Raw genomic sequence first — 127,827 nt, 5'->3', positions numbered from 1 at the left:
GTAAGTTTAAATGTATACCACAAACAAAAGCTACTCTTGTTATCTGCATTTTACTACTGTTATACAGTTGAGACAAGTGGCTGGCACTACATAGAAACCTTAAAACCTCCCAATTTACTTTGGGGTTAGCTTGTTTACCACATTACACCATCAACACATAACTTAATTAAATACCATATGTCTGGCCTCCCCCACATCATTATACTAAATGGGGCCACTATCACGTAACCATCGATATAATAGATTGACTATATCATATCACCACCTCGTTATATCGATACTATCAATATATCGTGGCAACACTAATACTATCATGATAAACCAATAGTATTGTGATAGCTGTTAATGCAAAAATAGCTGGCAGAAAGTTTGTCAACAGTAATGTGAGTACTTCTCCTATAATTAGGGATGTCAAAATCCCGCAAAAATCACGAATTTCTTCTCCCGTAAATTTCATTAAAAAGTGGCACAATGAATCGTGCATCTTGCAGACGGTTTATCCAGTAGATTTTTTCGTTTCATAGTGATGAACTGGTCAAGGTAGTGCTCTTCTGGTGAGTTTCCTCGAAATTAGAGTAGCTAAGTATGTGTGTAAGCCCCAATTTTAGATCCCTGCCTGGAAAATGTATGGAAGCTGACAGCATGCTAGTTTTGTCGATCGCCATGCACAACAGCGTTCCAGTTAATCGATAGGTTGGTTTTCAGTCAGTGCAAGATGAAACTTGATTGCCTGTTTTAGTTTCCTGGCGATTCTACGCAATTGATAATACAAAGTGATGTAATCACCCATACGTCACTTGTTTTTGTTTTGTGCCATGGCTACCAATGGTGCTCAATAGAGAAGTCTGGAGAACCGCCTATTTGTTTATTTAACAATTACTGGCTACTACAAAAGCAAATGTGGCAAACCCATATATCAATTTGCAGCATTTTTCGAGCTCTACAAGATGCTGTGGCTAAAACATGCATTTGTCACACTTTTAAAAATCCGTTTGACATCCCTACTATAATGAATGTCTCGAGGTACATACCCACTCATGCAGCTAAGTGCACATGTCTTTCAGATTCATCAATGTATAAATAGCTACCCCTCTACTATAAGCTTACTGGTTATACGATAGGTAGCGATATAAACCTATCCCTTCTTTGTGCTGTTGCTTATACGCTACTTTCCCAAAGCAACATAGCCAAGCAGTGAGAGCACCAGCTGGTCAAGCTCAATGCTTCGTGATGTCCAGTTATTATTGCTACACTGATTTTCTGTCTTCTTGCAATTTACCATCACCTGTGGTAATCCATTGTTAGACAGTAGTCTTACCTCTATTTTTTGTAAATATCAGGTCTTACAGGCTCTCCAAGTGTATACAATTAATACCAATACTAATCTTATTTGATTGATTACCACGTTTTGAAGTGCAGAACACTTGGTGTTGAATGGTCAGGCTTAGTCTCGGGTGGCCATACTCTATTTTCTTAGGGTGGCGTTTACAGATTTTTAGTTATAAGCACCCCCTTTGAAGGCGCTTCCACGAAAACATACACACCGCTCCAGTATAGCTAGGGACCTGGTTGCCTGGTGTAAAATGGAAAACACAACAATAGCAGTGTTGGAATCATTGCATAACTTTAAGTTCCATGGCCTCTATCTCCTGCTGGCTACATATATACTAGTTCTGCCCCCAGGAGTGTTTGCCTACGCAGACTTCAGTCCCTGGGCAGTGGCACAGGCATCCTAGTGCTGGTTCACTTGACGAAAATAGCTGTGTTTGCATAGCTGCTAGAGTCTTGCTTTTCTTTAGCTAGTGGTCAATCCCCCCCTCCCCATCTTCCATGATGTTCCATCCATAATGCCATATGGTGGTCCTTACATCATCAATGCACATCCTCCTACATGCATAAACATTAGATTATTGCTGCTATTATAGTAACTAATACAGTTTAATTAGCAAAGCAGATCTAGAGTGTTTGGTAATGTGTAGACTCTACCTTCCCAGCCATTGGAGAAGTACGCAGTTGAACTCTGAGGAGTTTGGCCAATAAGGAACTTCACCATGTTGGGTAATTTGACCAGGTTTGTGCTCTGGTTGCAAGAGATGTATATAGGCCTTTCAATATTATTAACTTCAAAACAATCAATTATCACAACATAATCATTAGTGAAATGCTTGCACAACTCCATTGGCATAATTTTTTGATGAGTTCACTTCTCTCTAGCCAGTATACTAGGCATGACAATCTCACATATAAAAGCTCCATCATTTACCATGAGACTGTTACGTAGTTTGGCTTATACCAAATCTGTAGGCCAATTCCTGGTCTCCAAGGTTCAATCCAAGCTTCATCAAAACAAGCATCAGCTGTTCAAATACGTCTAACTTTTCACCTAGCATACAAGTTGGCAAATCCATAGAAACAAAATCATAGATAGCTTTCAGCATTGAAAATGATGGTAACACAGTATTTTACTTTTTATCATTGTGCATCAGCACTTCAGCTTTATAGTTGGTTCTAGATTTTAAATCATAATAAAGCTTTTGCAGAGCCTCCTAAGCAGTTTTAATTTCTTTTTTCAGCTCAACACAGCGCATTTCAGCCAGGGGCAGATTTCAGGGGGGGGGGGGGGGCTGTAGCCCTAAGCCCTCCCTTTCCTTTCTAAGTTAGGCCATACCTATTTGAAAAGTTGTTGCTCGGATTTACTTTACAACAAAATGGGTTGGTCGGTAGGCAAAAAAAACTAGGGGAAACCACTCCAAGAATGATTTCAGTGTGATATCATTCTGAGGGGGGTTCAGCCCCCTAGCCCCCCTTCCACCACCTGTGAAGTGAAGTATCCATTGCACTTCGTTGTCAGCTATGTTCAACCCAGTACACAGCAGCATGAATCAAGAACTGTCTGAAAAGCACCTCTACTATCAAAATAGCCACTACAAGTGGAACCTCACCTCCAGCCTATCACTGGAGAGCAATTTCCTCTGGCTTCATTCAATGTGGAAGATGGTGCACATTTGGACATCTCTGTTAATGGCTTCTGGGGAGGCAGTTGTGAGAGAACATTTCTTGATGTCAAGGTTTTCAACCCCTATGCCCCCAGTAATTGTTCTACAACTCCTACGGGGATTTACAGACAACATCAAAACATGAAGAAACGAACCTATGAAGCAAGGATACGAGAGATAGAACATGCCACATTCGCACCTTTAGTTTTTCTGCCACAGGAGGGATGGCTGATGAATCTTGTGCATTCTACAAACGCTTGGCATCCTTGCTATGTGAGGAGCGGTCTGACACATATGCCGCTGTAATGGGGTGGCTTCGTTGCTGCCTGTCATTTTTTTTGTTACGTTCTGCCATCAGACTCCAGCAGAAGTCTGATAGCAGAAGAGCGGGAGCCTCCGCTCTTCCAGCAGAAGAGTGGAGGCTCCTGCTCTTCTGCTGGAAGTTTTTGTCGAATAGTCTTGATGAACTCAGTTAGGTTGGTCCAGGCAGAAATTGGGCTGACTTTCTTAGTTTTGTAACTGTCTGTGTAAATTTTGTAGTATAAAGTCGGTATTATCAAAAAAATAGCCATTATGACAAATATGGATGATTTCCATTACGAAGGGAAGCCATCACGTGCTATCACCAAATCGACACTTTTCGCTGGACACTGGTAAATCCATGAAGAATGCATTGTACATATTGCGGTATGCCAAAAGGCACCTGTCGGACCGAAGTGACATCAAACAGTGAAAAAATCAAGCCCGTAGCCTTAGCCATTATCGAGTTACGCTTGTCTGAAGGCAGCAGTCAGTTACTTAGTCAGTAGAAAATTCCATTAAATAAATTATTTTTAAAATTCCGTAGAAAGCGTTTCAGATCAATCTGAAAGTTTGTTTGGGTTTAGTTTCACCTAACTAATGCTGCCTCATCATTGTCAGGGGAAATTGAGGCTGTTTTTGGATGATATTATGTCATGGGCCATTCCCACCACGCCCACCACTCCTTTGTGGTCCTTACTATACAGTACTATCGTACCAAGAGTTAAATCTTGATCGTACTGTATGATAGGTAATTTTGCTAAAACGTACAGTGGCCAGTTCCGGGTGTTTCTCACTTATTTCTCAGTTATATCCTAGAAATTTCTCACTTATTTCCCATTTATTTTTCATTTCTCGATTATTTTCTCACTTATTTTTCAAATATTTCTCATTACTCGCTTCTTTTCTTGATTATTTCTCAGTTATTTCTCAGTTCCCTTCCCAGTTAGCTTCCCATTTCTCAGTTACCTTCTCAATTATTTCCCATTTCTCACTTACCTTCTCAGTTACCTTCTCGGTTATTTCCCATTTTTCAGTTACCTTCTTGATTATTTCCCAGATATTTCTCAACTGGATGGCATTCAATAAACGCTGTGATGGACTGTGTGGCTCATTTACTCGGGGAACAGAATGATGTTAAATGACTGACTCAGCAGGGTGGAGGCTAGAGAAAGTTGGCCACAGGGAGATGATCATGATGATGAGCTGGTTACCCAATAAAGAAATAAAGTTAGTGTTGGCAGTGCAAATTTGGAACCAGCTGGGTGCTTATGTGGCTGACAATGAAATGAAAACAGATGCTGGGTAGCTATATTAATAGAATGATTAATTTTGTTGTGATGTGACATGAAGCATACGAGCATTGTTGTATAAATTATAGTTTATAAAATTCATACATTCTCAAATTATGGGAAACACACAATTTTAGAGTCTTTGTTGAATAAGTTACGAACATAAGGAATGGGATAATGGGTGTGCATGGTGGGAAAGGGTAAGTACTAGTAGGTACTGTTGAGTGTCCAGGATGTACTGTATTTGGTGAGGTTATTCCAGTGGCAGTGGTGTATGAAAAAGAGAAGTGTTATCGCATTCATCCATGACAGGAAGCTATTAGCAGCTGTGGTAGTTGTAAAGCTTGTTGATGAAGACCCTGAAGATTAGGCTGGGTCATTTGATATGCGGGTATGCACTGTCGAACAGTTTATTAAACTAATGACCGATGTTATAGATATCAGAGTCACTGGAGAGTTCTGGGTGCTAAACTGACCCAATCTTGTACCACCATTTGCTTAACACAAGAAGAAATGGCCTTGTCAAGTAGCTCTAAAGTATCCTTTCATAGTAACACTCAGGAATTGAGGATCCAATGGTGGAAATGAGTTCACTATATTCAATTTGATAATTTGACTGAGGGTTGTGAATCTAGAGAAAATTTCACAACAACCAACAAGAAAACTTGCTGTTGCAAAACAAACATTATCAATCATCTTGCTAGAAGCAATGAATGAAAATGCAATAATAAAGATTAACAGAATGCAGGTATATCTAGTATATTCAAACTTCATAAGGGTTTTATAATTCTCCATTACTCCTTAATTCCTATAGGCATTTTTTACATACATACTCAATAAGTATTGTCTTACATACATTGAAAACTCCATTCACTGACCAACACCATTTTCACAGCTGTCTCCACCATGCTTCATTCTGCCACATTGATAAAAAGCACAATATTTTAAAACACAGGTTGTGGAGCAGTCACAGAATCCATAATGGGGCAATCAGACAAATATGAAAGTACAGTACTAGTGGTCTCTCTGTCATCTGAACTCATCGGTGTGTTCGGATATAGTATGTACAAGTTTGACTGAGAAAACAGCTTAAAAGATAATTGTACAGAGATAAAATTTCAGCAGCCAATCAGATGATTAATGGTGACAGTAAAGGTTTCAAAGGTAGACACGTGCAGTTTGGCTTCATTACAAATTTGAAAAAGCATCATAACAAACTATGGCTCCCATGGTACAGTGAGTGGTCATAAATGTTGTGTAACTAAAGACATTTGAATGAAACAAATATATTTAGTGGGTCAAGCAGTACTACAAATGGGCCAGATTTCAAGAACTATTACAATTCCATCAATGAGTTATTAAATACATTTAGAGCTCAGCTCCACATGTAAATGCTATAGCCTTGTTCAATTATTAATAGAAGCACACTGTAGACAAAATGCTCTAATAGAACAGTCATTTCTATCATTCGGATAATGGAATGTTTGATCAATTGGTGGCCAGATATACTGGAGGGTTCACTATAAGATGTGATTATTATGTATGTGATTCTGTGACTAGCAACTGCAGTACAGTGTACAGAGCAGTATAATGATGTTCCTAATCCCTAATATTATGGTATACATACGTTTGGTTAATACACTGGTAAATAATGGTCTACGTGATCAAATATTTGTTCTTCATGTCTATGAATCAATACATTACAGCAGGCTACCTGCATGATAACATAAGAATTCTACATTCACTACAGTATTAGATGTTATAAATCACTAAGTGATTTTGGTACTCGCGCCAGACTAACCACAGCAAAACTTCCCCAGAAAAATAAAGTAGAGCGATAAAACTGTCAATTTGCTACCAACATCAAACTCTATTTATTAATTATACACATTCTTTTTACCACATCAAAAGAATTTTGAGTAAAGTAGAGCAGTGCTGCACCACTTTATAGGTCTGGTGCAACCCACCTATGTGCAAAAAGTAAGGGTCTGGTGAAATACAATCCCATATCATTTCAATTAGACAGCGGACGTAATAACTGGTTATGTCAGATGATTGCCCTGCAATTCATACAAAAGCATTGCATTGCCAGTGTGACTTGTGTGTGAGCATCAATTCATTAGTATGCATTAATTGGCTAGCACGAATGTTAGAAAGGACATGGGATTTGTATTTCACCAGACCCTTACTTTTTGCAAAGGAGCGGTTCAATCTTAGTTGTGCAGCTTTTAAAATACAATTGGGAGTAGGGGTTAAAGTCTTATGTAAATATCCAAAAACACAAGCTGTAAAGGTGAAGTCAGAGTATAGCAAGAGTATCAGTATAGCAATACATTGTGGTACTGCAGAGCACCGTACTATGTTTCATGCAAGAGTTAGTTGTCTTTGACTGACCTTTATTATTATTTTCATATAACTGATTATCATTATCAATTCAACCTACCTACCTACCCAGATTGGAGGTTTTCCCTTGCACAATTATAAAATATAATTCAAGTGGCTATTAATTTGTTTACCACTTGCTCCTTTGCATTTTAGGAAGGGTCTGATAAATGTTAAACATAATAATTATAGTGGCACTTGTGTCTACCATTTTAGTAGTATTGGTTACAAATTTTCTTTGTACCCTTTATCACTTCAGATGTAATAGTCAAGGTTCTCAAGGCTGAAGGATTCATTGGTTGAAACTGATTGTATATAGTTCATTAGATCAATACTCTCTAATAGAACAGTCACTTTGTAGTGAAATACTCTAATAGAGCATTCATTAATTAAAATGATCTACAATCTTTGTAAGAAATTAACTTAGGAGCATAATGCAAGCATAATGGGAACACCTAAGGAGCATAATAGGTGAAGATTTTGGGAAATTTCATTCTATGCGTGCTCTGTATGTTAGACAAAAGCAAAAATGTGCACTCTATTAGAGCATTAGTACCATACTATTGTTGTTACACTTTAAGGCTCAGTCTAGTAGCTATTTCATCAAATTGGAGCCACTTTTGTATCGATCAGTGGTATATTGGTAGTATTAACTTAGTCTCACCCCCAGGTGGTCTGCGAGCAGACTAGTATGACCAACTTTCATCAATCATCATCATCATAATTGTTGATACCATCATAATAAATGAGACATGTATATACATTTACAAATTCAGTAACCCTCGGTCACATGCGACCACAAGGCTGGTGATCAAGTGATACCAACGTGGACATGGCAAGGGAGAAAAGTAATTACAATTACAAACAAAAACAGCAATTACGAAACAAAACAAAAATATTAAATTACAAGTACATTATCACAACCACTCTCGGCAATCCCTTGCCATAAAAATCCTCTGGGATGCAGTCATTCAAACCTTCGAGGCATCATCCAGCATCCGTCGAACCAGTGACCTTGTGATATTGATGTCCTTATCAATAAAATGTAGTACATTGTAAGTGTTAGTGACTGAAAATTGCTGGAAGTGACCTAAAACGCTGATCTCAAGAGTCTCATAAAAGTTGGTAACATTTAACCGATCTAGCTCTGATAGAATTTGGTGGTATTCAGCCTTATTTTGTTTGCGAGATCTAGCCTGCTCAAGATGGTGGGCACTGTCCAATGGACATGTCAGTTCAAATAAAAGTATACTAGAAGTGACGGTATTATGGATAACAATGTCTGGTCTAAAGGGGGTCACAATCACATTAGGTGGAAGTGTAGATGGGGGTGACTCACTGGCTCGCAAGTTAGGAAGGTCAGCATAAACAATCATAATAAGCGTTATGCTAGCAAAACTTGTGATACAACAAGTTGGAAATCATATCCCAGAAAAGGTGCAGAACTTGCTTTGTTTAGAAAATGGTATGTTAACAATGCTTTGAAGTTTAATTAAAAATTGGAGTTTCTTATTCATGAAGAGACTCCACCACAAGTCTCTTAGTACTAAGACAGACTCGCGGCTAACCACGTTAGTTAATTAGTTGTCCACACAAGAATTTTTATTGTTAACCGCTGAAAAATTGTCAACAAAGCCAAACCAGCATGTTCTTCACTACCCTATTCTGGTGCTGGAGGGTTAACTGGAGTGCCAAGGCAAGTATTGGTGTATTACTTTCCCGGCTAGAAAATGGGCTGCATTGCCACGACACGACAATCCAGCGCCATTTTCCTAGCTGTCTTTTCTTTCACTTCATTTACATGGGGCACAGTGACGCCAATCCATTGATTCTCCCTCATGGTATAGATTTGCCTTGAATAGTTGCGAGGATACTCTGGCGCCTACTGCCAAGTGTCTGCTACACCAATTGTGATACAACTTACAGTAGCAACTGCCGCTACCTTTTCACAGATTTCTCTTACTCAAACTGATGCAATTCTTGTTGATACCAGTGTGTATCACTACTAAAAGTGCCGTTTCAGCACTAAGCCTTGAGAGGAAAGTAAATTTTCAAGCAGAGACTTCCCATACAGCCTTGTGCATGACACCGTCACTAGCAATGGCATGAGGCATAGCTATGATGTCCTTTTCACTGCTAGCAGACCATTTTCTAAAACAGCAAGACACTCCAAACTAGCATCTTTGAAGTATAAACGTCTGAGGAGGAAGTGTCAGAATGACACAATGAAAACCAAGGCAGAGCCAAGGTTTTTATTGTGTCATTCTGACACTGACTCCGAGGACATTTATACTTCGAAGATGCTAGTTTGGAGTGTCTTACTATAACTTAAAGTTGAGCAACTGCATCTTTTCATATTTGCCTGAACAATTGAGATACTCCAATAGAACAGTCACTGCAAATTAATATCCTACAATCATACATACCTTCACTTTCATATAAATCACTATAATACACATAATACAACTTTATATTATGGCCATCATACATGCATGAACAAGCAAATAATGTTTGTGGTAACTAGCATGTGTCCAAGGACACCCTTATCTAAATTGTTTGTTTTTTCATCATCAATAATATACTGATGGTTTTCTCTCTTTGTTGGTAGCTGTCTGGGATGAATAGGTAATTTCACCTGTATGATCATCATTGTTCCTGCAGCAGTTATGATCTGTAGATAAGAAATAGTAAACCTCAAAGCCTTGATTTTGAAAATACAAAAAAGAAGTAAAATCCACTCAAAAACAGCCAAGCTGTAAAAAAGAGTGCGGCCTTAAAAATCCTGGGTGAAAAAAGTTGTGAAATTAAAGTTGGCGGCCAAGAAATGGCTGCAATGATCTTAGTGCTACTAAATTTAACGATGCTGACACAGCCATTATTAAAATTTATTAGTGCTAACATCATTGCAACCATTTCATGACCGCCACCTTTGATTTCACAACTTTTTTCACCCAGGCTTTTTAAGGTTGCACTCTTTTTTATAGCTTGGCTGTTTTTGAGTGGATCAATTTACAATGAGGTCTTTGTAAGAAGGTGGTCTTTAAGAGGTGGACACTATACAAGGGTTTTACTCTACGTACATTTATATGATGATTTAACCGTTTCCGTTTCCACTTTCTGTTTCTGATTTTCATTTCAACTGTTTCCAATTGCCCGTGCATTCAGGAATGCACGGGTTGTGTTATGCATTTTCAAAGTGAACATATGGTTGAATTCCTTTCAGTAATCAGTCCATCACTGCTGAATAGTTATGGGATGACTTACAGTGGGCTAACAGTGTTCAAGCCTTCTACCACAATTGCATTCATATACAAGGTTTCAGTAAATCACATTGTAGAAAATTAGAGCATCTGATCAGTTCAAAAATAGCTAAACCTTTAAGCAATATCACCAGACCTTACCCAACACAATGAGTAAGTGTGACAAACTGTAATATACTGCAATAATGTGTAATAAAATTAGATTACCTACATATGTATCTGGTGCAATACTCCTATGCTTTAATAAGAGTTTGATCAGTTTGTTAATTAATTGTGCGACTGTCATCAGTCCAATTATAATTGTTTATGGTGCTGAATGATTTAACAAGACTATGCGTTTACCACATGTCTGCCCCACTCACATGAGCATTTTTTATTATGTTAGTGTATAATGAAATTAAGGCTACCATTAAACTCCTGAAGAGGATGAGGTGGTTTGTTTGTGCCTGTTTGATACAGGAGTAGTGGGTTTTTAAAATATTATGAATGATTTTCTTACAAAGATGTATTCATTGATAAACTATACTTGTGGCCTTGCAAGACACTAGAAATGGCAAATCTATAAGCAGCCTTTAGGCTGTAGTTGTCTAGATAAGTTGAGAATTTGTACATACAATACAACATTTTGTAGTGTTAACTTGTGAATATCGTTGCTTACACATCAGTTCCAGGTAATAAACTTAATTAATCGAATTAACTGACAATGATTACTGTATACAACTAGCTGAGTAAATTCTTACTGTAATCACTAAAATGCTACTTATGAATTACTATGGTTTTAACCATTTTCCCCAACACTTGACGGAAAGCAAATTAAAAATTGTCTGCAGGGTGAACACTCAGTTATCATGACACATGTATTATCAGTCAAATAATTTTATAAATAAAACTTCATTCGCCTAAAGCATTTGTTATTATGTCCAACAAGTATAACACTTCCTCTAAGTTGTATATAAATGACAAAAAGAATACAGAACCAGGCCACCGCTATATACATAAGAAGAAAGGCCCAAAAAATTGCCGTTATTAAGCTACTAGTTGAAAAAATTCTATGAATGGAAAGAAAATATTAACCGGCTCTGGCCTGAAATTATTATTATTATTATGCAGAAATCACAATGATTATGATGCGCATATATACGTTAAAATGATTTAGGAAAGAGGAGTTAGCTATACAGGGGGAAAGGGGGTTCCAAAACAGAAAGGCAGATCTGACAAAGTCAATGTTAGTTATTAAATTGCTTGAAGCTATTCTATACATTGTATACGTATCTTACCTGAACAATAATTGTGGTATTCAATAAATGAAGTCACAAACTTTGTCCACAAACTTTGTCCAGCATATTTAAGAGATTGGTTCACCTACGCAGAAACATATGTGACTGAATTTAACAAAACCAGGCTTCGACGCATAAAGCTTCGTTAGGAGATATGGTGATTTTAATCATTGTGTAATAACTTCCCAGTGCCTACAGCTGTGCAAACAAAATTTGCACCAATCATTCATCTAGCTATCACTGAGTGGGTGTATACATTTCTGATACCCAAAATTTGCCCTGTTTTTGGGAAGCTTTTTTCGAGCGGGTAACAATATCACAGGTGGTAGTAATAGGGTGAGAGGGTGGGCTTAATATAGGGGTATAAAATGAAGTAAGAAGACGATTGGAATCCAGAGGCCAAGTTTGGGCTCTCCATGGCCCTCAAATCACTCCAAATTGACTGAGAACACTATTGGCGAGCTCTCTGTGAAGTCCCAGCTCACTACACAACACCATTATCACAAAGTCATGGCCATTTAATGGCGCCAATCTCCCACTCGTGGCTTTGACAGGGTCGGAAGAAAGCTGCTACAGAAAACAGACTTGCCAGTCCCGAAGGAAGTACATTGTGGAATAGGATAGTGTATTAGACCGGCAATCCATTTCTGGTAAAAACGTAAGTTTGATTTTGTGTGTGTGGAAGCCTTGTTAAATGAAATCCGATCACATATGCAGAACACAACGGATGCAACAACATTGTTTATCTCACAAATCAACAATTCTATTGGGAAAAGTGTTTTTTTATTATCGTGAAGCAGTAGTATGGAACAGTTAAAAGATGTCATATCATATAGCTACCTGACTGGTTTTGCTTCTAAATATGAATCATCGATATCATAAATCTACAACTTCTGGGGAGAAATACAATCAGCTTAGGTGCACACATAAATCTTCCTCCATTGACAACTGTGAAGTGCACTACAAAATATTGTGACTTAAATATTTGGACAATTCTGCAATTTTGCATGCAATTTATATTAATTATATTGATTGCATGTCATTTTAAAATTGTGGGAAAATATAGGGCACACACAGCACGTATATAATTTGATATGCAGTGTATACCCAAACTTGACCGTCATTGTTATATTCATAGTAATTATGCATGTAATAGGTTACATTAGACCACAGCAAGGTGAAATACTCGAATTTCATTGGCTACTTACAGGTATCTAAATCCGATCCCTTGTTTATGTCTAAATAGATCCTTGTCTCTGGGGTGATACAAAACACGGCAATTACCAGCCTGTAACACAGACAGCCCATAGGCATTCAACCAGATAGCAAGGTCTGTTATAAGTTACAGAGAGGTGTATTGGGCTTGTTTCTACCAATGAACACTACATTTATCATGTCACAACCAGCTGTGAAGGTACAACAAACAGCAGTGAACAGAGCTGTGGTCTAAATTAGCGAAACACAGGGTTCTACAGAATTTAGAAACCATCGGGCTCTGTAGTAGTGCCCTCACTTCATTTGTGAGCCACAACACAGGGTCTTTTAGTTTTCTAAATTCCATAGAACCCTGTGTTTCAACGTCTAACTATTATGTAGACTGTATACTATTGTCCAATTACAGAAAATTAGAACTGTAATACTCATCCCGATTGAAGAAAATCATCCCTATCATCATTTAAACAGACCAAATAATGATGACATTGCAGAATCTGATGTATCAGCTGAAGATGTACGTATGTTTAAGAGAATGCATCATATAAATATAGTACATTCTATATTACAATAGAGTGCACATGTCTTTGGCATTTCTACAGAAAATAGTTTTGATTAAAACTTGGCCAACATGTGTGTTGTGTTTGATAGAAGTATATTATGCGAGTTCAAAGATTAAATAACTGAGTACAGTGAAACCTCAGTTATCTGAACTCCTTGGGACCAGGGGTAGTCCATAAGTCTGAAAAGTCCATATTTCTGAAACTGTGTTTAAATAACCTTAAAATGGCACCGAACATTTCTAAACATTTCGGTATTATCAACCACCTTAATAGAACAATCACTACTCTACTAGGGCAATCATTTCCATAGTTTGGTTAACTGAGAATCTAAATAAGTTGGGTCTGGATAAATGATGTTCCACTGTGTATTTTAGTGGGTAGAAGTTCAGAAAACATATAAATCTCAGAAGTTTTATAGTTACACACTGCTTTGCATTGGAATTCTTCAAACCCTTCAACTTTCTATAGAGACCAGAATTTATTCAAAAAGCCATTAGCTATGGACGAAATTTCTAAATTATTGACATGGATTAGTATCTGCCAATACCCTCACAGGATGCCTCCGAATGCAGTATATTACTGCCAGTTGTTCATACGTACATACACATACTGATATTTTAACTCAAAGTCATATGTATTTTTTCTCTTCTGCGCGTAGGAAAATAGAGCATCTCATAATGGTGTGAGATACATACAAGCTTCAAGTGAAACTGATGGAGAATCAAATGTGTCAGATGAAGTATGTCAGCATTACGCATTGTGTAAAAATGTGCAATACTTGGCATTATCAAACAGAACAGCAGTTATACTGTACTGTTTGATAGAGATCCACCAAAAGTGAAGTGCACTGCTAAAAATGCTGTCATGGTGTCTAAAAACCATCATAGAAAAATCATACATGGTGAAATCACCTTTACAGAATAGTCTCAACGTTAAACCAAGAGTTTGCAATAATATTATACAGTCCTTACTTACTAGTATTATGAACTCTTGATTAAACACAGCATTAAAAACAAGCGTGCAGATATAAAACTTTTAAACAATTATAGTTGTACAGTGTACATGTCACAACCCATACATAATTCTGCCTACCTTACTGTCTGACCACAGTCACAAGGCTAGAGGCTAATGAAGTAGCACACAGCCACCATTTTATGTTTTATCAACAAACCCAAGGTCATTTCTGGCATGAAGAAGACAACCATTTATTTGAAGATAAGGAATAGCAAAGTAGACATTTGTTGGAACCACAAAAGGCACATCCCACCCTGCCAAGGCATTCATTTTTCATATTGACACTTTCCTTGAAGGAGCATATTTAGATGCCACAAAACTATTTTAGGTGCTTATTAACAGAGTATACCTGGTAGTATTGGGTAGCAGCTAAGGTAAGCTTATAAACAGTTTCAATGAGTCACATCCCCTTAAATGATGAGAACATGCCACGACTCCTCCAATAATAAGTGCTGAGCCCCTCAATGATCTACCATGCAACAGGAAATTTTGATTAATGAAAAAATGATGAATTTGACGAATCAGTTAAATTTGTCAAACATCCATGCACCCTAAAAGTACATATTTAGATCTATGATTTCTTGATTTTCATCAATATTTAATTGTTTTACAGTAACACCTACAACGACATATGTACATTCAGCACACAGATTTTTCATAATAAATTATGTCAATACTGATGAAGCGTGAATATGTCAAATTTTACTTTTTTCAAAATTTTCTGTCATACAGTAGCTCCATAGAAATAAACAAGGTATTGTATACCCTCACCTTAATCTATTGTGTAGCTGAGTAACAAGATAAAGATACTGTAATACAGCAGTTGCAGCACCAAGTGTATTTTATAGCTATGGTCTAACAAAAAGTTTCCAAACTAGTAAATGAAGTAGGGTTCCAGTGATGAAAAGTATTATAGTGAAACAAGAGATGATGGTACGTAGCTATGAGGGAAAATCGCTACTTGGCATTGTAGCAACTTCATTGAAAAATGTGCCATTTTAGGAATATTCTACAATGCCAAGTAGAGATTTTCCATCATAACTACCTGTTTCACTACTTTTTATCACTGAAACACTACTTCATTTATTAAATTAACATTTTTTGCATTATCCACTTACAATGGTGGATCTGGGGGGGAGGACGTATTTAGCTTCCTGGAAGGCTGTGCCCTCCAAACATCCTGCTCCATATCCCTACTACCCTGCAGCTGATGCCTTGCCAAACACTGGTTCTGTTCCTAACCTAGTAAAAGAATCATTTAGGATTAAATATGTAATATATTGTATATGTTTTCTGTGCAATATGTTTCTGTATTATACCATCTGTTCATGTCTAACAATAGATACAGTAGTCAGCATAATCCCTAATGTCACAGCTGTATGATGTTTTGTTTTTAACAAGGTTGGGTAATATTTTGGCCAGAAAAACCCACCTCTAATATACAGTACCACTGTACTTATTATGATAGTTACCATGTCAGTTTGAATTTCATGTAAGTTGTATTTTCCTTTTATAGGCACTCCCTCCCATTGAAGAAACCCATGGCACATTTGATAAAACAAGAGACATAATGATTCCGTTTTAATATGGCTGCGGATTACCTTGCTCACTTATAAACATGACAGTAATTCAACACAATTGTTTGTGTAATCAACTGCACACAGCATACATAATGAAAATGAAGCATCAAAAAGAACTGGGCACTACACATGCACTCACCTCTTCCTCCCATCTACTACTACATCATAAATTTCACACAGTCTTCAAACAAAAAAGCTCAAGATGTCATCAATCTTTGCACCTGTGAACATGTAGCTAGTCTTGTAGAACCAATAGTGGTATATGGAGCATCGGTTGGCTCCTTGCTGTTCTTTAGCTGGAAGAGATCTTTCAGCCAGACTTCTAGTTCCAGAGAAGAATTTGTTCTTGTGCAATGAGGTACATGGCAGAGCCATTCATGGTAGTTATGCATGCATGCATGACTTTTTGCATGAGTAATTTTCATATAGTAGCTACGTATAGTGACACAACCAAAAAATTGTACACTTTTTCATAAAACTCCACATAAGTTGTGACATGTATTTTTGATATAGTGTCATCACAGGTTTGACCTTCGGTGACCTTCATGGCCATTTTTGCACAGAAAATTGATCATTTTGTCTTTAACTCTCTAAGGCATTGGTTAAAACATGGCACCAAAGCATGAATTTCAGGTAACTTACGCCAACGCAAGGAATTTTGCAGCTACATAATTACAGTGATCATAAATGATAAATTAGCATTAAGGGTTAAAGACAGAAATGATAAATTTTCTGTTCATAAAGGGCCACCAAAGGTCAAGTCTGAGATGGCACCATATTTAAAAATAGGAGTACATTATTTATGTGGAATTTGTGGAAAATGCACTAAGTTTGGGGGCTACGATGCTATTAAAGCCATGCATGTCACTTTTTACATTTGAATAAATAATGTGTTCAGATACCTTGCAAGAGGTACACTGTGCTGAAATAGACTGATAGTGAACTGGAACAAATAGTAATATTGCCAACAGGCTGCATAGCAAGGTCCCAGCTATGTTTGAGTTGTCTCTTTAGGCCAAATTCATCATCATAGATACAACAGTCAGCCAGCACAGTAGCAAGGAAATATTCATGGTTTCACTTTTGCACCCATAATATGCAAGACCTGAAGCATAACAAATCTCATAGGATTACTGTCTTTAGCCATGGTACATTTACATATACAGGTGCTAAAGTTAACAACAATGTTTGTAACATTAGCAGTGACCATTACACAGACTATCGGTAGCAGTCACCGTAGCACTATTATCACTTTGTGTGCAATTTCATATTAAACTATAATTTACTGTATCAGTTGCTAAGGATCTCAGAAGAAACACATACATAAATAAGTGTGTCACATACACATTAGCTGTTATACACAGAGTCATTGATATTAGGCATCTGTTTCAGTTGTACATAGTAGTGTAGTTCTTGGGGTGTGTGTTGGTAGTGGTAGTTATGATGAGCTGTAATGACATCACCTATAATGATGATGTAATGATCACATGTAATCAACTGGTCCACATGTTTTTCCATCTTCTTCATCATATCATCTTGAACGCTCTCCATCTGCTTCAATCCTTCTTCCATTCTACTCTGTACGGGGCCAGACTTTTTCATAATGTATATAAAATAACAAATTCACTTGCTTAGAACAACAAATGAGCTGTAGTAGATATCATATAGTGGGAAACTTGGCTAGAAGCAACCTTAGCAAAATGGTGAATGTTTGTTTTGGTAACTGGAAATGACATACGGTGAAACGTCATTAATTAGGTCTTTAATAGAGCAAAATTGTGGCCTCAATATGAGGTCATAATAAAGTTCAGCTGTGTTTGGGACCTACTATAGGTGTCCACTATAATGAGGTGGTCTTATCAAAGACTTGACCACTACATGAGGTTTCACTATACTACAATCGTTTATGAGCAATTTCTATTTTTGCTGAATTTCCATCAGGTGGGGTTAGATTGTCAATCACTTTAAAATAGAGGGAATGGTGAGAAATAGCAAGCTATATAGCTACTTTAGCTAGGCAGCAACAATTCATGGACACATTTTCTAATAAATGTAACATCAGTGCTTCTCCCATGGAAAGAAGCTACAATGCTTTTACCAGCCTATATTGTTGCAAATATTTGCAGGGAAAACACAAACATGTGTACAAAATAAAAATATAAATCACAAAGTTTAACCAAAGGGGTCAATAAGTGCCATTTGAAATTTAGATGAGCACATGGTAGGCATTAAACAGAATTTTGAGACAATTGAATTTTGCAATATTTGCTAAAAGTTAATTTGAGGCTATCATGAACATTGAAATTCTGTAACATTGTTCACATGGTTAAAACAAGCCATTTCAATTTTTAAAAATAAAATGGCACATGTCCCCTTTTTTCCACTGACCCCTCCATTACTGTAGCTTGTATTTACATCAAAGCAGAGTTGTACCCGGGTGGATTTATTTCAATTTTCACACTAAAGTGTACTTGAATTTTTAGGCTTCCATAGATCCACCATGGAATGGGACCAAAGTTTAAATTTTAGATAAGCAGTAGTTTCTTTCTTAGCAACATCAATTAGTATAATGACACTATTCTGACCAATAATTCAAGCATAAAAGTTTCAGATATTACTAACAAAGTAGACAAGTAACCATAACTACTCTAATAAAACAGTCTTTGAACATCTGTCTACACTACATTTGGATTTTGTACACTATTTGAAACATTTAAAATTAATTTTATGCTTCATAAATCTGAGATATCCATCAAGGAATAAGAATTTAGGTTTCAACATCAATTTAGTGTACTAGTATTATGTTTTGGCGGACAATATCAAATACTCTAAAAAGGCAATCAGGAAATATTGATTGCTCTATAACAATTATGATGGTAGGCAAATCCCACCCCCCCCCCCCCCCCAAAAAAAAATCCCTGAATACAAAGCCATACTGGTCCACAGTAGTCAATTCCAGTAAGGAGGATGTCACATCAGCATGCACACACATCTGTCATTGCAGTCAAAGTCTTGACCAGCCAAAATTTGCAGAGACCTATGACTCGAGTTGGGATAAATATTTAGTTTTCAATTGTGGGTCTCAGCTAGCATCTTCTAGATGTTAATTTACTACAAGTCATTAACATTTGATCATAAGGTACTGAAAATGCTAACTGAGTACTCCAGAATTGACTTCAGCTACCTGTATGTTGACCACTTCACAAGTGGCGTATCTTCAATGATTAACTACAAAATAGGGCCATTTGTATCACAAAGTACTAAAGGAAGTATTAGGATGTTTCTTCACACGTATCATCTTCAATTAAATTGGATGCCAAATATAGTTCCCATTAGATCAAGTTCAGATCATCGTATACCAGTACCTAATACCACTACCATTATGATAACCAACCTTGCTTACTTCCCCCCAACATTTTTGGACTCCACCACAGCTATAACATACACTGTAAAGACAGTTTTGCTAACCTGTTAGATTACCATCTATTAACTGCTAAAATACTTCCACCACATGCATGTACAATTACAAGGTTTTGACGTGGAACTGATACAGTGACCTGGTCAATCAATACACTGTTTGAGTCAAGAGCTCTTTGAGTAACAGTTATAATGAAGTCATCACTGTCACATGGTTTTGCCAGTACATATTCACAACTTCCAAGATAAGTGTGCTGGCTACCATCAAAAGTTCTGTAGTGACCATAGTAATAAGCTTAGCAGTAATCAGTGTAACAGTCTCTTGGTTGACATTACCATGTGCCCTTTTGCATATGCAGCTCAAAGAAATTAGCTACTATATGCAAATCATTTATATGATCATAACAACAGGTTACTAGAACAGTAGTGGAATCCATCAAAAAGAAGCAGGTGAGTGTATGGAGATAACAACCAAATAACAATAATAACAAGATCCTTTGATGGTAACAATAATTGGTATGTCTATTGGAGAAGTTAAAGTAGAATGTATTGGTAGCTATACCCACACGTTACCTTTGAAGACAGAGACTCAGACATCTTTTGGGATGATGCTGGTTGTGTCCAAGTTTCAGCTAGTAAGAGTTTAAGGAGACAGTTACATGGCTTGTATGGTTTTTACAACGGAGATGATTCTGATGATTATCGTATGAGATGGTACCACAGTCTCTGGTGTTAGGAGATTTGCTAGATCTTGGCTGACTGAAGACAGTTCAGGAGGTAGCAGGGATAAAAGGCTAAATAACACTTGCAGTGAATAACATATGAATAGAGCACAAAGAGAATGCGCCATGTTGAACAATACCCCCTTTGATTCTTGTCATTCTGCTGTTGATCTTAAAGTCTACATTGAAAACTGTGAATCTGATTATTGTACATGTGTTAGGACACGTAACAGAGACACTTGTTCTTGTAGTATGATGGCTAATTATGCCAGAGCATGTGCCAAAGCTGGAGTTGATGTGAGCACCTGGGGAGATGTGACCGGATGCTGTAAGTTCACATACATAGGGCTTGTACCATGTTTCCATGGTATCTACCTGTAAAATTAATTGTGAAGTATCAAATGTACAAAGATAGTCGTGACAAAAGTTTGTAAAATTTCATGAAAACAAACATCAAATAAAGTGGATCCTTATCTATCACAATACCTATAATAGAGTTAGACAATTGCAAGTGTTCAAATAGGTGATTTTGTTCGGATAAATGAAGTCCATTGACTTTACCTGTGGAATATACATTTAATTACTTTTAATTAAAAGTAGGCTAACGACAAGATACTGATCTCTATATAGTTGAACAGTGTCAATTTTGATGTTTGACGTCTGAATAACTGAGAATACAATGTACATATCAATGGCCATACCTGCCATACCTTTGATGGTGATAGAGTAGAATTTAATTAACTTACATTTATACAAAAGAAGATTTGTGCTGCTATTTGTGCTAGCTATAAAGGCTGTGATGCATTAATAAGTGCTCTCATTATAGATAACCTCTGATAATAATGTGTTTCTAGCTGTTCTCCCTTTTTTTCCTGATGACAGTGTTTGTAAGCTCAACCCCTGCTCACTGCCCTAATTTTAAAGAATATACACACCTAAACCTAAAAGGGTATGTAACCTCCTAACTGTATAGGTACCTACCACAATACAAACAGCCAAACTGCATGATACTTGCTAATGTGCAGTGGACGTGTTGGACATCTGTATAATTTAGGTACTCAGTTAAGGAATACCCCCTCCCCTGAGTGGAAAATTACAACATCTTTATAATTAAGATACATGCACTTGTGGTTAAAATCTAGTTGCAAAGCTTTTAACCCGAGCAGTACATACTGTCTATCACAATGGCACTCATACGTAAGTGCAGTTTCCAGCATACAAATTATGCATATGTAAGTTTCCATACCTCTTTGTTCTATACTGTAGCTGATGACTGTGTTGGAGGTCGAGTATACAAGGAATGTGGTACACTCTGTCAGATAACATGTGACAATTATGAGTCACCACCGTCTTGTTCAACTGATTGTACACCAACTTGTGTCTGTCCTGAAGTGCAAGTACTGAGGAATGGTCAATGTATTGAGACAGATCAGTGTGATGGTAAGTGTTTGTGTTATTCATTTTATCATATGAATTGTTTAATGTTCATCCTATGGATAATATGGGACATACTTATTTTATTAGGCCATTAAGTTTCCTGGCTTATACTGTGTAGTAAGCACTTCAAACTTTCTATATTATTTGCTACTCTACCCCTGACTAAGTTCAAAACACAATTTATTTTGGGAACCATTGTTTATACCTACAGATGACATGTGTGTATTGTTGTGCATGCACTAAGTTAAGTGTATATTATATTTTATGCTCATTATTTTGTTGGCACCATTTCAATAATGTGTATACCATCATGATTTCATTCTGACTGTGTCATGCAAGTATGCCGAGGTACAGAGGTATATGTAATATATTGAATGATGTAATGTATGATGTAATTGTATTGAAGAAATAATATTTCCTACTTGGTTAGATACAAGTTCTCCTGACACAGTTGATCCATAATCCAGCCCCGAACTCTGAACAACAACCTGCTCGATGTTATCTGCAATGTGAATCCCGACACTGATTCACTTAGTTGGTACATTCAAGAAAGGTGACAATGACTGATTTAGGCAAAAAAAAAAGTTTTTTAAGTTAGTTTTTGTAACTATAAAGTTGCACTGTTGAGTTGTATTTATTAGGCCTCTTGTAATTTTTTTCTTTGCAGGAAAGGAGTGTAATACTGTATATTGAATGATGTAATGTATGACCTGTATAAAATGCTGTACCCATGTTGCCATTATTTCAGTCACTAACATGTTCCAAACTAAATAAGAAGCCAAAACTTTAAGATGCGACAAGTTTTTCCTCAAAATACAGCAAATTTTCTGTGATGTACCCCTTGTGTAAGAAGCGTGGTTCCTACACATGTAGAGCAACATTAAGAAATTTTGTAGGAAATATTCCCATTCTGTTGAATTTTGTAAGAAAGATTCCTACACATGACATATTGTGTAGGAATAATTCCTACAAGTGTAGGAATTATTCCTACATTTGTAAGAACAATTCCTATACTTGTAGGAATGATTCCTACACATATTTATTCCTACACTTGTAGGAATTATTCCTACACTGCAAGAAGATGTCTTACACTTTGTACCATGTGTAGGAATCTTTCTTACAAAATTCAACAGAGTGGAAATATTTCCTACAAAATTCTGCAAAAATTCTCAATAAAGCTCTACACATGTAGGAATCATGCTTCCTATACAAGTGTAAAATTCCTTCCAGCACTTTATACCTCAAAATTATGATTTCTTATTTAATTTGGAATAATTATGTTTCAGTTCTAAGATAGTTATTAGTCTGCAGTATGCTCGTGTAACTATACCTATGCACTCCGTTATTACATAGCTACCACATATCCGTCACATTTAAATCATACTCAAAATCATAAGCAACAATTGGTTAGTATACGTTGGATGTAAAATAGCTAGCTAGGATGGACTACTTCTTTTAACTACATACATACAACACAGTGTTGGAGTTGTACTTCCCACAGGAACTAATGACATCATAATGATTCAGTCATGTAGTTGGATACAGCTTAGGGATCATGAGACAGCTAATCAGCAGTGCAGTCAGTGGCAAAACCAGAGGTTCATGGATTTTTTTTGGAAAGACCAATAACTAGCTATATACTTTGTGACTGTATAAAACCATCATTATAATTACATGATAAGCACCTGCTGGCTATAATTATATACTTTATGTTGGCATAATTTAATAATTGAGTTATAGACTAGTTTATATAGTTAGGCGCAATAATCAAAATAGCAACCCTTAGCTTTTCTGTACATGTGGAAATGGATGTTATGGAGTTTGACAATCGGTTCAAAGGGAACTGCAGAACAGTCAGATTACTCTGCTCAATGGTTTCGTCTCGGCTTAAAATACTTTGCATACTTTTAAAAGGATGATTCATTTAAGCAACTATGTTTTAGCTATACTCAGCAATGTTAGGATGGCAGCATGCTGCATCTACTCTGTGACCTCGTTTTCATGATCAGTTAGCTACTCATCTTACCGGGAGAATTACCATGGAGATGTATAGCTAGCTGTTTGTTTTTTGTTGGAATCTCTGGCTTCCCCTGCATCTCAGGGCTTGTCCCATCATCTCAACTAAGCATTTAGCTAGCTAGCTTCTAATCGATCAGTCACGGTCGCTCTACGGTCTAGCTATAGCTATGTGTCGGGGTAGCTACTGATGATTATTTATGTTACGGTGAACGCGAATCTACTTCTGTAAGTTGAAGATGGGTTGTTGAAATGTGACAAGACAATTCCTGAGAGAGGAATCTAACCGCCGGCCCTGAATCTAATATCTAAAGAAACTTGGGATTCATATACGGTAGTATGAAAAAGTTTCAGCTTTGATAAGGTCAGTACAGGAGATAGGGATCGCTGAATGGGAACCGCTGGTTGTGGTTAGCAATATCGCACTGCTAATTACCTAATACTATTATTTTGGATTCGACCACGGAACGGTGATCAATTTCACGTGAACTCTATAAACACTGACTTCAGTTAATACTTTTTGACTGAAGATTTCGGCAGATTGATATCGATTAGCTACGCTGTTCGGTGAGTATCAGTTCTGTATAACTAGGTAATTGAAATCTTTTTAGCTATGTAATCGGCTGCTAAATAATTAATTTTGACTGGTTAAAGTACTGATCGCTACATTCCTGAGAGTTTGGTTCTGACAGTGGAAAAGTGAACCTTAAACTCTGTTGGGTGTTGTAGCTGTAGTGTGATAGCTACAGGATTACACTAGGATGCATGTGCAAAGCATACTACTAGGGGGTGTTGGGACATTCGGCATGCCTCCCAAGAAATTGTTTGAAAATAGAAGACACAAAAGGTAGAAAATTTTTATGAAGAGGGTACTGCCTACGGGCCTGCAATACTTTCAATCTTATTGACACCCACCCTGCCCTCTAGTCTGGCACGGCCACCCCTTCAGTTTTGATCAGAAATTAAGCACACAACACTTGTGCTCTGTCCTACAGGTGGGTTTCCCACTATTTGCCCTAACGAGGTGCTGGCACTATCTCTTTACTGAAGTGTGCCCAAGTGTTACTGTAGATCGCGTGTCCTGTGCAGCCTTTAAATGGTGAGACCTTTGCATACCAGAGTGATAATGTGGATGATTGCACCAGAGAAGATCTGAAGGCAAGGAGATTTCGGTCCAACAGCAGAACGTCTTTTTGATGTTGAGGTCCAATGCATCCACCTCTCTATTGTGTGCCACAGACATGAAGCTAACAAGAAACATCAGTATGCCCAAAGGATTTGAGAGGTTGAACATGGTGTGTCTTTAATTACACTCCTTGTTTTTTTCTGCTTCTGGTGTGATGGCTCGTGAAGCCACAGTATTCTATAAGAGACTGCCTAAGAAGCTTATAGTATCAAGAGAGAGGAGCTTTATTTTTTGGTGATAAGCTGGTTACCATTTATCTTTTGCACTGCTGCGTAGTGTGATTATGTGCATCTGGGACAGCAGATCAAACAGGGGGCATCCTTTCAATTAAGATGACATGTCTCTGAGGGAGGCCTGCAGCTGGACTAATTTTGTGAACTATTGTTTTTCTGTTATTCCATAATTAAAATAAATTAAAAACTTGTGCTGATGGAATGTGGTATTACATCATGATAACCATATAAATTAAATTCATAAAATATTCCTTTGTTAAACCAGTTGCTGTGGGCACGCGCCTGGTTTACTGAAATCATTTTCCAATATGTGTGTGTATATTTGTTTGTCTTACCACATCCACATTAACAAAACCTTATACACAGTGGCTATTGACACAATAGTCACCACCAAAAGTTATTGACTCCAATCATCAGTGCCAACAAGTGCCACTGAAAGTTATTGACACCAACCAAAAAAGCGTCAAACACACTAGTTGTAAAAAAAGTTAAAAGCAAAGCAGCCATCCCTGAAAAGCTGGGTCAACACCTTGAACTCTCCAAAAACTTACCTTCATACCAGCAGATAGTGAAAGATACTTAACAGGCAAACTTCAGTGTTATCCTTAGGGTTAGGATCGGGTTCAGCCTTGGTTTCTTCTTCACTGGTCTTAAATCATTCTTTTCAACTTACATTTATAATACAGAAAAACAACAAATCAGTAGCTGGCACTGGTAGTTGAATGGTTAGCAATGTAGTTTAGAATATAGATAGCAGCCAAGGGTCAAGGATCTGCTTCAGTCTGATTTTTGTTTATCTTTTTTCTTTGATTTTTGTCAAAGTTTTTGAGGGTCAGTGTTGCTGGTGCTTATTGACAAAAACAATTGGCATCAATAGTCTCAACTAGTGAAGTCTAGTTTTGGCCAACTTTGTAAGCTAAAAGCAACCTGTACGCTGAGACTCACATTTATAAGGTAAAAAGGTAAAGGTACTGAGTATTAATGTAAGGTAGCTGGCAATTTATAAGGTACTTGGTAGCTGGCACTGCTAGTTGAATGGTTAGCTTAGCACAGTAGTCTAGAGTATAGGTAGTGGCCAAGAGTCGGGGATCTGTTTTAGTCCAATATTTGTTTATCTTTTTTCTATTTATTTATTTTTGTCTAAGTGTTTTGAGGGTCAGTGTTAATAGCTTTTAGTGGTGCTTGTTGACACCAACGATCAATGTCAATAGCCTCAGCCAATTAACTTTGTAAGCTAAAAGCAGCCTGTACATGAGAAATGAAAGTCATATAGTGCCTGTATTAAGCTTCCAGGTAGGTAGGCTTTAGTTTTAGGAATTGATTCATGCCGGTTTGAAATACCAATGAAGCAAATTGCTGAAGATAATATGAATGCCTTTCACAATGGGCTATACGGGTGGTGTAAAACAGTCGAAAATAGCATTTATACATACAGGGACTGATCAGGGTAGGGAGAATGGGGTGGCTAGCCACCCATGATGAATTAACTGGTTTGTAACAGTCTTATAATTTTCACTCATATTCAAAGCATTCCAGATTACAATAGATTTTTAAAGTTTTCTGGGGGAAGCATGCTCTCAGACCCCCCTAGCCAGAGCATGTGTGTGGTTTGCATACTAAACAAGCTTGACCCTTCATATTTTAAATTTTGCTATCATGGAGCCTAAGTCAGCCAGCAACACCCCCTTTGATATATTTCTGGATCAGTGCCTGATATAAAGAATAGCAAATTCTTCAAGGTGAAAGGGGCATGTCCCGAACTTAAGCAAACAGAAATGGAGGGCAGCCTTGAGGCTTTCTCTTAGCGTCTTTAGTCTCTTAGCACATCAAATTTTAATTATTTCACATGAGTGATCGTCCTGTGATAAGTGAAATCACTAAGCATATCATATACCAATTATCGGCATGAGATACGTACGTATTATCAGCACTCTGTATTTCAGAAATTCACCAATTATCGGTAGACTGCAAATTTGTGAGTAATTACCTCTCTGGTGCCTTGTTGGTTCCTTGTGAAATTTTTGTGGGATATACATTCCTTGGATAACTCCATTTCACAGAAGTTTTACAAAGATGAGGTGAGCCGTTCGAGAGATATTTGGGGCACTCCGTGCCCCTCTATTATCTCTGGTTAGACGTAAAAGCATACTGGTTTCCAATGCAAAATTATTTTATGTGACTTCATGTATTTCATAGTCTGTATAATCTACAAGTGCCGATTAATGGTATCTGCCTATAATTGACAACTTAGACTAAAAGTATTCTCAACAAATGTCTGTAACCAAGCAATCTGATTGGTTGCTGTAATCTGGCACAGGTACGTGACCGAACCCTTAATTTCTAATCAAACGGCGGCTATTCCAGACTACCCGCCCTCAAAGCCTAGTTGATAACTACCAGTGATGGCTGTATGCTTAAATTACTATGTAGACTGTAAAGTCAAGACTGTAGCCAAAATCAGGCTTGAATTTAAAGTGCATAACCAGCTCACTTTTTTTTAATTACTATAGCTTCAATTCAAAAGTGAGTCAAAATTTCATGCAGTGCATGCTTTAACACCAACAGACATGACTAACGTGATCAAGGTATGCATGCATAGCCATATAGTGTGAAAAGTTGGATTTGTCATACCATAGATTTTTGTATGGAATGTAGGATTTTCCCTTAGTAGATCTTTTCTACTAGAACATTAAACTGCCTGGGCCTATAGGATACCTCCTGGTTGAGTCATGAGATAAGGCACATCAGCTGTAATTTGAGTTACTGTGGCTGCATGGCCTGAGTTTTCTTTACCCTCACAACAGTTGTTGCTATTGTAATTGAAGGGATCAGTAAAATGGATGCTTTACATGTTACTTATACTGACCATAATGGTTGAACTGGTTACACAAAATGCTGATGTTAAAGTGACAAATGTTACTTATGGGTCATTCCATGTGAAATCACCAAGAAATTGTAAGGTCACTCCTTGGATTTTGACGAAACTTGGTGTGTTTGTAGTATCCGTGGTGCTTATCACCCATACCAATTTTTAGCCTCATACGCCACATAGTTTCTGATTTATGACCACAAATATTTTGAATGTTTCATGAAAAATTGGTCCGTCCCAAGGTACAAAATCAACTGTAGCTCATCACTGTCTTAATATTTTTAAATAAAATTTTCAGTGATTGAAGACTATTGATTGACCTTTCAAGTGGTCCATAAATTATGAGATATACACTTAATTAAGGTTTAAAATGGCTCAATTAAAAACTTCAATCCTTAATATTTTAAAACGTGCTGCTTCAAATTCTTTGAATTTTTTAGTGAATAATAATTGGGTCATGATCTAGTATTGATAAAATGTTTGTGGTGGGGCCACAATGGGATCAAGAGATATAATTAAATATGTTGTGGTATGTAGTGGAATTTTGTGTCTATTAGTGCTGTATGGGAGTCTACACCTCTAATAACCACTCCTAATAAGGCCATACCAATGTTCCAGTAGTGCAACTTGTATTAGTGACCACCTGTATTTAAAGACCACCTTTGTGTTCCAGTTTATTTCCATTTTTAGTCTGATTTACCATATAGTCCCACTGTCCCACTTTAGGCTTCTCCTCAAACCAAACATAGTCATTATCAAATATAGACACCACCATGTATTAATTAGTTATCTTCTTAATTTACCACCACGGTGGTACAGTACATTTACATGGGCAAAGCCGTACTACGTAATAATGTAGCCACCCTGTAATGTGGACAGCTTGAGAACTATGGCACTTGCTTATCATTTAAGTCATTTTTAAATGTATTTCACTATAGTGCACACTTTGAAGACAGATCAAGCAATCTTGATTATATGGAGCCATGATAAATAGTTTGTATTAGAAAACTCACAAAGTGTCTGTCACAAAGTGTCTGTCCAAAGGTATGAGTGCATGCATGTGCACCATTAAAATGGGGCAATTACTGTATAGCGGGTTATTTTCGAACCAGAAAATTTCACACAAGAAGCAAAATCTGAATTTGCGAAGATGCATATTTCGAAATTTCAAATACTAAATGAAAATTTGTGTCACAAATATTATTATGAAGATATGTGAATGTTTGCCAAAAATTGACTTACTGATGGAGTAAAATCCCGCACTGGAGTGAACACCAGGGGATTCTCGGGTGACTAAATTCACTGGCTCGATCATGGCTATAGCTATCTACCATACCACTGATTCTAGAGCAGACGGCATCAATTCCCATTCTGGATCACCTGTTTTGTGGGTGTTGGCACAGTAATAATAATTTACCCATTATCATCAGTAATACTGTGCTATAAACTCGAGGATACGCAAACGCCGGAATCGCTGAAAGTTGGATTGTTGTTTTCACTTGTGGGAATTTATTTTTGAAGAGCAACCAGGTGTGGGAATTTATTTTCGAAGAGAAAAACCTCTTTGAAACATCCGAAAATAAAAACCCTTCGAAAATTACTAACTATACGTAACAGGAGTCCTGGGTATCAAGCTACCTACATTTTATTTTTCTACTGTATCTATGCTGGCAACCCACATAATGTAATTTTCAAAAACTGTCAGTTGTTTTTAAACTAAAACATTTTGAAGTTTAGCTGTAAAAAAAGTAATAGCACCAGCTATAAAGAAGTTGTATACTCTATTTGAAATGATAACATAAACTAATGGACAGCATAGTAGATCTTGGTGCCAGTGGTGGGTTGATTAATCTTTACTCCTTTCTTTAAATGGATCTTTGAATCATCTTGCCCACATGGTGTGCCCATGTGAAGCATTGTGGCAATAATAGTATCATGCAAATCTAAACGTTGCATGCCATCCACCCCAAATCAGGGCGTGATGCGCCACACAAATGTTTGTTGTTGTTTTTTGAAAATGTGGCAAGTTTACTAATTTATCCATTTAAAAATACCCAATATACGGTACATAGTGTGGATTTTTACTTAATACAAAAGACATTTTCAAGTCCACCTGTTCAAGAAGGATCGCTATATAAGCTAGCTGCATTGGAAAACCAAACAGTAAATAGGACTAAATAATTGCAGCACAAAGGTGGTCTTTCAACACAGGTGGTCACTAATACAAGTTGCACTGTACTTAGACATCTTCACTGTGCAAGACAAAGTTGGCATGACCTTATTAAGAGTGGTATTAGAGTGTACACTCCCATACAGCAATAATAGCCACTACATACCACAACATATTTAATTATATCTCTTGATCCCATTGTGGCCCCACCACAAAAATTTTATCAACAATAGACTATGATCCAATAATTATTCACTAAAAAATTCAAAGAATTTGAAGCAGCACCTTTTGAAATATTAAGGATTGAAGTTTTTAATAGAGCCCTATTAAACCTTAATTAAGTTAATATCCCATAATTTGTGGATCACTTGAAAGGTCAATCAACACTCTTTAATCACTAAAATTTTTGTTTTAAAATATTAACACAGTGGTGAGCTACAGTTGCTTTTGTAACTCAAGACTGACCAATTTTTCATGAAATATTCAAAATATTTGTGGTCATAAATCTGAAACTATGCAGTGTATGGGGCCAAAAATTGGTGTGGGTGATGAGTACCATAGGTACTACAAACACACCAAGTTTTATTAAAATCCAAGAGGTATCCTTACGATTCCTTGGTGATTTGGCATGGAATGACCCTTATAGCAATTGGCCACATCATTGACAGCAACTTTACAATGATTTTTATTTCACCTTTACAGCCAACACTTGACTTGGTAACATGCATTGGTGGTTTCATCAATTACAAGATGATATTATATCATGGAATCCTACCTATAAAGTGTCATTAGATTTACCACTACAGGCTCCGCAGCTACAAAAATCATCAGGGGCTCAAGAATTAGCTGGTATTGCTAGATCACCAATGTTATCAAAACAACAGGAAGTAAGTACAAACAAATTTTGTAAAGTATATGTTGCATACATGATAGGATATGGAGCTGATAGCAAGACTTGAAGTAGAAAACACAGAATTGAAAGCAGAAAACACAGAACTGAAGAAAGAGTTAACACAGTGCCAACAAGCAATTAAAACTGCTATCGAAAATGGATATTTGCCCAATGAGGTAATTATATTCTATAATGTATCCAGACTTAACTTTTTTATGTCTGACTATCCAGTACTACAGTAATTGTTCTCCCTTTCTCCACTAAGTTTTCTGTTGGCTATAGCTAAACTGCTCATGTATTACACTTGCTGTGCTGCTGTCAAATTTATGTTCCTGCTACAAGTTGCTGACACCCCCATATCCCTGCTAGACATCATTTACAAGAATTAACTATATGGAAGCTTGCATGGACCATAATTATACATAACTCTGAAGAGAATCCCACTCGTCTGTCACTCTTTACATGAAGCAGGTTTGCTAGTTGCTTGGTTTAAGTATTGGCACTTAGTCAGCAGAGAGTTTGCATCATAGTTATGCATATCATACAGTACATTCATCAATAGATTATATGCAGTAGTATTATTGTTCATTTACAGCAAATAGTATTCTACTCGATTGAAGAAAGTCACTATCATCATTTACAAAGACCACCCAATGGTGACATTGCAGAATCTGATGTATCATCAGCTGAAAATGTATGTATGTTGAAGTGTGTGCATAATATCATCATGTACTGGGTATATTCAATAGTGAATGTGATCTTAGCACAGAAACCTTAGTTGTTGAGTTTCTGAAGTTTTGTAACTGAAACTTGACCAAACACGTGCTATATATGTTTGATAATAATTAATATACAAAATCATTGGAGTGTATTGGAGTGTGTGTTAATATTTTAACTCAAAGTCATATGTAATATATTCTGCCTCTGTATGCAGGAAAATAGAGCATCTCGTAATGGTGTGGAAGACCTACAAGCTTCAAACGGAGAATCTGATGAAGTATGTCTGCATTTCACACTATTTTAAAATGTGCAATATTTAGCATTATTCAAGTCTTACAGCAAATGTGTATTATTGACCACTTACAGTGGCGGATTAGGGGGGCACAGGGGGCACATGCTCCCCTTCCCCCTCTCAAAGAATGTTACAAGATTGAGTTACTGTAATAGAGCACTCAGTCAAATACTCTAATAGAACAGTCACCACATTAAGAATCCTTCACAGTTATATTGCTGAGTATGAAACTTGGAGCATCAAGCTTAGCTATAGCCAGAGTTGGGGTAACGCATTAAATGTAATATAATATGTAGGGATCACCCTGTAAATTTCGCATGCCACCCAAAATCCTGCCTTTAAAATCGTCCTAGAGACATTTTACGCAACGAAAATCACCTTTACAGGATAGTACTAGTCCATATAATATATAATACAACATTAAATATAACAAAACCCTTACAGGTGGCCAGATATAGAATTTTTTAAAATCATCAAATCTTGAATTTTAGTCTGACCGCCTGACACAGTTGCAAGGCTAGAGGCCAAACGAAACATTGCATGGTCACCATTTTACACCACAGAACAAACTCACCAGTGAGATGTGCCTTTTGGGGTTCCAATGAGTGTAGGCCCTCTGCACCTTGTCTTTTCTTTTATCTCAATCAGGCTGCTTGTCTTCTTCTTCATCCAACGAAACCATATTGAGGCATTAATTTTCCATATCAGCAGCATAATTATTTATTTAGATGCCACAGAATTATTTCAGAGCTAGATTTCAGAAGTGCTTCAGTCTCAGCACTACTATAAGAGGTACACTAGCTAGACTGGGATCCTGTTCACAATAGGTTCGCGACTATGCCCATCAAATAAAGATCTAGGTGGACTAATAGTGATAGAGTATTGAGACCTCACCTCTTAGCTATTCACTTAACAGTAAACAAGATCACCTCACCCCCTGATTAGTCTAGCTGCAATAATAATAATATTACTAGTTACAGCCCTTAAGAGTATCGTGTAATATGTAGCTTATTACTTTTTTGGGATAACTGTAACATGTTACATTGCATAGAAGTAATTAGTAATATGTAACAAGTCACTTAGAGTAATGACCCCAACTCTGGCTAAAGCTTGCTAAGAAGTTTTTGAAAATGAAATGCATGTGATCCTTTGTATTGTGACAATTTACAGGCTCATACAGTGGAACCTCAGTTATCCGGACCCCACTTATCCAGATTCTTGTTTAACCGAACTACGGAAATGACTGCTCTATTAGAGTAGTCACTGTTCTATTAGGGGTAATTGATAATACTGAAATTTAAAAAAATGTTTTTAGGGCTATTTATACAGAGTTTCAGAGATACGGACTTTTCAGACTTATGGACCACCCATGGTCCCAAGGGGTTCAGATAACTGAGGTTCCACTGTAATCATAACTAAACTACTTATGTCACTGATCCAATGCAGACACTTAGAAAGCATGATTTATTAGATATTTATGCATAATACACCTGTAGCTTCTGGGAGGGCTGTGCCCCCAAACATTCTGCTCCATATACCTACTACCCTTGTGCAGCCCACCCCCCACCCCCATCTTGCCAAACCCTGGATCTGCACCTGACTTAGTAATAGAATTGATTTAGGATTAGGCATGTAACATTAGGTTCTCTGTGTTGAAGAGGCGATATACATAATGCACATAAATATTATAATCCAACAAGTGAATGTGTTACAATATAATACTCTCAATAGCAGCTTGACATATTATATTGAAATATGTCAAGCGATTAGCCAATAGAATTTGTATTACACTTGTTTGTCAAGGTCCCTCGACGAAAATCTGTAGTACTAATTTGATTGGCTAAAATAGTATGGTGTGTTTCTATTAGAAGTAAATGTTCAACTTGACAACTAGCATTACCATAGTGATAGATGCCCCATGGCATAGCAACAATGTTGTTGCTTAGCAATGGTTGCTAGGTAACTGTTGCTGTGGTAGACATCATTTCGAGACTATATCAATGGTTGCTAGGAAATGGTTGTTAAGTGTAATTGGTTTTTGCAGTGGAATTTTGGTTGCCTAGCAACAGTTGTTATGATTGTCGGATTAATTTGCAATAGGACAGATGGCTGTGGTATTCGAGGTTAATAGTTCTCGCATTGTAAACAGGAAGGAAACAGTGCTCAACTTCACCTCACACTATTTTACTCCTTCCTGTTTACAATGCTTGCACTATTAATCCCGAATACCATAGCCATCTGTCCTATTACATATACTAATAAGATGACTGCTAAGATAATAGTTACTCTAATAGATTAGTCACCACATGCTCTTTTAGGGAACCAGTGAGTATTTTATTGGAGTATTTGCTTGTTTGCTTTGCACCTTGATACATAAAATTTCAAGCAAGCAGTTAAGGCCATTATAAATTGTTCATGAATGCAGTGAATTAGTGTTTCAAGTGGTATAACCCAAAAAATAAATAAAAATAACACGACCTAATATGATGTAATATGTGACTGACTGGCTGAGCAAAAACTGGTCAGTTTTGCACATTCCTTGAATTCCATTTTATTTGCTTTCCTGTTATTTACGGAGTGGATAACCAAAATTTCAGCATTTTGTAAATTGCAGTGCTAGACAGTTGAAACAGGAATAAGTTATTCGATTTGCACAGCAACAATACGGTAAGTAAATTACAGGTGCTTTATTTAATCAATCATAATTCACGACTGAAACCAACTACGAAGATGGGGTTAGCTCAGTATGTTCACCATGAACTGGCAATTCAGTTTAGATATAGCATTTTCCCTGTACATCTACATGTGGAAGCCATTCCAATAATGAAATAACAACAGTAAAATTTATTTCTACCACATTGTAAATAAGTGCCCATAACTCACATGCCTTATGCTCTATGAACGCGAAACAAAGATATACTGTACTTACTCCCCGTGAATAGACAAATCTGATGCTGTATATAGGTTTTATTGTTTTGAGTTTTGTTTCAGTGCATATCAAAGTGATTAAACACGGATAATTTTTTTTGTAGTACACGCAGTTCATTTCAATACCTAATTTTGTAGAAACGGCTTGTTTTTGCTCAGCGAGTCACATATTGTACAACCAGTAAATGTGGGGGAGATAAATTGAGCCTCTTCACTTTAGTTCAGAATTAAGGCGTTAACTCCTGTACCTACCAATACTATGAAGATCGAGATGTTGTATAGAAGGGGGAATGGTTTCATGATTTTTGCAGATTGGCTGCTGTCTGTAAAACTTTGAAATATGCAGCTTGATCAAAATGGTGTTGTTTAATTATTAATTGTGACCTAATTTTAGAAAACCGTCGATATACGTACAATAGTACTTTTGTAATAAAACACATTTAAAATGCAATGGGTAAAAAACGCAACCTCTAGAAAAAAATTACGGAAGTTTTTATCGCCTTGCTGGTGGGTGAATTGACACTCCAGTGGATAAATCCTGGAAATCATCGTGTTCCCCTGTTCATAGGGAGTTCAAAAATCCGTGTTTCATCTCCATACACCAGTGGGTTTTTTGAACTACAGATGTTTGTTTACGTTGTGGTGACGAAGGAATTTCCAATGATTTTTCTTCAATGAATTCGCCTTCCTTCTGGATCACAGAAGAACACTTTTGGCAAAGCCTATACCTTGGTGGATTCACAAATGTATGGCAAACACAATGAGCAAAGATTCATTTCCATACACCGTTGTATCAGTAAGTTATTATCGTTTATGTAAGTGCCTGTATAATATTCTCTCGATGTCTTCTGTACGTATTGGTTTATTTGCTCGTCCGGTTGTCTACTGCTGTATTTCCCACACTGCTTAACTTATGGAGCTGAAACTTAGCCAGTCCATTCCTCTGACCCTGTAGACTACAAAGAACCAGTAAAACGAGTTTTGATAAATGTGTGTATATCAATGGTTTTCTAAAATTAGGTCGCAATTATATTATCCTGATGAAGTGAAAATGTTCTCCCTCAAAGTTTTGGATGGTGGCAATCCACAAAAATTTCCTCTTCAAAAATATCCTGCTATATATATATACAGGAGCTCATAGAATTCTACAAACAAGGGAGCATGTAACTCCATACATTACCAATACTATGGGCACAATTAAGACATGGCGTCCAGTGTTACATATAATTGGTTACATCATTCTTACAAGCAACAGGGATACACTGAATGGGCTGCTATTCCATCGTCTTACATGAAGGTAGCAAAGCTGCTTTAATAGGAAGATTGTCAAGTTGAAGGTAAAGCTTGGAATAGTCAAGCAGAGTAAATTTGTGTGATTAGCAATTGTAGAAAGACTGTCCTGCTATATATGCCTGTGCTACTATTCTTCTGCCATGCCATTGCACTTCGTTTCCATAGCTTTGTTTCATTGTAGCAGAAACATGACGTACTCAATATCCTAATTAGGAAATTTTAAAGTTATAGTGCATGTCAGCCATGTTTGAATTTTGCTCTTTACGAAGTTACCTGCTCCCTTGTCTGTAAGATTCGATGCACTCCTGATATATACAATACTCTAATGAAGCAGTCATATACTCCAATACAGTCAAGTGTAACTAAAGTACTTTATTTATTTTTGACCTGCCAGCTGCAGGTCACTACTATAGTATAGAAGGTTAATAGTCCACAGGTTGTTCTTACTATATAGCTTAGTGCACTCTGTCTTCATTCATGTACTATATACACAATGTCATACATCATAGTATACGTATAGATTACAGTGTCAAATTGTATGTAAGTTGTATTCTCCTTTTATATAGGCACTCCATCCCACTCAAGACACCCATGGCCATGACCATTACCTACATTTGCTAAAATGAGAGACTTGATAATAACATCTGCTGTAATGTGGCCATTGTTGATTCACATAAAAGTGTATTTTATTATCTTAAAGCATTGTAACTCTGAACAAAACAATTTGGGAAGTTTACAGACAATTTCATTCTAAAGTTATGACCTTTATAATACCCATAAATTTTGGGTAATTTACCTACCCACAGGTAATTAACACCCTATAAGGGCAAGTAAATTCAAAGAATTTGTAGCTACACAAAGTAATCATAACTTAAACCAAATGATTCTTTCAACAAAACCTTCATTTTGGTATACGTTTTACCATGTTAATTAATGCCTAGGCCTGCGTCACATATTCCAGCATAACAAAAAGCATAATAGGAGTTCTATGCCACATAATGCTAGCATATTAGGTGGAGATTTCAAACTATGGAGCTTAGTTCCATGAAAATAGATTGATACTCCCTAATAGAGCAGTCAGTGCAAACTGAAAACTGATTGTATATAGTTCATTAGATGCATACTCTCTAATAGAACAGTCACTTTGTGATGAAATAGAGCATTCACTGATTAAGATATTTGTAAGAAATTAACCTAGGAGCATAATGCAAGCATAATTAGAACACCTGAGGAGCATAATAGGCAAAAATTCTGAAAGCAGTTTAGCAACATTTTGAGCATATTTGACTCGGGCCTATTAATGCCTTAGGGAGATGAAGACATAAATGATCAATTTTCTGTGCAAAAATGGCTACAGAGGTCAAATCTGTGATGACACTTAAAAATGCATTTCACAAGTACTAGAAACTAGTAGAATGTTTCATGGTTTTATAAGTGCACGGTTTTGATAATTTTGGGGACTAACAATATTATACTTTTAAAGCCATGCATGTTACTTTTCACATTTCACTAAATAGTAGTGCTGTGAACCTGCAGAGTTTATTAATGTCTGATTGTAAATTAGCAGACATTATGGTACCATGGTACTCAACATGTCTATGGAAGCCTTAGGGTGATACCAAAGTGACCATCAACATCCTGCCTTACAATAACAGTTATTACAATCACATATGTATTTACACATGCTTTGAGGGGGTAATTTATGGTTTACCAAGTGGGTGGGCAAAACCAGTTTAAGACAATACTGGTTGTTCCATACCAGTTCGCAACACTACTAAATAGCATGTTCACGTACACTTGTAAATATAATGCTGAACTGAAGCAAATGATATATTCCCAACAGGCTGGAAGGCCCCAACAATATTTTGAGTTGTCTCTCTAGGCCAAGTTCATCATCATAGATACAATAGCCAGTCAGCCGGTACAGTAGCAAGAAATATTCATACTTCACTTTTAATGTAAGACTTAAGCAGAATTAGTGCCTTTAGCCATGTATATGTGACCCGGTCTGCGAAAAGGGGTCTTATAGTCTTTCCAAATCATCAAGTTTGACTAATAACTCCTCATGTTTTCAACCTATCACTTCCATTACATCACGCCATGGTGCTACATTAGGGGTATAAGGAGACCAAATTTCAGGGTGATACCACATTCACAAGTCAAACTACAGGTTGCCAAGTACATGCAATTGAAAAGGCTTTAAGACTCCTTTTCACAGACCGAGTCACATATACAGGTGCCAAAGTTAACAGCAATAATTTAGCAATAACCATTACTCAGAGTACATTATTGGTACACTATCATTCTGTGTGCAATTTCATATTCTAATACAAAATAGCTTGTTCAACAATAATATGTCAAAAGTGGTGACAAAATCTTCTATATATTATAACTGCAACTTAGACAATTATAGTACTAGCCATCACAAGAGCTGATCACAACTTACAAGTGGTACAGTAAAGTAGAACAAAAATAGGCTTGAGCCAATTATGCTTTGAAATTGCCTATTATGCTTTTGAGCAGTGTTCAAAAATCCAGCTTATGCTCTCAAAATCAAGATTATGTTCGAGAGCTGACTGTTTTATTAGAGTATATGCATTTTCTGACTGCTGCATTAAAGTAAGTAACTGCTCTATTAGAGTATCTCGATCTTATTTCCATAAAGTGTGAATAATCAGTCAAGAAATAGTTACACTGCAAGGTTTTTGATATGAAATGCAGTAATAATGTGCAGTGTGTTCATGCTATGCAGTATTTTGGCACGTGCATTGCACATTTTAATTCCTGAAAATCATCCTATTATGCTCGAAATTACGCCGGTATAATTGGAGCAAGCCTAAACAGAAAATAATTTGTAAAATTCTAGATTAGTTTTACAATAGTAAATACAATGAAACCTCTATAATCCGACACTCATTGGGATAAGAAAATTGTGTCAGATTATCAAGGATGTTGGATTATTGAGGTAGTGTTACATAGAACAGACTTTGGTATACAAAACAATATCAGATTATAGAGATATTCTGAATTACAGAGGTGTCAGATTAGGGAGGTTTCAGTGTAGTAATACTACTAATGTATGTTAAGGAAAAGTATAGCATATGTTCCCAAGAATAGTCATACACATAATTATATCATAGTAATGAAATGTTGATTTTGAGTATTCAGAACTAGTATATACTCATGAATACTAGCATTAGTCTACAGCATGTGATGATACACACCTCATGTAAATATTCCTGACAAGCAAAAGTACATATTATTCCAGTCAACATCCTTCATGGAGTCACTGACATGTATCGTGTGAACTAATGAATGGGTCACATGATTTTATCAAGTACTTAAGTACCAATTTACTTTCCAAACAACATACCAAATAAGTATTGAAGTATTTGTTTTAGCCTAATGTTATCCTTTTGGATTTTCTAACTGTCCTTGAATCTTTGCAATCAGAGACAAAAAAAGAAAAAGAAACGTCAGACACCAGACATTTGCCTTACAAATATATAGGATAAATGTCCTAGCCATCAAAGGAGATTACCTATTTGGTTTATGGTTTTGACTGCTAAAATGCTAATCATATCTGTTCTTTGGTTGCTAGGAGATCTACATTGTTACAACCCAAGGGGGTGATCATGAATGTCCTTGGCCAATTAGCAGCAGCCATATAGCCCACAACAGCAGGGTGACCATTGTCCCCAAATATAGGCTATGCCAATTCACTGTTCACAGTCATTTTTATAACCATAGTTACAACTTACACCCTTTTCATATGGACACCCAAAAGTGGGTTCAACCCAGGTTGAATAACCCACATTCAACCCAGTTTCTGTTCACAAGCAATCATCACGTGATGGTATTCATTGAGTGATAATTGTCTTCTAAGCATTTTATGTATTCATTAAAAACCTCAACTTGCTTTTGAAACCATAAACTGAGTTCAACATATGAATGCATTAACCTGGGTTGAATGTGGGTTCAACCTGGTTTAAAGTGACCATATGAAAGGGGTATAAAGTGACCTGACCTACCATGCTCTACCGTGTCCATTCAAAACTACAAATGGTAGAGGACAGTATGGTGGGTCAACTGCAAAACGTTACATTTGTTTCTGGCAATATAATTTACCAGTCACTAAGCATCTCAGAAAAAACACATACATAAATAACTATGTCACATGTCACTAGCTGTTATACACAGAGTCATTGATATCAGGTATCTGTTTCAGTTGTAGTAGTGTAGATCTTGGAGTGTGTGTTGGTAATGGTAGTATATGATGAGCTGTAATGACATCACCTAATAATGATGATGTAATGATCACATGTATTACTACCTGTAGTAGTCAACTGGTCCACATGTTGTTCCATCTTCTTCATCACATCATCTTGAACATTCTCCATCTGCTTCAATCCTTCCTTCACCCTACTCTGCTACAGGGCCGGCAAATTGTTTCATAATGTACACAGAACAACAAATTCATTTGCTAACAAAAAATGAGCTGTTGGTACATAGATGCCATATAGTGGGAACTCAACCTTAGCAAATTGTGAATGTTCATATTTGGTAACTAGAAATGACATACAGTGAAACGTCACTAATTAGGTCTTTATAATAGAGCAAAATTGTGGCCTCAATACATATGAGGTCATATAAATACAGTTCAGCTGTGTTTGAGACCTACTATAGGTGGCCACTATAACAAGGTGGTCTTATTAAAGACATGGCCGATAAGTGAGGTTTCACTGTCCTACAATCTTTTATGAATGATTTCCATTTTCGCTGAATTTCCATCACGTGGGTTAGATGGTCAATCATTTAATGGATGTGAGAAGTAGCAAGCTATATAGCTAGGCAGTGACAACTCATGGACAAAATTCTAATAAACGTAACATCAGTCTGTATCAAGTGCTTTTCCCATGGAAAGAAGTTATGTATTTAACCTCATGTGTGACTGTTCTATTAGAGTATTTCTGCTAAATGTGCTAACTTTACAGTATACACTACAAAAACCGCACATGTTATGCCAACATTATACTCATTTCTTATTATGTCCCAAATATCTGCAGGAAAATCAATGCATCCCTATACACAAACGTGTGTACATAATATACAAGTACACAGAAAAATTTAGAATTTTCAACTAGAGTAGGGACCATAGCACATCGATAAAAAGTACTGAAACAAGCTGGAGTAGTGTACGATATTAAATCACAGTAAAACAATAAGAAGTGTTATATCCCTACTGTGCTCAAGACACCATAATGGAAATGCACAGTAGGGATATAACACTTCTTATTGTTTTACTGTGATTTAATATCGTGCACTACTCCAGCTTGTTTCAGTACTTTTTATCGATGTGCTATGGTCCCTACTGTAGTTGAAAATTCCAAATTTTCTGTGTATTTATTTAACTTTTTATGTAAATAATTATTATGACTGGTGAACCCACGCATACCGCATCTGAAATGGTGCCACGCGCCCTAATTATCGTCTGAAAAGTGAAGTATCCATTACACTTCGTTGTCAGCTATGTCCAACGCATTACGCAACATTTCGAATCAAGAACTGTTCTAAAAGCACCTCTGCAATCCACACATACCACATCTAAAATGGCACCACATGCCCTAATTATCGTCTGAAAAGTGAAGTATCCCATTACGCTTCGTTGTCAGCTATGTTCAATGCATTACGCAGCATTTCGAATCAAGAACTGTTTGAAAAGTACCTCTGCTATCAAAACAGCCACTATGAAAAATACGGACAATTTCTGTTACGAAGGGAAGCCATCACGTGCTACCGCCATATTGACACTTTTCGCTGTCAGCAAAGATGAATGGGACACAAAGGAGGACACTGATAAGTCCATGAAGAATGCACTGTACGTACTGCAGTATGCCTAAATGCACCTGTCGGGCTGAAGCGACATCGAATAGTGAAAAAATCAAGCCCATAGCCTTAGCCATTATCGAGTTACACTTGTCTGAAGGCATCAGTCAGTCAGTCACTAGAAAATTCCGTTAAATAATTTTAAATTCCGCAGCAACTTGCTGAAAGCGATTCAGGTCGATCTGAAAGCTTGTTTGGGCTTAGTTTTACCTAACCAATACTGCCTCATCATCATCAGGGAAAATTAAGGCTGTATTTTGGGTGATGCTATTTTCGTGGGCCACGCCTACTCCTTTGTGGTCCCTACTATACACTACTATCGTAGTGTATGATAGAATTCACACCTATAGCTCTCAAAGTTTAACGTTAGCTTGTATTTAGATCAAATAGCAGAGTTGACCCAGGTATAATTAATTTCCAAAGATTCAGTAACCCCATTCTGATTTTTCACACTACATTGTACTCGAAACATTAGGAAATTTCAGGTTTCCATAGATCCACCATGGAATGGTACTGAAGTTTTAGATTTAGCAGTTTCTTTCTTATATATAAACAACATCAATTAGTACAGTGACATTATTCTGACTGATAATTCAAGTATAAAAGATTCAGATAGTACTAACAAGGTACTCAAGTAAACACGACTGCTACTACTCTAATAGAACAGTCTTTGAACACTGTGTACACCACTGAATAAGAACCCATAATATTTGCTATGTTACCGTATAGCGGGAAATTTTCGAAAGGTTAAATATTCGAAAAATTCGAAAATAAAAATGTGTTTTCGAAAATATTTTTTCGAAAATAGTACATCCCGGCTTTGAAATGACAATCAAAGAAAGATGGTTAGGTATATATATGAATGATTTTTGCGAGTGCACGCATGCATATAGTTTCTACTAATATCAGTTAGCTATAGGCCTAATGTATTAGTCTATAGCTAGGCACTGGGGCACAAACAAGTAGCTAGCCATATAGCTATAGCTAGATACCATGCATGCGCGTGCATATGAGTGAGCACGAATGACGCCACGAGTCTTGAAGCCTATAAGAGCTCGAGAGACCAGAAATTACTAGGAAAGACTATAATTATCAGCAAACATCTATATAATATGAGCTGAAAAACGCCATGTACTTAGCTATGGCTCAATCCGCAGCTCGATCCGCAGGCCTCTGAGGCGAAGTCCGACAAGCAACATGGTTCAACCTATAAATTAAGGAAGACTCTAGGGTAGCTAGACGAGATTCTATCAAAGCTAGATTGGGCGTTTATCTAGCTATGCTGTACAATCAAAGCAGCCATATGTATGTGATGAACGCAACCATGCACTGTGAGTTTCCTCTGTGAATTAATTATCTACTGTGCGGCACAGTAAAGAGGCATTGTTTCGAAAATATTTTTTCGAATTTCCAATCAAGCACTCTTTTTCGAAAATTTAACCTTTCGAAAATTTCCCACTATACGGTATACACTAGTTACAGTTTTCAGTAGTAGCAATCCTACACTTACTAGTGTTTCCAATTGTTGGCTCACATGATCCATGTCCATTGTACCGACCAACGGATCATCATCAACACCAGTGACGGTGCTGTCATCTGATTGGATGGATTTGTGTAATGACCTGTTGTAAGCAGAAATAATGGGAAAGAGGTATGTGTGAATCTGAGTGGCTTTCTTCACTCTACACATAAGTGGTACAGATGTATGTATACACATGTATATGAGAATGACTACAGAAGACAAGTGGATGCTTTGAATGCATGCATGTAAACATGCACGTTTAAGTCAAGTACGTACAGTGCACAATGTACAGCAATCTAGAACTATACAACTCACTTCACTCTCTCGTCACAATCCTGTACAACTCCCTCCACACTTTGTTCCCATTCTCTCAACTCTTGTTCATACCTACCAGGACACAACTAAATAAACAATTAGATCCTATCAATCATATAATATCATGTGATGTATACAGGTATACAGGTATTTACTGTCTAAATAGCCTGTGTCTGACCATAACTCAGTTTGCTCAGACATAATGTCATAGCTATCAAAAGAAAATGGATGGAGCCTAAGGAATACAGTTTATCCGTTTGGTTTATGGCTTGTGCTGCTAATCATAACTATATACCACTTGGTTACTAGGAGACATTACATTCTTACAACCCAAGGGGGGTGGCCATGAATGTACTACCCACTCAATTAGCAATGTTAGCTCACAACAAGAGCAATGAATGATGTGAACAGTAGGTACCAGAGTTAATAACTATAATTCTTAGTTGAAATGTCCCACTCTGTCCTACCATGACTGATCAAGCCTACACATGACAGGACATTATGACCAGTCTACTGTAAAATGTTATATTTGTCTCTGTATACAGCCCTGCAACAGTTGTTATACCTTCAGCTTGAATACTTTATAGGCCTATACTCATTATTGATACTTGGAACTATTTACAACGAAAACAGTAATTGCAAATTAATGTGTCGATCATTGAGAAGCATTTTACACTTTACTATGCATCTCCTGCAAAGTGAAGTAATTTGCCAACAGATATGTATTGTATAAATTTCAAAATCAGCCCACAGTATTGAGCATACATAAATTAATTCTGAAGATGCTCATCTTATGAGACAGAAGGAAAAGCAACCTTGGACTTAATAATGGACAGCTTGCGGCCATCTGCTGTCACCATCCTATGACTTTGGGGACACAAATACTAAATAGCTTAAGAGATGATCAATGATACATAGCTGTCTTAACTGAAGAGATGATCAACAGTACATAACTGACAACTCACTGTTGAATGAGTCTCTTCTCCTCTTCAACTTTACTGGTTAGTCTTGACGAAACAAATGGTCTACAGTAGTAGCAGTAACAGTAATGGTGAACACTTTCAAATTGTACAAACAACATACACCACAAAGGAACAGTATATCCATCTATACAAAAATTAAGCCACTTCCTATATCAATGATTCTGGACCGGGCAATTAAAAAACCTCAATAAGGACTGGGTGTCTATTTTATAGTGTACACCAGGCACAGGGTGGCAAAGAATAAAGAATGCTTCAACTTTCAGTTTGGGATATCCACTTGCAACAGTGAAACATGAGGTGAAGCATGTATGTATACCAGTATCTGGGTTGTCTAGTATTCAACACATTAATCTGATGTTTAACAGAATTTTGAACACTCCAGGGGCTGAGGTGTGTATACCTTAGGCAGAGTCAGGCTTGGGATGAAGTATGTACCAGGTGTATAATTGAGCTCATGTGTGTATTACAGCTGGTACAACAACACACACTAACCTATTTGGTAGAGTCAACACTTCAGTCATATCATGGTTACTAAACATTGTCTCCACCACTTGTCGTAGTTTACTGTGTACTACAATGAAGTCAAACGACAACAGTATCCTAATAGTACACATAGGCTGGTGTAGTATATTATCCTAACATTAGATACAGCAGTACAGTGACTCCTGGACACCATTGGACCAACCAAAAGGTAAACAAACCCTCATTTTACAGGTCAGCTTGCAGTGTTGGGCATAATGCATTACTTTTGTAGCGCGTTACGTAATATTATTACTTAATGTAGTAACGAAGTAATATAACACACTACATGTCTTATTCTAGTAATATCTAACGGATAGTTAGTTTACATAAGTAATGCATTACTAAAGTAGCACATTACTACTCGTTATTGTAATATTATTACCTAATGAAGTACCTTTATACATTGTGTAATATGTAATATAACATATTACTAGTTACTTTTAAACTGAAGTAATATGGTGTTTAATCAAGTGGCAGTAACGAGTAATAAGTAATATATTACTTTTTAAAAGTAGTGGCCCAACACTGACAGTTTGACAGCTAACATGTAATCATGTATTTACTAAGGAAGTTAAAACACAATGAGGCCTACATGTAGCTATGTAAAGGTCTATACGGGTGTCTTAGTTTTTACTTTTTAGCATCCATTTAACAGGTTCTACTGTACATTAACAGCTGTATCTGTGTAACGAAGTAGGTAAGTATATATCAAAGCATTTTTAAGTGGCGTCATAGCACTACTAAATGTTTAGGCGGGTGACATGTGTGACATGAGTTGTCAAGAAAAATAGGGAGCCAGGTGAACACAACCAACAAAGCAACACAGAAGCAAAACAATATACAATAAAATTAGTTCACTAGTTTAGAGCAATACAGACAAGCACCACACAGACACTTCTACATCAAACACTTATTAGTGCTAGTGGATTAGACAGGTATCAGAACAGTCAGGCTTCCTTACCCTCCACTTCCTGTAGGTGTGGTTGAGTTGACAGGACCACCTGTGGACAAGTCACAGCATACAGTGCATATGTATTGCGTAATGATAGTACAAACAATCATGTTTTGTATGGTAAACATGCACATAGAATAGTGCCAATGTACCTCATGGGGTAATATCACAAAATGTGAAATGTAGACCTACACTACTACACAGACTTTATGCAATACACATTTACATTAAAAGACAGACAGACAGACACACACACATTAATCATTGGCCACTTTTTGAACAATTCTAGTTAGGTAGGATGAACTTACTGTACATTTCCAATGGAAAGGCCATTGCTTAGCCCACCAAAAAAAATTCAACACAGCCATCCAAACTGCAACCCTTATTTCTAGCCAGAAATATTAGGAACACATGATCGCTAGTAGCTTTAAGAGTTAAAGATGGACAGACACATACTTCACTACACACTACAGTACCTCAGATAACATCTTTGTTATGCTACTCTTTTCATGTTTGATCATCTTATGAGAAAGAGTAGTTGCATCACCTGACATCACATGATCACAACAAGCATTACATGATCTCCTTACCTTCTATTCCACTCATTGACATCGAGTTAGCCTGTAACAATAATCAATATACAGTATACAATATAGTGCATAAAACGGATCCTGTCTAAGACAGTCATCTTTGGACCAACTATCTTGGCCATAATAAACAGAGTACAAGTTGACCCTTTTAGAGAGGTGGACTTATAAACAAACAGCCACTAAGACTCTGCTACAACACATTATGGTAAATAATTACTGACTATATATATATATAAACAAAATAATTTAGGTACAACCCTGTACAGTGTAGTTTCAAGTAACAGACAATTAGTATATCGGAAGCACTCTAGTGTGACATTTTAAATACCACAGCTAAGGATTGGTTTTGTTTTGTGAGCATGGTAAATAATTTACCCTATAGCAACCTTACTACTTCAGAATCCCAACCTCCATCACTGTTGAGTGTTGAAGGCTTCAGTTTGCAAAAATCCCTTAGTGATTCCCTTAACAATTACATTAGTTACTATGCTCTGAAAATCTAACCCCAGTCTGTCTTGTGATGGATATTCAATTGGATACTGGACTCAAACTTTTTTTTTTGTTTTCTTGCCTTTTATAGCCAGACATAACCATAAAATTATTTTAAAAATCAACACCATTCACCACAAGGCATACAAAACTTGCACATTATTCACAAAAATACAATATTAAAACCTCAGTGTAGTTCACTATCAAAAATAGCTTGCCTACCACTAGCAATGACACTAGCACTGTCCGTTTTCTCACAGAGTTTGGTGCATGATGTTTATAAATAGCAATAAGTCAAGGGGGTGGCACTCCAATATATCCTGTACTCTGAGCTTCGTCCTCGGTCAAAGTGGTCAAACTCGAAAAATAAGCCTTGACCTTTGACTTTTACTAAAAATTGTGCTTGACTCTTCACCAAATTGCAGTATATTTTAGTAAAATTACGTTCACGTTGCTATTCTAAAAGTATTAATCGTGGTATACGCTTTACAAAATCGCGCTTGTCCTTTGACCAGCTACAAAATTTTAGGCTGAGTTTTGACTTTCACTTTGATCGAGGATGAAGATCAGAGTACAGGATATATTGGAGTGCCACCCCCTTGAGAAGTGCACAGTATTCAGTTAGCCTGAGAAATGTTTCTCATTGCATGCATACTATCTAACAGGCAGGTAAGGCTGCGTCTTTGTGAAAAACTACATGTAGTGTACACAAGAATTCATTATAACATATAGACCATAAAAACTAGACTACAGCTAGCTCCAAAACGCAAGACAAGACACTGAGTGTGTGCAATACAAAGCAGTGATCCTAAAGCTAATCACTTTTACTGGTTTAAAAAGCTGTTTGAGTAAACTTCATGTTAGTCCACTAATCCAGTCACACACCCTCTGTCTTGCTGACATGTTAGACGACTAATGGTGTAAAAGTCATGTAGTTCTAACTGCCGATGCTTCTCTGGAGATGGCCTGGCTTCAGGCTCTAAAAGTTTTAAATTATCAGCTTTTGTCCAGCACTTATACTATCTGTGCAGGAGGTGGTGGCAAGGGCATAACATCTAACCCAGGGAAAGTTATCTAACATGTGATTTTCTAATTTCTAACTAAAGTGCATGCCCCACCAAGGAGTGAGGCAGCCATGCATATGCAATACAATGTTTGTGCTACTTGCATGGTAAAAATTTCAAGTTCTACACATCCCTCACAACTTACACTGGTGTCAGTGCTCCTGTTCAAGTCTTCCTCTATTCTGGGTAGTCTTCTGAAGATGAAGCCATTATCATCTTCTTCTGTCTACAGTACAGAAAACATACAGCTGTGTTAGTAAAATTCTTTCCAAAGCCCTCAGCACACAAAGCAGCAGCTACAAGGCGAACACAAAACAAAGAACTGAACTAACATAATAGCTCCTTCTTCTTTTAGCTTTTCTTTCTCGCTTTCCATCCGCCCTTCCCGCCTCCATCTTCGTTAATAAAGCGCGTAAATATTTATTCATATGTCGAGGCGCTTAACAAATTTTGGTACCCCGGTAGTTTTCTCTCCAAACTTGAAACTTCACTCGAAACTTTAAGTAACGGTACTGGTGGACCTGATGGATTACAACAACACGTGAACACACACAGATGATAGAGGTATGTGTATATCACAATAGAGATGCACACAGTTTTGTACTGTAGCTTTATCCTGCGCGCTAAAAGCTGTAGCTAGCTTGAGACTTTGTTTTACATACACTATCACCTTGTGCGTGTACAATAATTACTGTGGTTACGATGTGTGTAGTGTACAATTGTAATTTGTATGGGCTCAGTTTGACTACACACATACATGTGTTTCCTTGATGTAGAACATCACTAAACAATGGCTGGATTGCAAGGTAAAAGTTGTGTTGTGTAGGTACAGTGTGTAGTGTGTACACATATGTGTATATGTACATGTGTTATTCTTGTGTGGCCAGACTACATTTTCCTGTCATAGGAAAGGTCTGGCTTTCTGTATATGGTGTATGTGTAAACCAGCAAACTTGTGTATGTGCAAATACTTGACAGTTCTTTCCTTCGTGTGTCAGGTAAACCACTTTTACGGGAACTGAGCAACGATGTGGTACCATTGGTTGGAAGCAAGTGGTACTCCCTGGGGGTACAATTATTGGATGAACAAGATGTTAAACTCTTGACAACCCTTGAGTCAGATTTCCGTGGTGATGCTGAGACCTGCTGTACCAAAATGTTAGAGCGGTGGCTAGATATAGTGGCGTCTGCTAACTGGGAGCTTTTGATTGCAGGATTGAGGTCGCCCGGTGTAAAGTTACATAAGCTAGCAAATGAGCTGACAACAAAATTAGGAGGTGTGTATACATCCGCATTTGTGTGTGTGTACGTACAACACTTTGCACACACACACACATACACACACTTATCATACTTCCTATGTCACCTTCAACGTGCTTATTTAATTTCTTTTCAGGCACTCTAACTGAACAAATGAGCACTCGATACAGTGACCAGTCACTCAACTTGTTGCCTAGTCGCAGCCAACCATCTTCACCTCGTTATAATTCCTTGTCACCAACACAGTCGCCACACCCTCATTTTGAAATCTCCGATGAACACGCAGTTCCAGACAAACACAGTGCTGAGTTTGGCTATCTGGTTTCTACTGTATCTGAAATAATCCAAAATGAAATAAATAGTCGTAATCATTGTCAAAGCCTTGAGAGCGTAAAGCGTGCTCTTTGTCAAGTCACAGTACATTCTATGTCATCAAAACCATTATTCTCTAATGAACAAATTGTACAGATAAAAAAATCCAAGGACATGTTTGAATTGACTGAACAGTGTCGCACACATTGGACCTGGAGCAAATACTCCTTGTTGAAACTGGTTATAAAAAAATCTGGTTGTCCGACTGCCAAATCTGAACTTTCAAAATTTCAGCGAAAGGTTCATGCAATGCAGAGACTAAAAGACCTGGGAACTGAATGGCTTCAGAAGACAAACAAATATCCTGATGATTATGAAAGAATGGCAGTGATTGTTGATGAAGATTATGACGATATTACTGTTGAACAATTTGAAGAGGTTGAGAAATTTATTTCTAAAATAACTCAGCTACCTGTGTCAGCAATGCAGCTAGACCGTGTTGGTGAAACTAACTCGGTTTTTTTGGAATGGGGGATCCCTGCCGAAGCTGTACGTTTTGTTGTTATGCTGGCGTACCAGAACAAGGAACTGTTTTTACAACGATCATTTTTGCTCTTGAGAATCGCAGGGATGGATGTACTGAACCTTTGTGTGCCACCACCGTACCCTAAGGTTTGTTAGAGTTCCTGTGTCATTGTTAACATGTCACAACTACATAGTTCATACAGTTTATGCCACTGAAGTATGTAGAGCCCAACATTACACATGTCTATATGCACCTGCGTTATTCATGTTTAAGTGAGTCATAAGTTGGAAATTGTCATCCATTATTGAATTCTAAGAAATTCTGTAGACTCTTGACGGTTTCCCCTTACATGTGACCTACGTAATAAATGTATATTGATTAGCCAAATGCTAAAAATATGGTGTGTGTGTGTGTGTGTGTGTGTGTGTGTGTGTGTGTGTGTGTGTGTGTGTGTGTGTGTGTGTGTGTGTGTGTGTGTGTGTGTGTGTGTGTGTGCTCATGCATGTGTGTACATACCATACATTTGTATGTTTTTATATGCATTCATGTGGTAATGGCAACTGGCTTGTCCACAGCTACAACTCCAGTACAGTCAGGACTAGTTAAACTGGTATGTACAAAACAAGTTGAACTGGTATGTACAAACTACTCAACTGGTATGGGGTTCCTCCTGAAAAATGTGCACTCATTCATGATAGTCATCCATAATCCCATGAAGACTTTTGTATTGACCCTTGAAATGAGGACACTTGTCCATTTGTATTAGTGTACATATATTTAGATCCATGAAATCATTACAGATATTACAACTCGGTCTTAAACTGTCTGGATTATAGGGATACATGCCATACCGTACATACTGCATACATTCCATGCTGCAAACCTGCTGTTATTGGCAAGTATGTTCCAAGCATTGGAAAGTTTACTTAGTGGTCCAGTGGGTAGGCATGACCATAACCATGTCTATACCAAAGAATTTGTAGTCATCCAAATTTATGTGAATTTGTGTTCATTGCTCACATTTGCGCTGTATGCGTACTCATCATAGGATTTATGTACAACAAGATGACAATATGTGATGTATAATTGTATAATGTTGTTTGTAGACTGTCAGGACAGACAGCAGAGAGAAAAATGATTCTATCCATCAACTGAAGCAGGAAAATGACAAGTTGAAAGCTGAACTTGAAATCAAGGAGAAAGAGATTGACTCTCTTAACGAACAATTCAGAGCAATAGAGGAGAGAAGGGTACCGTGTTTGTGTGTACCATATCCATTGTATGTACTGCATAAGTACTGTGTATCCCTCATCCTTGGCTGATTAGCTAAATGTCCTGGCTTTATTTCTTTCCCAACATTTTTGACCCAGTCTTGAAACAAGTAGGACCTTTATTTGAAACCTGGTGTTAGACACCTGGCATTTAATCGAACGCTTCTCATAACTGAATGCAATTATTGTGTGCAACATGCTACTACGGTACCACTCAAACACAACACAACATTGTCTTGCGAGAGTGTGAGCAATTAAAACCTCGCCAATTGCGTTCATCCCATTTCATTTGGGATGAATATACTCAATAACAAAATGGGTGCCACGCCCTTTAATTAGCAGGCTTTTTAATCGCTCACACTCTTGCATTATGACATTGTGTTTGAGCTTGACCAGTACTGTATATACAGAGTGCAAACTGGTACATATTTTAACACCAGATGGCCACAGTGAGATGAGAGATGGGCTCATTGTAATTACAAGATTTAAAGAATCGTGTGTTCATTTGAAACTCACTAGACACACTTTAGAAACTTTCAGAAAGTTGTCAGGAAATTCAAGGCTGGGTGGTTGAATAAAATACCATAAGATTTAATGTCTGCGAAATGTGTTTCTCATATAGGAATATTAAAACATATACATTACCTATACATCGTTCATTGATGAACTCAACTATGTAAGTGTTACTTGTAGGGGTCAGCAATGAGTGATGATATGTACCTAGATGTGTCTGTACATGATGAACAAGAATTGATGTCTTACAGCCATAAGTTCAAAAGGGATTTGGCAAGTTTAGGAAAGGTGCTATACTTGTTACTGTGATACTGTACTATATGCTAATGTTTTGGGTTATCGGTTACTGGCATTGGTACCTGCCCTACATGCAGGGACCACATTATAACAACCAAGCATTAAACATGCCATTCATGCCCTACAGCATGCATGGTGATATCATTTTTAATACCACCATCTCGCACACTATACCAGAATGATGGGAAGCATGCAGGTACTCTTGAACCTGCAGAATTGCAGTAGCTAAGCTAAAACTACTGTAGTAGTGTGTATGGTTATAACACACAGATGTAAACAATGAGTAGTACCTGTCATATTATGCAGGCAAGAGTACATAATAATAAAAGAGGGAGGAGAGTGTCTAACTCTCAATATAATCCATACAAACACACTGTGCTCAAACCCTCCTACTTCAATCCATAAAACTTCTAGTAATAAATCAATACCTTTAAGTGAACAGAAGGCTGTTGATATTTCCTAATTGAAGCAGTAGAAGTGCTACAACCTCCTTCATAGAGCAAGCCATTTGTCACCTTTGGTGGCTATAGTTGATTGCGCAAGGTCTGAGTGCAGTAAGTTTGGTGAATCCACTGAAGTTAGACACTCTCCTCCCTACTATGTACTCTTGATGCAGGCTATACATGTAGCATCATTTGATAATGTATTGACCACAAAATTAAGACATTAATTTATTGGTACCTGCCCTACAATGCAGAAATTTCCTATACCACATAGGAACTGTATTATGTGGTGTTAGTATAGTACCTGTCATGTAGGCCATACATATATGACATTTAACTTACTCTGATATTATACTCAAACGTAACATCACATCGCTCGATTGCGAGTGATTAAAAAAATACGAAACGGGATGAATACTTGTGAAGGAAACGGGTGTCACACCCTTTAATTAGCAAGTTTTTAATCACTTGGAATCGAACGAGTACGACATTACGTTTGAGCAGTACTGTACTGGTAACAAAAAGAACTACATGATGTTACATGCCTACGGTGCAGGCTGAGCTTTGTAAGTTAACAATACTATACTCCCTAATGTTCCCTTTACTACACTACAACCTATACCTATTGTCATCACTTCTAACCTCCATGATCCCTACATTTACAGCACTACTATACTGTATGATATTTTGAGACTGACTATTATCACCCATTGTCATCACCTTTGTACAACTACTACTAATTATTATCAACCAATACAATGGAATCTGTTAATCAGGACACTTGAAAATGAGGACACCTGCATAATCTGGACACTTGTAAATTGGTAATGGTCCTAAAGTATCTCTTGGTATGTAAACTGACCTGGAAAAGAAAAAAAGCGGTACAACTGAGATTTGAATTCACACCCTACCAGTTTCAAGCCTCACGCTATACCACTTGGACTAAATGTCACTTGTGGTTACACTGTCTTTTAAAAAGGCATTCTTAAGTTGAATGGAATATTTGTGGTTTGCATGCGGTTTACAGAAGAATTCAAGCAAATTTTTGTCTACACCCTTGCACTAAACGCACTGTAAATGACGAAAGACGGCATATTCCTAGATGGTGAGCACTTTGTTTGGTGCCAAAATCACTTTGATATGTACAGCAACTGGTGTGAAGAATGCATAAACTCAAATGGAATGTAGACAGACAGACGGTCAGATGGCTTTTCAGCTAGATATACAGTGGAGAGTTGGTTATTAGAATGTCAATTGAACAAAAAGTTAATTATCCAAACCCAAAATGACTGTTCATTAGAGTATTTCTCATCAGTTGGATGTCGTAGAGTATATGTGAACAGAACATAAATGAATGACTGTTGATTTATACTTATCAAAGTACTGTTTAAGTAGGGATCTCCCCAAAAATGGCATGCACCTAACATGCTACCTTTAAAATCATCCTAGAGACATCTTACATGACAAATAAATTACCTTTACAGAATAATATTGATCCATTTAACATCAAATACTACATTAAAAACAAGAAAACACTTACAGGTAGCCAAATGTAGAATTATAAAAAACCACCGAAACTCAAATTTTTGTCTACCTACCTTACCACAGTTGCGAGGCTGGAAGCGAAACGAACCAATGCACGGCCACCATTTTATGCCACAATTACACACAAACTCACCAGTGGGATGTGTCGTTTGGGGTTTCAATATGTTTGTGCCCTCTACACCTTTTCTTTCCTTTTATCCTTAATGAGACTGGTCGTTGTCTTCTTCATGCAATGAAACCATATCGAGGTTTTAATTTTTCCTATCAACACTTTCCTTGAGTAGCATATTTAGATGACCACAAAACTATTTAAACCACTTATGCTTGGTAGGTACCTGTAACTTCATAGGTTTGAGACCACACCCATTAAACAATCTTGGTTGATTAGTAAAGATCGAGCACGGAGACCACACCTCTTAACTATCTATTTACTCAATCACAGTGACCACACACCCTTATAATCGATCTAGCTGTATTTACTGTATCATGCTAGCACAGTGAAATACGATGTAGTGACATGCCCCCTGGTAGGAAAGGGTGACTTGAGATACTCTGATTCAGCAGTCACCCTAATAGAACAGTCACACTTGTATACAAAAAACCAAACAAACTAAAAAATGGAGTAGGGATCCAAGTAACAAAAGGTTGTGAGACAAGAGATAAATGATGGTATTACAGCATAGCTCGGTGGGAAAATCCCAACTTTGTCATTGAGCAAAATAATTGTTATAACATGCCAGTATAGGGATTTTCCCACCAAGCTATGCTATAATACCATCATTCATCTGTTGTTTACTATTTTTATAGTGGCTCTAATATATATTTCATTGTGTTGTGCAGTAAAAGGAACAGCCGATTAAAGATATAGCCTCTAGGTACATGATGTAGAACTACTATTGCATTTTTCCTTACTGAGAGTAATACTACAGGATAGTCTACTTCCTAACCCAGAGTTTAGCAGGTAACTCCTTAGGACTACGGATTCACATAGTAGCTGCGGCATTTATTCAGGAGCGGTCATTAAGGACACAGTGTGGCCATTATTTAAATTTGGCGACTATTAAAGGTGCAGTGTTTAACCAATTTTGGGAAAAGCATGCTGGGTGTATTTTAAACGTCTTGAAGAAGTAGCTTGGTGTTCATGTGGCCCTGATGTATGCTATACAGAGTATATTACAACGCAACACAAGTACGAAATGTGATTGTATGTACTTGCTGTCTATATTTTTCCTACATGGTTACTACAGCATTTCAAATTTTCTTTCTTCGTGTGAAATGTATCCAGTCATCTTCAGGCAGAGAATTTTTGACCTCTCTTGAAAGTTGGCCATGGAACCATTGGCCATTGGTTTTTATATAATGGTGGCCATTAATACAGGTTCCACTGTACTTCCCTCGTATTCATTTGTGGATTAAAGCATTATGTGTCATCACAGAACACAGCCAATGTACAGACTTTTAGCATATAGGCAGATATTTTCTTTTACTCTGAACACAAAGTAGTGACAATAAAATGATCCCGTATACAATTACTCTAATGGAGCATAGTGTCAGCATACACTTACAATAATATACACTTGGTGTAAAAACACTCTAATAAAACAGTCACTTTTGTTGTTCAAAATAATCAACAATTTGAGGTCTTACATATCTACCTGATTGTCAGTTGAATATTATTTTTAGCTTTTACTTCTTGTGAAGTTATTGGACTGTTTTATTTCTTGGTAGGCAAGCCTCAGGCAAGTTTGGGGACTATTAAGTAATAGTTAGACTTCAGACCACAGGGGTCTAAGTAATTTAGTAACCTGATGGCCCTGTGTCATGGCGCCTGAGCGAAGTGAAGGCGCTACTACAGGGCCTGAGGGTTACTAAATTACTTAGACCCCTGTGGTCTGAAATCTAAGTTATTTAGACCCTTTATGTAGTTGTTGTACCTTAACATTGTTGACAGCTGCTTGTGACAGAGAAATGTAGCGTTCATTAGTAGAAACAAGCCATTACTCCACCCGTAACTGTTTAAAATTAATTTTCAGGTGGCGATGCGTTGCCAACGCTACCAGTCGGGTGCGCGTAATAAACATGAAAAGGGTCTAAGTAAACATGAAAAGGGTCTAAGTAACTTAGACACCTCCAAAATCCACGAAATTCACCACAAAAAGGGTCTAAATAGAATTAAACCAGCTGGACATTTCAGTTTAACAGGACTGTTTCAGACACACCCCAAGCTTAGCACTGCATATTTTCTCAGATATACTGTTGCTTAGTAATTCATGTTTCTATTCTCATAATTCAGCACAGTTGCTATCTAGCAAAAATATTTTGTCTGTCGAACTAAACCCAATGCTTAACTGTTAAACTACTAGTAGGGATAGTGGCACACTTCACTCACAGGCTCTAAATCCCTCTTGAATAAAAACCTTAGTATGCTATACAAATATTATGGAAAGCAAAGCATAAATGTTGGCCTAACACTCTAATTAAACAGTCAGTTTTTGCCATACAAGGATTGAGATAACAAAGGATCATAAAAACTTGATTCTTATGTTAACATATTGATCATTACCCCTGAACTCTCTTTATCAACTTTGTCAAGTAAACATCTGTAGTAAGTGTAGTTTATTTCTCTTTTAATGTTGTATGTCTCTCTGATTACATTTTAAATATCATATCATGTTTCAGGTCAAATAGGTGTTTGTAGTTGTAGTAATACATAAGTCACAAGAACATCAAATGGTGTCCTTGTTATCAAGGTGTGCTCATTTTCCATGTTGGATATATTAAGCCAGTTAGCAGCAACTTTTAGGGTCTTAACTAAGTCTGGACTGTGCAGGTCTCCACGTTTTCAAGTGTCTGAAATATTCCACTGTATATCTCATACCCTCATACTAATGAGCTTTACATACATGACTGCAATCAAATGCACATGTTTGCGTTATGTGAAACTTGTGTATTGTGGACCAATAACAATTATCCAAGTCAGCTTACATACTAAGGGATACTTTTGGACCATTACCAAGTGTCCAGATTATGTAGGTGTCCTCATTTTCACGTGTCCACATTATCACATCACTGTGTGTGCTGTGTTTGTTACGTATAATGTATGTGTTCTATGTGTGTAGGATCATGGATATGATTCAATGCCATTTTTCAACAAGGTACGTACGTGTGTAATGTACAGTTACCATAAACACTTAATATGTACACTTCATGTTTAGAGTTCACTGTACTTATGGTTAACCCATAATACTTGATTTGCCAGCTACAGTTGTGGGTGGGTTAATGTACTTAACTTGGTGTAAGGTTTACACTCACAAACAAGTGATTTAATCAGACCACTTTATTAATAAAACCACTTGTGAATAACACTTACCCATGATACTGCAAAACAACTCAGAAAATATGAACACGTTCATGCTACCATCTATGTACTTATATCCGACAAACACAAACCGATTGAAGTACATACTTTCTAATGAGTGTCAGGACCCCTTATAATATGTATGTAATTGTTACCTTATAAAGTCAATAGCAAAACTTGTATAGTAGCTTGTATGTGTAAGCAAGGGGTCATGAAGGATGTTCGATGGTTTTGGCTATCACTTTTCAATTTCAATGGTGAAATTTTTTGCTTTAGGAAACCACAAAAGTCATTGCTTGTCAGTTATGCAGATAATATCTGAAATTTCAGCATTTTCTATGTTTCAAATTTCAGTACTTTGATCAACAATATTTCACGAAGCGAGACTAACCTCTCCCGTGTAAGTCCCAATGTTGACATTCAGTTAGTGTGGGGACTAGAGGAGGTACAACACACTCTAGATTTGTATAGAACTATTAAAAAGCAACTTTACTACAGTAGATGCCAATTGAAAGTTTTTCAGCATAATGTGAACCCCATTGAACTCCAGTGGTTTGATATTGGGTATACAGAAGAGTTTGCCACACAAAATGGGAGGACAAACACAACAATGGAAGAGAATAGCACTGGAAATTGTATTCCAGGTCTCCCATTATCCTGTAAAGCCAGATTAAGCATAAGTTTAGAAGTATAGCATTTAATGTGTGTCGTACTTCCTCTGATATGGGCCGAACCTATTACTCACATCGGGAGTGTATAAACAGTGGAATGGACTACTGGAATGGAATACTGGAATGGTGGAATGGAATTTTATTAAGTTCAGTATCAGTTTTTACATTTAAATAAGTACAACTCCTCCCCTTAAGTAAACAAATAAATAGGATTCCCCTTGAAGTCAACTGTTTTAGCATAATTCACCTCACCATAGATAAGGTTTACCAATGTAATGTACTGTAAAGTCAGTTATGAACATGCACAATAGCAGTTTATTGGGAATACCGAGAAGACTCCTGACTTAACTTTTCTTCCCAAATAATAAAAAGTTAGCTAGCTAGCTGATTACATGAATGCATTGTAAAGTACATTCACTGTATAATGAAGTATTCATTTATTTATTATCAACTTTACCAGTTAGGCACTGGAGGGCGAACACAGAAGGCAGAGCCTGTATGAGGTGTTTACCACTAACCTAGGAACCTAAGCGAAAATCTTTGGGTAAAGTGAAACAGGACTATCTTGTAACTGTTTATAATGAGAAAATTTTAGCCAAATTTCATTGTGGCAGTGCCACATTGCACACTTCATTAAGACAGTTAGTTTCAGACAAGTAATAAAGTATTAAGTTATAAGTCATATACAAGTGTTTTGGTGAGGAAAAGTACTAAATGAGCTGACTTCAAGGGGGATCCTATTTATTTGCTTACGTAATGGAGGACTTGTACTTATTTGGATGTAAAAAACAATGTTAAACTTTTAAAAATTCCATTCCAGTATTCCACCGTTCCAGTAGTCCATTCCACTGTTTATACACTCCCACTCACATCATCAGGTTAGGTCCAGTAAACCAAATCACCACATTACCACAATGGGTAGTGTCTAATCACTGGACTGGAATACTGGAATGGACTACTGGACTGACATTTTTTTTTTGTTTTAAGGGTGGGATTACTGTACATTTGAGTAACTTGTGACAACATGTCAGTACTGAGTGGTGAATATGATATCTTAATCCTAAAAAATAGCTCTGCTAAGCCAATTAAATGCATGTATATTCACTGCTATTCTATTGTATAGCAGATATATATACCCAAAAATGTTTCTCTCACTGTTAGGCGCACATGATTATTGTGATACAACTTTCTATAACATGCATGGTGTGTGGGGTGTGTAGGGTGTGGTGTGGTGGGGTGTATGTGTGTGTGAACACACAAACATAACTGGTTATTACTGGAATGAAATGTCTGCATTCTGTAAGTTATAGTTAAAGCACTGCCACACACGTGTGTATAGAAAATACAGTGTGAGGGGGCGTGTCAAGAGGCTAATATACAGCACAAGGTGAAGCCAAGTACTGTATTTGCCTCGAGACACCCCCCGGGTGCCTAACAGTGAGAGAAACATTTTTGGGTATACACACGTCAGTATCTGCTATACAGTACAGTAGCAGTGAATAAAATGCATTTAATTGAATCCATTTGGCTTATCACAGCCACTTTTTATGATTAAAGTATCATATTCACCACTCAGTGCTGAAATGCTGTATAAGTCACCCAAATGTACAGTAACCCCACCCTTAAAAATGTGTAAACCCAAAAAAATGCCGGTCCAGTACTCCATTCCAGTATTCCAGTCCAGTAGTCCAGCCAGTAATTAGACACTACCACCACAATGGGTACCCTAGGTGTACTCATTATATGGTAATGAAATTCTATCTCACTAAAGAATTAGTATTTATTGCTCAAAGTTTACTCACAAAGACACCACTGTTATAAATACTTGACTGGTTTCTACAAGTGTGGCTTGTAAACTCATCCATACTACCCATTGTAAATCATTTGATATTGTTGTTGTGTAACCATAACAACACCAAGTGTTGTTTGTTTGAAGTGTATTCATTGTAGTGGCTTCTGTTTTGAGTGGCTTTTACACTGTAGTTGTTTTGATCACTTACCAGTGTAAATTTGTACACTTTGTAAGTTTTCTTTTTGGCGGTTTTGTAAGGTTTCTTTTTCATTGAAATGCTTCCCAATTACTAACACTTGATGAATTTTATATTCATTTTTCGTGCTATTAAGGTAATCAAGCTTTCATACTGTAAATGTGGTCTGAAAAACATTTGCATATGTTTGTGTATTTTAACTGAACAAAAGTCTCATTCTTTACTTTTACAAGTACATAGAAAAATTTTGAATTTTCAACTAGAGCAGGGACCATAGCACATCGATAAACAAGTGCACGATATTAAATCACAGTAAAACAATAAGAAGTGTTCATGTTAACTTTTTTTGTAAATATTATTATTATGACTGGTGAACCCACGCATACCACATCTGAAATGGCACCGTGCGCCCCAGCTATATCAATTATCGTCTGAAAAGTGAAGTATCCATTACGCTTCGTTGTCAGCTATGTTCAACCCATTACACAGCATTTTGGATCTAGAACTGATCGAAAAGCACCTCTACAAGCCATGCATACCAAAACAAATGGTGCCGCGTGCCCCAGTTATGTCAATCATCATCTGAAAAGTGAAGCATCCATTACGCTTTGTTGTTGGCTGTGTTCAACTTGTTACACAGCAGTATGAATCGAGAACTGTTCAAAAAGCACCTCTGCAATCAAAACAACTACTATGAAAAATACGGACGATTTCTGTTACGAAGGAAAGCCATCACGTGCTATCGCCAAATCGACGCCTTTTGCTGTCAGCAAAGATGAATGGGACACAAAGGAGGACACTAGTAAGTCCATGAAGAATTCATTGTACGTACTGCGGTATGCCAAAAGGCACCTCTCAGGCCAAAGTGACATCAAACAGTGAAAAAATCAAGCCCGTAGCCTTAGTCGTTATCAAGTTATGCTTGTCTGAAGGCAGTAGGCAGGCAGTCAGTCAGTCAGTTAGTAGAAAATTCTGTTAAATAAAATATTTTAAAATTCCATAGCAACTTGTTGAAAGTGCTTCGGGTAGATCTGAAAGCTTGTTTGGGCTTAGTTTTACCTAACCAACACTGCCTCATCGTTGTCAGGGAAAATTGAGACTGGTTTTGGGTGATGTTTTTCCGTAGGCCACGCCTACTCTTTTGTGGTCCCTACTATACAGTACTATTGTACTGTATGATTGTTTACGTTGAAAGTGGGTCATACACGGAACCTGTACCTACTCATGTAATATACTTTACTCCATGTGATTATATACTAGGGAGGGACCTAGAGGGAAAGTGTGAGTGACTTTGATTCATATACTACATAACGTACAGTCTTTTGTGACCAGTCCTGTAACCTGGCTACTTCTCTAAATCTTTCTTCAAATTATAACTTTGTATGCCATTATGCTACGTATATAAAGCTGTGTGATTTTAACTTGGCTTTAAAATATAATTTGCAGTACACAGATACACCATTCCAGTATTGGGGGTGCCACACCTGGTTTTACAGGCCTGGTCATTATATACATGTGTTTCTACAGGATGACACAACTGATGGTGGTGGAGACTCTCTAGTTTCTGTACCCCAACCAGCTAGTGGACCATCATCATATCAAGTGTGTACACTATTATCAAGAGTATATAATGGGGAGGGAGAGTGTTGAACTGCATTATACGTTGTGAAAAATGAGCCCTTAAAGTCATTTGGCATCGTTTCAGCTATTAAAGTCCTTTGAGCAACGTTTCAGCCATTGCTATTCCATGCAGACCACCCATCATGAACTAGTAAGGTGTTAAATCAATCAACAGCGGTCAGGTTTATGAGACGAAACAAAGGTGCTTTACAGGTTCATATTTCACAGCCTGTAGTGCAGTTCAACACTCTCCCTCCCCATTATATACTCTTCCTATTAAACCGTCGTATGTGTACATGTGTGTATTCATACATGTTTGTGTGCATGTATTACATATGTACATCATGAGTGCCATGTATCTTGACTCAGTTTTTATACCAAGACAGTAAACTGTCATGTATACAAGAGTTCTTTACCCAATAACCATATGAAATCCCATTACCGTATAGCCTAAATATTTCAAGGTTGAGCAATGTTGATAAAAATAAAATTTTCGCGGATTTGCAAGCACTCCCACAATGTATTAGGAGGTCTAAATATTTCAAGGTTAAAATTTTCACTGATAACACCCAAAACCGCGAAATCAGCAAAAAATTTTCCCCTTGAAATATTTAGGCTATACAGTAATAGATTGAACAAGGAAAAAAAATTATGATCACTATAATGAGGTCATGTATTACACCTTAGATATACTTGACATGGTTACTATAATGAGGTGGTCATTTTAATGAGGTCATGAAGTATACCTTAGCTGTGTTTGAGACCTACTTGACATGGTCACTAGAATGAGGTGGTCTTATTAATGAGGTCATGAAGTACACCTTAGCTGTGTTTGGAACTTGATGAGGTGGTCAGTAAATGATTTTCATATACACAGCATTTCTCATTGCTGCATGTCAAATGGCTGAATCATTCTATTGTATTTTTTATTGCCACAGATGGACATGCAGAAATCTAAAACGGTAGAACAGCCAACTGAAACAGACTCCACACCAGCAACAAACAGCACGTCAGTCAAACAGATTGCTGCAGCCATCAATAGCAGGGCAAAAGATGAAGCATTTTCAACACAAAAAGACACCACTCACAGAACCAAATCAACTTCACCAATTGTACCAAAAAGGTCGTCGCTGAAATTCAGCCGCAGGGCTCCTACATCAGAGTACACAAGCGAACTTCAGTCAGTGCTAAGAAAAAAACGTTGGAGTACAGAAAATGTTTTGGATGACACTGACTACAAGATGAAGCAACTGGCAGCTGCTCAGAAGCGGGTTAGCTGGAATGAGCAACATTTTAACATAGAAATAGATAGAGACACAGGTAACCATAGCATGGACTCTGATTTGGCCACCAAACTTAAGAAGCAGCAAGAGAAACTATCTGTTGCCAAGGGAAACTCATCACTGCCTTGAAAATCTATGTATTTTTATAAGTTTTATATGCAATAGAATTCTTTTTTAAATATTTGTAAATAAATTATAAATACAAATAATAGAATACATTACAGTGTGGATTTCAAGATTTTCACTTAGCCTATATATTTAAATAATAAATAATTTTATACACAAATCTCCTAACAAACATATATTATAAATATTTCACTTGAATAATTAGATATCAGCATCATCTACAGTAACCAGGGTCTTGATATGGTCACTATCTTTAAGAGCTGCTTGCAGTTCACTTCGGGATAATAATTTTCTTTCTCTTATTGTGTATAACAGTTGGTCTCGACTATCAGCAATGAAACGATGTTTGAGGAACGCTGGAAACCCTAGTCCATTGGGTAGTGTGTAAAGTGGACACCTGATGACTCCCAATACCTGAAATATAACAGAGCACATAGTCAATTGCTATAATTCAAGGCACTAGCCTAAATCGGTGTATGACACCATCCATAGATGCCCTGGTTACTATCACGGTACTGTATCCCTCACCCCCACATACAGACAAGACTCACAATCATTACTACACAGTGGACCAGGCAGAGGTCACTATCTCTACAACACATGTATTACACATAAGTATAAGAAAAAAAATTAAGAATTTAAAATTAAAGTAGGGACAGTGTATAGTGCTGCAATGAAAAGTACTGAAACAAGCTGGATCAGAGTAGTACGTAATGTCCAAATACTGTAAAACAATAAGAAGTGAATATCCCTACTGTGCATTGAGTTACAAGGTATACTTATTTGAGAAGTTTTTTTTTTGCAAGCTCATAACCACTAAATAGCCTGCTTTTCACAAAACTAGTCACAATAATTATTTTAAAAAGAGTTAATCACAGCACTATTATACTAGATTATGACTCTTACAATAACAACTTATCAGTGGGTGTGGCTCTACATAAGCCTGCAGACAATAATGGACATGGATTCGTGCATATCTACAGACTGATGAATGGGCGTGGCTACCATATGTCTACAGACAGAAATTTACATAAGTGGGCATGGCTCACGAAAGAAGCAGAGCTACACTATGACATTTAGTAACATGTCTACATTTAATTTAGCACGTGGGGTCAGACCCGAGTAATCTGTAAAGCGGGACCTGGATGACCAGACTCGGTTTAACATTGTTACTAAATAAACTATATTTACTGACTTACACATTGCTATATAGTTTGCCGCGAGTTGCTCTCACTAATTGATATCAACAGCGAGTCACATATGCGTGACTGGTGACCACGTGTACTCATTTTGATGCAATATACACTGATAGATAGAAGCCATACTGTAGTCACTCAGGGGTAGAACCTTGACTGATGGCCATGGTAAAGAAGGATAAAAAGTAAGACAATAGCGAAAGCATTGTATGTTTAATTTATCAATACAAAGGTTTTCATCTTCAGAGAGCTAGAAACGTTTCCGCAAAAGAATTAGGGCTGTAGCTGTAGCCAGTTTTCCACTACGTTTGACTGAAGGCATTAGGCAGGCAGGCAGTAGAAATTCCGTTGAATAATTTAAAAAAAAATTTCTGTAGCAACTTGATGGAAACGTTTTGGGTCGATCTGAAGACACTTGGTTTTACCCAACCAATACTGTCATGTCATTGTGAGGAAAAATCAAGGCAGGTTTTTTGGTTATATTATATCACAGATCACCCCCACACCTTCGATGTCCCTACTATACAGTACTACCGTACTGTATGATAAAGCTGAATCAGGCAATTGGAATCAGTGGAAACGAAAATGGAAAACAGAAAAATAGTCAGATCGTTATATACATGCATACTATCTAGAGTAAAACCCTCTCTTAGTGGCCACTTCTTAAAGACCACCTCTGTACAAAAACCAGATTGTAATTAGGTTCTAAAGATAGCTAAGGCATCTAGTAATAAGACAACTTCATGGTCACCTCTTTATATGGTAATAATTGATCATGACTCATAGAAAGGAGTCACTGCCATATTTTCATCTACACTTCACTCAAGTCATCTGGCTATCTGTACCGCCATTGCTTAGATTGTGCTAGAACATGTCATACAAGAATAGTCCATGCAAGTGAAGTGTACAAGAGCCTAGCCTTTTTAGCTTACCTAGCTGTTTTGATAAGGTGGAACTTACAATGTAAAGAGGTGGTCTTACACAGATGTGGTCTACATGTATAAAAGGTGACCATGAAAGTGGTCTTATTAATAAGGTCATTAAGTATGCCTTAGCCATCTTTGGGATGTGGTCTCTGTACAGAGGTGGTCTTAGTAAGAAGTTGGTCTTAAGAGGTTGCCACTAAGCGAAGGCTTTACTCATAAGATACATTTATTATTATGATGATTTATTTGATCATTTTCCACCTCCAGTTTCCATCCTCACTGTTTCCAATTGCTCAGCCATAATTGAAATGACATACATTAATAAAATAACTAACATGAGGAATCATTGGAATGGAATTAAAAATGATATCTCAGTACAACATACACTGTGTATCCTTTAGTGTGTTACATAATACTCTAATAGAGCAGTCAGTGGTGAAATGTACATATTTGGAATTTTGTGACCACTTCTGAAATGTTTAGGGTTACAAACACTTCCCATTTTAGTGTAATATCTCATGAAAATTTCAGAAACTTTTTCAGGAAACTCAGCTTATTATATACAGCTCTGGAAACCTCTTTACATGAATGATTTGCAACAAATATGGGCCAGTGTCTATGTACTGGACTTATTATACATAAACTACACACACATACACACCTCTAATCCATGGTCATTGCCTTCAAGTGAACACTTCTCTATGTGTTCCAGTGTCTCCTTGCTAATCTCTTTAGCATATGAGTGAAGACAGTATGTTTTACCACGTTTCAAATTCTCCGACACTTTTGAGAACAGGTGGTCATCTGGTGTTATGGAAAACTTGCTGACATCACATCCAAGTTCTTCACGCATTTCCCTATTTAGTGCTATTTCTGGGGATTCCCCCCAGTCTGCTATGCCCCCAGGGAATCCCAGTGTTCCATCAAATCTCATTTGAACCTGAAAAAATATGTGTGCAAGTTTAAACACTACACTACACCACACACAAACATACACACACACACAGACACACACACGTGTGCACGCACGCACACAGGCACGCAAACACACACATACACTATGTACGTTACACTACACCGCACACACACATACCATCATGGTATATTTCATGTCATATTTACCAAACAATTTTCCAGGCACTGGAGCATACAGTAAGACATGTGAAGCATGTATCACATGATCCGTCAAGTTCATGGCATCCTCTCGAGTGACATCTTGGTATGTAGCCTTGTTGTCAGTACCAGCGGGCGTTAACTAGAATACCACAAAAATATACAAGTGGTAATATGTATGGAGGCTTTTTTAACGAGTGACCTTTAATAAACTTCAAGTCAAAATTCTTGGCCTTAATAGGCAGGTAAATTGATGTATAAATGTCTCACCAGGGGAACTTAAAGTTGGTCTTACTGTAAGAGGTGATCTTTCTATACAGGTGACTACTAAGGAAGCTTCCACTGTATAATGAGACACCAACAATTCAGTGAACATGAGACATCAAACATTTTTGAGAATCACTGATATATTCCCACTAAACTAGAAAGATAAAGAAGATCTACAGTACAAGTATAAGGAAAAACTAAGATTGACTAGGGATCGTAGATAAGAAGTCACCTACACCTGCAGATATACTAGTGGACATTTAATCCCTGTATCCATGGCTGAATTAGGGATTAAAAGTCCACCAGTACATCTGCAGGTGTAGGTGACCTCCTTTGTTTCACTACTTTTGTCTATGATCCCTAATCGATCTTAAAATTCCTAATTCTTGTTTGTTTACTTTTTTGTAACATCAATATTACTGGTGAACCCATGCATACCGCAAGAAAAGAAAGAATGGCACCATAGTTAATGATTTCATCTGAACACGCTCCAACTAGACTAAAAGTGAAGTGGCTATTACACTCTGCTTTCAGCTATGCTCGGCCCATTACACAGCATTACAAACAAAGAACAGTAGAAGTATCTCTGCAATCAATCCAGTCACCACAGAAAATGCAGACAATTTCCAATTACAAATGTGGGGAAGCCACATGCGCTCCCGCAAATCAACACTTTGGGGGGTCAGCAAATAGAAACGGGACACAAAGGAGGACAAAGGTAAGTCCATGATGCATGCATTGTATGTACTGTGGTATGCCAAAAGGCACATGTCAGGCTGAAGTGATGTCAAACAGTGAAAAAAATCAGGCCCATAGCTGTAGCTGTCTGTTATCAAGTTACGTATGCTAGTCTGAAGGTACTAGTTAGTCAGTCTGTCAGTGTTACGTATGCTAGTCTGAAGGTACTAGTTAGTCAGTCTGTCAGTGTTACGTATGCTAGTCTGAAGGTACTAGTTAGTCAGTCTGTCAGTGTTACGTATGCTAGTCTGAAGGTACTAGTTAGTCAGTCTGTCAGTGTTACGTATGCTAGTCTGAAGGTACTAGTTAGTCAGGTAGTCAGTCTGTCAGCAGAAATCTCCATTAAAAATAAAATAAAATTTCATAGCAACCTATTGGAAGCATTTTGGATTGCATTGAAGGCACTTTAGGGCTTGGTTATACCTAACCAGGGACCAGGATGGTATTGTGAAACTGGTTTTAGGGTGATATATTTGGCCAGAAAAGCCAAAACCTTCATTATCCCTAATTAATACAATCACCAGTAAAAAAATAAAATGCATCATCATCAAATGAAATTTCAGATTGTAACGCAGTTCTTACACATTAAACAATTCACATGACCAACAGACATCAGATACAACAAACATCAGATACAACAGGATATGTAGGATTACAAAACAATCCTAGTAAGAAAGCACCTTCATAACATCAGTACGAGAAAGAATCTGGCTCACAACTGGTACATTAAAAACATCCTTGGATTACAGCAACTGTGCACTGACGGAGCATGCAGGAATCTGTACTATATATGCATATACATGTCAATACTTAGCTAAGAATGGGATTTCCTATTAACGCAACTATCAGTGTATATACCTTACAAGTACACCTGACGAAAGGGTAACATTAATACTTTGCTAATTGAGGTAATGCACTAGTGCTGTTCCCATGTACGCTTATGTCACGAGTTACAAAAAAATAACATCCATCCATGTTAGTCTAACTTCTACTACATAACTGACACATGTATGGTGTAGACAGTGTACACACATCCCGTATATACTTACCGCATGTACCCTTCTATGATCATGTGGAGAATATAGCAGCAGACAAGTCTTACAAGTACAAACATACTACACTATACTAAGCACCTAGTACAGTACACAAAGCCAGTAGTGTTTTTCTATACTTACAGTATATGTATACTACGCAGGATTGAGGTTACAACAAATCCTCCTAGTCATTTTGTGTATGTACTATAAGGGACCTGAGACTTGTAACTAGACTACTCAACAGTGGTATGCTCCACTGTATGTAGTCATGCATTGTGTTAGAAGTTTCAGATTGTACATACACATAAGTTATTACATGTCCTTACCGCTGCTTGTACTTCATCAGGTGTCAGTAGTCCTCTTTGTTTAATGGTCTCCAGTAGTTGTAGTTTACTGTTGCCAATGAACTGGTGTTGGAGGAATGCTGAGAAACCTTTACCATCAGACATTGTGTGTAGTGGACACCTGACAACACCCATCACCTGAATGACAATAGTAACAAGTTATGACTTGACTGAAATATCTACAATCTGCTGCTCAAAACTGAGTCAGATAGTAAAGATGACATCAAGTTAAGACTAAACAGTGATTTGACAATAAAAGTACTCAGAAATGACAGAGATGTTAGATTAGATAGAAGATTACTTTGGGACCACAATTATGGGAGTTACTAACACAGTACATACAGATGGACCACACGTGCATAGCATTATCAATTTGTATAGAACTTATGCACATGCACCTGCAGAAGTGACCAAGGAAAAGTGTTTCTAATGGGGGGACGCTGTACTTGTTACATTTTTTACATCAAATATAGACATGTGAAAACTTAAATAATCAGCTAGACTCTTGTCTGTGGTCTCATTTGTATTAGTGTACACATATGCTATACACACTTAGATTCCTAACATCAGGACACCTCACTAACAAGGTCACCTTGACAATCAAGACACTGTCCAATCAGTATGGTCCCATTTGTAATAGTACACACACATTTAGACCCTTGAACTCAGGACACCTCACTAGTATATCCTAAAGGGTCCAGAATAGAAGTCAGGAACATGTCACGAGCTTCATTGTACTATATGTGACTGCAAACATGAAAGCTCAGTTGATATAGTCAGTAAGAAAATGTAATACTGTAGAAAATGTGCAACCTACACTACAGGATGATACTACTGTTCATGTGCAATTCCAGCCTTCACAATGTCAATGTAAATACGTAAGCCAACGGTACAAACCAAAAATATCATATATTCTCTCGGATATTATGAACCCTTGGTGGTGTACATAACCCGGTCCATTCCTGCATAGCTAGTAGTAAAGGTCATCATCTTTTGCATGTCACATGGAGTAGTGTATAGATATATGAAGTAGGTTCATAAGTGAGGTGTCCTGGTTTTACAGTAGGTCCAAATGTGAGTACACTAATACATACAAATGGGACCATGGACAAGTTGATTATCTTAAATAGCAGTTTTATGGTAAAATCCAGTTAAGATGAAATATATAAATAAAGCCACAAAGACTACGTCAAAAGGTAGGAAGCCGAGGATTTTATTTGAGGAATTACAAATACTGTAGACCCAGCATCTAAACACCTTTCAATGACTTCAGTTCTAATTGTGAAAGAATGTAATCATTATAACAACATGGAGAAGCTATGGTGTAGTGTGCTGTAACCAGTAAGTGTAATCAGGGCTTAAAACCACTGATAATTTATTGATACAGTAGCAGTGTTTGACATAACACGTTTACATAACTCATTACATAACTCATTACATAAGTTATATAAAATATTATTACTTTACGCAGTAATGAAGTAACAAATACAATGCATTACATTTCTTAAGCTAGCAATGTCTAATGGATAGTTACTTTACATACATAAGTAATGCATTACTAAAATAGTGATAACCACTTGTTATGTACAAAGGGCTAATGGCATTACTTAACTAACACATTACTGTAATATTATTACATAACAAAGTAGTAGTTACACATTATTGTACTTTTATCAGTACATGTGACATAAGATAAGTGTTATAAGCAGCAGCGACAAAGAGAACCACTAACAGTAAGACCCATAGCTCAGATCTTTATTTAAGATCAAGCGATTGTTCCTTTACATGCCTTGAAACCTTCTGCTGGGAAAACATGGTACCACAAATTGGTAAGTTGTGTACAAGATTCTGTAGTGCAGTAGACCATGTGAGCCAGCCACGGTAGTCATGGTAATCACAGTGAGTCACCACGTAGCTAGCACACACACACACACACGCTGCAGTTGTACCAGTGTCTACATGTAACACCTTTGGTATACGTACTATTTCCGACAGGACTAAGCACCTTTGCCATTGGTCCTGCAAGACGTGGGCTAAACTATTCATTAACAGTATATGGCAGTCCTATCTCTGGACCACTATAACAACTGGTCTCCTAGCAACAAAGTGGCTGTTATTGTAGCCAATACACCTGCTAAATGGCTCACTTCCTTAACAACTCAACACACACACACACTCCTACCAAAATTCTTTTTTGAGTAAAGTGAAGGTTAAAGTGCTGATGTGGGATATCCATAAATGCAACCTTGCGGAACCACAAATAGATTGTCTTAATTGTTACCACATAAGGAGGGAGAGGTCAAGAGTAGCATGACCAGAGTTACTTTTAGGCAAGTTAGAATATGGTATGTGATATCCTTTGATGTGTTTAGAAAGCAAAGAGTTCCCCAAAATCCATTAAGAGATCCAGTAGCAAGTCATTTAAAATCTTTATTCAGGCTTCAATTGATTGACTGCTTTGTTTAAACTTCAAATACTCAGCCATTATGTATTGGAGTACACAAAGAACATTAGTATCTAAACCGTTAACTACAGCAGATACAAATTAAAGGAGGGGAAAACCTGTACAAGAGTAATACACCTTACAAAACAACACCACAAAAACACCAAACAAGTGACAACACAAAACAAAATATCAATAAAACCTCGCAATTGTTTTAAAATAAATTAAATAAAAATTAACTAGAGCATATAATTACAGTATAGCTAGAGACCACAGAGGTAGATCTTAACAACCTTCAGCTTTCATCAGGTATTACACCCACTAAGAACTTTGTACTAGGTATGTGTGTATGTACATCGAGCTAGTCAACTAAACAAGCTGAGACACGAGAGGTTGCTAAGCAAAAGTCATCCATGAACTTTCAAGACAAAAATGGCTTAAACTTTTCCCATTTTCAACTTTTAGAATACACTATACTTTTCTCTGTAAAAGAAAAACCCAATTCCATAAATCTTTAATTTCAGTAAAATTCTATTACATATGTAGCCAGCTTTCGTCTACAAAATTTCAGGTCATTACCAACACCTCACTGAGATGTGAAGTATTACATATACCCACTAAACACTCATCCTACACATACATACACACCCTAAATGACTGGTGGTATGCTTTTAGGATAATATTTAAAAGATCTTGAGGAACAAATAAACGTTGCAAGGCATACCGTGACAATTTGCAAAATATGGCACAGTGGGACACATTACAGAAACTATTCTACACTAAAGCTATGGTAGCACGTTAGGTCATGTACAACATCTCATGAAATCTTCTTTGTAATGAAGTTTGAATTGAGAGCATGATATAAAACTTTCGATAAAGTTTACAATCCTAAATAGGTCACGGCATGCTTACCTCTCTTTGTTCTGACTGTGGACTAACAGATCTCACAGTACTATCACTATCATCATTAGATACCAAATTAGTGTACTACAATGTTTATATATTATCGTAAGATGACCAAACTAACATCAAGCATTAGGTCCATTTAAATGTAATTTAACTTCCCATTATCCCATCAATGTGACATACCAACGTATTACAACAAATGCTAAATGACATCAGGTGTTAAACATGTATACATGTAATCCAACTGATGAATATACGTGATTAAGATGACAATACAATACATAACCCCATGTCATCTATGAATCATCTTAGAATAATATGTCTTATGATATTCTATTCTCACAATGTTCTACTAACAGCACATCGATAGCAAAAGCACTACAAGCTGATAATAATGATAATCATACCTCACTTAAGACGTAAAGGCTAAAGCCTACACAGCAAGGAGTCAGTGTGTAGACATCAAAACTCTATTAAAGGAAGAAGTCAGTGAGTTCATCTCCAGACAGGTTACAGTCTAAGCTAGTTTCCAAGAAAGCCACACAGCTTGGGATCTACTCTGCATTCAACATACATAAAGTCTGTATACTAAACATCAACTAAGATTAATTGTTAATTTACAGCCAGCACTGGCAATAGTTTAAGGTATGTGGTAGAGCCAACATGTCCCTTGGTGATAAAATACTCACGCACTGTTATCCAATTATTACACACTATATTGATTTACATGTAAATGCTCTGACCCTAAGCTTACAGGGATGCACCTGGGATATCTTGTTACAAATCAGAACAAAACCCTCTGAGTGCATTGTATTACTACACAGCTGCTTATAAGTGATGTATGTACAGTTAGAGATGTGTATACTGGGATATACTGAGGTACGTATGTACGTATGTATGAATGTGTATAATTTGTACTCTAATGTTATACATTGCAACAAACAAACTCTTTAGGCAATTTGGTGTCTTAAAATAGAGTACTATTAGAGCTATAATATAAGACACCATACCTCTGATCCATAGTCATTACACACAATAGCACTACGCTCCATACTGTGTAGTGTTTCTATGGCGATCTCCTTAGCATAGAAGTGTAGACAAAACTGGGTTTGGTACGACACTTGGGAGATCACATGATCTGCTATTGTGATGACGCAGCTGTCTGAACTGCAGCCGAGCTCTTCACACATCTCTCTGTTTACCGCCATCTCTGGGGTTTCCCCTTGATCAACCACATCCCCAGGAAATCCAAGTGTACCATCAAATCTGATCTGCATCTAAACACAAATCATAATTTATGTATGTATGTAAGGTCATATATATGTAAACTTACTCATCAGTCAGTACGTAAAAACATTTTTTAATACTAGATGTTTGAATTAGATATACAGTACTGTATAGCTCACATGACTCAGAAAGCAACTTTCATAGTATGCTAGAGATAGCTACTCTTAAAACGTTGCATATTAGCTGCATTCAGCCATGAACAGTACAACAAATTATAGATGTGGTAAAGGAAATAGTGACAAGAGTGGGCATGAGAGACTGATAATAACTGATAATTGTAGCAATAAAACTGTGTGTGCGACTGTGCGCGCATGCGTACGTGCGTGTGTGTGCGGTGCATGTATATCTATGCACACATGCAAGGCACCATAGTGCCTTAATTACATGTATGAAGTTCTACTGTGTTCTACATAAATGAGTCCTTAAGCCACTACACTACAGGACCTTACCATAATGGCATACTTCAAGTTGTAATGTCCAAAGAGTTTCCGCTGCTGCTTGGCATACAACATCACATGGGCAGCATGTTTCTTAATCCCGTCAACAAGACAGACAGCTTCATCACGAGACACATCACGATATGTTGCCTTGACACTGTCAGTTCCAGCCATCAGGATGATGTTACTATGGCAACACAAGGTAAATAAATATAGTAACAGAAACACAACCCAAGAAATATGCACCAGTATTGTACAGTATGTAGTGTTGTTCCTGGAACTTAGTATTTCATTACTACATACACAATTCCTGGTAACACATTGTGTTGGGGGTATTCAACACACTTCCTGTAGTTTACAAGCCTGTTCAATTGACAGTGTGTAAAACAACACACTATGTTCTTCACTATCAATGCTCCTACATACAGTTATTTCAACACATTATTTCCTACAGTTTCATTCAACACGCATGTGTACCCAAAAGTTTTGCATGCACACATTGGCATGAATATAATAATTAACTGTTGCTGAATGGTTTGTTTTGTATGTATGGTACGACACTTGTCCATATATCAATGTACAGTATGGGTATATACGTACACACATACGTACAAACACAGTAGTTTTCACTTGCATGCACATGTGGTTTTAAATATCAAGCCACAGAAAAGCTTGCTTACTTAACAGGATGCTTACGTACAATACATAACATACATACATCTGGGCAAATACATACATACTCCTTTGGTAATATGGACACTTCAGTTGAGACTTGGTCGATTATGCTACAATATAAAAGTATCCTCTTTCAGAGATAAAATTATAAAGAAGCCCTCTTTTGATTGATTTTATTACCAGCAGCTCATACAGTATGCTTTAGCTCACACATTTTCAATTATACATGCAGAATGAATTTTGTTGGGATCATTTGTTCTCTGCTCACTAATAGCACTACAGAGAACAAACTGTGAAGCTAAGGACAATAGAAAAAACCTCCACAATACCAGGGGCTTATAGGAACTCCGTGGTCAAGCCTTTTCACACACTACATTTTAATATGCTAAGCATGTAGACTCGTATTAAAAGTGATTCTCCACACCATCTGTATGTGTGTGTGTGTGTGTGTGAGCCACTAAATCAATTTCGGTACATAATACGTGCACCCACAGCATAAACACACAACATATTATATTGTAAATAAAATTTAAAAAATATTAAAAGAAACCCGCAAGGTTCAATAATAATACACTCACAGACAACACAGCATGTAAAATATACAGTAACAATACAAGCCACAAACTTATTAAAATCAATTTGTTTGTCATTATTAACATGTACAATATATAATATTGCCATATATCTAGATGTAAATGTCTAATCCTATATCACACCTTAGCAACTACTACTAGTATACTGTTGCAGTGAGCTAAACAACAAATCACTCTGGGGTTTCAATTAATCACACTGAGCATTGTTTTGTATTCTGTTTGTGACTTTGTGTGTTTGTTGCACAAACCAGAAATGGGCGATGCCTGTATAAGATGATTATAAATGTCGAGCAATGAGAAAATTGTCTGTATGTTACCACTCAACTATTATATGTGCTAATAATATGTGTAAGGAATTAACACAGTACAACTTCATTGGTCACTAATAAGACCACCTCATTATAGTGACTATGTCAGTAATAGCTAAGGTGTACTTCATGACCTCATTAATAAGACCACCTCATTATAGTGACCATGTCAAGCAAGTTCAAAACATAGCTAACTTTACTAGCTCATAAATATGCTCACCAAAGCCTCAATATCTTGTCATGAAGTTCACCTCAGATCTATGTTCAAGACCTACTCGACATGGTTACTATATTAATGAGGTCCTTGGGAAATTGGGACCTACTTGATATGCACTGTATAGCTAAAACTTCTTTCATGACTTCATTCAACCACCTCACTATTGAGGTTTGGTGTCTTTTTATTAACACTTTACAGCACAAGTGCTGAAGGTCGCCTGTTTAAAGGTGTTACAAAAAGTATGTTTGAAAAGGTGGAGAAAGGAGAAAAAATTCATGACTGGACCTGGGCAGCCTCGAACCTACAACCATCCGGTAATGCTCAAACGCTTACAGGAATCTGTCAGGTGGTCAGGATGTTTTCTCATTGTTAATTCCAAATATTTGTATCCATAGGTACAACCCTGTAAATTACAAAATTTACACAGCTTTATGTACTGCATAATGTTACATGGGGGTGGATGTTTACAACAGCATAAAGCTTCTCCAAAAACACTTTCTCACAGAGATGGCAGCAGAAACCTGTAACCTTGCACAAAAATATTATTGCTAATACTGCATAGTTGACATTAATTGATATCATGGGTCTGGGAAATGAGACAACATTTTTTTTGACAATCTAAAGTTTCTACCAAGAAACTATCTCAAAGGAGACTGTGTAGAAGCCTTCATACAGCAGACAATGTTTTTTCCCCATTATAAAATCCCTGGAACATAAAAACATATTAAGATTAAAAATAAGAAATAGTCTACTACTTAAAAAGTTTTGAGTCCCGATCCAAACAACTGTGATGTTCAAATGAAAGTTACCATTCACTAACAAGAAATCATACCAACAGACCATTTCCTTAACAGGTTTTGTGGGTACTGCAAATACGTACATGTATATAGATCTTTATACAGATTCAACATGGTAAAGCAAATCCTGGCATAAACATCATCCAAAAGTCTTTTACGTGGTATAAAAATGCAGAAATTCTCAGTGAAGACATGTGTACGTACAGCAAACATGCAAAACATGAAACCCTGCCTACGATGGCCACAAAACTCAAGCACAACAGCTCTGCTCTTTGAAAATCCTAAACAGTACTAGTAAAATATGTACGCTTTATATCAGTTGGGGCTACTACGTATTCTAATCTGTCGTCTTTATTTGCACAAACGTATCCATATTTAATCACAGTGGTATACAATTAGTGTTTTACACAAACCATGTAACATGAATTGAAAATTTTAGCATGATATGTTATGAATTGTGTGACTTTGGAGCATTTCATGAAATTATCATTTGTTAGTATAGGATGGCTAGAGGTAACTAGTATTTGTAAGACACTAGAGTGTATTTAAATTTTAAAAATCCATTGATTGTTTCTACATGCACACGTAGCATGATTTCACTGTTTGCGTAATGGAGTTAGTGTGCTCCACAATACTACTAATTCTTACTAACTCAGGTGTGCAATTTCACGAGGTGAGATAACTTTGTGACTAGTGCGTCTAACAGTACACACCTTTTCAATGTTGTAATTGGATTATCCTATATTGGTAGTGAAAACAAGTAAGCTACAGTAAATAGCCAGAGGGTGTTTTGAATAGCTATGTACACTATTGTGCAGCAATATCAGGTTTCTTCGTGAAGACAGAGCAATAAAATAATTAGATTATCCTGTGCCAATGACTTTCAAGTACCTCACGTTTTTAACCAGGTGGAATTGTATCACTACAATTATAGTCAAAATAAAGTCATCTGACAGGTGCCCGATTATGCGGCATCTCACTTCTATTGTATCAGCGAACAACCAGAAACTCTACAATCACATTTTAAACTGTGATCTGTAATTTTGTGGAATAAGAAAATTTGCCAAATAAATTCCAGTAATAGAATGCAAATTGTCTTAGCAGTCATCTGCATAGAAAGATCACCTCTGGCCAACTTTTAAATTAAATTCACCTGTCTAAAGCACAGCAACCTACTTATTAATGACCAACCAGCTTAGAAATAGTTCCATAAGCACATACGAGTATGCACAGTCTACGTACAAAGGTTCCTTGTATCAATCAAAATTAACAGATATGGTGTCCATGTTACAAGTTTCCTGTACAGTGCCCTGTCCAACAATAGCAAACTACAGCGAAGCTTCACTAGGACTCTCCATATAAAGGGCATTGTACATATTAACCTCTCTATAAAGGACAGTTTCTGAAATCCCTACAGACATCAATTAAAAAGGACAACTTCTTTATAACAGTAAAATTTTGTCAAAATCAGTTGGTCCCAAACTGTCTATTATATACGTAGAAGTTCCAATGTACATTGGAATTGGCAAAACTTTTAGACATAAAGTACAGTAGGTGAGGCGAGTACACATAGTGAGGTACAAAACATACACGTATATCAGGTTACTGCAATTTTTAAGTCTGCAAACAAACAAAAATTTCTGTACGAAACATAAACATTGAAAATAATATAGTGATACAATACAAGATAACTAGAAGGTTTCAGCCTAAACTAACAACAGCAGAAACAGATTTTTTACATTACATATGTATGTATGTTACATTATGTTATATTTGTGTTTTACCAACAGAGTATATATGTATGCAATAGCTATGCACTTTTAATTCATAGGCAATACAACATGTTTTTTCTTCTTCTTTTAATTAAAGAACCTGCGACGGAGTTTTAGTTGTACACCATACCTTAATACTACTGCTGTATTACAACATTACGTAACCTCTATTAGTAAAGTCTCCGATTTGACATTTCATTATACAGACAAGCCTTTCAGGTCTACCTATACACTGAAAGAGGAAAATCTCTATATTGTAGCAAAAAAATTCTTCATCCCAAAGTCAGACAACAGGTTATTTGTAACGTGCTCACTGGATTCAAAAAGTACATATGTACGTATGTATGTACGTATGTATGTACGTATGTATGTACGTATGTATGTACGTATGTATGTACAGATGCTGCATAAAATAATATAGACAAATCTTACAAAAATTGTTTTATTGAAATTCCGATTACGCTGGTCTGCAGTAACAAGAGAAGCAGAAAGAAGATACAGTTATCAAGCCACTCAATTTTCATATCATTCTATGATACTGTGGGACTTAAGTGTCTTGATAATGTGGGTGGGTGTTGTTCTCATTTTCAAGTGTCCACTTTAACCAGTTCCACTGTACAAGGAGAAAAGAATTCAGCAAATGCAGTGTTTTATTTGAAGTTAGTGGTGTAAATTATAGGAATTCGACTGAATCAAAACTAAAGTTTCGCGTAGAACAAAATCAGACTGCTACCTAAGCTTGCAAACCAACTGCATACATCTATTAACGGTAGAATCTTTTAGCAAACAAACTGACTGTGTGGGATGGATCAAGTCACGACTTGGTCTGAGCTTTTATTCTTTTGAATTTTTACAATATTAACAACGTTACATAAAAGAACAATGGAATCAGCAAAGCGTACAAGACAAGATTTAACTTTTACATGACTAACAGTGCTTCATAAAAAATAGAGTATTATTGTTTGTACTATTAAGGAACTAAGGCGTTGATACTGTGTAATTTCACAAGATGAGGTAACTTAGTTAGTATTATATCTAACACACCCTTTCAATACCTTGATCAAATCATCCCATATATTATATAAACAAGTTACACGTGAAGTGTATTAAACTCATACACAACATGGTATCTTAACAATGAAGTAATTAGGGCCCCCTCATAACAAGTCTCTCAAGCCTTACATGTAATTGTGACCAAATAAGTAAGGCAATATCACTGGCAACAATTAATGCTAATACTGTTTTGTAACATCAAGAGTCTTCATTGCACTGGAAACTCCACAAGTGAAATACACAGCTGTGCATGCTAAAATGTAAATGAAAACATCAAAAAGAGAATCTGTTGTTGCTAAGTGAAATCTCTCTCTAAAGGACACCTCAGAGCCAACAATTTTCTACCAATTTTGAAATATTTTTTTTCAAAGGCAAAAATTGATTTATGGAGCCAGGACCTGTAAATACAAAAAAATCTTTCTATTGAGGCGTCCAATATCCAGAGCATTCACTAAAAGAGAGTTACAATACTATAGTAACCATCAGGGGTGCAACAATATATATATTGATATATTGCAATATTTTCTATCACAATACAATACAATATCATTGAATATGTGTGATGGTATATTGCATATTGCAATATATTGCTGTTACAATATATTGCATAATATTGTAGGGTTGTAATGGGCTGTGGCTTGTGGATAATTAGCCTATTCAGCTGCCACCCTCCTGGAGGGCGGATATCAAAGCCACCAGAATGTAATTGTTGATGTTTTAGAATCCACATATCCTAAACCAACAGTACTGGTTGTAGTACTGCCTACTTGTACTGTAATACCTATTTAATAACTGTTGGCCATTATCAGCAGCTTTTGACTGGTGGGTGTACACCACATGACACTAATGCTATCTGCTGTATCTTATGAAGCTTAAATCCATGAGTCATTTACACAAGTACAGCACTTTAACACCACCAAAGCCCTAATCCAAATATTGCAATACAGCAATATATTGCAATATTTTTTAAGGCAATACGCAATATGGTATTTACCCGTATTGTTGCATCCCATGCTTGTAGCCCCCATTGCAACAAAAATCGTAACATTCCACATCACATGCATGTGACACTAAACACACACAGATTATACATTTAGCAGTCATGAAATTTCATAGAAATTTTTGCCTGTTAAAGGCACTAACCATAAAGAAATATTTCATGTCTAACATAGATACAACACCTGATGTATGTATTTGTCTCCTGGAAGGGCTCTATCCAAATCATTAATTCCTACTGTAAATGCACTTTTATGTACATTTTCAAGCACAAATGCATGCCTTTAACAGGCAAAAATTTCTATGAAATTTCACAACTGCTAAATGTATAACTTGTGTGTGTTTAGTGTCACATACATGTGATGTGGAATGTTACGATTTTTGTTGCAATGAGGGCTACAAGCATGTGGTAGACACATAGTGATCATGTGCTAATGCTGTTTCAACCTACATGTAATACGGATTCACATAAAACACACAATGGCTACACACAAGCCTGTTAGAGAGGTCATGTATATGTGATCGGGTCTCCAGAAAATTGCATATAACACTCACGGTACATTCGCTACATTTTAAGAAGGATGCTGTCATCAACAATAACTGTGCACTGCAACAATGATTGACACTACTTAATAATACAGGGAGTTTTAATGTCAGCTAACAAGGTGATTTAGTGTCAACTACATGGTAAACCTTATTCACTAAAAACCTATGTTATTTGGAAAAATATCACTTATTTTGATCAAAAATGTCATAATCGTCCAACCCTCTTGTACAATAGAATAGCCTTGGAACACTAGGTGTTTATATACGTGAACGCATCAAATAAAAATCAGGAATTATTCACACCCAACATTTTTTCTCTTTATTTAATAATATCACTACACAAGGCATTAGCTACATAGTATTAAGTTTTGATGTAATTTTAATGTAATAATTTATGGCATCATGTAAATTTTTGACTGTGTACATATTTTTATTGAAATTCTTTATCAAAATACAAATGGCAACAACGTTCATATGCTATGGTGCATAGACTTGAAATAAAGTTCAACAGATTCACTACATCATTTACAGCAAGATGCCATTTAGTTTTTGTTGATATGGACCAACCATTCCAAAGATATGAATACGTGAAAACAATGTATGAAAGTTGAGGTAATGAAGGACAAATTAACTTCAAGAACTTCTTCTCGGGATTTCTAAAACGTGTTTTATTCCTGAAATTTACTTGATGCGTTCACATATACTGTACATACACACATACATACATATGCAAGACATTCTACTATAACAGGCCTGTGATATGAAACATGTTAAAATCTGTGCACGGTTTTGAACTGCAGCACTTTTGGCTTCTTGGCTGATATACAATGTGATTCACAACAATATACAGACCACTTCCAATAAAACCTTTCGCCGGTGAGAAATCGATGTGTTTCAATTTAGGTTTAAGTACATAGGAAGTTACAGTGTTGTGGCTATGTAGCAAGTCCAAAACAATGATTCACAATTAATAGTATATTTGCCACATAAGGTGGCAGTGCTTCTAGCAAAAAAAAAAAAAAAAAATCTGTTTTCTATTCTCAACCCTTGTAGGCAAGCTTGATTTAAAATTTAGTAATAAACCATCAGTACTAATGATACCAGTCACATTTACAACAGACGAATGGAATGTTTCAGTGCTGACAGTAACAGAGAACTGGAGTACTGCTACTTCTGTTCCCATCCTCCACTACCAAAGTGTATTTGTATGCAGACATGCAGGCAGACTATTAGGCCAGGCAAACTTGATTAATTGTTTCTCATCCCCACCTGCATCCCTTTTTACCTCAACGCCTCTAATTTCATTATTGCTGTTATCCATCACATGCACACATATTTTGATGCTAAAAAGCTTAAGGCTGGCTATCATTTTACAGTACAGCAAGTCACTTGCACCTCAGAAACAGTGGTAGTACTAGTTCTTAAAAGGCTATAGCTAACCTTTATAGCAACAGGCAGCTTGATTTGGATTATTTTCTATAATAATGAAAAATGACCTCCTGCCCACATGGAAATCCAAATATTTGTGGATGGAAAACAAGTAATCCAGTTTGCCTGGCCTTAGGGTTTGGCAACTTAAATTGATATATAATGCCCTGCTGACAGCACACAAACACTGGCAGCGGATCGGAAACTGAAAGCGCAGCCTTACAAAATGGGATATTAGCTCATGTTGATATACAAGTTGTTTAACATTTTTATTGTTAAGTTACTCCCTAAATCCCACAACTGTTCTTTCAACAAAAGGCACACATTTGTAAACCACCTAATAAAGATTTGAACACAAACACTAGGCCTAGATATGCTAACTGGGGCTAGCATATCTATGGACTAGAGGGACACACAAACGCAAATAAGATTATTGTTATACAATTTAGTGTAGTAACTTAATTCAGCATACAAACAGTCGAATGAAATTATAGCTTACAGTTAAAAAGTCACCTTAACTTCCGGCAATTGCTTCCTAGACGTGCAAAACGACAAGGAGAAACGTGGGCACTATTTAGACAAGCGGTGAGCATTATTTAGACAAAATTATTAATGGGATTTTCCGCCAACTTCAACAAACTATCACAACAGTTTGGGAAAGATGGCATCGGCGAAGCATGCAGGACGTTGGAGGAATTACTAATCGAATCAAAATTGCTAGTCAACAGGTAAAAGCGATGGGATTTCCAAAAGTTAAACTCAACTGTTATCCCCCCTTTCTAGTATGTTTTCCATTGTGAAATATAATCCTTGATGTTTCCTTTTTCCTGTTTTCAATCTAGATCAGCCGTGTTGCCAGGCCACATACAGATTTTGCATGGAGTCATTGAGAACCTCTGTAGTGATGTTACACTGTGGTGTAATGCTGACAGAAATTCTGACCAGAATAACAATAACGTGACATGTTTGGAGTTGGCCTTGAAGTTGGCACGAAATTTGTGTGCTGAAGTACAGGCAAACCAAGCAATGATATGGTAAGTTGTAGCCGAACGTGCACATGTACCCGACACGCATGCCGTTGCACATTTTGGCTAGGATCCACAATCCAAAAAAATTGTCTTTACACACCATCCCCCCTACCGTTGTAGGATGTTCATCACAGTATACAACTGGAGGCACGATTGTTGTCTTCACAGAACGAGACACAAAATTTATTTGTAAAATTTTGTGCTCCACGCACCTTATTTAGAGTTGTTGTAATTAACAGGTATGCATAACGATTGGTTGAATACACAGCACAGGGTTACTTTCCTTGAAAATTCAGGAAATGTAACATAATTTTTGTATTCATGCTGCCCTACCATCCAAGACAAGAGAAGCCAACTCTTCCTCATAGTGTTGTGATAAGGTTGGATGCATAGTCTGTCTATGCTGTTAGTCTGGGAAGAATCTGAGACTTCTCACCATCTGGGTGATGAGTGTCAAAATTTTCTGCAGTGATATGGTGCTAGAGCTTCTGCAGCCACAATGGCCATCAATTATTGACTGGAACAATGGCAGAAGGGTGTCCCTAGACATTTGGCACCAGTGGTTGTCAATCATTATTTCATGAATAACTTCCAACCCGCATTCAAAGCTTGAGACCATTGGATGCAGGCCTCTCATGTTCCACAGCTGATTCAAATCTTTACTAGACACCATCATGGTGCAAAATAAACTGAAAAGACACAGGATGTTTCATTTTTGGTTGAAGCTAGGTGGAGCTGCTCACTAGCTGCTGGTATATAAAATCATATGAAATCACAGAAATACCAACAGCTACCACTGCCAATGTTTTGGGGCCATCGCAAAATGAGTGACCAGTATGGCACTAGAAAGGCTTTTACGTCCTTGTAATAAAGCATCACCCAGATGGTGAGAAGTCTCAGATCCTTTCCAGACTAACAGCATAGACCGACTATACATCCAACCTTATCACAATATAACTATGAGGAGGAGTTGGCTTGTCTTGCCTCAGATAGTAGGACAGTTTGAATAAGATCTGGCCAAGTAGCAAGTTTCACCCAATCCTTTGTGTGGTGCACGAAATTTGAAAAATAAATTTTGCATCTCATGAGTTACTAAAAGCGATATTTCTGAGGAGACAACAATCGCTCCTCTGATTTCATGGTGGATCCCACAATGGCAGGGGGATCAGGTTGGAAAAAGTTGGATTTTTCAGATTGTGGACCCTACAGTACCTTACATGCACACACATACACACCATGTAATGTTTAACATAGTTACACACACAGGCAGGTATAACAATTGTGTACACACACACACACCTGCACATGTGTGCTACAAATGTATTCTAGAAATTTCTGAGGGATCAAGTGCTCAGGTTGAGTGATGAGAATTTTATGGTTGCAGAACCCTATTCAGTTAACCTGCAGTGTAAAAAAATTACTGTAACCATAACTACCATCACTGCACTTGTAAAAGCTCACAAAAACTAAAGGTTTGTAAATGTCCTTAGCAATGACCTTCATTACAACAATAATCAAGAAGTCGTGAATCAATGTTTTATTATGTCTGTACATGTGAATGTGTAACGACAAAAAACTTGAAGGGCTGTCAATTTTTATTTCTTCCCAATCCCACCAAAATGCAGCTCAACAGACTCATGTGACGACAGCATAATACATTGTAAACGGCCTTAAGCTGGTAAGAGGGTTTGTATAATCTCTGTAACAGGACAGTATGCTGAATTACATAACCACTTCCTTTGAAGGTGACATTTCTAGTGACTTCTTCTGTTGCGTAATATGCCTATTTCAGGCTATACGTACTGTACATATGGTTTTTGTTAGTAGTGCGCTCAATATTTGCTTTGTTTCAAGCATACAGTGTACATATTGCTGTATTGTTGCTTTATCACACATTCATTGTATAACTTTATTGTACAGTACAGTAGTACTATTTATTAGGGATCATAAAAGTTTGCACATTCTCGCTAAAAAAAAAAAATCAGAAGCAAACATCACATGGAGCCTTGACAGTATTGGCTAGGTAGAATCAAGCCCTAAAGTGCCAAAATTGTTCTTGATAAGTTGCTACGGAATTTTAAATGTTTTTTATTTGATATGCTGACTGACTGACTAACTAATTAACTAATGAATTGCTCAGACAAGCGTAACTCAATAGTGGCTAAGGCTATGACTTGATCTTTTTTTCCATTATTAAACATTGCTTTAGCCTGACAAGTGACGGCAGTACATACAATGAATGCATCATGGACTTACCTTTGTCATCCTTTGTGTCATATTTCTTTCCGCTGACAGTGCAAAGTGTCAATTCACTGTAATACATTATGGCTTCTTTGTACTTGTTGGCTATCACATTTATAAAGAGTTGTCCGTATTTTCCGTAGTGAATGAATTGATTGTAGAGGTGCTTAATTCTCGTATTGTTCTTCGTCTGTAATGGTAACGTGCTGAACATAGCTGAAAATGTAGCGTAATGAGTCTAATGACCACTCGGCACTTTTTAGTATTGATTGCTGGGGCACATGTTCAGATGCAAAATCAATTTTACGTTGTGTCCGGTGCCGTTCATCCTTTTGATGTGGTATGTGTGGGCTCTCCAGTCATAGTCACGTATGTTACAAAAAAAAAGTTAATAAACAAGTACTGGGAATTTTTAGTTTGATTAGGTATCATAGAAATAAAAGTAGGGAAACAAGTGAGGTCGCCTACACCTGCAGATATGCAAGTGGACATTTATCCCTAATTCTTGTTTTTTCTTGTATTTGTAGTACGTATGTCGTATGTATATATGTATGTATGTATGTATGTATGTATGTATGTATGTATGTATGTATGTATGTATGTATGTATGTATGTATGTATGTATGTATGTATGTATGTATGTATGTATGTTATTTGCAAGACTCACTGTTGGTGACAATAGTGCTAACACAATGAGGAAATGGTATGTGTATTGTAGTTTGCTAAAAATAGATTCTAAAAGTGTTATAGGTAAAAATAGAAACTGAAACAATATTTTATTCCAGCTACATAATATGTAGTTCCCATTTCAATCTGTATTAAATCAACCCTAATTGAATATTTCATATACCTGATATCCACCCGATATCTTTACTCAATTCTTGTTAACAAGATAATATGGCGTGTAGTGAAATGTGAGATAAGGGTAAAGCATTTGTAGAGTATGGTGTTCGCTCTTTGCTATACAAATGTGAAAAGTTGTCCGAGAGTTAGTGCTGTGTGATAATCGTGTAAATAATCAATTATCGTTGCATTATCGTGATAATAGGAAATTTTTGGATACTTCTGTAAACTACATGTTGCCAACTTGAAATGAGGGCATATTGGAGAATTGTCACTTTTTCTCTATAGAATTCACTACATACGTATATGGAAAACCCATCTGAATGTTCTGAAATATGATACCTGATTAACCAATAATGGGGTACAGTCCCTAATCCAGTCCCAATAATCTGCTTAGAGTGTACAAATGCATTACCATTTTAGACATCTTAGTTTAGTGTAACTGTTTGACACGTCCTTATAGTGTGAGCTTTTTGATGTGTTCCTACGATTATACAGAATTACAGATGTACACTTACAAACACAGCTATAAATTTTGTGTTACTTTATTGTTGTAGTACCATAGATACTCTACCCACTGTGGGTAGAAGATCTATCCCTAGAAATATTACTTTTTGAATGGCTGTGTACCATTGGTCAGATTTTGAATTTAAACTCCCTTCAACGATGCTTGACCAGGTGTTGTGTATTGCATGCCATTGCACAGTTATCACTATACTTGTAGTAATGTGATATCAAGGTGATATGTATTGTATTGTATGTGTTAACTGGCTAATGAATGGATGGGATGTGAACTATAGCATGTAGTGTTTCAAGCACTAGTGGTACAGTAATTCACGTAAATAGCATATTTAAAGAATTAGTAAATGCAACTGCTTAAGTGCTTTGGCCATGTACACGTATGTGAGTGTGTGTGTGTGTGTGTGTGTGTGTGTGTGTGTGTGTGTGTGTGTGTGTGTGTGTGTGTGTGTGTGTGTGTGTGTGTACGTGTGTGTGCGTGGGTGTGTACGTGTATGTGCATGCGTGCGCGTGTATGTGTGTGCGTGCATCATGTGCATTTGTGTATGAGCTTCTGAGGGATCCTTACAAATGTAGACTCAACTTTTGTACTGCTTTTTTTTCAACTTTGGTGGGTGGTTTATTTTCGGTCATTGTCTGCAATAACACCTGCTGTTGTGCTTCACTACCAGACGCTTTCAACAGGATGTTGTGCCAAAGAAGCTTTGTAACAGTACGCATGTTCATCCCATTGTGTTAGCACTATTTGGCACAGAGACAAGATTTGACTGTTATGAATATCCATCATGTGCACTACACATGTACAGACCAGTGATACCTTAGCATTGCCATATATGGTAAAATTGTGGTGGAAACATGCATAAACACGTGTTGTGGTTGTGTGTAGAGTTTCATGTACTAGAAGTGTTAGTGTGTTATATTGTATGTGCTATTAATATGCCATCCCAGCTAAAAAGTATTTATATGCATACATGTAACATGTGTACATACGTACATGTGCAGAAAGTCCAGTGTAGAAGATACGCAAGTGTGTATGTGTATATATGTACATACACACTGTGTGTGTTGGTGTGCATGCATGTGTACTATCTGTACGTGTGTAGTGTGTGTGCGTGCGTGCGTGTGTGTGTGTTTTTGTGTGGCAGCATAGCTAAGTGGCTAGAGCATTAGCCTGGTAATCAGGCTCGATTCCCAGTTATGCCAAATTGGTGTTGTTATTTCCTTGAATAGGAAACTTTACTCACATTGCTCCAGACTACCCAGCTGTTTAAATGTGGACCTGGTGGAACTGGGAAGGCACCCACTAACATCAATGGGTACCTGGGGAAACAAATGCCAACTGTCCATACCTTGCATTATGGGTGAAGGTCCAGGTGGGGTTTCTGATGCCCACACCTGCACCTGTGAGATATGGCTGCGAGTAGCCCCTGGAGGATTTGCCTGTGCTGACTCATAGCACCTAAGTAGCGCAAAGGTGTCCCATTGCTGGTAGGCTTGACCGTGCTAGCATTGCAGCTGAAGGCTTGCTTTGCTTTTTGTGTGTGTGTGGTATGATATAGGTATTGTTAATGAGCATACAGACATTACACATGTACATACTGGCGCACGATTGCCGTGGGTATGTGCATATGTTATTTCAGACGTTAATTCATATGTACCTGTTTACAAACTAACACATTTGCATCAATTATACATAACACTTGATTTGACGACAGTTACAGAACATTGCACCTGCTGTTTTCCCTGTTGAAGCACTAGCACAGTTATAGCAGAACAACAACACATACATAACTATAGTGAAACAATGGGCTATCATCTAATGCCTTTAGGTTTAAACCACTTAACTGTATTCTGGAATGTGCTGAAAAGGTTAATTGGATTGGTAAATCATGACTGCCACACTAGGGCCTAAACTAATTTTAACGATAAACTGTATGAGTGCTTTTGAAAATTAGGTTGCTAGTAAATGATTTAACTTGTTGCTGGGACAACACATGTGAAACATTTGGGAATTAAAAAAAAACACCTGAGAATCCAGGCAGTAATAGAGAGGTGGTATTAGTATCACTTCACTTTGCTTCTGTAGTGATTCGCCAATTGTTGGTGTGGTTCTTGGCATGATGGAAGGGGTAGTCACAAGGAAAGCCTTGCCAAGACTGGAAGATGTCGCAATAGCTGGGCTTCAGCTACTAGGAAACGTCTGCGTTGAGTATTCAGCTGGGCAGGAAAAGGTCTGGACTCTAATGTTTCCAAGCATGTTCTGGTAAGTTAATACACACACACACACACACACACACACACACACACACACACACACACACACACACACACACACGCACACACACGCACACACACACAGACCCATGCATGCATATGTACGGTACTGCTCAAACACAACGTCGTCTCGCAAGAGTGCAAGTGATTAAAAATTTGCTAATTAAAGGGCGTGGCACCCAATTCGTTCACGAGTATTCATCCCGTTTCGTTTGGGATGAATACTTGGGAACAAAATGGGTGCCACGCCCTTTAATTAGCAAGTTTTTTAATCTCTCACGAGAGCAAGACAATGTTGCATTTGAGCGATACCGTACATACATGCATGCATACATACATACGTACATACATACATACATACATACGTACGTACATACATACATACATACATACATACATACATGCATGCATGCATGCATACATACATACATACATACATACATACATACATACATACATACATACATACATACGTACGTACGTACATACATACATACATATGCATACACTATACACATACAATATGTATTCTATATGCATCAGTTTTACGTATGTTTGTGTACACACTATATGCAAGTATGTTTGTGTGTGCGTACTTGTACATATATAGGATATGTCACGTGTTTACTTATATCATGTATGATGGAATTCTAATGGCGGAGCCAGGTGTAAATACATATAGGTCTTCTTGTGTGTTACTTTCTTGATATTCTTTCCGTGACAATCGGAATTTAACAGCAACTGGACACTTGATCCCTACAAGCACGTGTAGACAATGAGACTTGTGAATTTAATAAGTGTCATTCGAACTGATCTGGTACAATTATGCAGTGTTGTGTGAAAGCTGAGCTATAAGCCACTTACTAGCTGTACTATTATTACTAACAGTACGTATACTGTGCATATAGTAATGTGTCTAATATGACAATGGGGATCAAATATCTGTGACGGAAGTTGTGTGCCATATTTGGTATTAATAGATGTCACCTTTTTGGTTGACTGCACATTTTCCAATATACGTAATCTAATGCCTTACTTTTAACTGTCACTGTTGACTTTCTATTTCTGTGTAGACTGTACATACATATGTACTGTATGCTTGTTGAGCATTGTGTATGTAAGACATGTATACAAACAGAGAATACACCTTATTGCATACATACCTGACATACGTACATATAACACTCATCCATCTATGTGTTAGGCCACTATTTGGTGATTTCTGTGTTTCATCAAAATACTCCAAATGTGGAGTGCAGGTGGTCTGGTCATTACTACTATTAATTTAATACATGCTAGGCTATGCTCAATGTTCACACAATTTACATAACACAGTTGCACTTAAGCAGTACATACGTTTGACGCGCCTAGTCAGCTCAACTTATTGCTTGTAAAATTCTGCAGTTGTTGTAATGTTGGAGGGCTCACTGCACAGATCTAACAATCCAATAAGAATTTTGTGCACTTTACAAGTGCGGCAATCTGACATGCTGTGTTCAATATTTGTTGTTCAAGAGGTGGCCTTATGTGTACATGTACAATCTTTGAGGCCATCTGTTTGCTGCTAGAGCTTAGAGATGGTGACTTATTGAAATATTCCATAAGATAACAGTTTGTAATAGCTGATAATACACATCATAATAGTGTGTATTTTTAATGCTTCAACATAAAAATGGAATAGTAATTAAATTGGTAGGAAGGCAACTAAGCAAATATTCAACATACTAAAACGCTAAGCGAAGCATTATAGAAAGCCGTTGTTGTATGGTATTGTTTAGCATGGAAATGCTTTTAAAAGAAGCACTATACTATAGTATTTGTAAATAATATATATTTGTGTTCATTTAATTGTTAATTGCACAGTGGATTGTATAATTGTTGTATGTGTGGGTGATCAAAATTTATAAGTCACTTTATGCTCGACAGTCATACATGCGTAAAACTATAAACTTAGTGTAATATGGTGGAGAGGGAATCCCAATGAAAATGAACTTTGGGATGAAAAGTTCATTATTCTATATAGTGTAACCTGTATAAGCCTTTGGGTCAAACTTTTGTTTGTCTTAACTAGGGAGCTAGCTGCTTTGGATAGGTGGCTTTGACCTTTATATAGAGGTGTCCTATGTAAACAGGTAGCTGCAAGACACTTTCCACTGTATTGGATTTAATCCTCAATTAATATTTATGTAAATCGACTTTGTTAATGAGATCATATACATGATGTATTGTATACCAGATTTTGCCTAATTTTCGTGAAGTAGCCAAATTACTCTCCAGCATGACCTGTAAAATTCATGATGCTATGTACATATCTTATTTAATGTGCTGACATTGTGGTGAAGGTTTAAATGCAGCTTCAGTTTGTAACTTCCACAGAAATTTGGACATCATATATAAAGGCTGTTATTCATCATGATCATTAATACTAAGACCTACTTGACATGGTTACTATTATGAAATGGTCTTACATTTGGGATGGTCACTACTATATAATGAGGTGGTCTTATTATTGGAAGTTACAAAGTACGTGCACCTTAGCTATGTTTGGTACTTAGTTACTACAATGTGATTTAGTATAGAGATGACCACTAAGTGAGGTTTTTATTCTCCAGCTTCTGTTTACATACAACACTGACCAATTTACAAAATACATCTCTGATTGTTGATGACGTGTGTATGTGTGTATAAACTTTGAATATGACTGACTACCATTGGGTGATTCTGTGGTATTCAATGCTTCTCATAAATTTGATATGTATGTACTGTAGCTCTCTTTCAGAATTATTGTGCATACTACATGTGGACTTTAATATTTAATATACGTGTACATAAGCACATTACACTACTCTAACTAGATTAAGGTTTAACAAGATGTGTACTTTCATAATGTTAGTACGGTAAAATTAAAATGTTTTGGTGGAGTTATTAAAACTCGGGTATCAAATTATCAACAAATCTGTAATGGAATACATTGTTTTATTTGATTAAGGTTATGGCTGCGTACAATACACATACAGGCATATTTAAACTTTTGAACATGCCGGAAATACGTATGTGTGTTGGTTTTCTGTATACATAAAGTTTAGAAGTTGTCGTGCTTATTATTATTTATTTAATGTAATATCATACTTGTATGGTAGGGAGGGGGTGTCTGGGAACTGTAGAGCGTGTGACAAGAACGTATACAAGTGCGAGTATGAAATTTGATAGCACAAAGCTACGAATGCATGTACATAGCTAAGTTATGGCTTCTGTGGGTCAGAGATGACAGGTTTGTGTACTGTGGGCATGCACTGATGATGCTATTAAATAACTGTGTGAGCGATGTTTTGTAGGATTCTGCCTGTAACAGTGGCCAAAATAGTGTACTGTGGGCATGCACTGATGATGCTATTATATAACTGTGTGAGTGATGTTTTGTAGGATTCTGCCTGTAACAGTGGCCAAAATAGCCACCACTATTTGGAAATGACACCATTTTTTAAAAAAAGATTTAAAACTATACATTGGAAATGCCTGAACAGAATCCAAATTTACATATGTATGGGCAAACATACGTACACATCTGCAATACAGAAAGAGATACAATTGCCATATAAATGCACTGTTTGATGTAGTGCTAACTGATGTGTTAAGATGTTTCTGTGCATCTTTTATTAATAAAATTGTATATGCACTGTTGGTTGGGCACGTCTATTATGATTCATAATAGTTCATGAAATGTGTAATAGAATATACAACTGAAAGTATAATAAACTACATAAATTTGGCAAGTAAAATAGATGTATATATACTATAAATTTATTTTAAAATAAATATACAGATATGAGTACTACAGTTCAAGTTGTGCTGTACTACAGTGTTATCATAATATGAGCTATCATTGGATGATTTTAGTTGTTTTATGCATAATTTATGGTTAGCAAAATATGTCTTGATCATGTTTGCTCCTCACCATCACCTAGACTGGTAACTGCTTCTTTTACCATCTCAAAAAATCCCTTCACCATTATATTATTTAGCTATGTAATACATCTACACTGTATGAGTCCAGCCGTCTCTGCATTCTTATTAGTACGTATAATAGAATCAATGCAGCCAACTTTATATATTTTATGATCTTTTAACTAGTGAATGTATAGTAGAGTTTCTGCTAATCACACGTCCCCCAGTGAAGACCGCTTATGTCTCAACCATACCTAGCCAAAGAGCTCTCCAGAATCTTTGATGGGGTATTAAGTATGTCTACAGCTGCTATTAGCTGTACATCCACTTCGTTTGGGTTCTGTTATAATAAAAAAATATAGTTGTGATACAAGATCCATTGGATACATAAAATAATGAAGCATTAAAAACTGCGACCTAGACAGATTAAGGATGTGTTATTATTAATTGATAGTGCTATCATGTAACAATTTTATTAAATGATAAAATCTTTCTGCTTTTTTGTTTTTTTAGCAACAAGCAGAGAGACTTGAGGTCATGTAATTACACATACGAATATCGATATACTCAGCAATAATACTGTACTTAACCTGGATACTATTTTTTTAGGGTATGACCTTCAATTGCTAATACAATGAAAACATTGTAATCTGAAAATATTTAAGGCATAGTAATGATTCATTTTGATAACAAACCTTTTTAAACTTTCTATTTCTTTGCATGTGTTCAAGTGAATGATTTGTTCGGGTATTAAATTTTTTTCTGTCATGTTACATGAATTTATACTGAGAGCTTGTTATTACATGTCATGTACATGTGTTAAAGGTACATTTTTTTTTTCTTTGAGAAACAAGATTGAAAGCGTTATTGATGATTTTACTTCTAAGCAAAATTTTTAACTACAGTAAACAATACTCAATGTTGAATTGTTTACTTATTTTTATGTAGCATTGTCCATCTCATATTGAGTATGTAAATATTATCATGTAGCATGATAGCAAGAGTTCATAATATGAACTCTTGATGATACTTTTGTAGAATTAGGGAGTACGTAGTTGTAGTTACATTTGAATTGCATAGGATTCTAGTTGTAAAATTATCCAATTTGTGCTAGCTACAGTTTCTTCACTCCTGTGTGGAGAACTTCATGCTTTAGAAGATGTGTGGCTGTATGTACATAATGTTTTTTCACAATTGGTCAAGGCTTCAATTTGATTCTATTTAATCCAGTTACAATAATTTTGTAGTAGTATAGGTAGTTTGATTTCTGCTACAAGCTAATTTATTTTTTAAAATCTGTTAGTTATACTGCCATGTTGTATATTTTAGAGGTTTAAAGTTGTATTTAACTATGTAATACACAGTTAAATAGACATCATCTATAAATCCAACCGTCTCTGTTCTCATTAGTATAATAGAATCAGTGCAGCCAACTTCATATATTTTAACTAGTGAATGTATCATAGAATTTCTGCTAATCACTCATCCCCCAGTGAAGACCGTTTTGGAAACTGTTATGTCACAATTGTACCTAGCCAAAGAGCTCTCCAGAATCCTTGATGGGGTATTAAGAACGTAATTGTGATGGTGGTGCATCCACCTCATTTGGGTTCTGTTTGTAATCAAAATATAATTGTGATATAAAATCCATCGGAAAAATGAAATAATGAAGCATTAAAAGGTTGCGACTGAGACTAATTATGTATGTATATGCATGATTAATCGATAGTGCTATCGTATAACAATTTTAATAGATGATGTAAAGTGATAGAATTGTTCTTTTTTTACTTTTATAGTAGCAAGTAGAGAGACCTGAGATCACGTAATTACACATACGAATATCGATATACTTGGCAATAATACTGTACTTAATCTGGATACTATATCTTTAGGGTATGACCTCCATTTGCTAGTACAATTAAAACTATGTAATCTGAAATATTTAAGGCATAGTGATGATAACAAACCTTAAACTTTGAGATTTCTGTTTCTTTGCATGTGTTCAGGTGAATGATTTGTTCAGGTACTTGGCAGATAGCACATCTAAAGATTGCTCAACTAGATAATAATTGCATGCTTTGCAAAGTACTAAAATGTTAACTTTTGATATAAGCCACATCACAATTTAGAGAATTGTTCCTAAATATTTATTATTTATACAGAAAGAGATTGTTACATGTACAAACACATTTTTGTTCTTTGAGAAGCAAGATCAAAAACATTATTGATGATTTTGCTTCTTAACAATATTGATTACAGTAAAAAAAAACTCAGTGTTAAATTGTTTACTGGCTTATGCAGCATTGTCCATCTCATAGTATGTATGGTGAAATACAACCATGCAGTATGATAGGCTGGGATGCTTAAAGACTTGTGGAGAATTTAGTAGCTGTAGTTGCATTTGAATTGCATGCTTAGTTGGTTATATCAGCAAAAAATAGCCTGTTTTTTGTTTGCCAGCTACAGTTTCTTTACTCCAAGTTACCAGTGTTGGTATGAAGAACTTAATGCTCTAATACGTAGATGTGTAGTTATATGTGAATTTTTCACAATTGGTCAATTCTTCAATTTGATTCCACTATAAAGATTCAATTTTATAGTGGTGTAGTTTGATTTCTTTTAAGATCTGCTACTTACACTGCCATTTGGTATAGTTTGTTGAAATTAGAGGTCTCAATTAGCCTTGTTGTATTATATTATTTAACTATGTAATGTACACATGAAGAGACATCATCTATGAATCCAACTGTCTCTATATTCTTAAAATCAATGCAGCCAACTCTATATTTATGATCTTTTAACTATAGTGAATGTATCATAGAATTTCTGCTAATCACTTGTCCCCCAGTGAAGAGGGCTTTAGAGACGGTTATGTCACAACCATACCTAGCCACAGAGCTCTCCAGAATCCTTGATGGGGTATTAAACATGTACGTAGTTGTGATTATAGTGGTTTCCACTTGGGTTCTGTTTGTTATCTCAACTTATTAAAAAATATAGTGATGATACAAGATCTATTGATACAGTAAATAGTGAAGCATTAAAAAGTGTGACCAAGACAGATTAAGGATGTGTGATTATTAATTGAGAGTGCTATCGTGTAACAATTTTAATAAATGACATAAAGTGATGCTATCGTTCTGCTTTTTAGTTTTTTAGCAGCAAGCAGAGAGACCTATGATAACCAATGTTTCCATGTAGCAAGCCACAGACCAATGTTCCATTGCTAATGCAATGAAGACATTGTGATCTGAAAATTTCTTTAAGGCATAGCGACGATTTATTTGATGACAAACCTTAACTAGATTTCTCTGTTTCTTTACATGCAAGTAAATGAAATGATGTATGCTTGGGTACTACACAGATAATACATCTCAGCGATGTAAATGCATTTGCAAAAATGCAAAAGTGTTAGCTATTAAATGATACAAGCCACATATTTATTTTAGAGACATAAGTTAGTGCTGCACAAATTAGGAGATTATTACTGTTTGTTATAGTAACCATAAGATACATAATTTTTTAATTTTTGTTCTTGAAAAAGCAAAATCAATTAGTTGACTACGCCTACAGAAACAGGACATGCGGGCATACAAATTTTCAAACTTTCGTGATATATAATTTTTTATGCCACTACAGGCTATGGCCATGTAATTTGCTTCGTAGTTACAAACTGTATAGACATTCTATTCCAGTGCCGGTGCTGAGATACTGATGGAGTGTAGTTTGTACCCACATGGCCATGCGGACAGTAATATTGGTGATTAAACATTATTGACACAGAAATATAATTTTTAAAACGGGATTCTGGTTGCAGTACCCATTGTTGATTGTGTTGTAATATATGCAACATTGTCCGTCTCATAGTATAATCAACGAACAAGTGAGAGGTTGGGATGCTCAAATATTTGTATACACTGTGGAATTCTGCATCACTTTAGTAACCGTAGTAACATTTGAATTCAGTAAAATTTACTTTTATTTATATATCTAGTTAACAGCAATGTTATCTGACTTGCACTATTACTGTTACAGTTTTTCACTCAATGCAAAACAAGCCATGGAGACCTTCATACTTTTAAAGTTGCATATGGATATGTGATAGGTTTTTATTGGTCAAGGATTTGTAACATTTTTAGAAATTTAAATTGGCCATTTTGAGGGAGAAAATATTCTTCTTTAGTTTAATGATTTAAATTTTCTACTGTATCCAGTGTTTGTATAAAGTGCTATAGCATCTCTAGAAATTGGATTCAGTTTACATTAAATTACTCAAATTGTGCTTAATGGAACTTACCTGTTCATGTGGGAGTTATAATGTACCATTCAAGTGATATGTGATTTCAGGAAGTACATTTACTTGTGGGTGAAATAAACTTTGAAATGTAGCAAGATAATGAAATAAGAGTGTATCATTACTGTGTGTCATCTCTGCTTCATCAGTTATTTGATTGTAGCTTCCTGACCATAACTAAACAACTTTTATTTAAAATTTTTATTTCACTGAAATTTCTACAACAGTATAATGTACACACTCTCTCTTTCTCTTCCCTTTTCTTCTCTCTCTCATGAGCTTCTAGAGTTTCAAGGCGTGATGCTCTGACTGTGCAATGCTTCCACTAAAAGTGGTTTGTATGTATTCATATATACCTGGCTTGTACATGTTCACAAATGCGACTATAATTTCTCTTGTGTTAGTAATGCACCATAAATCCTAAATTATAACCATCTTTGGTATTCCCTCATCTAATCTTCAGGTTGTTGATTTTTGCAGACTCCAGTATACTGTACTCTCCTTAAAGATGTAAGAAGCTACACATGCACTGTCCAAAAGTTGTAACTTGTGCCACATTTTTGAACACTTGTAGTGAATGTACATATATCAGTTGCTCCATTAGTAGTGCTACAACTGCTGGTACAGTAAAACTCAGGTCACAGTCATCTGTTTAGATTCTCCCACTTAACAATGTCCTAATTTGTGTACAGACATATTGACCTATGTATTGCAGTCAGCTGCTGCAACTTGAATTCTATTGAGCTTTGATCATTGGCAGTAATACATATCATCTCCAAGTCATGCTACGGTTTACAATTTCTTGTGAAAACCTTTTGCATAGCATGTCGTTCAGGACGTGCACTCTACCATGACAGTTAATATGAAGTATTTAGCAGCCAGTAGTTGTATCATTGATGTCGTCTGTGTAAATGTAGTTCTTCCTAACATTTTTACTTGCAATTAATTCAATCAGTAAATACATGTTTTCTGTTTTTTTTTATAATTTGATTCCACCCCCTCTCTCTGTGTAATTGAAAGGTATCTTTGTCTTGGGATTGAGCTTAATATCTCCCAGACTGAATTAGCTTTCAGTTTTGAAATTGCATCATCGTTATTGGGTGTCTTTAAAAATATATATATATATTAAATAGATTGTCTGGCAAGTTGTAGGTGGCTTCATTTATGTCCATGTAAGGTTTTAATATTTGCCATAATCAGACTGTAATTAAGTACTGACATACGCCAGTGGAATGTATATTTGTAGTCTTCTGGTGACATGTAGTATTAATAATTTTATGTGTATAGTACCTCTGTGGTGAAATGTGATTTTCAAGCTTAATGGTTAAACAGCATTTGAGAATCTGATGGCTGTTTAGTTTCTTATCTATATTCTTGTCCGCCATGTTTTCAAGTTTTGTGTTGCTGTGGTTAAGTGTTACCACTGCTGTGTAATTCTGTTTAATGCAATTGTAAGTTTTATGGAGTGTAACTAAGTCAAGCACTACCATTGCATGTCGATCAACAATAAATTTCAAAATGTAATCAAAAACATCTGTGCAAACTCTCTTAGCAACTTAGCTCATATAGATGCACATCGCTATATGTGTGTGTGTGTGTGTTGCAGTACTGGACATGAGTAAAATTATACTGTGAAACTTCATTGATGTACTCTCCAGCTTTAGACGTGTGAGAAGATTATACTATGAGCCAGAATCTACTATATTAAGAGCATCCCATGTAGATCAGCCACTCTGGGGCCTGCAAATAGTTCGTAATAAGGAAGTCTTATCATGTTTATCTTAGCTACGCATAATTGGGACCTACTTGACATGGCAACAATAACAGGGCGGTCTTATTAAGGAGGTAGCCACTATGTGACATTCGCTGTTACTGCTTTGATAGGATGTTAGGAGTGTATTCAGATTTAATGATAGACTGAAATTCAACTGCAGAAAATATGTTCCTCTGTAGTATGGTCACCTGCTTCCTTAATAATCTCCAGATTTGTCTTCTGTGTGTACACAATATCCTGTATACTGTTGTGTGCTTCTACTGTTTTAGTAAGGTCAGTAAAGCCTGTATTTATCTGATTTCTGCATTTGTAAATATGGTCGGTTACCATGGAGTTGAAATCAGCCAGCTTAATAATTCCCAAGTATGTTACCTGTGCACATAGTGACCTGTGTATTACAGCCAACTGTTTAATAATAAGCCTTAGGTGTCACTGGGATAGTTACAGAAGTCTCATGGGTAGGTAGTGTATGCATTAAGTGCAGTGATCCATCTAACCAGAATAGCTTCTGTGTTGTCCACAAGCTCTTCACTGAAATGGTTTCTTATTACCAGTCTCATGTAAATACTTAATCACAGTACAATGTTATGTTGGTATTTTGTTATTAGCTCGTCACCTCATTTGTATGTGGGCGTGCCTTGAGAAGCATGTATAACCACCATGTAATCATGCTTCATTCTCAGAAAAGAAGTCTTTGTTAGTTTTGTTCTGTCCTTAGCAGGGTCATATGACTAATATTTCTCAAGAAAAATGTGAAATACCTTCTTTGTTGAAATGTACACAAACAGGCTATTCCTCAATTGTTAAAGTAAATCACAACAGGAAATGAATGAAATGTTCTCTGCAGTGTATGTATGTGTACAGTATGTATGTTTAGTGTGTGTGTTTAGCCATACATGATCACTGTTGTAGCTTCTTGTCCATTAGAGCATGTCTCAATGATGTGATAAGTTGCATATGATATTTGTCAGTAACTAATTTGTCATAGTCCACATAAAAATTATGCTCCCTTTATGAATTCCTGCAGTGAAATACAAACTGATGTAATGCCCACAAATTCTTGATGGTGACACTGTTACAGTACTGCATACTAACCCATTTCTAAATTTGTAGAGTAGGCTTTTGAAGTGCTTGATTTTTTGTTTGTTTTTTGCTGGTGGACAGTAGCTAAATAGATGCCCATGTGTTAATTAAGAATGACATAATATTATTATCTTTATCGATGGCATTCAAGTTTCATCTTAGCAAGCGAAATGAATGCAATATGGACAGACTGTAATTGTGAAACACAAAGTGATTGTCCATGTGCATATGACATTTACTACATGTTGTGTGTTTACGTATGCAATATGGATCAAAGTATGCACATAGGTCACTCTCTTAATATGGTCACCTCAAATTGAAGCTACTATTTTTGATCCCTTAATTTTCCTATTAATGATGATTTATCACCAGGCATTTAGTAGATAGCTAGTTGACACAATGGATGGAATTGTTAGCTTGCTATACAACACATTTCAATTAGGAACTGTTCTACTGTATGTACGCACATGACCTGTCTCTAGTCGAGCATATACACTATTCATCACCATTGTCAAAGTATGTACATCATCCCACAAATGCTTGCATTATACACAAAGCAATCTGTGACATTATGTATTGCTCAGCTACTTGAGATGCAGCAATAATTACTAAACTGTTAAATTCCCACTTGCCATAAAGCCATATGCAAGTACACATACTTTATGCTCATTATGTAAAAGTCGTTGTGTATTATTGCATAATAAAATTGAATAATTGTGACTTATCTTCCACTAAATTACCTGTAAGGATATTGTATCATATGCTTTGATCAGTGAATTGTCTTCCCAGTATCAGACATACTTGTCATGTCATGAAACAATTGTACTACAACCTGGCCATCTGTGTTAGAAGGTTACCTTTCTTTAGTACAGTTCCTAATAGGTATGTAATTTGTAAGGTATGGTATGCAGCTAGTATGGCCACTAATGTTTGGTTCAATGGTGACAGTTATAAGCAAGTTTCACCGCATTAACTTCTAATCAATTGCAAACAACAATAATGATAGAAAGCAAATTGCTGGCACGTGAAGGGATTTGTGCTTACAATCCCATCTCTTCCTTCTCTAGAATGACTATCTAATTATGCTTAATGTATTTTACTGCATTGATTTGTTTGGCTTGGCATACATGTTCACATTTGTATATGCATTTGAATCTGTTAACTTGTGCCAGCAGTCAAAAGGTTTTGATTCTTTCTTGTGTTAAACAAGCAAACGTAACTACAATGATAATTTTTGTGGTTAATTACAGATATATTTATTGCAGGTACCGTACACTGGTAAAACATGGCAATAGAGACAAACACTCAAAAAGAAAATTAAGTGAATAAAGATACTAGAAATGAACCACTATCAATACTCCTTCATATCAATAATATATACTTTACTAACAGTCACTTTTGGGTACTATCTGTGTTTTCCTGTTGTGGTATGGTTTCTTTTCTACTAGTTTTGGAAATGTCCAGCTGGAAAATGATCTGGCCGTTTGCCTACCATCTGTATTAACCTAAGTTTCTGGGGTTGGTGCTTCTAACTAGAATTTTTACAGTGCATAATTTCCTCAAATAACTGTGTAACATAACGCTACCTTATTATAGTGATCCTGTCCAATAGGTTATGCTGCATAGTTCAATAATATAATTTTATGATCTCATGAATAAGCCTACTATGCAAGTCTGGTCTCATAAAAGAGTGGTCCTATATTAAAGCTTAGAAAAATATGGTAGAATTTTCCTCAGTATAAACTTTTATGTCTTACAAACTGCAAAGCCACAAATTGTCTTTATCCATAAAAAAATTGCCCTTATAAGTGTTTGTTTTAAACTATGGATTTTAAACATTAAATTTTGAGCTGTTTCATATTTTACATACTCAATTTGACTTTTGCCCTATAACAACATATGGGTTTAAGTTTTGACATCAGTAACTGAGCTCACGTATTCACGGCATATCTGTGTTGTGTAAGCATGTCATTGATACAAATAGAGATGTTTGCAATTAAGCAATTAAAATATGAGAGCACTTGTTTACTTAGTTATATTTCCAATTTACTTAAGTGGTTCAATTTTTTACCAATTGGTGGTGACATGACGAAATATGATATCATTTTCTGTGAAATTACGTCAAAGATTTGTATATGATATTCATGTTTTACTACACATGTAGTTTGAGCTGTTACAGAATGATTTGTTTGCTTCCTCTACTTTTCATAATTGAATTTCTTGAAATGTGCATTAATATAGTTGTCACATAGACAATGCTATGTAATTTTTATTGCACCATGTGTAATTTCAACAAGCTGTCAATAGCCTGTCTGTATTGGAATGATATTTTTCAACCACAGCAAATTGCTCTCTGAAGAATCTACAGCTGTGTCTGAAATGTGCTATATGATAGCACATAACTGCACTCTACATCATGTGGACAACATGTAAGTTCATTATGCTGTGTTCAATTTACTGGGTTATCAACAGGTTGCCTATTATAGCAAATTTTGCAGTCACTGTGTCTGACTGGGCTGTTATTCGTGACTGATTATAGAGCCATCTGTATGCTGTAAGCCACACCGGAACACAATTTGCAATTTGTTGTTGGCAACTGCAGCACTGTAAACTCACACAAGTGTTAATTTGATTTAATCCTACTATGTGGGCATTGACTGTCTCACTAAACTGTATGACTTTACATTTTTGCAGCATTCTCTTGTAGAGTTTATGTACACAATAATTCTAGTGGATTAAACTAGAACAAGTTTTGTTTTATTCAAGTTTCAGATAGCTGAGACGATTATTTCATGTGTCAGTTAGGGCAATTCATTACTTGTGATCAATATGCTGTGTTGATGTTTCAGCAAGGTTGTGTACAGTTGTAAGAAGCTGGAACTAAATTAAGATGGCTTTAGTTCACAAGTGATCATCACCCACTACTTCTATTGAATAGTCCGTGGGCTAATTATAATGTTCTAGTTGAATAGTACAAATTGGCCATGTTACATATATAGATTTCTATCTCAGGCAAGTACCTCTTGAATATTCCATTTTATTGAATAGAATGAATCCTTAGATTGAACTCTTATGTTATCATCATGTACAAAGTCATTACTTTTCTTACCAATGAAACAACAATTTTGCATTTTTGTTAATTGTGTTGCTAGGGTATAGTTACAGCTACATTCTCATTTACATGTGTTCGTACTGTCAGTTACTTGGAAAGTGCCTTCACTGTCAACTTTTTTATGCATGTTTACCGCATAAAAGTGTTTTTTATGTTGTTGGGAAAGAATTTCAAGTCAGCTACTTGCCTACATGTTAACGAATTGGCCCACTTAATAATATAAAACTAGTTATATTTATTTTGTAACCTTTAGTAGTTGTGGGCATGTAGTAACTGTGTAGTGATCTCATGCATCCTAAGATAAACATGGTAAGTTGCAGTTTCAGTTGTTTTTTGTTATTCACTTGCCAAATTCAATTTTTTAGTTAACATTGCTATAGTAAACATTAACTATAGTTTTAGTCTGTATTTACATATGTATTATTAAACATACACACATACACACATTATGTGTCATGTACATACATACATACATACGTACATACCATATGTTTGTTGTATTTTCAGATACACTGTACTATTGCAGTGTTTTTCTGTAGTTAATTACATGAGTCGTCAGTATCTAGGACTTCCGTTAAACTCAGTTTAATTGTCTCTAAATTAACTTTAAGTACTAGTGAAAGTTGAGCCTGGAATTAATCTGTTAAAGAGATTTGTATAGAGTTTCCCAACGTGTAATTGGTCCCTGAATTTGGCGAATGGTGTGGCATTACACATGAATATCTCCATGACGACGTGTAATTTTATCTTGAAAGAATGCGGCTGGTGGCTCCAGTGTTTATTAGCTAGCATGCCATTTAAGTCAGTGTAGTGTTAGTATATGTCCTTGTGTCTAACAGTGTAATACATCCTGGTAGAAATAGCAAGTGGCACATTTAATACAACAATTTGGTGGTTTCAACTGGTAAAGTACTGCTTTTAAAGATTTCAAACAATTTACAGTCTGTGGAAGCTCAGCTATATATGTAAAAAGCAGAATATTGTACTGTGCAGTATCTTATAAATTATTTTTACTCTGCAGGAAGAACTTGTGTTCTAATGAAGAACTTACAGACATTTTATGGTCCCAGATATTAACAAGTAAAGCCGAGTTGGAATGGGGGTAAGATATGCTATTATCTAACCAAGTCACTGTTTACTAGCTAACTTAATGTACATACCATATAACTACCTCTAAATTGAAAGTATTGAAACCACACTGACGTGAAATCTCTTTTGTGCAACAATTCTGAATTCTCTTGAGTGCTACGTTCCCATGGTGATAGGGATTCCTTCAGCAATAACATTCCACTTGTTATTGCATTGAGATTATGTCATTATTGTCGTGTATGACACTTCACTGGGCAGTTCTTTCACACGACGGCTATATCTGCAGCTTCATAATTCCAAATAGCAGAAATATCTTTGTACAGATATTGCATGCTTCTAAAGAATTGTATGGTAATATCCTATAAAGATATCTATGAATTTAACATTAGCTTCACTAATATATACTTGATAAGTAGGTTCTGTACTGTACACAAAATGCCACTGTATGAAGAGCACGCATGGAATAAATTGTACAGAAGACATGATTCTGCATTTGTAGCTGTTGCAAAAATGATAGAATATTTTTGAGTAATAGATGTGTTATCCATTGCTTGCCTGATGTAATACATGGATAGAGTATTTTTTAAACAAACAGATTCCCTTCTGACAAAGGTGAAGTTATATTATATCTCTCTAAGTGTTTGTTAGATCTTGAGTTGTTTCTGGCTGTCATATGGTTAAATCCTTAGGCATTGTTATGTACACTACCTGAAATGGGATAGCGCAATAAATTCCTAATTTTCAGTATGTAAGTGTTGACTCTGTGTATGGTAATACTCAGTTACTGTATGTAGATATCGGTTACATCATTGTGATTATAAAGGCATGCTTTATTATTCAATTTAGGCTGCTGTTGTTGGAGCAAGCTATTACAAGCGGATTTATTGGAACTATTTATTTAGCTCTTGAATCTCGCAATAGTCAACTGTAAGACCTCCCTGTTTACATATAAGGATTACATACCATCATAATTGTGTTTACACTACTGGGAATATAAGGGGACTTAATACATATGTGTTACATTAATAAATTCTATAACTGTTTCGTGCCCTTCAGTCAAATTGACTGACAAGTCGGTAATTTAATCATTGTGTTAATTGATTTTTACCATTTAAGGAATTTCCAATTAAATCCCAGTGTCTGTGCATGTTTTGCTACAAGTATTGTTCAATATACCTTGGGGGGCCAATTAAAACTGTTGCCATGTTTAAATACTACAATCATTGTGTAATGATCTCTGTAATGTAACCTAATTAAGAAGCCGACCACCCAATTGCCTGTGGCACCTTCTTTAATTTTTCCTAATAGCGTCACATGAAAGTTGTAGGAAAGTTTTGTAGCGAAAGTCACCGTAGCCATCACCAATGCTTGGTGAATGTCACCATAACAGCCAGGTTATGATCAATACTACTTATGTCCACTTCAAAGGAAAAGAATAATACATATTTTATGAAGAACACATTAGCATTGCTTTTATCTACTACTCAAAAAGTGACTTAATACGTATTTGTAGAAACCATGTACACTTGAAGTATTAACCACAATTTGGTGAAACAAAACCGAAGTTATCACACTTAAAAACACAAGGCTAATGCTTTTCTGTAGCTGTATTCATATCTCCTGAAGCCTTTAAGCTACATGCATAATTCAATAACTGCTTACATGTTATCAAAACATCACTTTAAAATCTGGTTATCCAGCTGATACTATTATATATACAGGCCCTGTACATTTGCCAGTCAGCCTGAAGTGGTGAGTTCTAATTATATCATTAGCCAATGTATTAACCATACCACTTCTGCATGCTTGAGTACTCAGCCTTACACCAGTGGTAAATCTTTTAATGGTTCACCATTAAAATTGCTATGGCAACAGTAGATATATTTGCAGGTCTTGCTAATGGTTATGTGTTAGGATTTTAAAATATTTTGACAAGCAAGTTTAGATGGGAAAGTGGCAAGCTAGAGGTTGAAAGTGTTTTTGTAGGGTGGTATGTGGGTTGCCAAGAAGTCTCTTAACTGTTCAATGAATTTGTTTCCAATGGTTGTCAAGCAGTTAGTACATACCATAACATGCCAGGAAGTTTAGGGAAAATTTTATCAAGAGATTTTGGCAATGTGCACGTGTGTATAGTTAAAGTATACACTGTTGATGATTTTTTCTCTGCTAGTTATATACTTGTACATCACATAAAATATATCTCACCCCCAATTTCCCATGTATTATTTGGATGTGCGTATACAGCTATAACGAATAATGGGTGTGATAACATGTGTATGTGTACGTACATAAGTATTCTCTTTAAAAAGTTTTGATCCAAAATTATTTGTATATTTATTGGATGCTTTGTGTTTACTGTTTACTTAATAAACACAGAGGCTGCGTAGTGCATGGTTTAAGTGGACTCTGACTCATATTAATTTCACTGCACTGCAAATCATATTAAATTAGTACTTGACGTAGTGATTGTTACTTGTATGAGTAATACAATACTTACCGACCCTAATAACATTATGTCTACTTGGAGTATGAAGTTCACAGTACTTTCTGTTTTGTAATGTGTAGTCATTTGACTTTACTGGAAGTTGTACTGGACAAGATTGGTGATAGCAACTCGTGTGCACTACCTGAAGAGTTACCTGAAGGAAATAAGCTTTGCTACGTGGATGCTGGTGACGTGATGTTTTTAGCAAAACAGTTTGAGAAGTGTGCAGCGGCAAATAGTGACATGAACGAAATTAACAAAAACTATAAAATTTTAATGTCATTACTTCATTTGTTAAACTCACTGTCACTTCAGCTTAACAATCTTAAGCTGCTCCAACAGTTTCCACAGTTGTTAGAGAGTGCTGCTGGTAGGTTGAGTAAAACTGTTAAAGATGACATGTTGTGTGCTTAGATTGTAAGATTGTATAATTGTACTTATCCATAATTGATCTCAGCCTGTAGCTAGAATTCTGTTTATGTCTGTTAATACACACTATATAGAAAGAAAGAAGAGCCCATCTATGGAAACTGTCAGTAGCAAATAAGTAAATAAGTAGTTAAAAATAGTAATGTATACTGCAAATGGGTCGAGGTGGAACAGTTTCACAGATTGTCATTAAACCACAGAACTTTTACTGTGAATATAGTAGAACCCAGCTGCCCATGCGCTTGATCACACGAAGGTCAATGCTTGTGAATTTCAAAAATAAATAAGTAAAAGCTTCAATAGTTTTCCAGTGAATTATGCAGCTTACCACATCCATGAAACTGTTCCATTGTGAGCTATTCACCATGTGTGTACTGTCAAATTTTATGCTTGCTACGTATTTTGCTAAAGTAATTCATCACATTACTACATTTTCATGTAAGTTTGAACTGTTTTTACATGTGTGTGCCCATAGACAGCCTGCAATGTGTGCCCATAGCCAGCCTGCAATGTGTGCCCATAGCCAGCCTGCAATGTGTGCCCATAGCCAGCCTGCAATGTGTGCCCATAGCCAGCCTGCAATGCGCGTTGCATGTCATGCAAATTGAACCTTATGTTTTAGGTTGTTGTTGTTGTTACAGAACTTAGTACTAGTGTATTGCAGAATAAAGTACGCAACCTGTGTGACTGATGTCAACATTTCTGCTAGTCCACTAACAACAAGTCTGTTATTATCCAACTACTAAATTACCAACGCTTTGCTGGACAGGTGTCTTCCTAGTGTGGGTCACTCATTCAGGAACTTTGAAGATGACCAGTTTTGATCAATGACCTATTAAGTAATGGTAACCTGTTTGGATCAGGTTTCGTTATACTTCCTGCTAAAGTGTAGATGCTATGGGTATTGTCTTGGTGCCATGGTATTGTAACCACGCACTAAAGAGTTGGTATGTTAGGAATAATGCTATCCGCTATGAGAAAATAGTTGTTGGTTAGGGTGGAGCAAACACTTGTATGTCACTATCTACAGCAGATCTAGAGAAGCCATGTTACAACAGCATGTTGCACTTGCCCTGTAGCACATTGAGATACCATAAGTGTTGACTATTTGTTGTTTCTTTAACAGACAAAATCTTGAGGTTGTGTTTTCTCATTTAAACTAACTAACGCATGCTGGCAATGACGCTATGAATACAGCATACTCTCCTGTATTGTGCCTTGTGCTAACTAACTATATTATATCCTATCCATGGGGGAGGCAATGGGTATAATTGTCTTAATGTAAGTACTTTGGGTTATTCAGTACTATTATTGAAGAGTGATACTTTATTACTTATCATTTATATAGCTTCATCCTAAAATGATATGGCCAATGTTTTTCTTTACATCTACACTAATACTCAGCTCAGGTGTCTCAAGTTCTGCAATGAAATCCATTTCGAGTAGTGTTGATTGTGTGTCTTTTTTAGGAGGCTTTAATTGTGTTAGCCTTCTTCTCATGCCATTCCTTGATGCCAGCATCTTATGCATGTGTGAGAGTATCTGGGTGTATTGACCTGTTGGTACACACCTGTTAGTTTAGTGGTGATATTTCATGTGACAATCGTTCACCCGCCCGCATACCTGATGGGATGTTGAGCATTTGATTTTTACCTGGTTGGCCTACCCTACGTATTGCTGTAGTTATAACCATTTGGTGTTTTACATGTGGGATCATACACATCAACTTCCTGATACATTTTTATAACTCCTACTGTCTTAGAGTCTCTTACTATTTGTTCACTGGCTGGCTCTAAAGCGTATCATCTTAGAAAATGTGCGAGTAGACTCTTTAGGCTAATTATAATACATTCCATTCTGTGGAAGTGACAACTTGAAAAGAGAGAGGTAACAAGAGGTCATGTTATTGTTGAGAGGAAGCTAGTGAATGTTCCCAGAAACCTGAGCATCATTTATGTGAGTGATGAATAAACCAGCATGTTGATCTATTCTTAACAATTTCATGAAAAACACTTAAATGTTGCATTTAGAGGTACAGGATATTTAGTGATTGTAAATTTCCTAGCCATTTTTTTGGAAACAGCTAGTGTCATGTGATTGACTTAGTAATTCTATTTCTGAGATTCCCAGAAGCCTCTATTTCTCACCTATTCAACGATACGTGGTTGTAAAATGATTACACGTCGCATAGTTAAGAATTGGTTAGGCTTACTAGCACCTTGCATTTAACCGTTTCCTATTGACTGCTTATAATTAATTGAAAACTATTATCTTTTGTTTTCCTTCAATAGAAACCATAGCTTGTCCCTTGTAGCAAAAATGTGAAGTTGCAAAATTTTTTCTTGAACATGTCATAGTACCATAATCTTTAGTGAAGCCGTGAGACAAGCAGTATTCTCATACGCCAGTCGGTTTTCCCTGAGTTTCAAGTTTCAGTTTACCTGACAGAGGATATACAGGGTATTTTAATTGTAAACAATTTATTCATGTCATAGTGTGGGTAGTTATCCAATGTTTAGTAATATACAAATGTTTATTTTTGTTGATTACATAATATCGTGTAACATACTTTGCACTGCAAATTCCCCTATTTGCACTACCTTAAATTACTTTATTACTTGTCAGATGTTTTATTCTTGTCTAACAATGTAATAATTGCAATAAATAACATAGTTAGGATGTGCACAGTTAAACACTTGATATACTGCAGCTGGATATACTAACTAACAGTATTCTTGTAGCCACACACCTACGTACTTGGCTTCATCAGCTGGTCTTTTGTTTTACTGCATTTGTCTTGATGAAAAGTTTTTCCACTTAGTTAAGTGTGATGGTTGAGGGTTCTGTTGACACTTTGTCAAAACAATGCCACCGCATGGCTTGCACGGTCACTTAAACAATTCAATTGTGTGCTGTGTAGTGCTATATTTGATTTATACTTTTGTTGTGTCATCTTGCCAGTCATATGCGGTAGAACTTGGCTACTGATTTAAAGAAAGAGTCTCTGCAATTAATGTTGCTTCCAATTGACTTAGTTTAGAGTTCTTGGTACCTGGCAGTATGCCTTATATATGCTTCAGCTCACAATAACAGTCATCATGATTATTTAAATAGACATAATGTTACTTTCTGTTACTTACATGCAAAGGTAGTATCAGATAACACTGCTGCTTGAAACTGTTCCCATTAGCTTCCATATATAGTATGTGTGTGTGATCATCAAGTTGGTAACCGCTAACAAATTTACTTCCTGACTATTGTATTATCAAATATGTTGTAAGCATACAAGAAGTATGTTAGCTGTAATGCTCGTAACTGTTTGTGGTGGAGGGAAGTGGATTGGTTGTAACTATGCTACAGGCTAATAGTAGATTATATCATTTTAATTGGTTACATAAGCAATGATCATATCTCCTTAACAGGATTGCTGCAGACACTGTGTGTCCAGGATGGGACAGCTGATTCTGCACAGAACAAAACTAATCTTCGAGATGTCACTGTATTAAGGGATGATTTCGATTATCCTCTGTTTGGTTTGAAGAAAAATTTAGTGAGGCTATTAGGAAACCTTTGCTATGGTGATCGTAGCAACCAAGACAAAGTAAGTTTGTGTGTATACACAGCTGTATAATCTAAGGTAAGTGGTAACAACGTCTCATTAACAAGCTTACGTCTTTGGTTGTGAATTTTGTGTTGATATGTACATATGCCATGTTTATAGGTATCATTATGTTCTGTTTATTATTTAATAGTGGTATGCAAGTGCACTGTATTAATTATAGCATTATGTGGTTTCAGCTGTCGGCTAGTAAACATGTTGTATTGTTGACATAACACCTTCTAGTTAACTGTCTTCTCAAGTACCAGTATTGTCAGTGTGGCTGATGTAATTGTGTTAGCTCAAGTACCAAAAGTGGCAGCCCCTTCCTTGGGATGTGGTATATCTCAATATTATTACATAACCGAACGTAACAGCTGTTTTGTCAAGTGTTACCATACAAAAGATGATCCAGTTTGCACACAGGAATGCTCATTACACACTATGGTATATACTGTACCAGTGAATTAGTTTATAAATGATTAGCATAAGTTGTAACTAAGGGTGAAACTTAGAAGAAATTCCTTTCCATATGCAGAACTCATCTATCATGTACAATGTAAATATGGAAAGCAACATAAAAAAGAGTTACTTTTCATGTTTTATTGATGTGGTTGGAAGTGGGTTTGACTTATAGTTTGTCGGGCATGCCGACTTTCTTTTTACCAGATACGCGAGTGTGGTGCAATCATGCTGCTTCTAAACCAGTGTAGCATTGATGATTCTAATCCATGTATCCTTTCTATACAAACTATTTTAAAAAACTAAAATATCTGAAATTCATATTGTTGGCTTTGCTTTGTGTCCAATTTGCACTCCATGTTGTGTTTACACAGCTTTGATATATTGTTTTATAATTTGGAATGACTGCTCAATAATAATGAATAATACACTTCTCAAATTCAGTAACGTACTGGTACACTCTTTGTTAACTAGCATGGAAGTAAATTTTATTACTGGTGTATGTGTATGTGTGGGTAGTTGTGGTTGTAAATGTATTCATATGACACTTAAGCGATGACGTATTATTGTGTATATGCTTATGCTTTTGGTTATACTTACGGATTTCAACGTTATAAGTTGATTTTATGCTATTTCTTGTATCTTGGCAACCAAGCTGTATGGAATAAGTTATAATGTAAATGTATGTGCTTATCATGTCAGACCATACTGTTTATAGGAAGCTGTGTGTTCCTATCTTTTTGGTAGTATATAAACAGTTAAGTTGTACTTAACACCATAGAGCTGCTACGATCTCACCTGACCGAAATTAGTCATCTTCCATGTTTATAATTATGAAGTGTAAATTATACAAATGTATGCTCGCTAATTAAGTTAGCAAAACTAACTTAAGCTTGTGTGAAAGGTTCAACCACTTTACTAATTAGATTATCATATTATGGCATAATCGGTTTTGGGGTTTTCCACACTACTTCGGATGTTAAAACCATTAGAAATTTGTTAATGCCCCATGCATTATCTTTGATGGCTCTGTTACTATCTGGTTCAGAAAATGTTTCCATCCTTAATTGATGTGTACGTACCTCAGACATTCAACAGTGGACCATTTGGGCTGTGAGAAATATTTGCCATGACAATGAAGAAAACCAGAAAATGATCAAGTCACTTGAAAATCATGGTTTGACCAATGACACACCTGTAATGGGATTACAAGTGGAAGTCGGAGATGATGGTAAACTAAAAGCTAAACGTTGACAACTTTAATATTTGTTTAAAACGATAATAAAACATACACCGGAGATGTACAGCATTAAAATTTTACAACAGCAAACAAAATGTGTTAACTATACAAGACATTATAACAAATAACAGATAATTACTATGTGTCTGTATTGAAGTTTTACATTCTTGAAATAAATGCATTAAAAATTTACATACTAGATAAAATAATTAATCTATTAATGTTGAGTGACATGTTGCTTTGTTATATACAGTTTAGATAAAATCATGTTTTATTTGGCATGGCACAGGCAGAGTTTAGGGAGTCATCTGGGGATACGTATAAATAAATATTATTTGAGTAGCTTTGTAGTGGTCTAATTACTTGCATTTGTGTTCTTCCACCTTCACTTCACATGTGTCACACACAACTCGGCAACACCACTCAAAATTACAGTTGCATGTCTTTTGTTGTGTTACTGTTCTTGTTTTGTGTCCTCTTCCACAGCAAAGGTTGTCACAAGAGTCTGGTGCACCTTTAACCATTGTGCATGATCTGCCTGACACTCCGTGGACTAGATATTCATCATTACGTTCACAATAGTCTAGTGATCTGGAGAAGTGGATCATCTTCGACTGGTCTACTTTTTCTTTTGTTTCATTGTCTTGTATCAATAGTGGTATTGCTGATGTACGAACAATAGACACGTGTGCACTTTTCTCGTACTTTTCCCTCAAGATCTCAACAACTTTGTCCATATCGGGTAACTGCCATTTACAAGAATCACACTTTACACCAGCACACTCACACGATTTCCTCATGTGATCAAGTACAGCCTATAATTGTTAAAAAAAGGAAAACATCATAAATCACTTGTTTATTTTTTACTCATGAAGGGAGTTAAAAACATACAAGGAAACACTAAAAATATTAGAAGTGACATGTTGTGTTTAGAGAATGCATTGAGTCATGATAAATGTACAGAAAGCCATTGAAGAACTGCACTTATAGAACAAAACTTCTACTTCACTGGGAAGGTGATATTTCTTCAATAGGTGGAATTTTTCCAATAAATTACTCTTAACATCATTCCCTATAGCCACGGTAATATGAAACCTCTTACACTGTTGTTTGAAGGCTGGGTCATGTACGTAAACAACCTTAACTCTATTTGAGCAACAAAGTCAGACAGATTGTTAAGGTGTTTATTGCTAGTGCAAAACTGTTAAGCTACACTTTAAAGGTTGAAGTTTACCAGTCAGCAAACCGCCTTGACACAGAACTGGGCAAGCACTGAACTGTGTAATCTACTATAATAAGTTTTCAAGCACAGAAATGTAATTTAATATAAAGACAGTTGTATTTGGTAGGAGGTATTTGTCACACATATAGTACTAACAGGGAGTTCTGTGGACTAACTTTTGACTCGGTTATAGACTTCAATTTATTGACTAGCAGAGGCTTTGGGTAACAAATTCCAAGCAACAGGTATCCCACACTTGCACCACATACCTACACAAGCACTCTAGTAAATTCTATTAACATGCAAAGTATGTGACAAAGCCAGCATTGCTTTGAAAGCCTTTTATAGCATTAATAACTTAAAATTTAAAATACTATTAAAGGTTGATGAGAGATATTTTTATATTTTTGCTGAAGTTAAATGGTATACCAAAGGAAGTTCTAAAACCATATCTTTCCTTGTGTTGAAAGGAGTAAAGCAAGTGGGTGGCTACCATGTGCTTGGGTTTCACGAGACATTCCTAAAATTCGCTATTTCACTTTAATGTTGACTATACTCAATGCTTCTCTTTGTATGATGATAAACATGTCAAAGACAGTGATCTATACAGTACTTACCAAGCGGCCTATCTCGCTGTTGCGATGAACAAAAGTCTTGAACTTCACGTTTTCATTATCCACTCTGCTATCCATAAATTGTTTGGCAAACAAAATGCTGTAGTGAATGTCAGGTGAACATCCAAACCATTTTTGTCCTTCAGGTAGCAACGATCTATCCAGAGTAGCACACTTAGCATTATCTTCAGTGAGCCTGTCTGCAATGGTGTGAACAACTGCTGCAGATGTTAGTGCGTACACAAATGCTGCTTCTCTGGTTTCTGAAACAAGAAACAGGTTTTCTAAATCAAATGGTTGCCACAATTTATTCTCACTATGCTGTATGTAACTTAATGTACATGGCTCAATTTACAGCAATGCCATTATTAGAAGTATATAGTAACATCTATTCCACAAAAGATAGCGTTACATAATTACATAACTGCCAGCCTAATATGGTCAAAGCTATTATGAATTAAAGATAGTATAATTATCTGAAGGAGTATATAGCACTACAACAGTGATGAACACAGGAATGATGCTAATGAATAGTAGGGGGTCAGGCAGATTCTTTTAAAACAGCCCATCACAGAAATACCTGAGACCTCAAACCTCTGCGGTAAAGACTGTACAAAACCAGATGAAGTCTATCTGTAATCCTTAAGATGGAATACATAAAAAATTAGTTTACTTATCACCCATCACTACAATCCTCAACTGAAAGGACTTCTGAAGCAGTATAATGGACAACTAAAGGCCAAGCAAAGGAAATAAGTGCATAGGTAGACTTTGAGAATATTTTACTAAGCCCTTTTGGTGCTGTTAGATCAAAAACACTGGACAACACAAAAAAATGCATGAAACAAAATTCATACTTTGTGTACACAATGTATTTGCAACTTACCAAGAGTTAAGAACTTTTGTACTGTTGCGAACATAGGTGGATCAATGCCCCGACAAGTCCATTGGTTATGTTTGAAGCTATCGTGACAGTGGTGTTTGAACACCTTCACCGCATACTCAAACATTATGTGAATGATGTTTGGGTTGTCTTTACACAGCCCCTTCTGCACTTCAGTCATTTCTAATCCTGGCACTTGCTGGCACACCACTCCTGCACCAAAAGGACTGGCTGGCTGTATGATCAGTGTGGCTAACAACCTGTTGTAATAAAGATGTAGCTATTATACATATTATGCAAGTGGTCGTACAACACGTCGACAAATGTTTGGCAATGCAGAAAGTGTATAGCTATAGCTAGAACTAGTCTTCGCGGCTCTCCACAGCCGGAGATAAAAAGCCGGGGACAGGATATTTGCTTCCATCGTATGTAGCCTTTTGCAAAGTGAATTGGTACAACGGAAAGTATATGTGGTTACCCTTTCTGCAGAGCAAAACTACGACCCGTATTGCCATCTATCAACACTTGTCTTACCACATAAATTGCAACGAGTAGATGTAGTGAAGAACGGTGGCGGTACAATCCATTGGCGACGTTTGTAGTTGAGTTCGTTAGATAAGACACTCGGGATTTTCCAATCAACTGTTTATGACAATCTCCGAGCTGTTCTTCCTTTTATAGCTAGCTACTGCGTACCGCTTGCATCACGCAGATGTCTTGTCACGTATATGCATGGCTTCTGCATCATGGCCAATCGCCGACGAGTAGCTGTACTGAATTGTTTGTAAATACTCACTGCTTAAACAAAGGTCAATATAGTGCGTAGTTATTCGTTCGTAAGAACATGAACTTAGATTCTTAAGAAATCGTATACTATATCATCAGTAGCTATGTCATATATAATCAGCTGTAGACCTGCATGTGTCTCCTCAGTAGCCGGCCAGAACTTCCACAAGTCAGTAATAATTATTGTAACACAAAGTTAATCATGCGTACATGTTATTTGCAGACTTTGATTGCATACCTCCATCACATGCACGAAAGAAAGTCAATTGGATGTGATTAATGAAAAGACATACATTACTACTTTGTAGGATAGTGTGTAATTGAGTGACGGCCTTAATTGGTACCATTTATAGACACAGTGAGGTTGACCCTTATAGAATTCTCTCTTCCATAAAATCGATTTCATGAAATATGGAGATATGAATATCTTCATAAGGCATATGACTACATAGTCAATCTGATGTCACTATAGTGCATGTCTGCAGGTGTATGGATGTCTTTTGTACTACTACTACATCATATGCACTGTAGCTATATCTTATCAGTACTGTACAAATCCACACAACATTCCATTAGCAATGCATTAAATGGCCACAATTAACATTGGTGGTCACTATGTAATAGCTTGGCCTTATATGACTTCAGAGCTACACAAACTCCTGCACATTTTGTTTATAAGTAATGCCATTAAGATTATACAAGGAACAGAAACAGTAATCCGTGTGGGTGAGATGTAAGTCATCTGTCAAGTAATTAGGACAGCCATGCATGCAGGCTTCAAGTAACAGTAAAATTCATGTTACAAGTTTTCTATACCATGCTCGTGCTTCCTATAACTTTCTTCTGATAATACCACAGCAAGACGTACACTAAAGTTTTATAAGATGATCAAATACGTTTTCACAGAAATGACGTAGCTGCAGTGTAAATTAAAAAGTGGTCAATGCAATGTAGTTTGGTACATTTGGTCTTGTTCTACAGGTGAATAGCAAGACTATAGGTATTTTACAAGCAGAGCCAGTGGTTGTGTAGTTGAAACTTGTGGTTTGTTTGTTTATGACCAAACTACTGTGCATCTGTTATAGCTGAAACTATGTTCAGCTGTGCATGTGCCTTGGTTGACCTGAATTCAGAGAACTCTCACTATGTACTATCTACATGTAAAGACCGACCATGCATAAAAACAGTGTGTGCAGCTGCTGCTGTGTATTCAATAAGACACATCTTCATGCGAATTCACAATAGCTTGCCTGATAGATGTTAACTTAATCGTCAGTCCCTCCTATATAATCTATTTTTGAACCATTTGAATGCATCCACCTACAAAATATAAATTCAATTTCAGTCACTATATTTGGGGATAGCAAGCAACATCCTTCAGCACAAAATTAATGACAAACCTTTTCAGGATAATTGCAATAAAATGGATGCTTAGTTTTCTATCACAAATACATCAAAGCCATATTGTTAATGCCAATAGCATAAGAAACAAGTTCATGCAAGATTGGCTATTAATATCGTTTTAATTTCAATGGTTGTCTGTAATATTGCTCAATCAGAAACATTAAATATGGAAAGATTTTAAAACCCCTAGGAGGGTGAAATTCACTACTTGAATGTGCATGATGGGCAAACGCTAAGGAAACAAAGTGCAAGATATCTCATGATCTTTGTATTCTGTCATGGGAACTAACCAAAAAACAGCAGGTGTAATGGACATCATTTATCTCGTGAAATAATTTCAAGTAGGACGCATCATGATCAAATACTCCTGAATAGATTGTGTATAGTACTCCTTTTGAGTAAACAAAATAAACAAACAATTACAGCAAATACCGAAGTAATTACGACTTCAATACATTTTCAATGTAGGATGAATAGAGATGTGCATTAAATAACAAACTATCGATTGGCTATAGACTTAACAACGATCAGAATTTCAATCACAACATGATAAACAGTTTATACTGCTAACCTGTAGGAATAAAATTTAAACATTCGCTGTTTTGATAAGTGCCAGTCAGTGTAAGACAATACAGATTTAAAAGTTTTCTAAAACTTGACAACTTTTAAAACAATTCTACAAAATGGTGATTTCTATAGTTACAATGCAAAATTATCTGGGTGCATGCTTGCCTTTAATATCAGTCCTGAAACAATAAGCAGAGGAAGTGGTACACTTGTTGTCAAATTTTTTGAATAAAATGAAAATATCTATGGAAACAAGTTTACAGGAATCTGTAGATTAAATTTTACTGAAATGTTGTAAGATTTTATTTCATCAAAAAGATTTAGAATATGCATGAAATATCCTTTAAAAATAGCTAAAATATGTCAATTTAGAACTATACAGCCAAAAACAATGTATCTATAGAGACGCATAACTAATCAAATTCTTTTGATAATTCCCCCCTTATATATGAAACTTCTTTCTGAGAAATTATTTGCCCAAACAAATTTCATATTTCATACATGCATTTTCGTAACTCATATGTACATATTAAAAAAAAAAAATGTTAGCAAACATTAAATTTCCTGAGTGCTAACCTAAAGGCTCTACCTAGCCCACTACAAAGGCTGAGATGGTAGCCAGAAAGGTGGATGCCACAAAAAAAAAAAACCAACACACAGTCATGCATACTATACATATGCTTCCTGACACCCATGAAAGTTCCTGCAGCTAACTGTCTACATTAATGGACTAAAACCGTGCTGCCCTTGCACATACACACTCATATCCGCCAACATATTAATACACATACACATGTACTTTAGCCTCATAATTCATTGCTCTTAGTGAAAGAATAGGAAGACAGGAAGTGTATACTTGACTTAATTTTGATATGTTCAGTTTGTTGGTCAACTTTGAACTCAGGAGGCAACCACCAAGTGTGTGAGACACAAAGTGAGAAATGTATATCTGTGTACTTGATGTGATTAGTGAAGAAAGGCAAAGCCATTTGACAAAGCTGACTATCAGTTTACATTCTGTTTACTGTATTAGTGCTGTAAAATGATCAAATAATGTCAGCACGTGCAAAATAAAAACAAAAAACATCATAAATAGTATTTACAAAAGTGACATGTCACATGTGTAGGCATTCGCACACATACACACACTTTGCTTGGTAAATTTAGCTCTCTGACAGTGGTGAATGCTGATATTGATTTTGAAGTCTGTACAAGTGGTATTTACATAACACAAACACACACAAATATGTTCGTACTTAAATACGTATGCACAACTCATGCACAAACATGCCTGTAGCATAAATAGATCACTACACTATATCTGTCACATATGCATGAATTGTAATTGAACAAATTATTGTATTGCCGACTCAGCTTTAGATAAATTATATAACTTTAAACTACTATATTATTCAGGCATGCTTCCCATGAATAAACCATACAAGTGCTGTCACTGTTATGACAAGATAATTTCATTAGATAATACGTTGAAAGATAAAAGATTTTAGTAGAGTTTTTTGTAACTCTATGCCTGTGCTCATAAGTATCTCATGACAGCATGAAAGACAACAGTGCCATTTAATACAGCTGTGATATGAATATGTAGCAGTTTAACACATGTCAAGAGCTACGTACGCTATAAACATGGAACTTGAAATGAGATCCACAAATGAGTGTCAGAGTGTGCTTGTGAATATCATTAACCTTATGTCAGGTATTTCCTTTATGCATACTGACCTATACTATAGTACAGATACATATTAGGTACTGAAGGAATAAAAATATTATGGTAGCTATGCAAATGTATTGTTTAAATAACTATCTTGTAATACAGTTCACAGCATTAGCAGTTTAGTCTGACCTTAGGAACAATGTGTTTAATTGGATGGTCTAATTCAATGATATTCAACACAGCTTGCAAACCTATCAGGAGTAATTGTTATCATCAACATTTTGCCGATTAGTTATCATAACTGACAAATTAGTCTCAACTCGTTCCTACATGTATTTTTGTATACAGAAAAAAATGCTCTTAAAAGGAAGCCACAAATTGTGACATTCTGCTAAACTGAAAACACAAATTCCCAACTGATTTGTTACTATAGTTTTGTGCACTAAACAAAAAACAAGTAAACAAAAATCATCCTACTTGGGAGAACCAATCAGCCAAATAAAAGTATGCATTCCGGAAAATGAAATGTGTAATCATTTCACCAGTAATGCAGGACAGTATTTACTACACTACTAGCTACTAAATATTATGTAATGACATAGTTACAGAATGTATGTACAAATCTCCCCTTAGTGGTCACAGTGACAAGGCCACAATATAATTAGTGCAACATCTTCCAAGAAACCCAAAATATAAGTAGTAGAATGCTTTTCTTCGTAGCATAACTTGTATAAACCATAGTTCATAATTAAACTTGTTCCTATAAAAATTTCACCATATTAAGTCAGTACATGTGTGTACGCATATAATATGCTTGAAGTACTGGAGAACTCTTAAAATTAATTTGAGGCATGAATGAATAAGTGCATTAAGTTTTAGATGATGCAATATGCTCTCTGCTAAGGAGCAGAGAACAATCCAGTATGAAGTATTAAGGAGAATTCTTAAGATTAATTTGAAGCATCAATGAATAAGTGTGTTGATGTATCAGTTTGACACATTCACTTACTGTTAAGTGCTGAAGTAATACATGTTATCACTATTGACAACAAGTAAACACTGTGCTAACCATACCTGCTAACCATACCTGCTAACCATACTCCAGACTGTTTCTCACACAAAATACAGGTCAAGTGTTTGGCTGGCTCAACTGTAATAATTATATATTGTGTCATAGTATACTTAATCTAGCTTCTCTATAAACATGCCTGTCTACGCAAAACCCTGACAGCAGAAAGACATTACACTGACTACAGCTCTTGACAGTTTCTCGTGCACACAAAATTCAAAATAACAGGTCATGTATTATATAACTCTAAGCAACACTGCACCAGTTTGATGTGAACGTGTTTAACAGTGGCACCAGCCCCAAAAATGAATATCTGTATGTCAACCCAGTAACAACAAACTTATCACTCAAAACAATGACCACTAATATGAACGGTTTATAATGTACTTTATAACATTTACTGACCAAATACCATGATAGCCTATATTTGAAACCGCGAAACATAAATTGAAAACTGTTCAATTACAAAAACAAAACTCCATCACCATATCAACAGAAACGGTTTATTAGTCAGTGTTAAAAAATAATTTGTACTGTAAAATTGGTATCTGTAAACTTTCTGCAAATATATTATACCGCAGTAATTGGGGTGAGGCATACACTAGTACTGTGTTTGTTTCACATGGTCAGTAGCATGAAACGGTTGCCCAGTGTGAGGCATATATAAACAGAAACTCCCCTTAAGTAAACCACCTTACTTATATAAAGGTTTGGGGAAAATGATCAACCACAGTTCAAGAGTGATGTGGCTGTGTAGATAATATGGTCACGCCAATACTGGCCAAGCTAACAACCAAGACTGCTGAGGGTTGTAATTTAATTATAGTTTGTGGATAAGTTTACTGTACTTACATATGTATTGTACCTTGTGTATTTTCATTGCTTGAAAACAGCTGCATATGGCATATTACCTAGAAAGTGGAAATACTTACATTTGTTTATACACCACTAAACAGAATATTGGTACATTAGCTCACTGGGAGATAAAATACATCCATAATCTAACAAAGTCACTTTAAACAATTGGTTATCCACTGTGTCGCATTGGAGGAAACAATAAAATGCACAAAGGGCCAAAGGAAAAGTGAGAGAAATCTCTGACAGATATATGACAATAGAACACGTGTTAAGTGAAAGCTATATGATGGCATATATTCACAGAGTTAATGGTATTCATCTACATCGGGTCAGTATCCCTTAATGTTTCATAACTGCTTATATAGATTGCTTTACATTTCATTCTGTCAGTACTGAAGTGTATTACACACTACACACACACACACACACATTATTCTCCATAAGCTAAAGATGGTGTTAATCATTCAGCCATTCAATTGCAAAAGTCAAAGATTGATTGATTGATAACAATTGGATGGTCCATTCATTTCAAATCTAGTTTGTTATCACCGCAAAGGGCATAATCTGGATTACCATTTTAAGGACAGCCTGGTGATCAGAATGCTATATGTACTGTACTATATACAGTGCTAACACCAACGAAATTAAATTGTAAAATTTACCATATACATTTGACTTTTCTTTTTTTTGTTTCCATATCAACTGTTACAGACACATCAGAATCCATCCAGTGGTAGTGTATACACTGCTTACCTTTGACAAAAAGGTTGCCAAATTTAGGAATTCCCTGGGGCACAACTTAGCTCACATGTGCTTGTTGCCATGCATCACTTGCATACAGCAGTACAAATGAAGTACATACAAGATGATAATAAGGTTATTATTACACTATGCAGATTGTATTGTCACAGCTGTTTGTCTAATCAGTTACAAACAGCTACTTATAGAAACATTTGTTCAAAGCTACAAAAATACTGGACCACCCTATCTAACTCTACTATAGTGTCAAGAATGTGGTAATTTTGTAGACAAAAATGAAGTGTATAGAGTGGGTAACGGTGGATAGAAAATTATTTTTTGCCCACTATTTCACCCCCCATGTACAGGATATGATAGAGTAAGTTGTATGAAAAAATACTTAGCACATCAAACCACAAATATGAGACAACGTCCTTCCTACGTGGCTATATTCTCCCTGTTTGGTAACGTATTATTGTGTGCAAAACAATGCTATGGCTTGACAATGATATTGATGGGATGAAACCTTTCTGCACCAGAAGTATTGATGAAACTGCATACATAGCCAGGAAACTGACCAGCATCATTGTCTATGCAGCTAGGCGTGTACATACATGCATAGATCATTTTACAATTATTATATGGAGTTGAAGTATAGTTATGAAAACCCAAAACAGCCTACCTCACCACAGACATCTTGTGATAAATAAAAATTTGCTGGACACAATGCAACTGTCCGTTATGCAGTCATAATACCCAGCATTGATTTTGCTACACAAAATGGTAGCTAAGAAACACATGTTACTATGACCAACCAAGTTACAACCTTAACACTTCATTATCTGCATGCATGAATATGTAACAAGTTGAACAAATTTATTATTGAACACTATACTGATTTAATAGACTGTCCCATAGTTTCAATGTATGACTAAAAAGAGCTCATATATGATGTGGTTGTTCTATCAGACTGACTGATTATGGGAGTTGGGTGTAAAAAACGTTTGCATGTTTAATTCAATAGCAACAGAAAACCAGTAAGTGAAAGTTCTTTTAAAAATGAAATTTTACAAATGCTTAATTGGTCCCAAGATTCAAACATGTATGTCACCTGTCATGAATGCTTTGCAAATATTTGATTCAACCATGTGTCAAAGGGATGTCATTGTTACGGTGCATTGCAAAACAACACATACATGATACATACGTAGGAGACTTTTATTTTGTGATGTTAGCTCAAATCATTGAAAGTCAGGAATACCTGTTGTGGTTTAAGTTGGACAGTTGCATTTATGTATTAAACCATGCATGGCCACACTCCTGCAGTGTGCATTCAGAAAAGTACATGAGTTTGAAGAGGAAACGTTAAAATTATATTTCATCATTGTGTGTGCTAATGTCACATGTTTTCAAAGCAGTATACTGATTGTTGGTTCTGCTATGATGGTATAAATAGCGATACTGTTGATAAAAGGTTGGTTCAATTACATAAAAGAAAGAAAATTAGTTGCAAATAAAAGCAGGATCAGTTTTCTGTGTATGACAACGTTTTGCATGGGTTTCATCAATAAAACAAAATGTTTTCTGAAATGGGACTGTTTTATTAGTAGTACTGATGTTTGATGCTGCAGGGTTGTGACGGACTACAAACAAATTGAACTACTCTGAACTAATTAACATTACAGTATTCCGCATTATGCAACTGTCACTATGAGAGTAAAAATTTATTAGCAGTTTCTAAAATACGACTGCACTTTTAGTAGTGCCTTACACTCGTTGCCACAAAGAATCCTGTTAACGATACTAGACTCACTCATGCAACCTTGCACATACAAATCAGTTGCTTTATTTTGATTAAATCACACATTTGAAGCTGAACAAAAACTGCATGATCTGCACTTCCGATCATGCGCCGACATCATTGATAACAAGTAAAGATTGCAGGACATTACCACTGCAAACAAATCATCACAGAATTTAGCCTGATGCATACTATACTTGCTGAGTTGAGTCACAAGACCGGTATAATGCAATGTTAACACAATGTCAACTACTCATGCATGCAGAAAGGTTGTTACATATGTGGTTTATTTATAACAACAGATCCAACAATAACAGTTGTAATGGTATTATCATTTCATATGTCGATGATCACCACAGGACATGTACTGTATAAAGGCACACACCTTTATGGGTATATGGCAGAAATAGCAGCAAGAGTTGTACAGTTAAGCTGAACAGGATGCAGTCTGCACTACATATAATTATGTTTAAGTTTCGTCTACATTATGTAATTATATGAATGTGAATGCTGTAACTTCCAAGAAATTATTTTGGTTTTCCCAGTCTACTTTTTAGTTATGTCAATGTATACATTATACTTTCAAAGCATCTACACAACTAAATCTATTTCGCACAATTAAGGCTGAAAAATTTATGTGATACAGAAACTATATTTGCCAAGGAGTAACTATAAATCTTGAAAGTAGCTTAGATGTATACTCGTCGCATACCTGTGTAATTTCCATTGTAATCAGCATATTAACATTTTTCTCTATTGCTAGAAATTCATTTGGTTGATTAGTGCAGTCACACACTGGTGGAACATATAATGAAGTCTACTGCAGTAGGTTCTTCAGCCAGTGAAGTACTTCACATAACATACCTCCACATCAATGGCATAGCTAGGTGTTAGTTATTAATTGAAGTTATAATTATACTTTAGACTAAAACAAATAAGCGTGATATGTAATTGAAAATGAGCACTCAAAATAATCACCTGAACCTAATACCATATAGTGCATAGGCAAATTAGCATGCAATCAAGACCTTTTATGCTACCCGCCATGTTATGTCCAATCCTGGGGTTTCCATTACAGAAGGAAGCAATAAAGCAGCAAGAGTGATAAATGATAGAACACTAGTAGAACTCTGATATATGAATTGCACATAATATACATATATGGTGAGATCTATAGTACGTAGGTTAGGTAACAGGCCACCAGGCAGAGTTCATAATACAATACTGTGCAAAAGGCCATGCCAATAGGAAATACTAGTAAAACAGAATCCTACAGCTACATATGAAATGGTGATTATCTCAGAAAGAAACACTACATGAACAGGCTACTGGCACTACATAAATTATACAGTGTAATAATTCATAATTATGTCTTTGTTGGACTCTGCACTTTAATCAGTGTGCTAATTAATTAATGCATTAATCTAATTATAGGCAATGAGGTACTAGGGATACCATGCAGTGGAAATAATAATAAATATTTAATAAAGTTGACACCACTAGAATGTCTTCTGTTAGCAGTCACTGATGTGACATCAAAGTAGATGGCATGTGTGTGTACACTACACACAAACTTTCTGTGTGCAGGGCTTTCTATGATTCTGCAAATGTACCACACACACACACACGCACACACACACAAACTACATACACACACGTGTGCACACACTACTCACCAACACTACACACACGTGCGCGCACACTATGCACACACACACATTATACACACATCAACACTACACTACATCACACACACAAAGCAAAGCCAATGGTAGCCGTGTGAAACACAGCTACTGCCCAGCGAACCAGCACCTCACCAAAGCCTCACCCTGTGCTTCAGTTTTGTGCAGGCAAATCCTCCTGGGGCAGGGCTAGTAACCCACAGGAGGACTGTCCAAGTCTCACAGAGAGAGGTCGCGGAACCCAAAGTTCCACAATGACCCCAACACCACTAAGCGAGACAAGGACAGTTGGGCATTTGCTTCCCCAGCAAGCACCAGGTACCCATTGATGTTACAGCTGGGTGGGATGCTTCCCCAGATGACACCACACCACAGGCCCCCAGCTGGGTAGACTGGAGCAGTGTTGTGTGTGTGTGTGTGTGTGTGTGTGTGTGTGTGTGTGTGTGTGTGTGTGTGTGTGTGTGTGTGTGTGTGTGTGTGTATATGTGTGTGTTCATATACAAGACACCAGTGCCATTTGATTAAGTGTAAACTGAATGTGGGTGGAGATCATTTAGTACTTGTTCAAACTGCAAGCTGCCTGGAATTCATGCCAGCACTATAGAATTGGTTTTTTCTGCATTCAGTAGTTTAGATGGTGACTGCCTCTACCCTTTTCACATGCCCCTAGTGGACATTTACAATAAGTAAATTGTATGCATGTAATTGTAAAAATAATAAATTAGAATACTTATAATAATATTATACAGTTAACCATCCAAATAACGTGTAGGTGTAAAGTTTACAAACATATTACAGAGCAGAGTAGCACGTAGCTATATACATCATGAAACAGAAACTTAAGCCATACAACCACATACAGCAACACACTGTACACACATACAATGACCTTAAAAATGAATTTATACATATTCTATTGAAATTTGCATGGTTTCACCTTACCTGCCTTTTACACTGTAAACCCTAATGGATTAAAGTGATAACTTCACTTTTAACTTCAGGACTTCAGCGAGTTGCCTAAACTTTTTATCAAATGAAACCTAACCAGACACTGAGCAGCTAGCCGTTCCCAAAAATCAAATTATAAACCTTATTACTTTTACCTTATTCCTGTCTAGTGGCACAAAACCCTATACCTATTCGATCTTGTTCTATCATTTCCCAACAACAGTTTTCCCCATATGTACACACTTAGATTTTGTTTCAACATACAGTAGCTATAGGCTTGCTAAATGAAACTTTAGTTTGTTGTAACTAGTGAATCTTCATTAATGGGACCGTCTATATGGGATGAAGAGGTTGCCTTACTAATAAGTACAGTGTACACCTTAGCTGTGTTTGGGACTGACGTACTAGTGATGGCTACTAAAATGAGGTGGTCTTGTTAAAGTGGTGGTGGCTATGTGAAGCTTCACTGTATTTTCATTTGTACATCATTACCAGTTGTTTAGA

At 36.4% G+C, this 127,827-nt stretch overlaps 7 protein-coding genes across 12 annotated transcripts; 4 read left to right on the top strand and 3 right to left on the bottom strand.

Moving 5' to 3' along the window:
* The first annotated feature begins 8,564 nt into the window (after positions 1-8,564).
* On the top strand, positions 8,565-15,979 carry LOC136253977 (uncharacterized). 2 transcript variants are annotated; one of them, XM_066046624.1, is made up of 4 exons: positions 8,565-8,666; positions 13,129-13,236; positions 13,941-14,021; positions 15,813-15,979. In XM_066046624.1, exons 1-4 carry the CDS (start codon positions 8,616-8,618, stop codon positions 15,879-15,881), a joined length of 309 nt encoding a protein of 102 aa, XP_065902696.1. In that variant the 5' UTR covers positions 8,565-8,615; the 3' UTR covers positions 15,882-15,979. The 2 variants fall into 2 exon arrangements, 1 of the variants encoding a protein (XP_065902696.1); XR_010700227.1 differs by lacking the exon at positions 8,565-8,666 and adding an exon at positions 12,059-12,165.
* Positions 15,980-23,815: 7,836 nt separating this feature from the next.
* LOC136253976 (uncharacterized) lies at positions 23,816-36,773 on the top strand. Of its 2 annotated transcripts, none has more exons than XM_066046622.1 (6): positions 23,816-24,035; positions 30,629-30,813; positions 30,860-30,994; positions 31,414-31,512; positions 31,753-31,815; positions 36,618-36,773. In XM_066046622.1, the coding sequence occupies exons 2-6, from the start codon at positions 30,649-30,651 to the stop codon at positions 36,675-36,677; spliced, it is 522 nt and encodes a 173-aa protein (XP_065902694.1). In that variant the 5' UTR covers positions 23,816-24,035; positions 30,629-30,648; the 3' UTR covers positions 36,678-36,773. The 2 variants fall into 2 exon arrangements, with proteins under 2 accessions (XP_065902694.1, XP_065902695.1); XM_066046623.1 differs by lacking the exon at positions 23,816-24,035 and adding an exon at positions 26,946-26,965.
* A 3,398-nt stretch (positions 36,774-40,171) lies between these two features.
* On the bottom strand, positions 40,172-48,863 carry LOC136252096 (uncharacterized). Its single transcript, XM_066044462.1, has 11 exons — positions 48,707-48,863; positions 48,520-48,600; positions 46,822-46,852; positions 46,708-46,778; positions 46,241-46,280; positions 45,250-45,328; positions 44,740-44,799; positions 43,775-43,846; positions 43,448-43,559; positions 40,385-40,481; positions 40,172-40,332 (listed from the first exon to the last, which is right to left on the bottom strand). The coding sequence occupies exons 1-11, from the start codon at positions 48,800-48,802 to the stop codon at positions 40,235-40,237; spliced, it is 837 nt and encodes a 278-aa protein (XP_065900534.1). The 5' UTR covers positions 48,803-48,863; the 3' UTR covers positions 40,172-40,234.
* LOC136252092 (uncharacterized) lies at positions 48,798-63,764 on the top strand. The gene is made up of 9 exons (XM_066044455.1): positions 48,798-48,938; positions 49,151-49,180; positions 49,373-49,651; positions 49,771-50,618; positions 51,579-51,722; positions 52,437-52,544; positions 57,661-57,696; positions 62,086-62,160; positions 63,117-63,764. The coding sequence occupies exons 2-9, from the start codon at positions 49,165-49,167 to the stop codon at positions 63,588-63,590; spliced, it is 1,980 nt and encodes a 659-aa protein (XP_065900527.1). The 5' UTR covers positions 48,798-48,938; positions 49,151-49,164; the 3' UTR covers positions 63,591-63,764.
* On the bottom strand, positions 63,612-83,321 carry LOC136252094 (uncharacterized). Of its 2 annotated transcripts, none has more exons than XM_066044459.1 (7): positions 83,177-83,321; positions 74,291-74,465; positions 73,565-73,831; positions 69,188-69,343; positions 66,803-66,964; positions 66,371-66,649; positions 63,612-64,001 (listed from the first exon to the last, which is right to left on the bottom strand). In XM_066044459.1, the coding sequence occupies exons 1-7, from the start codon at positions 83,254-83,256 to the stop codon at positions 63,789-63,791; spliced, it is 1,332 nt and encodes a 443-aa protein (XP_065900531.1). In that variant the 5' UTR covers positions 83,257-83,321; the 3' UTR covers positions 63,612-63,788. The 2 variants fall into 2 exon arrangements, with proteins under 2 accessions (XP_065900531.1, XP_065900532.1); XM_066044460.1 differs by having other exon boundaries at positions 83,163-83,259.
* LOC136252093 (ataxin-10-like) lies at positions 83,238-113,271 on the top strand. 3 transcript variants are annotated; one of them, XM_066044456.1, is made up of 11 exons: positions 83,238-83,391; positions 83,506-83,697; positions 89,381-89,557; positions 103,007-103,093; positions 104,798-104,878; positions 105,712-105,792; positions 107,431-107,720; positions 111,202-111,380; positions 111,624-111,824; positions 112,047-112,110; positions 112,927-113,271. In XM_066044456.1, exons 1-11 carry the CDS (start codon positions 83,276-83,278, stop codon positions 113,091-113,093), a joined length of 1,635 nt encoding a protein of 544 aa, XP_065900528.1. In that variant the 5' UTR covers positions 83,238-83,275; the 3' UTR covers positions 113,094-113,271. The 3 variants fall into 3 exon arrangements, with proteins under 3 accessions (XP_065900528.1, XP_065900529.1, XP_065900530.1); XM_066044458.1 differs by having other exon boundaries at positions 83,303-83,445; XM_066044457.1 differs by lacking the exon at positions 111,624-111,824.
* On the bottom strand, positions 113,098-117,415 carry LOC136252095 (protein Wnt-7b-like). The gene is made up of 4 exons (XM_066044461.1): positions 116,333-117,415; positions 115,802-116,058; positions 114,919-115,178; positions 113,098-113,894 (listed from the first exon to the last, which is right to left on the bottom strand). Exons 1-4 carry the CDS (start codon positions 116,383-116,385, stop codon positions 113,439-113,441), a joined length of 1,026 nt encoding a protein of 341 aa, XP_065900533.1. The 5' UTR covers positions 116,386-117,415; the 3' UTR covers positions 113,098-113,438.
* Between the last annotated feature and the right edge of the window lie 10,412 nt (positions 117,416-127,827).

The sequence above is a fragment of the Dysidea avara genome, chromosome 4 (assembly GCF_963678975.1).
Source record: "Dysidea avara chromosome 4, odDysAvar1.4, whole genome shotgun sequence".
Lineage (NCBI taxonomy): Eukaryota > Metazoa > Porifera > Demospongiae > Dictyoceratida > Dysideidae > Dysidea > Dysidea avara.
This window is presented reverse-complemented; position numbering and strand designations above follow the sequence as displayed.

What these genes read in the sequence shown, in the direction of transcription:
- LOC136253977 (XM_066046624.1), top strand. Translation starts at nt 8,616, where the DNA reads ATGTTCTTCACTACCCTATTCTGGTGCTGGAGGGTTAACTGGAGTGCC. An exon ending in GGGTTAACTGGAGTGCCAAG is followed by an intron (nt 8,667 to 13,128) that starts GCAAGTATTGGT and finishes GTCCAATTACAG; the next exon opens with AAAATTAGAACTGTAATACT. An exon ending in CTGATGTATCAGCTGAAGAT is followed by an intron (nt 13,237 to 13,940) that starts GTACGTATGTTT and finishes TTCTGCGCGTAG; the next exon opens with GAAAATAGAGCATCTCATAA.
- LOC136253976 (XM_066046622.1), top strand. Translation starts at nt 30,649, where the DNA reads ATGCATTGGTGGTTTCATCAATTACAAGATGATATTATATCATGGAAT. An exon ending in ATGGATATTTGCCCAATGAG is followed by an intron (nt 30,995 to 31,413) that starts GTAATTATATTC and finishes GTTCATTTACAG; the next exon opens with CAAATAGTATTCTACTCGAT. An exon ending in ATGTATCATCAGCTGAAAAT is followed by an intron (nt 31,513 to 31,752) that starts GTATGTATGTTG and finishes CTCTGTATGCAG; the next exon opens with GAAAATAGAGCATCTCGTAA.
- LOC136252096 (XM_066044462.1), bottom strand. Translation starts at nt 48,802, where the DNA reads ATGAATAAATATTTACGCGCTTTATTAACGAAGATGGAGGCGGGAAGG. An exon ending in ACAGGAGCACTGACACCAGT is followed by an intron (nt 46,853 to 48,519) that starts GTAAGTTGTGAG and finishes TTATTGTTACAG; the next exon opens with GCTAACTCGATGTCAATGAG. An exon ending in ACACCTACAGGAAGTGGAGG is followed by an intron (nt 45,329 to 46,240) that starts GTAAGGAAGCCT and finishes ACTTCATTGTAG; the next exon opens with TACACAGTAAACTACGACAA.
- LOC136252092 (XM_066044455.1), top strand. An exon ending in GCTGACAACAAAATTAGGAG is followed by an intron (nt 49,652 to 49,770) that starts GTGTGTATACAT and finishes ATTTCTTTTCAG; the next exon opens with GCACTCTAACTGAACAAATG. An exon ending in GAGCAATAGAGGAGAGAAGG is followed by an intron (nt 51,723 to 52,436) that starts GTACCGTGTTTG and finishes TGTTACTTGTAG; the next exon opens with GGGTCAGCAATGAGTGATGA.
- LOC136252094 (XM_066044459.1), bottom strand. Translation starts at nt 83,256, where the DNA reads ATGCTCACCGCTTGTCTAAATAGTGCCCACGTTTCTCCTTGTCGTTTT. An exon ending in AGCAATTGCCGGAAGTTAAG is followed by an intron (nt 74,466 to 83,176) that starts GTGACTTTTTAA and finishes GTGTTGCCATAG; the next exon opens with TAACATCATCCTGATGGCTG. An exon ending in GCAATGACCATGGATTAGAG is followed by an intron (nt 64,002 to 66,370) that starts GTGTGTATGTGT and finishes GTTATATTTCAG; the next exon opens with GTATTGGGAGTCATCAGGTG.
- LOC136252093 (XM_066044456.1), top strand. Translation starts at nt 83,276, where the DNA reads ATGGGATTTTCCGCCAACTTCAACAAACTATCACAACAGTTTGGGAAA. An exon ending in ATGTTTCCAAGCATGTTCTG is followed by an intron (nt 89,558 to 103,006) that starts GTAAGTTAATAC and finishes TTTCAACCACAG; the next exon opens with CAAATTGCTCTCTGAAGAAT. An exon ending in AAAGCCGAGTTGGAATGGGG is followed by an intron (nt 104,879 to 105,711) that starts GTAAGATATGCT and finishes TATTCAATTTAG; the next exon opens with GCTGCTGTTGTTGGAGCAAG.
- LOC136252095 (XM_066044461.1), bottom strand. Translation starts at nt 116,385, where the DNA reads ATGGATTGTACCGCCACCGTTCTTCACTACATCTACTCGTTGCAATTT. An exon ending in TACTCGTTGCAATTTATGTG is followed by an intron (nt 116,059 to 116,332) that starts GTAAGACAAGTG and finishes TTATTACAACAG; the next exon opens with GTTGTTAGCCACACTGATCA. An exon ending in ACAGCGAGATAGGCCGCTTG is followed by an intron (nt 113,895 to 114,918) that starts GTAAGTACTGTA and finishes TAACAATTATAG; the next exon opens with GCTGTACTTGATCACATGAG.